General features: G+C 37.5%; 4 protein-coding genes across 9 annotated transcripts in view; 2 read left to right on the top strand and 2 right to left on the bottom strand.

The window, feature by feature from the left end:
* Positions 1-23,772: 23,772 nt before the first annotated feature.
* Positions 23,773-49,292, bottom strand: hibadha (3-hydroxyisobutyrate dehydrogenase a). 2 transcript variants are annotated; one of them, XM_084424180.1, is made up of 8 exons: positions 49,159-49,292; positions 48,307-48,470; positions 48,063-48,172; positions 46,809-46,930; positions 35,827-35,960; positions 32,699-32,775; positions 26,347-26,503; positions 23,773-24,795 (listed from the first exon to the last, which is right to left on the bottom strand). In XM_084424180.1, exons 1-8 carry the CDS (start codon positions 49,226-49,228, stop codon positions 24,637-24,639), a joined length of 993 nt encoding a protein of 330 aa, XP_084280306.1. In that variant the 5' UTR covers positions 49,229-49,292; the 3' UTR covers positions 23,773-24,636. The 2 variants fall into 2 exon arrangements, with proteins under 2 accessions (XP_084280306.1, XP_084280307.1); XM_084424181.1 differs by lacking the exon at positions 23,773-24,795 and adding an exon at positions 25,318-25,706 and having other exon boundaries at positions 26,292-26,503.
* Positions 49,293-50,220: 928 nt separating this feature from the next.
* tax1bp1a (Tax1 (human T-cell leukemia virus type I) binding protein 1a) lies at positions 50,221-83,051 on the top strand. 3 transcript variants are annotated; one of them, XM_084424173.1, is made up of 18 exons: positions 50,231-50,363; positions 50,754-50,886; positions 52,009-52,235; positions 54,558-54,660; positions 55,815-56,005; positions 57,332-57,439; positions 64,518-64,639; positions 65,249-65,339; positions 65,429-65,584; positions 67,170-67,409; positions 67,544-67,720; positions 67,852-67,927; positions 68,575-68,834; positions 73,281-73,367; positions 74,131-74,311; positions 76,692-76,843; positions 78,759-78,844; positions 82,556-83,051. In XM_084424173.1, the coding sequence occupies exons 3-18, from the start codon at positions 52,041-52,043 to the stop codon at positions 82,764-82,766; spliced, it is 2,436 nt and encodes an 811-aa protein (XP_084280299.1). In that variant the 5' UTR covers positions 50,231-50,363; positions 50,754-50,886; positions 52,009-52,040; the 3' UTR covers positions 82,767-83,051. The 3 variants fall into 3 exon arrangements, with proteins under 3 accessions (XP_084280298.1, XP_084280299.1, XP_084280300.1); XM_084424172.1 differs by lacking the exon at positions 50,754-50,886 and having other exon boundaries at positions 50,221-50,363; XM_084424174.1 differs by lacking the exon at positions 50,754-50,886 and having other exon boundaries at positions 50,250-50,363; positions 64,521-64,639.
* Positions 83,052-86,411: 3,360 nt separating this feature from the next.
* On the bottom strand, positions 86,412-108,262 carry jazf1a (JAZF zinc finger 1a). Its single transcript, XM_084424179.1, is given in 6 exon segments — positions 86,412-86,684; positions 89,758-89,927; positions 91,249-91,445; positions 92,265-92,337; positions 107,799-107,993; positions 107,996-108,262. Coding segments are annotated over 6 exon segments (918 nt in total). The 5' UTR covers positions 108,132-108,262; the 3' UTR covers positions 86,412-86,537.
* A 4,180-nt stretch (positions 108,263-112,442) lies between these two features.
* The window catches only part of creb5a (cAMP responsive element binding protein 5a), a 12,295-nt gene continuing 6,384 nt past the window's right edge, over positions 112,443-118,353 (top strand). For 2 of the 3 annotated variants that reach the window (XM_084422716.1, XM_084422718.1), the window contains exons 1-5: positions 112,443-112,529; positions 113,721-113,793; positions 114,057-114,150; positions 115,281-115,384; positions 115,775-115,974. In XM_084422716.1, coding sequence (XP_084278842.1) covers positions 113,740-113,793; positions 114,057-114,150; positions 115,281-115,384; positions 115,775-115,974 — 452 coding nt within the window. In that variant the 5' untranslated portion in view covers positions 112,443-112,529; positions 113,721-113,739. The remainder of the gene's footprint in view (positions 112,530-113,720; positions 113,794-114,056; positions 114,151-115,280; positions 115,385-115,774; positions 115,975-118,353) is intronic. The other variant, XM_084422717.1, reaches the window with a different exon arrangement.

Raw genomic sequence — 118,353 nt, 5'->3', positions numbered from 1 at the left:
TCATTAATCATTAATATACCAAGCACTTCTTTGTTCTTTGCTTTTGCTCTCAAGCATTAGATAAAATCATGTTGCTGAGGTGTTTTCCTGCCTTCAGAATGTAAATCCAAATCTCACTGAGCACCCAAATGACCATTTAAAACATTGGTTTTCAATATGGGTACTCCAGCATTGCACATTTTAGATGCATACCTTAATTGACACACTTGATAGTTGAGGCTCCAAGACCTGAACTGGATGTGCCAGATGGGTGGAGATATCCAAAATGTGCAGTGCCAAGGTACTCCAGAACGAGAAGCCAAACCCTATATCTTACAACATCCTTAAATGTAAACAAGAATCAAGCAGGTTAACATTGTAAAAAAAACAAAAAACTATTGTTGTATGTAAAATATGTTGTAGATACTCAGTGAAAGAGATCCAAATGAGACTCCAAATAATAAATAATAATAAAAGACTCCAGATAATATTTATCAAAATCTACTGTTTGTTAGCCACTTAGCATAATTGTTTTTTACTTTGAGAAGGAGACTGTAAATCCCAATGATGATTACATAATGTTAGACTGCTGTATGTGTTTTGGTGATCTTTAAAGCTTGGAGCAAAATCATATTGGTAAAATATACACAGTCAATTAAATTATTCAGTGCTGTATTAGAACACTATTGTTCAGTGCTTTGTCCATGGCTATCAATGCACACTTAAGGATGTATGGTCAATTTCACCACAGAGAGTCATAAATAATATTTAGCTATAAACCCCCGGTAGAGTTATTTTCTCTCTCTCTCTCTCTCTCTCTCTCTCTCTCTCTCTCTCTCTCTCTCTCTCTCTCTCTCTCTCTTTTGTTCTATATAGATCTACTGTGTCCATCTCCAGTAGATGCAGTAGTAATAGTGGCTCTGTCCAGCTCTTCATTGCCTATACTGATGGATTCCCATATCAAAAGAGCGGCCGGTCGATGCCCCCACATTCTTCATTTACCAGTGAGTGAGAGAGAGACAGAGGCCAAGCAATGTGTTTAACCCAGTCAATGCTCAGAGCTGAGATGAAGCCAGAATCTCTCCTGCTGGTTAGGGTGCAAGATGGACCACTGGATCATTGGCTCTTGCTTATTATTAAACTTGATCAAAGTGGACATATTCCATGTGTATCTACTAACAAACAACAGTGTAGTAGGGCTGGGCGATATGTCAATTTTTTTTCCATATCATTCGATATAGATATTTATCACAATATTAATTTACCATTAATGGGGAAGGAATTGCTTTACACATATTTGTCAGACCTTGAGAATGAATGTAAACATGTAAACTTTACAGCACAGTCCACAGTATACATTTAAATTTAAGGCCCCATGAAATCCATTTTATTTTTCCCTATATTTTGTGTTTTCCATTATATTTTTGGGGGGGGATTCCATTTTATATGATTTAATAAAAATGTATATAAACTTTAATAATTAATTAAGCTTTTAAAATGTCATCAAATGAAAATATAACAATTCTTTTTTTTTTTTTTTTTTTTTTTTTTTAAACTTATTTTTTATTGAACTTTTTTGCAAAGCAGTAGGTAGGTAAAGCATTAGGGCCAGTGCCCAAAATACAAATAGTCTATGCAGTCAAGGAGATATAAGTAGGAAGTACTCAGACTCCAAGCAGAATCACAGAGTACATAATATAAACCGATTTGACAGCAGATTATGGCCCTACATCTTTAGACCAGGCCAGACCTATGAGGCCAGATCTCAACCTGCGGGATGCAGAGATTCCCAGATAGTCCAAGAATGGGTCCCATGTCCGGTAAAATAAAAAGGGTTTGTCCTTCATTGCTGTGGAAACGGCTTCAAATGGGATAATGCTCAATACAGTTTGCTGCCATTGAGTGAGAGTAGGAGCTTTATCAGAAATCCACAAGACCAGGATACATTTCCGGGCGCAATGTAACAGAATGTCCAAAAGGTCTCTATTACGAAAGCCTGCAGGCAGCTCCTCATTTAGTCCCAATAGGCAGGTCCTTGCTCCCAGGTGTAGATGGCACTTGAAAATAATACTGAACTGTTGAATTAACAATTCATTTACAACAAAACAAAACTTTTTTTTTGTCAAATAAGATACTGCGCAACATCACTGCATACATTTAAAATGTATGAAAAAATATCCGGGTTGTATAATATTCCTAAGGAATAATAATAGTATTATTATTACTTTGAGAAGTATACACTGTTAAACATTTTAGTGTGAAATATAGGTTAATAATTGCATTACTTTCACAGTAATTTCACAGTAGGACTTTTCTTGTATCTTACTGCACTAAAAAAGTTGATTTTACTGTGATGAAACATGATTTTACTGTGTTTACTAAGAGTTTGGAAAACACACAACTCTAAACACACAACTCTATTTATTCTAAACAAACAGCATCATACTGTATTTCTACAGTGTATATGTACTATGAAGGTACCCAGCATGCTTTGTGGCATGCAGTGGAGTTTCTTGATTCTTGTTGGTTTTGTGCTGCTTATTTTTGCTTCTCTTTTAGCAGTTTGTGTTGTTGGTAGATTTGATAATGTTGGTTTATGTTGTATAAGTGTTTTCATTATTTGTTCAGTGTCACCATTGTTGTGTTTTGTATGTTAAGGTTTGATGTCTGTGCATCATTACGTGATGTTTATAAGATGATGTCCTCTTTCAAAGATGAATCTCAGCAGTTTCTTCACTATTGTGAAAGATCATTTAACAGCTTAAATAATACTTCATATTCTTGCTAAGAATAGTTTGACCAAACTGTTTCATATTCTAGCCTGTCATCCTTTTAACAAATGTTTTTTTTATTTATTTGTCACATTTCTGACTTGGCTAGAACAGAAATTTGAACATGAATACAGATGGTCCAAGATCCCAAGCCAATGGAACACTAATCACCTCTATGGTGACTTCAAAACAATTACAGTGGTAAAGAATAAAATCTATTACAGTGGCGTGGTTAAAAACAACATTATAATTTGAAATCACAGTAAAACAAGAGCAGTGAGTTACAGCATCATTCTGCAGTTTATTCACAGCAATTTGTAAGAAAATGATCCATCATGCATTGATTTCACAGTACATTTCTGACTACAGTAATTTCAGCAAATTCCTTGTCATTTTTTTACAGTGTACATTTTGGTATACAGTAGTAATATATTTCTGTCATAATTAGTTGAAGTTAAACTTTGACAGTTTGTCGTCCAGTTTTAGTTTCAGTTTCAGTGAGTATTTGACGCTTGTTTTTCTCGGTGAAAAGCTTCTAAAGTGACTATCTCTGGAGATGAAGATGTGTTGACATGAGATGGCAGACGCTGAAAACACAGTGGGCGTCACAAGTGTGAGTTTGTGTCTCAGACGAATCCGCACTGTTCATTCATGCAAAAGCACATATTAGCGAATTGCACTCACCGGCTTTTTTCGTGCTAATTTCTGATGTGTGATAGTCTGTTTATGTGTCAAATATCCAGAGCTTATGATAGTTATTGACGAAAATTGTATCGCAATCTCGATATGAGCACTTATGTCTTACTTACAAATAGGCATTATGAGCATATGGTACATTAACATTTTTGGCTCAGGATGTAGAAGATACAAATTTGGTCCGTCCACTGTGAGAGTATGATGGTTAATTTCACCTTCCAAGCAGTTTATGGATGTAATGTAATTCTGGATCCAGAGGCATACCTGAGTTATGAGAAAACATTTTGTTTATCAAATGTCAAACCAATCTTATTAGATAAAAGATGGAATCAAATATATTTAAGCCATAGCTATATTTAATTTCAATCTTTATTTTTAAAAGAAAGCATAAAGAGCACAGGGTTCATATTATTTATTCACCTTGGTGACTTGGTGAATACAGAGTTGAGGAAATCTTATAGTCCAAATACACTGCACAAATAAAATGGGATTAAGATGCTTTAAAAACTGTTATTTGGATAAGCTGGACTTGTAAGTGCACACTGGTTAAGTCATTATTAATTATGAAGACAGAAATAGTAAAACATTTTCATTTGAAAATAAACCCATTTTATTTGTGGCTCTAAGGACATTTAAAACAAAAATCATTTAGTGCCATCAACAATATAAAATCAATAGCCAAGGTCATGGTTGTCTGTTTTTTCATCTAGTAACTCCACCCCTTTCTTATGTCTCCGCACTAGTCGGCTAACACAAATAAATTGAACGGTGTGAACCCAAATATCTATTGTAACAATAGTACATTGCAAACATCCATCTGACCGGTTTTGTGTTAAGTTATAATTAGGTTTTTATCAAGGATGGTACTATTCAAGTCCATCAGTTCAGTTTATAATATTCTTATGTTTTATTTATAAAATTACTTTTCTGAAATTCCTGTTTAAAAAAAAAAAAATCACAGTTCAAAAAGATTACACCTACAACAACTGAATTGTGATCACGATTAAGAATATGTGTAAATATCCTATTGCTTTCACGTTCATGTACATTGGTAAGTGCCAATGCTGCTGAAGTTACTCTTCAGTTTATTTTCTCACGCAGCTGCAAGAGTGAAGCACAGCTGAAGTGCGCCCAAATCATGCGATATTGTCTAAAATAATTTAATAAGCACTTTGTTTTATGGGAGTGAGTTATTGTTTTATGATGACAAAGGCAGCCAATGGCTTTGCAGTGCTCTCCAGCTCTCTCCACACCTCGTTTTATTTTACAACACTATGCTTTATTACTCGGCAACCATGCCGCCGAGCTGCACGGCAACCATGCCAAACCCTGAGTTTTCCCATCCGTTCTGAGAAATGAGAAATCTATAGCATTGTGAAATATCAAAATAACTTGATGCATGCTGAGGAATATCAATGAATACTGTATATTGTAAAAATGTACAGTTCAGTGAATGTTCTCAAAAACAAAGCTTGTGAGTATTTATACTGGCAATTGCTAATAAAGATGAATATTTTACCTAAACTTTTAGAAAGTATGATAAGAAGTGGTGAATAGAGATGTGTGTATGCGAGTACTGTATGCGTGTGATGCTGTAACCCTGGGAACAAGTGATGTGTTTTCATTACAGCTCTCTGGCCCTTTTACTTGTGTCCGATATGCTCCAACCCCCAACCCCCAGAAGGCAACAGGACAAGGCGCGCACACTGACAGGAGAATCATTGGCGCATGACAGGGGTGTCCTGGTTTTCCCCCTCTACACGCTAGCTGCTGTTAAAGATTCAAGACATGAGCTATGTGCACTGGCTAAGCTGCTTGCTCAAGCTTTCATTAGATTAAGCTATACTTATTATAGTATATACACTTTTGTCTTCATATTCAGATGGAATCAAGCAAGAATAACAGATTTCAGATGGACAGCCCTGTGTCACATTGAAAACATAAGAACTATATTGAATTGAATTCAACTGGCCTCACTCCACATAAAGTTCGAATTTCAGTTGGAACGAAAGGAAGAGGAATTTGACTAAATTGCAATTCAAATTCTACACATGTATTCTGCTAACATATTCTAATGCACCCCACGGTAAAAAAAAATAAATATGATAAAATATATTAACTAAATGTAAATTTCTAGGATTTTACAATCCTTGACAATCTTCACTTTAAAAAATACAGTTTTGAATTTCTTTCTAATTGAATTCATTTTAATTCTATTCATCAAAGTCGAATTGGATTTCCACAGGCTGTTTGTAAAATTCAAATTCAGGAATTTAAATTGAATTTAACTGGCTTTCTTATCTCTACTAAATGGTCCACAACCCTTAATGATACAATAGTTTTAGCAGCATTTATTCTTATAGCAGAATGACGATAACTTTCTGAAAGTAAATCTTTGCCAGTTATGGCGGTGACAAGACTTATATGCCATACATATATGCTATTTCAGTGACACTATGAAAGAATGTTCTATGATGGACATCAAGTGCACATGAAGTGTACCATTTGGGACAGGGCCTGACTTCAGTGTGCGTTACAAAACCCAAGTTCGAACGGAATAAGGAAAGAAAAGGAAGAAGAATAGGAAAGAAGGGATGAAAGAAAAAGGGATGGAAGCACAGAAGGTGGATCTGAGTTTCCATCTTTAATGGACAACTTTAAAGATAACTCATTGTTTGTGTTTGAGCCACTCACTTTGAGAGTAGGAGTCAAGCACATTAAATCACGCACAAACTTCAACACACACACTGGCGTCTCTATGTTGTGACTCATTCAGAGGAAATGCACGGCTTTAAGCTCCACCAGATCAAGTATGTTGAAGATAACAGGACTCCAGTGTAACCTGTATGCGTGTTTGGTTTTTATGGTGATGTTCTGTTTGTGCTAGTTGTCTGTAGCCAAGCTGAACAAGCTCTTAACTCTGAACAGGTTAATGGAACTTTTATGGGTCTCACTTACAATCAGTTGACCTCTTGAATTTCCCTCTGTCTATTTTACTCTCTCTCTCTCTATTCTGTCTCTTTCACCTAATGGAAAATGTTGTTACAAAAACTGCAAGATCATCCCCTTTCAAATAATACATCCAGGGTCAGTTTTACAGACAGGTACACACACCACATACTGCAAGCAGATTTACAGTTCCCTTACATGCACAAAATTCATAAATGACAGAAAGTAATACTTCGAACAATAAGGTATATGGGTATTAATGGCTGACCTCCACGTTGATGGATTTTGCAGATTTTGAAAGTGTCAACGGCATTAGATTTATCAGCGACAGCTGAAAAAAACCCTACTGAATATGAGCTCCCAACTCTCTTTCTCTCACCATTTCACTCTATTCTCATTCCCTGTTCTCTGAATGCCCTGTCCAGTACTCAGACACACACTCACTCACTCACACACACACACACACACACATACACACAGGTGATAAAGGTGGGTGAGAGATAGCCTTGTAAAAGTCTTATCTCATCACAGTCACTTTTATTCATGTCCATCATCAGAGTGTCAATAGTAATCATGGACCAATCAGAAACAGTGTGATGGAGCTCCAACCATGAAAGGACACACACACACACACACACACACACACACACACACACACACACATTCAAGTTAGCACACACAAGTTCAAAGTACACGTTCTCTGGAATTCATTTAATATATATTAAGATTATGCTTGTCATGGCTTTGAAAATGTTAATTGAATGCAATAAGGCTGAAATGGTAACTTAGCATATAAAGTTAATGTGTGATTCCAACACATACACTTTCCTCTCCTCCATTCATAAAAGAAATCAATATGGGCTGCCTTAGGTTGTATGTCTTTCTTTCTCTCCTCCTCCTCATTCTCATTTCCCTCGCATCCTTCTTTTCTCTTCTCTTGGAATTTATGCGCACTGATAAGTAGTAACTCCTGCACAGTAGATATGATGATGATGATGTGAAATAAAATACAGCCATGCTGCCTCGCTTCTCTCTATGCTGCAGACTAGACATGACTCTTAAAAAATAATAATCAATATTGATTTTTAGTGAGTGAGAGGGAATGAAAGGGGGGAATAATAGAGGAAAGCAAAGGAGAAGGATGCATGGAGAGGTAGAAAAGGAAAAATAAGTGTGCATGTTGGGGTGGTAAAGGCAGGAGGGCGAGAGAAAGAGAGAGAGAGGGTTGAATGGACTCCTCTCCATTTGAAGCTCGACAGAATCAATGAGCTTTAGAGGATAGATAGAGCCTCAATGTGCTCTGTTAAAGAGGGGTGTGTGTGTGTGTCAGTCCGCTCAGTTTGCACCATAAGTGGACCGTCATATACATGAAACTCATGCTGTAGGCTGAAGCAGAAGTAAAAAAAAAAAAGCCTTATTTGTAATCCTTATCCCTTATTTATGTAAGTTTATGTATGTTTTTACGTGAAATTAAGTTGCTTGTTTGCAGGGTAATCTGTTCACACTAACAGCAATTCGCTCCCTAAATTGTGGTTATATCTGGTCACATGGATCACCGTCATCTCTGGAGAGAATTCTGTAAACTGTATGTAAATGAGCAATAACACAATGCAAAGACTACCAATGGGAGTGCAGACAGTGATTCAACGCAATTCAATACAGCAACAGAGTATGAACGCCTAAACCAACAGCAGAGTGAATTTGGAATGTACAGATTTCGGAATATAAAGATTTTTGCCTTAAGTTGTGTTTTTTCAATTACAGTGTTAGACATGTTTTTTTATATACCTGATCCTAGCTTGCAAAACATGGGATTTCCAAATCCAGATCACTCATCCAGATTAAACCTTTTTGAGAAACGATAGAAACGAAATTTGATCGCAAAAAAACGATTTCGGAATAATAAACATTGTGCTTTGCAAAGTTTGCTGCTTTGGTTTTTGCAGATTCTTTTTTCATGGTTTTATGGTATACTGGAAAATTCGAAGTATTTCATAACTTTTATTGGCTAAAATATTCAATATATGCAAAGAGTCAATATTTACAGTGTTTTTGACCCTTCTTCATAATCTCTGCAATTCGCTCTGGCATGCTGGATATCAGCTTCTGGGCCAAATCCTGACCAATGCCGATCCATTCTTGGAGTTGATCACAATTTGCGGGCTTTGGCTTGTCCACTCGCCTTTTGAGGATTGACCACAGGTTCTCTATGGAATTAAGATCCGGGGAATTGCCTGGCCACCGATCCAAAATTTCAATGTAATGATCTCTGAGCTACTTTATTATTACTCTTGCTTTATTTTTACTCTTTTATTTTATTATTACTCTTGCTACTTTATTATTACTCTTGCTTACTCTTGTCAAGGTGCTCCATCATGCTGGAAAATGCACAGATCATTTTGGATAGTTCGGAGAAGTTGCTCTTGCAGGACGTTTTGATACCATTCTCAAGTCATTGTGGTGGTTCTGGGAAGAACTGTGAGAGAGCCCACTCCCACACATGAATGGTCGCAGGATGCTTCACTGTTGGCCTGACATGACTCATGCTAGTGTTCACCTTTCCTTCAATTGATTTTCCAGATGTCCCAAACAGTCTGAGAAAATCAGAGAAAATAAGTCTTCTGCTGTCCAATCCTTATACTTCGTGCAGAATTTCAGTCTGTCTTTAAAGTTTTTCTTGGAGAGAAGTGGCTTTTTTGCTGCCCTGCTTGACACTAGGCCGTTGTCCAAAAGTCTTCGCCTCACTATGTGTGCAGATGCACTCGAAACCCTGAGCAAGCTCTGCACTGGTGGTGACATGATGCCATAGCGGACTCTTCAGGAGGATATGGTCCTGCTTTCTGGACTCTCTGGGACGTCCTGAAGCTTTTCTCACTGCAGTTGAACCTCTCTCCTTGAAGTTCTTGATGATCCGGTAAATGGGTCTTTCGGGTGCAATAATTTGCAGCAATTTCCTAGGATGTGAGGCCATTTTGATGTAAAGCAATGATGGCTGCATGTCTTTCTTTGGTATGAATCATCGCTAACACAAGAACACAAGGATTGGAAGGACTTCTTCCCTCCTTTTATAACAACCAGTCTGCTCTTATAATCCAATAAGAATGATGGTCATTTGGTGCAAGGGCCAGAAAACAGTGAAATTTGGGTTTTTGTGATAAAGTTAATATGTTTGGCAAATGAAGCTCTTTGCAATTATTTAACCTGATTAATATAGATATTGAAGAAATATCTTTAATATCTGGTCTTCAATGTGGATATTGAAGAAATTCTATTGTCTGATCACAAGCCTATTATTTTCAACATAGTTCTTTCTAGTCCTTAATTAGACAGAGTCTGTAGGTCGACACATTCGCTCTTTTAACTCACTTTTGCTGCTAGAAAATTCTCATTACTTCCTCCCATCACTTATGTTATAAAGTCATCCTATCTTAATGTACATTTTGATGAGCTAGTGAGCATGTTCAATATGGTGTGTCCTAATATTCTGGATGTTGTTGGCCCTTTTAAATTGAAGAGATCAAAAAGTTGAGTACAACCTCGGCTCAATAATAAAATTCATGTTACCAGACAGAAATTCAGGAAGATGGAAAATAAATAAAGAGTGACAGTCTCTTATGAATAACATCCCATTAAGACTGCAAAAGCAAAATATTTTTCGGATCATATCACAAAATATCCATAGTCCCAAAATACTACTTAATCTATTTCCTGATCCTACTCCCACAGTTTGTGAAAATTGTCTCAAGTTTTTACGGATAAAATTGAAGGAATAAGATTGTGAATTTTTCTCATGTATCTTACAGTAATTTGGTGTAAATTCTCCAACATTGGAAGCACATTTTGTTCACATTGTTGTTGTTTCTCCCCACGTTTTACTGGATACACTTGACATTATTTGCCCCAGTTTATTATCAGTAATTAAACAGGTGTTTGATCAATGGAACAGTTCCATCTTATTTTAAACATGCTACACTCTTAAAAATAAAATGTTCTGGTTCCATGAACAACCTTGAAGAACCTTTAACATCAATGGAACTTTTATGTTACACAAAAGGTTCTTTATAGTGGAAAAATATTCTTTAGATTATGCAAATGTTCTTCACACTCAGAAAAATATATATAGTTATTTTAAGAACTGTTCACTGAAAGGTTCTTTGTGGAACCCAAAATTGTTCTTCTTTGGCATCACTGTGAAAAAAACCAAAACCTTTTGGAACCTTTCTTTTTTACAGCCACTTTTTTTTATTCACTTTGGCATTATTTTCATAAGTAATGTGCACATTTTCAAAACTCTACAAAAACTAAACTGATCAAACTTGTAACACAGCTAGTCATTCTTTGAAAACCTAATCTCATTTTTCACAGTTATACATATTTTCAGTCCACATAACCATTGTTTCAAAATGATCTTCAAATGATCTTCTTTCAAATTAGTACTTTTAAAGGGGTGGTTGATTATGATTTCACTTTTCTAACTTTAGTTAGTGTGTAATGTTGCTGTTTGAGCATAAACAACATCTGCAAAGTTACAACGCTCAAAGTTAAAAGCAAAGGGAGATATTTTATTTTAAATAATTAGCTTTTTAAGGACTACAACAAACGGCTGGTAGGAACTTCACGAGCTTCCTCCCGGGTTAGTGACATCACAAACCCTAAAATTTTCATAAACCCCGCCCCCGGGAACACATTAAAAGATTATCAAGGCTGCGTTTCTGTTAACGTTGTCTCTTAGTGCGCTAGGAAGACTCTTAAGGTATAACTTAACTAAAGGTATACCATTCCTAGGTGTGTTCCCCGAACCATACCTTAGGAAGCTGCTTAAGATATACCTTCTTATGTGCGACGTTACCCGGTGCTGTCCGTGGCCATGGTGCTGAATGGGTTGATATCGATGGCTCCAGAATCAATTATTCTCTCGTGCAGGGGCTGCTTCACTGCATTATGTGAGAAAGAAAGCGGTGTTCTTTATAAAAGAAGCACTTCAGAAATAGTTGAAATTGTATTTATTAGGACTCATGGGATATTATAAAAAATAATCCAAACAATAATAGCCTAGCCTACACATTTTTAAATTGTATCATATATTGCTGCCATAATAACCATTTCAAATTTTTTTTACGTGCTTTCTTCTCTTTACCATTTTTGTTCGCTGAGGTGGAGCTGCGATAAAATATTGTTTTTGTAAATACTTTCCAGCATTTCAATAATAAAAGTGTACATCTTATGTATGGTGCTCGGCAGTGATCAAAAAGGATTTAAACAGTGGATTTTGAATCTCTTCTTGTAAACTCAGAGATGTGGATTCAGACGGCAATTAAATTACCACACAATGTTTGTCAAAAAACCAGTAGGTAGCCTACTAATTTGGCCAGGGATTTTTACGCGGGTTGGGTGAGAAAAAAACACTGATATTATGGATTCGGACGGCACTAAAATCACCGACTTACCCCTTTAAATGTTTAAAATACCGTAGGAGCCCATGAGAAACAATTAGTGTCCGAATAGCCCTAGGACTTAACTGACAGTAGCCTTTCACTGGCCTTTAAAAGCGCTCTTTAATTAAATTAATAATATAATATAGCCTATATAATAATATAATAAAAAATCTGACAACTATCAGTGTAATGACAATTTTATTCTTTGCTTGAAAACACTTGAATTAGCCTAATTGAACACTGTCTGGGTGTATTAAACCTTCAGAATTATATTCGTATAGACCTGCATCAGTGATAAGGTAAAGCTAAGAGTGGTTCAGGCTAACCTTCCGAATGTATGACTTACAGGTATACTTAACTAAGAACGTGTCGGGAAACACGTATTAACAATAAGGTACAGCTTAAGGTGTAACATAAGAACGACGTAGCGTTAAGGTTTCGGGAAACACAGCCCAAGACACAATATGCTAATCAATGACTTGAAGATAACTACACATAAGCTACATAAATTCATCAACAAACCATTCAGAAATGTTGTCACCTCTTCTTGAGTCTCTCCATCTTTGTCTGACTCCGGTTTGAACACAAAAGGCTAAAAGTTTTTGAAATTTTCAGTGCACGCCTGTGTAAGGTAAAAAGACACAAGCTATTGAAGCCCCGCCCTTGGTGCCGCAGCTCATTTGCATTTAAAGGGATAGACACAAACACGGTGCGTTTTTGCCCACCCTCAAAAAGTCACAACTTTTTGGGGTATTTTGAGCTAAAACTTCACATACAGACTCTGGGGACATCAGATATTTATTTTACATCTTGTGAAAAGGGCATTATACCACCCCTTTACCAATTAGTTCATACAATAGCAAACTAGGATAAATGTTTCAAATCGCCCATATAGCTTAAATAATTACAGTAATACAGGCACACATGCCACATTATAAAATGCACTTACATTAGCTAACTTGTGTAATTGACAAAATCCATAATGTTTGTAATAGTATATCCAGTGTTATCAAAAGTTCTGATGAAGGTACACTGTCAAAAAAAGAGTTTTTAACTGTTTTTAAATGTTAACTGTAAAATAGTGTAAAATAAAACGCTATGGAAAAAACCTGTTAATAGGTGACCAGTATAAGTTCCTGTACTATGCAGAGGAAAAACTGTAAAAGATCTACAGCTTTCTATTTTACAGCTTTCTTAAATGTTAAAGTACTGGTATTTTGGATAAATATCAATCTGGCTTTAGTCTGCTTTGCTCAAAATCTTGAACAACTTATTTCTGTCAGTTCTGCAATTTTGCATAGACTGCTAAGATAATACAAGCTATAGTCATCAATTTTGTTTTAAGACTGTTCAACTTTTCAGTTAAGTCAGTTACATAAAAACGTATTGGTCTAATTTGATACCAAAAAGTAAAACCGATTAACCCATACTAGTTCTTAAGACACAGTCTTGAAATAATGGCTATGTTTATGCAACTGGTCCCAGGTGCTGGTCTAATTTTTCCTGACCTCAGTGCAGCATTGAACACTTGATTTTCATAAACACACTAGGTGTTATTTTTGACTCAGCATTGACTTTTGACAAACAAATCAATGTTTTGGTCAGAAGCTGTTTCTATCAACTCAACAATATAGCTAAAATGAAGTCATTTTTGTCATTCAGAGATTTGGAGTCTGTAGCACAAGCTTTTATTTCATCCAGACTTGATTATTGTAATGTATGCCCGGGTGTTTCAAAGCCTTCGCTGTCACATCTCCAGCTTATTCAAAATGCTGCTACTAGGCTTTGACCTTAAACAAAAGGGAACATATTTCGCCAGTGCTGGCCTCTCTTCACTGGCTTCCAGTCAAATAGTGTAACCACTTTAAAATGTTGTAGTTTCTTTAAGGACCTGCACGGTGTGGCTTCTCGATACATTTTTTATCTTATTCCATACCATCATACATCTACACACCTCCAATCATCCAATAGCTTACAGTTGAGCGCTGCAGGACACCTCTCAAACTGAAAGGTGATCGTACCTTTTCGTGCCTGATGGTTTTACATTGCTTCTTAAAACTCATTTATTTGTCATCGGATTTGTTCATAAACAGGTGTATATCTTGGTTTTTCTTTTGGACTGTTTTGTATTTTGTGTTTTAGTTGTAATGTTATTTGTTTAAACTTTGTACAGCACTTTGGCCAACAACTGTTGTTTTTAAATGTGCTTTATTAATAAATATGACTGACTGACTGATTACTCTGTGAATCAACACCACAAAAACTGAAGCAGCAAGCTTTGCGAAACACAAAACTTATGTCACGGCCAATACGTTTGGCCATGGCGCAGAAGTACAGCACACTTTTTTTAATTTCAAAAGATTACATGGAAAATTACATGTTTTTCATGATGTGACACCAGCAATCTCTTGACCCCAGTCTTTTTCTATTTCGATACTTCGATACTCAACTTCAGGCATGGTTCTGTTATGACATCTTGCGCCACATGTAGTGTGACACCTTTTCTGGATATTTTGCCATGTTTTGTGTTCTGTTCTCATGTACTTTGCTTTCACAGTCTGCATGGTCCATCTCACCAATCTCAACCTTTCATCCAGTCAAGAGTTTGGCTCGTATTGTATTATACACTTCATGCACCATACATTGCAGAAATAGAAATTCTGCATCAGATATTACAAATGCAATATAGAAGCACAGAATTTCCAGTGTGTGAATGTTTGTTTAAAAATGACCTGTTAGATGTTTTTATGTGCAAGGAAAACGTTTCGTGTGTAATTGTATATGTTTGTCCGTCTCTTTGTATGTGTGTGTGTGTGTGTTAGAAAGGCAGTGAGAGGGCAACCCCATGTCCATTTATTATCTTTACCCTCTGACAGCCACACAGGAACTCACTGGCCTTTTCTATTCCAATCAAACCAATTCTATCTATATTTACTCCATCTGCCCAGCCCAATGCTTCATTGAGCTGTATGTGTGCGTGTGTAAGTGTGTGCAGCAGCTTTAATGGCACAGGGTCTCGCTGATAGATGAAGATTTAGCTCAGTGGATGAGAGCGCCAGATTAGTGATGACATTGCGACTGCGCTATCCCATCATTCCCTGTCCAGCACCGTATCCCAGAAGCCCCTGGCCAGTTCCACCCCATCGAGAGGGCATGATGGGGTGATGAATGTTTGGAGCTGTGGGAAAAGGGAGGGAAAACGATACACTGTGACCACCTTTGTCCTCCGTATCTTTTCTCTCTGTTATTCAAAACACACACACTCGCTTTTGCTTTTGTATAGACGCAAACACACACACACACACACGCACAGTTAAAAGCTTTTCATTGGCTATCCCTGCTGAAGAACAATGGCTAATTCCCGGGTCCATTATCCACAGGCTCCTCCCATCTCTAAATGAGCCAATTATGGGTGTTTATGTGTTTGTGTTGCTGTGATGAGGCTGAGTTGGCCGAGAAACACTGCAAAGCTGAACAGCAAATCAATGGTGCTTTAGTGCTAAATCACTTTCTCTCTCTTGCACACATTTTTCTACCATCTTTTCAACACCAACTCCCCCTCTCAGTCTCTCCATCTCTTGTCTTCTTACCTCGTTCAATTAACAGAGGCATGGTTGAACTGCCAAGTCAATTGACCATGAAGCAAACATCAAGTGCAGCAGCAGTGGTATTGGAAACAGTTGTTCTTTCATTACGACATGATGGCTTTAAGAGCTTTATCTCCATAATGCGAAATCCGCTGTTAAAGTGGCATGCTTAGGTGTATTGATTACGTTGTTATATTGCCTAATTTATACAACTTGATTGCCCTGGTTCATCCAACCCAATTAGTGTCGCCAAACAATCCCTGAAGAAGTGTTTAGAAGCTGTCAAAGTCAATTTTGAAACATAAAGAGGAGAAAAATAAACCAAATATTGTCAGAAAGAAAGCCCACTAGGGTACTACAATTGACATGGAAATATAAAATGTGATCTGAAGAATGCATATCACTGGTTTATAGAGCATTTTAGTGTCAGATATATGTACTTCTGAAGGCCCAGGTATCACAATAAGGTACACACAGCTGCACACAATTTCCACACAAAAGCACTGGGAAATTTTAATAAACATGTCAGAGTAATAAGTTGCACTATAAAATTTGGCAGAGAAGTATCGGCTAGCAGCGGACTGCTGTTAGCCTAGCCTGTGCTAACATAAATAAATGTACAATACCCACCCCGTGGGGTACAGTGTGCCATCAGCTCTTACACTACTGTCATCATTTACCAGGCCAATCGTCATGGGAACCGGCTGGCGATGGATTCTGATCACCACGGGAACCAGCATGTGATGGATTCTGATTGGGTCGATGATCACTCTTCCAATAAGAGTAATTAATATAATGAAGACCCTCCGAACACGTGCAAGAGCGGGTGATGAATTTCGGTGCACGTCGCTCGTTACTCATATATGACATTATACAGAGAGAGAGCAATGGGAAAAGATTCACATAATACACAAAACAAGCACATGCTCCAAAAAAAAAAAGCTCAGGAAAGGCACGATATATTTATAATACAGCAAAAAAAAGCTCACTAGCCCAAAAAAGTGCCATTATATTATATTATATTAAATTATTATTGATTAACAGCATGCACGCTTCTTTGGAGATGCCACCGCTGTGTACCAAAACATAAGACGCATTAGGAAGCACCAAGTGATGTAGTGTCTGAAATTACAGATTGCCCTTTCAAGACACTGGAAATGAATCAAGGGCCCTTGATATACTAGCCTGAACAGCCCTCCCCACCTCCTACCCCTAGGGCACTTACGCATGCATCTCTCTATCTGTAAAAGCCGCAGTTCTAGTTATTAGAGTATGATAATGAACACAGTGGAATGAACTGAGGGCTCACCACAGAGGAATCTAAATGAGTCTACATACATACACTCACTGGGGAAAGGGCAATTAGTGTAGGCCTTTTTTTACCTGACCCCATAACACACACACACACACACACAAGAAGACAGAGAGGGACCTCCCACTGCACAACATGAGTACATATGCAGATATGTCGTGGGATGTGACTAATTGGCTAATCTAGTGCCTCTCACACACTTAATCATCTTAAGCACTTTTAAAGGGCTGGGCAACAGGAATGTAATGAGAGAAAACCGCAGACTACTAGTGGAGCAGAATGTCTCATCCTCTTTCGTTCTGCTCTCTCTCTATTTTTCATCCCTTTTTTCCACCATTAATCAGCGATTCTTAAACGCAATTGTTAATCCACAATTGTTTCCCATCTGTCCATTTTTGACAGGCTTCCTGTTGTACACTGCTTAAGTAGCCTTCTCCCCTTGTACATTCTTTAAAGGTATCCATCCTCAGACGATGATAGGCCTATCTGTGGTATATTGTTGCTGTCTTTGTTGTAAAGGGAAACTCTATATTTCAGTTATTTATTAAGATGGAGAGATACAGGAATACATATTGTACAATCAGCCACAATCAAAACTTCCCAGTATTAAATAGTCTGGAATTTAAAGGCAGAAACTCACAAATAAAATATTCTGAAATATATGAATGCACATTGAAACAGTCCATTACTTGATTCTTGAAGTTATTTTTGAAAATATTTGGAATGAAAAACTAAAACTAAAGTGTTATGTATAATATAAGATACAAACTATAAAACCTTAAAATGATTCATTATCAGCCTCATTTACCTTTTTTTGTGCTCTGTACAATGTACGTACAGTGGGGAGAACAAGTATTTGATACACTGCCGATTTTGCAGGTTTTCCCACTTACAAAGCATGTAGAAGTCTGTAATTTTTATCATTGGTACTCTTCAACTGTGAGTGATGGAATCTAAAACAAAAATCCAGAAAATCACATTATATGATTTTTAAGTAATTCATTTGCATTTTATTGCATGACATAAGTATTTGATACATCAGAAAAGCAGAACTTAATATTTGGTACAGAACCTTTGTTTGCAATTACAGAGATCATACGTTTCCTGTAGTTCTTGACCAGGTTTGCACACACTGCAGAAGGGATTTTGGCCCACTCCTCCATACAGAGCTTCTCCAGATCCTTCAGGTTTCAGGGCTGTCGCTGGGCAATACGGACTTTCAGCTCCCTCCAAAGATTTTCTATTGGGTTTAGGTCTGGAGACTGGCTAGGCCACTCCAGGACCTTGAGATGCTTCTTACGGAGCCACTCCTTAGTTGCCCTGGCTGTGTGTTTCGGGTCGTTGTCATGCTGGAAGACCCAGCCACGACCCATCTTCAATGCTCTTACTGAGGGAAGGAGGTTGTTGGCCAAGATCTCGCGATACATGGCCCCATCCATCCTCCCCTCAATACGGTGCAGTCGTCCTGTCCCCTTTACATAAAAGTGTCCCCAAAGAATGATGTTTCCACCTCCATGCTTCACGGTTGGGATGGTGTTCTTGGGGTTGTACTCATCCTTCTTCTTCCTCCAAACACAGCGAGTGGAGTTTAGACCAAAAAGCTCTATTTTTGTCTCATCAGACCACATGACCTTCTCCCATTGCTCCTCTGGATCATCCAGATGGTCATTGGCAAACTTCAGACGGGCCTGGACATCCGCTGGCTTGAGCAGGGGGACCTTGCGTGCGCTGCAGGATTTTAATCCATGACGGCATAGTGTGTTACTAATGGTTTTCTTTGAGACTGTGGTCCCAGCTCTCTTCAGGTCATTGACCAGGTTCTGCCGTGTAGTTCTGGGCTGATCCCTCACCTTCCTCATGATCTTTGATGCCCCACGAGGTGAGATCTTGCATGGTGCCCCAGACCGAGGGAGATTGACCATCATCTTGAACTTCTTCCATTTTCTAATAATTGCACCAACAGTTGTTGCCTACCAAGCTGCTTGCCTATTGTCCTGTAGCCCATCCCAGCCTTGTGCAGGTCTACAATTTTATCCCTGATGTCCTTACACAGCTCTCTGGTCTTGGCCATTGTGGAGAGGTTGGAGTCTGTTTGATTGAGTGTGTGGACAGGTGTCTTTTATACAGATAACGAGTTCAAACAGGTGCAGTTAATACAGGTAATGAGTGGAGAACAGGAGGGCTTCTTAGAGAAAAAACTAACAGGTCTGTGAGAGCCGGAATTCTTACTGGTTGGTAGGTGATCAAATACTTATGTCATGCAATAAAATGCAAAATCATACAATGTGATTTTCTGGATATTAGATTCCGTCACTCACAGTTGAAGAGTACCTATGATAAAAATTACAGACTTCTACATGCTTTGTAAGTGGGAAAACCTGCAAAATCGGCAGTGTATCAAATACTTGTTACATCAGTAATGTTACATCAAAACATTACTGATTGTTTATCATTTCAAACCATTCTTACGGATGCTTCCAAGTCTATTACAAGTGATCATTAGCCAACTGGATAATGTTTAGGTGTGCAAGTTTTAAAAAGTAACATTTAGTGACATTGCAGTATTAGCCCAAAAGCACAAGTGACAGTTTCTCTCAACTGGCCAGCCTGAAACTCACTTTAACAATCCTTGTGTAAGTCAGTGTATCTTTGAAGAGGCAGCAACTGTACATGACATGTATAAACGTTCAGTTCAAACGGTAAAAATTACTGTTTTCTTTTTAAATACAAATGTTATTTGTTTCTGTGATGGCAAAGCTTTTCATCAGACATTACTTCAGTCTTCAGTGTCACATGACCCTTCAGAAATCATTCTGATTTGCTGCTCAAGAAACATTTCTTGCTATTATAAATATTGAAAACAGTTGTGCTGCTCAATATGGTAACACTTCATTTCAATTGTCCACTTTAGACATTCAAAGAACTATAAGTAACTTTGCAACTAGTCAACTAACTCAGAGTATTACTAGACTTGTCTACTTAATATCTGCTAGCTCTTTATTTTGATGGTTCCCCAACAGACATTCTACAGAATATGAGTAACTTTGCAACTAAATGTCAACTTATTCTACGAACCCTAACCCTCACCTAACAGTGTATACTAATACTCTGTCTGAACGTCAGTTTAGTCAGTTGATGTGTAGTTGGAAAGTTACTAGAATGTCTAAAGTGGACCATCGAAATAAATGTGTAACCCTTAATATTTTTATAGAAACATTACCGTGATACATTTTTTATCTTTGATGGATACAAAGCATTTTTTGAAAGAGAAATCTTTACTGTCACTTTTGATCAATTAATTGCATCTTTGTGGAATAAAAGTAATATTTTCTAAATATACAGAAAATATATTATATATATAAAGTATATATCTTACTGACATTAAACTTTTGAACAGTAGCTCATATCAAAAGATCCTTTAAATTATCATGTCTATAACTGGACGACATCTTGATTGCAGGGTGGGTTGAGATGCTTAAGATAGTTATGACCTCTGCAGTGGATGTGAGACCAGGCCTGTCTAAAGAGTCTGCATGTCCGTGTGTGTGTGTGAATGCACAGACGTCAGTGTGGGCCGGTTTCACCGCTGCACTCTTTACAGCTCCTTTCATGTCCTGTTAATGAGAAAACCACAGCACCCAGCATTCCCCTTGTAAACGACGACAAATTAAACCCCAAATATGAATCACACTCAACATGGCTGACGCTCAAAAGTTGTAGATGTTCTCCGAGGTCAGACTGGACAGCACATCGTCTGGGCAGCTAATGACACACAGTCATGGCATGTCTGAATTATTGCTGTAACTTAGCAAATGTCTCTTTCTCAGTATGGTTATGTCTTTAATATAAGTATAACCTAAAAAAAAAAAAAAACTTTGTCTTTAAGATAAATACAAGTTATATGGTTCCATTTGAAACTATTCCTGATGAATTTAGCTAGTGTTTTAAAAGTAGATGACAAAATTAAATGCACTAAATTTGGGATCAATGCAGTTTTTTAAAAATAAATTATTCAAAAAAGAACTTACTAATCATCAAAAAATGTATCCACAAAAATATTAAGCAGCACAAGAGTTTTTAACATTGATGATAATAATAAATGTTTCTTTAGCACCAAATCATCATATTAGAATGATTTCTGAAGGATCATGTGACACCAAAGACTGGAGTAATGATGCTGAAAATTCAGCTTTGCCATCACAGGAATAAATTACATTTTAAAATATATTGAAACAGAAAAGTTATTTTAAATTCTAATAGTATTTCATATTAATAATATTATTTTAACTGTATTTTTGGTCAAATAAATGCAGTCTTGATGAGCATAAGAAAATTCCACGGATGCCCTTTGAAAAAGAGTAGGGGTGTAACCTGGCCAAATGTAAATCCTGGCCAAATTTGCCCATTGGCCTCCATCCATCATGGACTCCTAATCATCCCCATATATTGGCTTTATCACGTCTCCTCTCCACCAATAAGCTGGTATGTGGTGGGCGTTCTGGCGCAATATGGCTGCCGTCGCATCATCCAGGTGGATGCTGCACATTATTGCTGGTTAAGGATATTCCCCCCTTCTATGTAAAGCGCTTTGAGTGCCAAGAAAATTGCTATATAAATGTAACGAATTATTATTATTATGAATTCTTTCAAAAGCATTTACATTTCTTCAGTCACTAAACATTTCAACGGTGCTGTAATTACATTTAAAAGGGCTATTATGTAGATTTCAGACCCTTGTTGTTAGCGACACCGGTGGCCATTGAGTGAACTGCAGCCAGACACTTATTCCTCGTGCTCACACTAGTGCCCCACGTAACATACAAGAGGCTGAATGTGATTCAGTACCCAATATACTCACAGTGAAGTTGTTTTTCATTCTTTGCTTAGCAGTAAAAAGAAGTTGGAAATACCTTTGCAGCGATATACCGTTAACGAACATTCGATGCTATCCACGCTGAGAGCGACGTTTAGATAATGAATATGCAAGTATGTGCTGCGCGCTTTCCTCTCAATAACAAAATAAACGCATAACAAAAATGACAGTGGTGAGAAATTCAATTGGAGAGTTTCTGCGATTCACCGACAAATGAGGTAATTAAGGGTGTGTTCACACTTGTAGTTTGGTTCGCCTGGCCCGGATAAAAAATTGGTCGGCTATTATGACGTATTGCCCATTTTGAGAAGGAACTTACTGAACATCCATACATGTTGTGTGCTGGGATAAAAGCTCTTGTTGTATGTGCGTATGTATCCTGAATATGATGGTATTTTGAACAGCTAAGAATGAAGTGCTTAAGTTATTATGTGTCTAAGGGGTCAAAACAGCAGCAGGAATCACTCTGTCACACACACAAACACAACATCTGCTGCGAGCAGATGCAGTTCTGATGCCTTTACCGAACTGAATTGGCAACATCACGACTATGATGAGAAAAAAAAACGATACGCATGAGCATTCTGCCTTTTTTAGGGTCTCATCTTCCTGTTTTTGGTTTGTTTACATGTCTTTGGTCTGTCTTGCGTTCACATATAATTCGAACTGAACCAGAGTTCGTTTGGAAGCGGGCGAAGACCCATTTTTTGGGTCTCTGTCCACTTGTTTGGTCCATACCAGAGTTCGGATGGCAGCGTTCACACGTTCAAATAAATCGCACTAACAGACCAATCGCACCAGGGTTCGTTTAAATAGAACCAAACATGCCAAGTGTGAACACACCCTAAAATTACACTGTTATGATACTTTGAATATAAAGTATATTTGAGGCTATAGACTTATAGTTTATAGCCCCTTTGAATTTGTAGAGAATTTCTCAACAGCATGGCCTAGATGTTTACACATTACTGCTAAGTTAAAAAAGGGTGTGGACTATGAACTTTGCGATCTATAATTAGATCATGCAAACCAGAGGTCTATTGCTCCTATTAAAAACGAAATTAATACATTTTCTTTTTAAAACATTCAGTAAAGCATCACTATTCACTAAAACTCACCATTTTGTAAAGCTATAATGTCTGCATTTCAGTTTAAAACACGCTTATCCAGCTACAGTCTTTAAGCTCCCAGTTAACAACCGACAGTCTCAGTTAAACAATTAGTGCACTTATAGTGTGTAGGACTGTCTGAGACTACAGCCACATAACTGCACATCACGAGCATTGGTCATAAAATTAAGTCCTACAATTAAAAGTTGAGGATAAGAGCGGTTTTAACGACCTCTACACTAGTTCAGACTGGGTTGGCCTGTCTGAGGCTGTCTACAGACACAAACAGCACTGCCGAAATAATAAAAACACAAGAACGAAAGACCAAAAACACTATTAAAGAAAGAGCCCACGGGTGATGCCTTGTTTTGTTGGCTTTCTGATTGTGATGATGGAAATAAGGGAATCATTTGTGGAGCATGAGTGCATGCGAGCACGTGGAAAGAACAATGGAAAAGCCGCAGACATCGGAGGACCAGCATCAGGACAGGAAGTCAGAGGGCATTTGTACTGTTACTTTAACCTTACTTCTCCTTTTGTAAACATCATAAGCTATAAACAGTGATCAGTTTTACATGTAGAACTGTAAATCTTTGATTTTCTTGTTATAGCTAACTTATGCTAACATCTAAACCTGAAAGTGATGTCAAGTCCCTTGTCCTTACCTAACCGATACACGCCAGCCCTTTAGTTAAACAGACATCAAACACAAACGCAGCCTTGTTAAACACTCATATATAGGCGAAAGTTATAAATAGCAATATATCAGCGAGACAGCATAAAGGTCATGTTTAAATGTTAAAATACTCTCAGATTAAATTGCAGGGACAACTATAAAGAAGCCATTTTTAAGCTGATTTCATTGAACCAACCCATAAACACTGCAGGGCTATCAAAACTTTGTTCTTTTCGTTTGACCGTTCCGACCAGCCTAACAGTCACATTCATGCAACCGAACAGTGTGAGTTCGAGGCGGGACGATGTGTTTTCCAGATCAACGGCAGAAAAAGTTGCATTCATTATTGTTGAAAATCTGTTTGATAATGCAGATCCAGTAGTATAACCTTCGTCACGTTAATAACTTAATTAACTTTTTTATTGAGGACAAAATATGAACAAGAACATTTTTGTATAGAGGACACAGGCGAGTGTATGTGCCTAGCACAGATGGCATCTGTCTCTTCTTAGTGCGAGTCTCAACAGGACCTCTATAAAGCAGAGACAATTAACACTGCTCATTCTCAATACAGCACCTTTACAAAAAGGCTATACATTTGTACATACACACCAGGGTGGCTTAAAGCCTTTTGTTTAGTGGAAAAGAAATGGAGAACGAGATAAATTATGGTCGGCATCAGGTAAAAATAATATAGAGATGTAAATATATAAACAAGGCTATTCAATGTAAAATAGGTCAGTTTTAATGTGAAGTGCGAAAAAAAGAAAGAAAAAAGAGGGACCTACAACTTTTCTGTAACACTTTTCACAGTTTAGATTCAGTTTAAGCAAAACTGGCACGGATGAGGTATGTCTTATGGATCCTTAAGCATTTTTAGCAGCGTCTGATCAGGACCTAAAATCAATTTTGGCTCAGAACTGGGTTGAAGTAAAATGAAATGAAAGCGCATTATTGTAAACGATTGCACGTAAATGTGTGGTGTAAGCAAGCTTAGGTATTTGAGTAACAGTTTGAACCGGTCATACAGAACTAGTTAAAAATGGTTCTGAAAAGTTTTGAATGTCAACATCAGGCTACAACCAAACAGAGTTATCAGACTCTCAATGTCACACTCATTAGCTTCAACATACAACATCCCTTTCAAAACAGACACACATGCATATCAATACTAAACCGGCTTATCATAGTGTCTGTTTTAACCCACACAGAGTCTGGGTCACATCCACTTGAACCGGATTACACAGACCTATTGTACCCCCTCCTCTCGTAAGAACTGGAAGACGGAGGAAAAGTCTTTGTTAGAGTAGCCACCAGCACACATGGCGCGGTAGATCTGGTGTGCCAAAGAACCAAGAGGAATGGGGGTCCGAGTGCTGGTCGCGGTGTTCTGAGCAAAACCAAGATCCTGTGAACACAACATTGTTATATTCTTTTGTTAAAAACAAAAAAATACATATACAGTATATAGCGGTTTATAATAAATGTTGTTTATAATGAATGGCACTATAATTTATGTATGTTTTATACATATGTATATTTACTGTGCGTGTATATATATATATATATATATATATATATATATATATATATATATATATATATATATATATATATATATATACATACACACACATACACACACAGTAAATTTACAGTATATAGCTATTTATAATGTTGTTTATAATGAATGGCACTATAATTTATGTATGTTTTATACTTGTATTTTTCATTGGTTTTCTGTTCTCAATATTGTTAAATGTAAAGTATTTGCTGTTTAGTGAGGGAAAAAATAAAATGCATGTTTATAGTGGTTTTAATATTTGTAAATGTTTCATTTTATTTAATGGTATTTTTCATTATTTCTGAATGTAATAATAAAATGGGATATATTCAATGATGCAACTTATCCACGTTTTTTTTTTTTTTTGCAACAATGCTTTTTTTTTTCTCAGGAAATACAATGTATAGGCTTGCTGCGATAGTCGGTGTTACCGTTGTTCAGAAGCACACGGATTATATCACTTGCCCACCGCAGCAATTAAAAACCGAACGCGTCTTCTCAATTCAGCATAAGCCGAACGAGGGTCGCAGCACAGATCAGCAGGAGATTTCATTTATCACATGACAAGAGTGAGGAGCTGACTGACAAGACAATGGCGGAAGATGTGGTTTCAAAGCAAAATGTAAAAGCACCTATTTGGCAATATTGTGGATTTAAACCCAATGCTAATAGGAAACCTGCAAACATTAATGAGGCAATCTGTAAACTTTGCCTGATGAAGTTGGCAGCATCCAGAGGTAACACTTCTAATTGACCTATCGGTAAGCCCCTCCCAGAACGCAGATGAGCCAATGGCAGTTGAGTATCAGTTGCACGGGGACCGGAACTCGGACACCTTTAGGTTTCAGCGCCAAAGAGAAACATTGGAAGATCCGATGCTCTCATCGTTTTGATGGTGTTTATGCTACAAAAATGGTAAAACTATGTGCCTGGGGTACTTGTAACACTGATTCCAGGTATCCTGAGAGGATTTTGAATCACCGCACTGTGCGCATATTCACCAGCGTGTTTCAAAAGTGTGATTAAGATTTGCGCAAAAGGACCAATTATCTGCGCAATAAGACTGAAGCCATATAACTGGTTGTCATAATCTTATTAAGTTACAATTAAAGTTAGTAAGTTCATGCTAACGTACAAACCTGTTCCTATACCTAACTGTTCTTACGTCATGTACAGTGTAGGTCAAAACCACTGATCTATAATAGAATGACATAAACGAAGGTCTACATTTCAGTTTTTCACACTGACAGCTATCATTGTAAGACAGTTAGGAACTCTGTTTGTTTGTCTGAGTTAGCAACAGTAACTAAGGGGGGGCGGGGCTTACCGATAGGTCAAACCTATATATATGTGTGTTTAAAAGAAAGAAGAAAAAAAAAAAAAAACTTCACTTACTTTAGCCATTAACAATGTGCCGAAGCCTCCCTGGTAGTTGTTTGCGGACGGCACTCCTTCCATGACACCTGGGACGGGGTTATATGTGTCGCTGGACCAACATCGCCCTGAGCTCATGTTCAGAATCTTCGCCAGCATTTTCGGATCCAAACCCAGTCTGATCGAAAGGGAGACAGAGAAAAAGGTCAAAGGACAGAGGTCAGACAGACTGCTGACCTTTAGGCTCAGGACTAGATCATCCCTAAGTGGAAAGTGGGCCTGGATAATACAGTATTGATATTTAACAGGAGCTGCAGTTCATCATTTTCCACTCTCTCGCTTGTTGTCCCCCACACAAATGCAGGGGTAATAAAACTCTGACACAAGCAGCTGTCTTATTAACTCACCCCCACCAATCTGTCCCCCTATAAGAGTAACCGGGGTGATTTCAGTCCTGCATTTAAAGTAGATCTGAGTGAAATGGGCCTCGCTGCTTTACAGATGATTGTGCACCTAAATAACATTGAATAATAAAGAAAGAAACTGACAGACAGCAAACACAACTATTGGTGACATTTCCTAAAGAAAGCGGTCGTCGTGATGATAAGTGTGTGGTTGCCAGGGCTTAGTATGTGGTTGCTAGGGCATTGTTAGGTGCTTGTTTACTGGCTAAGTCAAAAGTGTTTGATTCAAGAAAATGACATGTGCCAAGTTCTTAGAAATATACTCTTTGTATCCATGTTGGTTTTTGATCTAATCACTCTAAATATATTATGTGTTCAAGCCATCAATTGAAAAATAATAGAATATTTACCTTACACTTTGAATATTATGAATATATTATGAAACACTTTTTTTAATTTATATTTGATTTTTATACAAAATAAATCATAAATACACCCACACACACTCGGCTCAGTTGCTCACGGCCCATGCGAACGCTCCACTCATTAACCACTAAACCATAAAAAGCAAATTCCGCTTAAATAACGTGCCGACGTGAAACTTCTATGTATTAGACTTATTTCTGTTTGCAATAGCCCTTCTGTGCTGTAACATGGTGTTGTATAGCCGAGCTGGCTCTCGTTCACTGATCCACTCCCTGCTATCTGCTCACATGCTCCGATAATAATAGCTTTGTAGGACTATACATTATTTGGATAATTGGTCAAAAAATAAATCTGTTAAATCTGATTCTGTGGCATATAACTTAATAAAGAAAAATATATTAATATTAATATATTTTCTGCACAATTTTAGTGTATTACTTTCAATAAAAGTATTTTTTTTATTGGCTTGTATTTAAAAAATTCAGTATCATTAAAAGGATTGAATTTCATACATTTTTTTATTAATATAGAATTTCATTAAAGTCTAATATTAATACCAGTATACCAAAAAAAAAAACGAATTTAATATATTAAATAAATAATTTTTCAAAAGTATTTTTGGTTTCAGTTTTTGGCCAAGTGCCTATATTTCGGCCCATAACTTTCATTTCTGTGCATCCCTAATACATACACACAAACAAATAAATAAATAAATAAATACACACACACTCACTCACTCATACTCAACACGAAATCTCCTTGGCTTGTGACAGAGGTCAAATTATCTGATAACATAGACGTTTTAATAGATTTGAAAGTATTGAAAATATATTTTTTTCTAAGAAATAACCAAATATTTTGACAAAATATTCTTCATTATGATAGGGACAATGAGGATAGATTAGGACAGTTGTCTCACCGTGACATTTTCAACTTTATCCCAGAAACTAACTATGTATTTTCGATTAAATTAACAGTTAGAAAAAAAAGAGGATCACAATACTGACCAAAACACCACCAATAAACTAACAACCAAAAAAACCCTGTCAACTAGCAGACTGTTTACTGAGACAAAAAAAAGGTGGCAGTTGACAAAAAGCCATTTTGAAAGAAAAGGATGAAGAGAAGAGGGATAAAAGAGGGAAATCTGTGGATGATGTGTAACTGGGCAAAGAGCTGCCGCCTCTTGCTTTAACAAGAACATAAATATGACCACATCAAGAGCAACTCGACACACACGCGTGTGCGTGCACACTCACGCCGGAGCGGCAGCGGTGGTGAGACAGTAAAGTGCGCTTTTTAGCTTTCTTATGTCTATTAAACTATGATGAGTGTTTAAGGGCAGTTATACAGTAACTCCACCTGTCTCTCATTCAGGGGGCCGCGCCTTCATACACACACTCACATGCACCAAGACTTTTATAAGTCTATGCAATAATTAAGATACAAGGGCACACATCTGTGCATAAAAAGACTATTTCTTTCCCTTTTCTATTATTCCATCCATCCGTCCGTCTCACTTTGTCTGTTTTTACAGACTGTTTTGGAAAATTTAATCTCAATAATGTGTGTGTGTGTGTGTTTGTGAGCTATGTTGTCATTTGACAGTTGTTTTTGGGGGGTTTTAATGTCTGTAAACAGCCCACTGACTGACCTCGTATCAATCTCCTGTTCTCTCTCACTCTCCCTTTATGTCTGTGTCTCTCGGTCTCTTGGGGACAACCGGTGACATATGTTCAACATCGTCCCCCTCCTTCCCCCAGCTCACACTCGTACACACACGCTCACACACACACACACACACACACACACACACACACACACACACACACACGTTCTGGGTCAGTGACTGAAAAGGTTACCGCCTCAACTGCAACCTGGCTTCTCTGCTACAACACAAATCACTCTCTCTGCACGAGAAACGAGTGCGTGTGTGTGAAGAGGAAACACCTTCACAGTTAAAATGCTAAACGTCACTTTGTATAGCACTCATTCTGCTCCTATGGATATTATCCAAACCATTTAAACATCAAATTTACATGAAAGAGACACTTTCTAAAAGACACTCGGGCAGATTTGCCAGAAAATTTGGCCGATGAAACTGAGTGTAAAGTGTGGGCAGGTTAATACCATGGCAGCAAGGGAAAGGAAAACAGATGTGAGAGTCTGGTTAAACAGGATGAGTAAATTACAGTTTAAGAATAAGGAAAGGAGGAAATAAACTAGAGGCGTTTGATGTTTGATCACTGCATTAGAAGGGGGCCCCATTTTGTTAAAGACTTATGTTTATACACTATGCCTCTTGTTCTCATTTCATCTTCATCAAACCCTGATGCTCTCAAGATTATAAACACATAGTCTTATAAGCAAACACACACAGGCCACAATTTTATTAATGTCTTTAAGAGGCAACAAACGAGTTTATTACCAAATGTCAATTATCTTTTTAAACATCTGTACACAGGCTGTGTGTGTGTGTGAGGGCGTTTGTGTAGTGGATGAACTTTCAAAACCTCTCAATTCAGTGTGTATGTGGCATCGTTAAAAAATAGGGCTCATTCTCAGTTTTTGCTACTGTTTTGTAAAGTGTAGACAGCAGCATATGCATGTGTAAGTGAAGATAAATGGAGAGAGAGCGAGCGAGCGAGAGGGGAGATAACGGTCATTTGGGGACACTTCTTTTCCAAACGAAACATCATGCATGACTAGAGACACCCAGCACTCGTTGGGAAAAATTTTGGTAAAATGACTTTTTCTACAAAGAGGGAGCAGTGTCCCATTACTCTTTTAAAGTGTTAGAGGCAAATCAAATGTTTTTTTGGGGGGGTGGGGGGGTTTGATTCAAATCATATAGGCCAAAATGTTGACATAATACGAATTCAATATTGAATGAATCACAGTAAACACTTTTCAATTATTGACCCAGTTGGGTAACACTTTACAATAAGGTTCCATGAGTTAACATTAATTAGTTGTTAACTAAATTAGTTAACATTAACTAACAATGAAAAATGCTTTTTCTTGAATTTTTGTGGAAGTTTGCAACCCTGTTACATTGCATTTCTATTTGATGTATTTTTAAATTGTATTACTTTAATTTTATTTAAAATGAATACTTAAAATTTAGACGTCCTCCATTTTGGCAAGAGGGCATCAAAACTGGAAAAATGAATAAATAATAATAATGCCAAAAATGAAGGTAAAACCCAGAAAGAACAAAAGAAAAGACCATGAAAGGTGGATTTAAAAAATATATATAATTCTCCATAGTGAGAGATTGATTATTCCTCCCGTGCATCCCCTTTGCTTTCCGGTGGAAAAAGAAAAAAAATCATAATATCTCAGTCAAACATTAATCCTCTTTACATTCTCTATGTGCAGTTTGCTGCATGAGAAGACAGGCTGCAGTGCAGCATGGGAGATTTATGACAGCCAGGAACCCAAGGCATCTAAATGAGCCTGCTTAAGTGTATATGAGTGTGCATATGCCTACACCCTCCTGATATCCCTGAAAAGAGGGATAACATCACTTGGTGTGTGCTAGATTTTAAGACTGCACTCAAATGAATGTGAAAACATATCTCATATGCAAGTGAATCTGTTGAGTCTAACCTTGTTAAGCAACCAAGCAAAACTGCCTACCAATATCTTCTAATATCATTTTACCCTCTTCTCACTCTAAAAATATTTATTTTTTAAAAATCATGTTCTGCATTCATCAGTACTAAGAATTAAAGATATTGCCTACACATTGTCACGGGATGTCTTTTAAATGCAATAAACTAAGAACAAACTCTTTTAAGCTTAAAAACACATGGCGATCTGTTACAACAAACAATGGTGTCTGTCATCACTGTTGTCAAACGTGGCGAACCGAATTTATATGAACGCAAATTAGATTTGAGAGAGGATGGCAAGATTTACAATGAAAGCCTCTAAGGAGCCACAGCACTAAAATGGAGCGATTCCGACAAAGGGTCAATATAAAAAAAAAGAAAATAATAATTTTTTTGCGAATATGTATTTTTTTGGGGGCAAAAAACTTCACTAGCATTATAAGTGAACATCATGGTAAAATGTTCCTAATTTAAATAAAGTCATGGCATGACCCCTTAAAGTAACACTATGTAACTTTTCAACCTTCATAATATATTTCCAAAACGCTTGTGATGGTACATCGACTTAAAATAGGTTGAATGACGCGTCTGCCATAGCCTGATGGGGTTTGTATAGTTTTTAATCGTACTTTTAAACTTCGGGGTTCGGGTAGTAACACCCGCGCACAAAAAGAACTACAAAATTCGACTGCTTTACGGCATAGGCTACCTCACTTCCCCCAACACGTCCTCGCATGATGTTGGACTTGTAAGTATATTGCTTATACTGTATATCACTCGGACAAGCTTTTTACTCGTTGGTGTGAGCTAAAAAGCACCTGGCGTTCTTGTTGATGGATTAGTAGACATCTTTGGAGGCTAGCTGTGCTTGTTCGATGTCCGACGATTTGTAACGCGTTGTGTTTATTCCCCAATCGAACTCGTGTAACTGTCTGTCACACGTTCTACCGTCCACAGCATTACTTGATAGACAAAAATAGGACAAGAATGAGCGTCAAACAGAAACAATCCGCTTACGGTGTGTTCGAGGCGCACATAGGCTACAATACAGACTGTGCCGAGTCAGTTAAACAGGGCGCGCGCAGCTCTTAAAGGGGACACACCTTATTGCCACTCGTTACAGCTTCTATCCGACTGAACAGGGACCGGTATACAGGGGCATCAGGCTCAGGATCAGTGAGTGAAGAGAGTAGAGACTGCTGCGTGAGTGGTATTTACGACAGTAACGTTAAATACAAGTAGTCCACAGCGACTCTAGGGGTCGTTGTTTGACCAAAACGGAAATCCTACATAATGGGGCTTTAAATTTCAGTCTGTTTCTTACACAAAGTTATCGTGTGGCATTTTAAAGGAACACGCCGACTTTTTGGGACTTTAGCTTATTCACCGTACCCCCCAGAGTTAGATAAGTCCATACATACCCTTTTCATCTCCGTGCGTGCTGTAACTCTGTCTGACACACCCACCGCTAGCCTAGCTTAGCACAAAGACTGGATGTAAATGGCTCCAGCTAGCATACTGCTCCCAATAAGTGACAAAATAACACCAACATTTACGTGTTGTGATTTGTATAGTCAGGCTAGAGGGTGCGTCAGACAGAGTTACGGCACGCACGGAGATGAAAAAGGTATGTATGGACTTATCTAACTCTGGGGGATATCGGTGAATAAGCTAAAGTCCCAAAAAGTCGGCGTGTTCCTTTAAAGCAGCTTGAATCTAGAGCAGAGAACATTTGGTCTACTTTTACAACTTTTTTCCTCATTTAAGACAGCACCCTCATTCTCTCTCTATTTCTCTCTTTCTCTCTCTCTCTCTCTCTCTCTCTCTCGCTCTCTCTCTTTATCTATATCTCACACACACACACACACACACACACACACACACACACACACACACACACACACACACACACACACACACACTCACCTAATTCCGAGGTTCATGGTCTCTGCTGTACCAATCATGCCAATTGCTAACAGCATGTTGTTGCAGATTTTTGCTGCCTGAAAGAGAAAATTGCAAAACATCAGTTCAGCCATAGAAGTCATTTAATTTAAAGGCTTTGTAGTAACATTTGGTCTTTTATTGTCATTTCATTAGAAATTTGTTATGCATCAATTAACACACGAGGAGTCTAATGCCATCTAATAATATGCATCTCCACATAGTTTTTTTTTTTTTGTATTAAATTAGTATATAATATCATATCAAGATACTATGAATACATACTGTAACTTTCAGAACTTAAAGAAAAAAAAAAGCTGCAACAACTTTGACATAAAACAGATCAACACAAAACATTCACATTAAACATTCCAAATGGGCAGTGTCGGGGAAAGTTACTTTTAAAAGTAATGCATTACTCCATAAAAATGTAACTAATTGCATTACTACTTATAATGAAAAGTAATGTATTACGTTACTTTTGCGTAAAAAACGAAACAAAAATTATATTTTTGGCAAATGTAAAGGCCCTTTACCACCAAAAGTGAAATGGATAATGAATGAAATGCAAATTACAGTAGTACAGGAGAGGGTGCAGCTCAAAACAAACCTTTCTGGATTGCAGAAAAATACGAAGAAAGTTCAACACTCTTCAGCAATAAAAACTACAAATTTAAACAAAAATGTGATGTTTATCTAAAATAATTTTTGCTTATAAATATGATTGAATTGGATCATCGGAGGTAAGCAGCAAAGACATTGGTTAATAAAGTGAGATTAAATACATAAAAGGAGATTTGTATTTAACATTTAATTATTGCATTTCACTGTTTTTATTCATTTTAAGGAATAGCGAATCTGTTTTTGTGCAAGTGAGAGGAGTAAATGCATGCTGACATTTAGTCTAGAACCACAATAAGAATCATGTTTACACAGTGCACACAACGCCTCTGCACCTCACTCTCAATTTCTCTCAACATGGGGACAGGAGAAGTGTAAGTCAATAAATGGGAAAAACAAAACTGCGTTACTCATTTGATTGTTGTAAATTGAAAAGTAATTTGTTACTTAACTAGTTACTTGAAAAAGTAATCTGATTACATAACTCCTGTTACTTGTAATGCGTTACCCCCACCACTGCTAATGGGTGTTCATAAACTTGACACAGGATATAGTAGAAGCTTTTATTTCTAAACGGCAGAAAAACTAACAATATAAAAATGGAAAATTTGAGAAAATTTGGAAATGAGCAGCAGAAGTTTACTTTTAACAAGATTCCGGACCATTTTAGAGTGATCTTAACTGATTGTTTCATTATCTAGTTGCAAAGGGTAATAAAATGTACAAAAACAATGACAGAATATGTTTTAAATGCATAAAAAAGTAAATCTTTTGGGGGGAAAATGACCCCATTAATAGAAAACAATGTCTCTTAAAGGTAGGGTAGGCAATGTTTTTCATAAACACTTTGTTATACTGGTTAAAACTCTCTTCACATCCTGATAGCAATCAATAATAGAAGTGATCTAAATATATAGATATTTTTTAAAGGGACTGTGTGTAGGAATTTCTCCCATCTAGTGGTGAAATTGTATTTTGCATTCAAACGAATAATGCTCTCCAGCGCCTCACTTTTTTAAATGCGCGTTGCATCTACGGTAGCCGTTATGTACTAAAAAGCTATGACAGGATGTCTTATAATAGCACTTCGAGTTTTTCTTCGGGTGAACAGGTTTGTTATTTAAAACAAACTGAAACTTGAAACAATGAATAAAAGAATGTTACAGTATGAATTACTGACTGTGAAAAACATTAACTATGGTAATTAGTAGTAATGCCTTCTTTACTCGTTATATTTTTTGAAGTACGTGCATTGTTAGATATCATCATCATCAGCGCCTTCTCTAACGTTACTTTACTCAATAGCTGCTATTCATCAAAGAGCCTGTTTAACTTTTAACTATAAATGTTCTACTGTCTATATAATAAAGTACACAACCAAGCAATGAAAAAAAAGCTTGTAATTAAGACCGTAACATTGACTTACCTCGAGAAGAAAGCAGGCAACTTCAGGGTCTCTTTTGAAAGCTTTCTCCTGCATTAGCTATCCCGACATTAACCCTTGTTTTTGTAATCTCCGGTCACGTTTCCTTTTACGGTCTATTTTGGACTTTTCCGACGACGAGGACTTATCCTGTGACTCAGCGTATGTATAAATGAACGGTGTATAAATAACCGTGCAGTGCAGCCTTTTAAACTTGCCGGGGCAGTGACAAGCGCCTCTCACTGCTCTGCTCCTCCGCTTCTGCTGGCTTCAGTCACGTGACGCTGGTTCTGAACGAAAACGCGTTGTGGAAACGCGTTGGCCTAGTACCTTTTGTCCCTCTCTGCTATTATAGTTTTTCAAGATGGCGGAACTACATGGAAGCCTCCGTGGACCTACCCGTCCCATGTATATAAAGATAATAAATTCTTCGTTTACGAGGATTAGTCTGATCATTGGCATAGGTATTTGTACACCATTGAGGGCATATTTATTAATAAAAATATTGATTTTAGATAATAAATTACCTAAAAAGCTACACATAGTCCCTTTAATTATATATATCTTCTTTGGAAGTCTCAGGACCAAAAAACGTCCAATCATGGCAATCCTTTCATTTCGACACCATCAATGGCTAAATGAATCTGCAGCAGTCAGGTGGTACAAGTCAGAGTTGTTTATGTTCATTATTATTGTAATGTTATGTTTAACACCGACTCTTGTAATGCTTTGCATGCTCTGCTATGGCTGTGTACATTCATGTGTTTTGGAGGTGGCATGTATTTGGAGACTTTGACTCTGAAGGGAGGGTGGGATCTTATGCTTTCACAGCTAACTTGCTTTTGCTAGCCTCTCCAAAGTTGCCTACCCTACCTTTAATGTCTTTGCATTAACTATAACAGCATTTAAAGTCATCCTTCTGCCATTTTCACGAGTTTCATGGAGAACTGCCATTTTAGAAGATAGCATCTAGGTATTCTTTAAAGTAATGTTGATGTCACCATCACTGTACTACATTATCTAATCAATTACAGTCTAAAGGACATTAATGTTTGCGTGTATTTACCTGTCCACTTCCCACTTGGCCACAGTACACTACTTTTGCTCCCATACAGGTGAGCAGCTCCTGGGCAGCATTATATTCCTCCTCGACGCCGCCCACCATGAAAGTGAGTTTAGCCAGACTAGCTGCACCAACACCTGGACAGAACACAGTCACGCTTTTGAAAATCATTACAAAATGTGCTCAAAATCAATGATTGCCATTTAATTCAGTGCTGTTGTGGAATCATTATAATGATGGCATCAAGACGGTTATGTCAAGATACTAAATTAAAATAAAACTAAAATAAATACAATAAAAGAATTAACAAATAAATAAATAAATAAATTAATATACCATGGTATGTACTCTAAAGTACTTCTAAGAAAATCATGGTACACATCAACAGGCATGTAGTACAGACATGTGACATGTTCAAAGATCCAAAGATTTTTTTCATGATGTAATCATCATTTAATTTGTACAGTTATTTTATAACTTAGAAGCTCAACCTGCTAATTTAACTAAAGCAGATCAGGATTCAGTCAACATTGTATGTGTGTGTGTGTTTTGGGGCAGAGGAGGGTATTAATAAGCTGTCTGGCACCAGCGGGACAGCATTTGAGTGTTTGCCTTTAAAAGCCGATTGTCCAAATCATCCTTCACAACTCTCTAAGGACAAGGACCCATTGTCCTCCTCCCCACAAACACATACACTTGCGTACGACAGCTGTGCCTAAAGCGACACTCCTCCCCCTAAGTGAACACGCCCCCTGGGGTATGAGTGACAGCTCTAAGGGGTAATTAACTTTACACTTTATCATGTTCAATTAAGCGCCACGCCTTAAGAAGACCAAGCGTGGCCAATCACGTTAAAGCGTGCCATGTTCTACATGGGAGGGGTGCTTTTAATGCTACTGACATAGATATGTGTGTCCAGGGATTTGCCCGATTAGAATGCAATTAAAGCAATAAAATTGGCCAATTTTTTTTTTTTTTTACATTACAACCTCATCTGCTGCACTAAAACCCTAAATACCCACATAAAACAATCCAATTCATCCTAATTTATATCAAACACTGGAAACAATGTGATCTGGGAAAAAAAGCATGCAGTGCTTTGAGATGAGTGGTCTGTTTGTGTGTCAACACTAATGAATAGGCTGTTTATACTGAGAAGCTAATAATGTTGAAGTTAATTATTAAAGACCAAGAGAAAAGAGCTGATGCAAGATAGATCGAGAGAAATGGGGATAAAGCAAGAGAGTGAGAGAGAAAGGAAAAGAGAGAGTTTATGACTTCCCCTGTATTGATTTTTGCCGTACTTAGTCATCAATAATTCTCTCATTAACGCAGCGTGTCCGTCATTTCCCTTATGTTGAGTAAATGTGTGCGTATTTGTGTGCTTTGTTTATCTATAAACAAGCATTAATATGCAGTTTTACCTTTTTAAAAATGTGCAATTTTTTTTAAATTAAACTGGTTTATCACGTAAAATGAAGACATCACATTAGCATATTTACAATGCTAATAAGAATCCATGTAAAGTCAATTCAGAAACAAAACGCAAACGCAGACAGAGGCATACAAAAATACAAATATCAACCCAAAGGAGGAACGTTATTGGTCAATTATGACCAAAACGTCAATTATGTATAATGTCTTCTAAACTATGTTACTGAAACTATGCATTTGTCTCAGACAATGCAAGTTTCATATTGAGACTTAAAGCCACATAATACAATAATGTCAATTGAAGTCTATATTTAATTTGATGACATTTCTTTGCATTTGTGTATTCATCCAGTCATTTAATAAGAGAGATAAAAGTATAATTAACTTTGCATTGCAAAATGAATATTTAAAATGGTAAAATGTGTTAAACTTGACTGACAACATAATCTAGTTAGCCAAAGTACTCAAACAAGTAGAAAGTCAAATCAAAGTCTATAACAGCAAATACATAATGAAGAAACCCACATGAACGCTGACAGAGACGTACACAGTTGTTTGTGGTGTTAGTTACCCAAAACTCTCTTTCCAGCATCTTAAACATCCAAAAAAGCCACTTAAAGCGTTCAGTACTTTTTAAAACACCAAAAACATTTAATTAGTGCCACAGTTACATTAAACTACATTTGTGGATATGAGCCTCTTTTCCCAGGCAGTACGAGACGTTGAACCACCTCAACGAGCGTGTAGATCTCTGATCTTTTATTGTGTGTAAATAAAACCTCAATGCAACCTCTTGTCATCTTTCAACAAACCTCTAGAACTGCGGAGAGGAATAAAGACTCTAAATTACTAAATCATTTATTTTTCCAGCCCACCCCACCAGACGCAATGACGCATACACACACAAACACACTTGCGATCTATCAGCTAGCCTCCTGAGCTGATCAATAACTTTTTCTTTTTGACTGTAAAAAGACCAGCATTGATTGCAAACAGACAAAAGGGATTCGAAAGTGATTGTCTCTCTAAACGACTGCGCTGGCAGGGCATTAAAGAGATCTCGAGAGAACATTCTAGGAACTGCTCTTATTGTGTTTCCAATACCAGAAACACTGCTGTAAAAACATTAGGCAAACCTCGATAAAATAGACGCTAAATCAGAGGATGTCAATGATTCATTCAGTTTTACGATCAAAGCTATATTTGTCCATATTGGATAATCAGGCCTATAAATGCATACAGTCCTCATGCCACTTAAACTCCTTTCAGAAAAGTTTTCAAAAGGCAGTTTAGTTTTTCCTCATACGGCACTTTTTACAATGAAAAATCTGTAATTTCTTCTTTCTTGCGTGGAACAACAAAAGAGGATATTTTGAAGAATGTTTCAGTTGTTTTTGTCCATATAATGAAGGCCATTGGGGTCCAAAACAATACTGTATGAAGAAAAAGAAAGAAAAAAAGGAGGAGGAAAAAACAACACCACCACCACTGACAAATGGGGCTTCAGGATTTGGGAAAAATATCTAATAAAAACTGGGATTCCGATTTAAAACCCAAATTTTGTGATTATATATAATTATTGTAAATATAATATAATAATAAATGAATATAAATATATATTTGAAAGAATATATCAATATAAGTATGAAATCGTTTTTTTTGTTGACGACCGTTTATAAGTGCTTCTCATTACAAGTTTGGGAAGATGGTTGTCACGTTGCATTCTTAAATGCATGTTATAAGTGACTTAAAGGGTAAGTTCACCCAAAAAAGAAAATCATTTACTCATGTCGTTCCAAATCCGTAAGGCTTTCGTTCATCTTCAGAACACAAATCAAGATATTTTTAATGAAATCTGAGAGATTTCTGTCCCTCCATTGACAATCTAGACTCTAGTTAAACTAGCACTTTGACGCTTCAAAAAGTGAATTAAGAGATTGTAAAAGTGATCCATATGAATTGAGCGGTTCAGTCCAAATTTTCTGAAGAGACACGATTTATATGATGAACAGATTCAATTTAAGCTTTTCATTTTAGATTTTTAACTGTATTATTATCCAGAGATATATTAAAATGATACAGTATGTTCTGTTTTGGCTTAATTTTGTGCCCCCTGTTCCTGTGTCCATTTCCTCCGCGTCTCAATCAGCGTCCTATAGCTCCCGACCTCATGAATCACTATATAGTGTTCACGAATTCAGGCACTGGTAAGGACAGTGAAGAAGGCTCACTACACACTGGGACACTGATGACAATTTCCGACAACGTCCTCATTGAACAACATCACTGTATTTATGGACAACAGCAGAGGTAATATCTTTCTGACATTACTTGTAATGTTATTTAAAGTACATTATGATAAATATTTTGTTTGTTACATATAAGTGCTACATTAAGCACCGTAAATAAATTATAAATGTTAGCTAGATAATGTTCATTACCTGTCAAGTGATATATGAAATATGATGAAATAATGGTTTGTATTTTTAAAAACTTCTATCACGTATCGTTATGTGTAGTAAGTTGGCTCACGTGATTTAAGTTTCCCGCTTTTGAACTTCTGTTAAGGAAACAGTGACCATAGATGCTCCCTGGTTTTCACGGTGCATTGTGGGACTTTTTAGGGAGCGAACGTTTCACTGCCCTGAAAGGATTCTGCAATTGATCAGTGCCCTGACTACTAGGGAGCTGATTGAGATGCACTCCTAGTTTCCTAGTGTGCGCCTATCTGTTAGCATAGTAACCTATTGTGTCCACCTGCCCATTGTTAACTTGTTTAGTCCTGTGTATGTATACCCCTTGTTTAGTTGAGCCACTTGTCCGTTCTTGTTGACAATACCTGTGGTTTTCTGTTCTTCTGCATATTTGTATGATCTCCTGAGTATTTTAGGTTATTATTAAAAGATTCATTCTTGCCGTTTGAAAATCTAATTGAACCACATCTTTATACATACATATAGCATATTATAGTGTGTGTGGATAGATAGATGATAGATAGATGATAGATAGATAGATAGATAGATAGATAGATAGATAGATAGATAGATAGATAGATAGATAGATAGATAGACAGATAGACAGATAGATAGACAGATAGATAGATAGATAGAATACAACTTTATATGGATACATATTGTACACTAACAAAGCGATATACTATCTAGCAAATTTCAACTTCCTGATGTATGATGTCACAAAATGTAACTATATTATTGCCTAGCTCTATATATAAATTATATATCTATGTATAATTTTTCAGCATGCATACAGTTACTTGCATAGGGCGATACATACTATATAGAATATCTCAATGGCTTGCTCACTTTTTAATATTATTGTCCAGCTTTAATATGCTGATTGTGACTAAAAGGCATGAAGTTATTAGGATATAATAAACATTAACTTCCTGAAATAGAATTTCTGTAGAAATAAACTTTACTTGACCTTGATCTTCTGTTGTATTTCACAGAAGAAAGTAAGTCATACACGTTATGAGGGTGAGTAAATTATGGCATAAGATTGTTTTGGCATAGTTCCTGAGTGAATTATCCCTTTAAGAAACGTATCCCTTTTTGTATTTTTTGGCTTTTGATGCAGTGGGAACACTCTTACTAGCGTAACAGGAACAAACATATTTACTAGCTTCATGTGGCTAAACCTTATAATTACAACCAAGAGGAGATATTTTCTCAGACGAATTAAAACAAGCAAATTACAACCAAGAGGAGATATTTTCTCAGACAAATTAAAACTCCAAGAAAACTTAATACACTTCTTTTTGTATATAAAAACACGCTCATGAGAACTTCACATGGATTAATAGTTTCTACGCCAGCAGCCCTTGTGGCGCACTGACAGAATCACAGAGGCAAAAGAGTTTACAAGCCACCGCACAAAAATGTAAACCTTCACACGGTCACAAGAGAGTCTTGCACATACAGAGGCAGCTATTGGATTATCTTCATCATTCAGATAAGCAGGACTTTAATCACCACTAACGTAACCCACATCATCTGCACGCGACCGCACGGTCCCTTTGAGTGTGGACAACAAGTGAAGAATGATCTGGAATCAATGCTCTCCCAAGCCAGGAGCCATCAGTGTATCGGCTCCTAAGGATGCTGATTAGCGGCCCTTCACACATGCACACATGTTCCTCTAATAGTACCATCATCAGCATTTTAAAAATATCCATAATTGAGGACTTAAAAGCTGCTTAATAACACTCATCTTTTACACACTCTCACACAAAAACACACACTTCTGTGATCCACAGTGACTGTTTAAGTGTGTTTGGAGGGGGTGAATGACAGTTCCTCGACAGGGGGCATGAGTGCATACCAGATGACGCCAGAATATGACGGACAGCTATTAATTCACTTCTTAGTAGCAATCATGAACAGATAATGCATCAGAATATACAGGCATTGAGAGACTTAGGCTTAAAAACGCTTGATATCGTAATATCTGATTCTTCTTTCCTGCTCAATCAGACTCAACAATATAACACAAACACACACACACAGTGCTATAAAAGTCCTGGTTAGACAGCTGCTATGGGTCTGTTTCCATCTGGAGTTCAGGACAGACACCGACCACCCCCTTCACACACGTCTCCCAACACGTCTCCCAGTCCCTGGCCTTCCCAGCGAGGATCTTGTTATGCTAATTCCTCTGTCACTCACCTATCCATCAGCCAGCCTCTTCCTCCCCCTCCTGCTCCGGCCGACAGAGGGCAGAGATATTAATGAGTGCACTCACGGAGCCCAAAACCGGCACGGGGAAAGCTGATCTACATTAGGACGTATCTGGGGTCCCACCTCTCCATGAGTGATCTTGTTTCTGGTCAATCTGAAAACCAGATTTTTTTTATTGTGAAGGGGCATCTGCTGTCCCATCAGGATAGCGAATCTACCGTTATGAGCGAGTTATGTTAATACTATCAGCTAACAGCTTAACAGACCCCATTAACACTGAATGCCATGAAACGTGAAAACTCTTGTCAGATTCACACATATTTAAAAACTGAAATAAAAGGATGTGTTACATATGCTGGAACACATGCATTAATAATATATTTGTGTAATATTGGTTCTAAGGTTCCATTATAATTTTTGTTAAAAAATAAAGCACTGAAAATACAGGAAATTATTTTTTAAATGATTTTAAAAATGTTTTTTAATGGTTTGCTAATTCATTCAAGAATAATTACCAATTATATTTTTGCCAGATATTTAGGGAGTATGGACTGCCAAAAATGTCTTTGTTTAAATAAATAAATATCATCTTTAGTCTGTCTGATTAACATATTTAATATTACTTTTAATTTGTATTTGTTTACTCATTTTGCTACGTATGAAAATGAGAAAATTGATGAAAAAACCCCCCACACATTTAATAGTCAAAACTGGTCTGACTAAAGAACTGGTTTAATCAAACAAATATGTAAATATTCTCCTCATGTCTGTTTGGTCACATGAGGGACTTAGTTGACACGTTAACACATAAACTTGTAATGCATTTTGAAAGGACCATCTGAAAACCTGAGACTGTTATTTTCTCCTTTATTAGCGCTGATCTACATATTGGCCTGATGGGTGAAGGCTGTTCCACTGAGACAGCTCATGCATGCAGGCTGTTAGATCAGTGATAATAAATGAGAGGAGAGAAGAAAAGACAATTTCACACATTCAGTAAGGGCCTAAATTTGAGACAAGGAAAACAAAGGGTAGTTTAACTGTTAAACGTGAATACGGCACCGTTAGTGACCACGTTAGATAAATATACATTATGAGTTACGCACGTTAGTAAACACCGCACTGACTTGAGGTTAAGACACCATGAGAGCAAAGCACAAACACTGCCCTACAAAATGCAAAATAAACAGATTTAACCCGGTCCCACCACACACAAAACTGTGACACAAACGCTCTCTCGCACAGAGGGTCGAAGTTTTCCCACGTGAGCTTCATAGTGAGAGTGAGCAACAGTGTGGCCGCAATCTCAGCAAAAACCGAGGAATGTGGGTAATTACTGTTAACTAGCCGAGCACTTGTTAGACGCGGCAATGGCCACACACCCCACGTTTCAGAGAGTGTGACGTTAGCCGGGGGTTTGTTGTGGGTCCAATTCTGCAACAGCAGACAGTGAGGTTTGTGCCTTTGAGTTTATTACAAATCTACGCAAAAGAGGACAAAGAGAGAGAAAAAGAAAGAGAGACAGAGTTCCTTCGTCATTTTACGAGTGTATTATTTGAGAAACATAGTCTGACGTGCCAAACCTTAGTGACGCACAGAGAGAGGAACACAAAACCAAGAGTATAAAATTATATCAAAAGAAAATCAGCTTTTAAAAAAAATACAACATGATCACATGAAAATTCTCCTTTCCACAACAGAGACCTGAGAGGACAGGCGATGGGAGATTGCTGTGAACGGGCACAATGGCGTCATGATGGCTGGAGTGCCACCTTCTGGACACTCTGTTTAGAAGTGCTAGTGCAAAAGCTGTGTTTTGTGGTCTGATAAGTGTGGAGGCCGTAAAAAACTATTTGTTGTCCCGCACTACTGACGCGTATTCATTCTCTCTTAAAGTTCAGCTCATAATCTATTGTTTATCTGTACTATGTTTGGATTAATTGAATGCTGATTGCTTCATACTATTTGTAGCGTTGTGTTTTCGATCTGATAGCACTTTTAATGTGCTCTATAAAATGCATTTGACATGACATCAAATGAATGGGCAAAAAAGGGACAGAATTTCTGTGGAACACAAAAAGAGAATTTTTTAATTATGTATCATAAGGACTGATAAAAATGGGTTACACTATTTTAAGGTGACGTAGTTACATTGTACTTACTCAAATTAGTACTGAGTAATATTCTACTTACTGTAGAGTTATGGTTAAGGTTTGGTTTAGGGTTAGTTACTTGTAATTATCCATAATTTACTGTAATTACTATAGTAATTACATATAATTAATGTAGCAATAAGTAATGTGTAATACATACAAGTAATGTGTAACTGTCGCCTTAAAATAAAGTGTTACCAAAGAATGAATTACTTACATTTTGGTCTTTTCTCCACAAAAAGCTATTTTATGGCTTCCAAGAATTTGGAATTTGTACGGACTACTTTTATAGCTAACTCTTTTTGTCATCTTTGAGCATGATTGTCCTCGATGCGTATTGCATCATGATAATTGCTTTATTTTGCAAAAAAGTTTTGTTACAAGTCTCTGACCCCTCCATTTGGCTTCCAACCAAAAGAAAAGAAGGATTTAATCTGGGGAAAATGGCAAATCGTAACTGCTAAGATGTTAAGGAGTGATTAGATCACAGTCTAGTCCAAGGGCATGGACACATACACCCATTCACTTTTTTATAGCCTAGTCCAAACACAGGCTCTTTAAAATCTTGTCTGCACTACAGACGCCAATCAGTAAACATACATCCAGCGAACCTTTAATGCCTGAGGAGTTTCCCCACTCACACAAGTTGTGCATCTTAAACATGTGCTTGTCCAGGGCAGTTTCTCAGCTCTTTATGGCCTTTTATCTACATGAAAGGCCCAGGCACTGGGAGAGCCAACATTACGGCTCCATCAAAGTGAAATCTACTGACAGCGCTGTCCTCCATAACGGCTCAGGCCATTAAAGGCCCTGTCACAGAGCCTTCCCAGAGAATCTGCATAATATAACTGGAGTGTGCTTGCGTTTCTGGAAAATTGTAGGTTTCTTTATATTAACTCTACAGAAATTGATTTCGCTGCACTGACACTAGAGGCTGGTTCACACTAAAAGACTTTTAAAATCTCTTCAGATTTTCAAAATGTGAGAGACCACGAACATGACGATAAAAAAAACTAAAACAAAAACAGCTCCTATAGTATGTGGAGTGCCGCAATGTGACCAGTACATCACACACGTAACAGATTCATTCACAAACAACTGTGAACACGGGAAATCTTGCAAAATCTCTTGTGGTCAAACGTGACTTTAGAGTAAACAAACATGGTGAAGAAATTTAGCTGATCGGGTATCGTTTTGTTCCACGTGACAATCTACAGAGTTTGTACGCATTTGTCATTGGGGTTCCCCCCACACAACAGAATTTCTGATCGTAAATATTCTACATGTTGGATATTCACAATTTGACATCAGTGCGGTGCCGACATTCTTCCAAGCAGATTCAATCACTCTTAACACAGATCACACCACAGGAAAGTGCCACTGTTCTGCAGAGTTTAGCTCCTAATCAAACTCAATATCTTCAGGATTACTAAGGCTACAGGCAGGTGAGTTAATTAATTCATTTATTTGAATGTATTACTCTGAAGGACCGCGGCATTCCAGGACCGACATTGTCCATTCCTGTTCTAGTGTGTGGGTGCCTAAAAGGTAGGGTAGGCTATTTTTTTTATAAACACTTTTTGTTATACTGGTTGAAACGCTCTTCACATCCTGATAGCAATCAATAATAGAAGACTTATGTGGAAGTCTCAGGACCAAAAAAAAATGCCCGTCCAATCATTGCATTTGGTCCGAATGCAATGATACAATGTCCTACTTGCCTGTCAACATCTGTATATCCATACCTCCACGCACCCTGCTCGCAGAGACATCAAACGCATCCCATAAGGCTATGCAGAGTTATAGACACATATTCACTGAGAGCCGCAAACAAACAGCAGCCACCTTCTACAGTTCCTCCTGAACTAAAAAAACAAGCTTACTATAGTTCATGCCATGTCATAACCGTAATTACGAGATGGCAGCCGTGACGGTCTACCCAGAGATGTTCACGTCCTCAGACTTAAATTTTTTGTGTTTCTATGTCAACACTACCAATGGCGAAATGATCTGCAGCAGTCAGGTGGTATAAGTAAGAGCACTGTAAATTGTTTACGTTCATTATTATTGTAATGTTATGTGCTTTGAGACATGAGGTAATTTAACATGGTCTCCTGTGATGCTTTGCAGACCCTGCTGTGTGCATTCGTGTGTTTCGAAGGAGGCAAGGCTTTGGAGACGCTCTGAAGGGATCTCATGCTTTCAAAGCTAGCTTGCTATTGCTAGCCTCTCCGAAATTGCCTACCCTACCTTTAAGGTAAACAATTACAAACATAAATTCAAACATAAATGCACATAAAAAGGGATTAAAATTACTTAATAATAAAATTAAAAATAATAATAAGTTTTTACTTTCTGAGCTTACAGGTTAACTTCAGTGTTTCTATATCTAACTGATCTGTAAATAGAGCATTAGCCATAGGAACAAGCATCTAACATGTAATCAAAATGAGTAACACAAATATCCAAAATGACATCACTGAACAGACGAACCCAGACACATGCAGCACATCTGTGAACCTACTGACCACAATAAATCCTAAATGACAACACAGGTCAATCATTAAACAACACTTCACACTGTAACTGCATCTCCACAGTGAGCACTTCCAAGAAATCGAAACAACGTGATCTTGTCAATCAAGCTCAAAGAGAATATTACGTTGATGGTAATAAGAGGTTGTTTCCAGGTTGGTCATACCTCCTGACACTGGAGCATCCATGAACACTGCACCCATCTTCTCAGCAGCAACAGCCATCTCCTTGGACACCGATGGGTCGATGGTGCTGGAGTCAATGAGAAGGGTGCCCTTTTTTATCTTCCTGAAGAAGAGGACAAAAATCAAGAAACAGAAGGCTAAATATCATTGGAAAAACAAGACGCTTAGGAATATTCAAACAGGTCTATTGTGTTGTGCAATCCAAATTTAGACGTTACGGTGGCCTATATTTTATGGATGGATGTTGTTTAGGATTTTTTTTTCATCTGAACCGCTCTTACCAAAAATATTAACTTGAAATACTAAAGTTGGGCATTCCAAGTAATGTCAGAGCTAAACATTTACTTATCAATATATATAATAAACAAATATTTTAAATAAATATTGTGTAAAATAAGCTCATCTTATTTGCTACCGGGCAAAAGCTTGGGGTCAGTAAGTTTTTGTTTTTGAAATCATTTTTTTATGCTAATCAAGGCTGCATTTATTTGTTAAAAAATATATATAGTAAAATCACTAATATTGTGAAATGTTATTACAATTCAAAATAACTTTAATATATTTTAAAATGTCAATTATTCCTGTGATGGCAACTCTACATTTTCAGCACCATTACTTCAGTTTTCAGTCACATGATCCTTCAGAAATCATTCTAATATGCTAATTTGTTGCTCAATGAACATTATTTATTATTATCAATGTTAAAAACAATTTAATATTTTTGGGGAATGATACATGCAATACATTTTTTAGATTCTTTGATGAAAATAATTAAGGTTCTTGCTAAATAAAAGTATAAAATCCTTTAAAAAAACAACTGTATTGACCGCAAACTTTTGAATGGTAGCGTATAAACCAGCATTATATTAGCCATCAGCCATTAAAAAGCAAATATTGGCCAACTACTAGTGTAAAGTGCTGTAAACTATTACTCCAATACTATTACATATAATGTTACTTTAGTATTACATTTTACATGCCTCCCCTCCAAGCTCATATTCTCCTGTAAAACACTACAGACCAGATTTTTCCAGATTTAAGCCTAGGAAACTCTTTATTCTTGGACTAATGTTAATCATTATAAATGATCAAGACAAGCACTGTGCAGATTCATATATGCAATTGAAACTAATTTTACTAATGTAGGAATTCAGCACTTTCTCCAATCTGTTAAAAATCAGTAAGTATGGATTTAAGAGTAAACACTGCAGACAGTTTCTTCTGAGAGGACATACTTAAGAATGCCATTGGAACCTGTGTAAACCTCAATGACATTGGGGCTGGATGGTAGCATGGTGATGATGCGGTCAGCTTTATCGGCCACTTCAGCGGGGGTGTCCAAGATCTGAGAGGAAAAGCAGGGCAATTATTTCCATAGACTCATACACAGATCCGTACAGTCCAGACATAAAGCAAACAAGGGATTGATGGTGATTTATTTTGTTTTGAGAGCATTTTGTGAGAAACATACACTTATACCTGTGCTCCTGAATCCTGAAGCTCTTTGCAAGACTCTGGGAAGACATCAGTAGCAATGACAGGATATCCATGCTTCAGTAAGTTTCTAGCCATAGGTGTACCCATGTTACCCAGTCCAATAAAACCCACTGGGGTCTTGGAGGCCATTGATCTTCTACAGGATACTGAAAAGCCACACACAGAATTTTTTTTTATAATGCAATCTACTCTATTTAAACCGAAAGCCATAATAGTCAAAGAGTGCACCAAAACTGACAACAGAAGATGTTTTTAACAACATAGGTTTATAAATCAGTAACATGTGAGAGCAATCCTGTAAAAATCAATGTAATGTCAGTATAACAGGGATCTAATCAATCAAATCCATATAATACAACATTGAGCACCATTAAGAAGTCTTCACAAGATAATATCAATAGGTTTTAAAGACTTTCAAAACCATACAGATCCAGATGTTTGGAGGGAAACTCAAAATAATCACATTTATTATGTTTAAACTGACTAAATGAGGTGACAAAAAAGCTTTAGTCCATTATCTGAAGTTGGTGAGAAGGGTGACAAGTGTCTTAATTTCATAACACTTAATTGTTTAGTTTACAGTTAAGCTCTCTAACCCCAAGCTGCATTTCACAACTTACATGTCTGATGCATAAAAAGCAAATAGTGACATGGTTATTGTGCACAATGTCTGTTCATACATTTTGACATAAAAGTTCAAGTATATTTATACATGTTCACATATTTTGCAGACTGACAAACAAATCAGATTTTCCAAAGTGCTCTGTGCAATACATTAGCGGTGCTTTAATCTCGTTGGACAGTCATTTAAGAATTAATGCAGAAATAACATACCCAACGTGAGCTCCACATGTTTATGGCTTCTTTTATAAAAATTCCGACACCCTCTTAACAAAGCGGCCATGCTTATTTCTCTTGACCTCAGCGCCTCATTGACAGTGAACGAGTCAGGAACTCAGGGGGCGGGCTCTATGATTGACAGCACCATTCCTCCAATCACTGATAAGGATTTGTCGGGCGAGATATCAGGCAGTTTCTCTCCGAGTTCCTCCTGCTGTGATTTCTTTGAATAAAGTTAAAGTAACACTTCTTTAAGATTAAGAATGTCTAGACGTTTTAAGTGAACTTATGATCGTGTTTGTCCTTGCACATTTCCAAATCCTAGAGTGACAGTTTGTGCTAATCTCTTCGGTGTTAGGTGCATGAATATTTGAAAAAATGTGCAATAAATAAATAAAACAAAACAAAATACATTTTCCTAAATCACTGACTGCACCAATAGTTTAGGGTTCCCTTTATAAACGTGGCAATTTTTTAATAGTTATGTCTAAAATATATCTTCACTACAAACTGTTGTTTGTGAGGTTAATATTCAAAAATGATTTAAAAATATTTTATCCAGTATCAAGAAAGTCATACTTTATACGTACTAAAAAACTATCTATATTACACTATGCACTTTTAATACACACAGGCACAGCCGTACATATATAGGAAGTTTTAACTTCCTAATATCATTTCACACTAAATATATTAAATGATCAAAGGTTGCATAATGACCATTTTATATTCCAAAACTTCTTGGGTAATGATTGGCATTTTTCCATAATTCCCACGTATGTTTTGGTGAAGCAATGCCCGAATCGTTAACGAATCGTCCTTTTGAGTCGGATTGAAAGGATTTGTTTACGAATCGAACGAAACCAGTAAGCTAATAGACAGAAAATTTTAAGTGAACCGAGTTTTTTTAACCGGTTCCAGTCTGAAAGAACCGAATTTGCTGAAAAGAGTCGGACCTCCCAGTCCCATCCCTATTTTGTTGGGGTTATTCACTAACCAATAGTAAACAGCGAATTTCTGTGACAAGAGTAAATAAACCAATCACAGGGCGCAACCGACCGGAAGTAGCAATGACGTTTCTAGATTCCCAAAACATGTTGACACCCGGTTCAGCTACATGCCAGAGACTCGCTTAATCTGCGTTGTCTTGCAATCTAACCAACAAGAGTTACAGATCTTCAAGTAAACATGGATTACAGGTATAACGGACTTATTGAGCGACGGCTATAATATTTACATATAGCGATAATCTTGGAAATATATGATGGAATTGCATGCGGCCCATCTCGATGTATTTTAGGGGTGGGATTGCAGTGCAGTGATTAAAACTCATTTTATCAGCTCATCCTTTAAGGACACAGGCAGTGATTATGTCGAATGATATATAGAAGAAATGCTGTATCATCTAGTATACTTCTAACTATCATTAAAACCCGCAGTGACTTGGTAGTTAGCAACATGATGCAAGTGAAATTGTATCTAGAAAGTGGCTTTTGGTTTAAGAATATCATGTTTTAGTAAGATCTAGAATGAATGTTACGTGTAATGAGTATCATTTTCTATATTGATTCGTTCTCGCTGTCATTGAGGTGAAAGGCCTGAACAGTGATGACAGCAGCATCAGCAGCACTGGCATCTATACAGGCCTTCTCGGCATCGCCCCATCCGGCCTGAAACAGGCCAGGTCTTCTTCATGCAGCTGCTCTTAGGCGTAAACCAAATGTATGTCAGCTAGGAAATACTTAAGCATCTAATAACTGAATTTTTATTCAGTAGAGAATGATATATAGTTTATTGCAATTTGTGTATTGCTTAAACACACCATCATGCAATTTTCAATTAAAACTCCTCTAGCCTATAATATCACTAAACTTTCACGGTAACATCATGAACTAAATATAAACTTATGTGAACATCTCGGGAATTAAAATGAACATCTATGTAAGCTTTATGTAATACTTGATTCTGATTGGTTAATCACAACAAATGTTTCCAAAAAATTCCAGGGCAACACTGTTACTTTTCGTTTCTTTAAAACCAATGTTTTTACATAGCTGTGCCTGTGTTATGGGTGAAACCATGGTCTCTACAAGTAAGATAAGATCATTTCATGTGCTGTCAAATCGATTAATCTCGGTTAAGCGCATCTAACATAAAAGTTTGTATATATATATACAGTTACAAACACACACACACACACACACACACACACATATATATATATATATATATATATATATAGGTCGGTTTCTTCAAGAGTCTTGGAGACGTTGCCACAGTTTTCTTCATGTAATCCCAGACTCGATGATGGTGAGATCAGATCTCCATGTGGAGCATAATGGATGTTGTCAGACTCCTTGTGCATACAAAACTATCACTGGATTATTACAATTAATGGCAAAAGGAATGTTCGGAAATGTAAACTGATATTTCCTACTGACATAGGAAATATATAAATTATTTATATAATAAATATATAAATAACTGTCTTAAAACCATTTTTTTTAATGAAAATACTAACGTGCCAAATGACTTTTGCACAATACTGTGCCTACACAAACTTTTATGTTATATGCAATTAATCAATTAATCGATTTGACAGCACTAATAATTAATTTCAAATCAAATCAATATTTCAAGTCCATTTTGTTATTTATTTGGTAAATAGATAAGTAATAATGTAAAATATTAATTAAAAAAAAAAACTCCTTCAAGGTGATACAGTTCCCAGTTGGGGTTTATTTCGCAATAATGACCATTTGACTGAAAATGATCCCTTTTATTATGAGAGAAAATCTCAATCTTCATTATTTCTTTGTGAGTTTTTATTCCTTCTTGTTTCAGATAGACCAATCACAGGCTTTCCTTGAGCACTTATGATGTCGTCAGCCTGTAATACGGGAGTATCTGCAGGTGGAGGAGGAAGTGTTGTCATGGAGACATCTAACTTCGCCCATGTCATTTTCCAGAATGTTGGGAAAAGCTTCCTCCCGCAGGCAGCGCTTGAATGTCATTACACACTCACCTCTTTCATCACCCCACATCCCAAAGACTGGGTTGGCATCTTTAAGGTTAGTATATATATTATTTAATCCAAGTTCACAAATATCTGGTCTGTGCATGGCCTACAACATTCAGGTTTTCATAACACAGGAATGCTTTTTGTTAGAAAACGATATCCTTCCATCCGATTTATTCTCTCGCTCTTCCTTTTATGTTGAAATTTAATCTCGCACTTAATCAAGAGGAAATGAGTGCACGGAAACTTTACATCTTGTTAAGATACAATGACAGTTTATGACTCGTATTAAAAGCACTTCAAATCAACCAGATCTTTCCAGACAGCATTTAGAGTGGTGGGCTGCAGGGGAAAATGTGGATTGGAAAAAAGATGTTTAATCCACTCAATATCACTCGTTTTTGATGGTTAGTTTATGAGGGAAAAGGGTTGCGGTGTGAATATGTGTGTGTGTGTTTGTTTGCGTGCATGTGCTGTTGTGCTGGATGCTGTTGCCGTTTGACAATTGAATCCTTCCTTATGCTTTTTCTTTAGTATTTTCTTTTGTCATATTTGTATCTAGTGAAATAACAGGTATTACCTGCCATGCATAAATCATATTTAGTTAATAGTAGTTAGACTTATTATAGACTGAATAATGAATGGATGGATACATTTTGACAATATCTATGGACTCATATTCAAATAATCAATGAGGGAATATAGGAATTATTCTCAGGCACACACACACACATTTAATACACACCTTAACCTGTGCTTTGTACTTAGTGAACAACAGGCTCCCTCTGGTGGTATGGAGAAGGCACTGCTCTGAACAGACAGCGGTGAATAGCATAAACAGTTTAAAAATTACTTACATTTTCTGTGTGCAGATTTTTTTTTAATTAGCTAAAATATAATTGAAATAATTGAAACTCGTTGAAAATTTCAGTTTTATATCATTTAATAGAGCTTTTTTTAATATAATATATGTTATTATTATATCTAAATAATTGTATTTGATCTTTTTATTTGTATAGTTATAGAAAGCTGCAGCTCATTTGTGCTTGTAATTTCCCTGTGCATGTTTTATAAAGTGTTCAGTGGTTTTAAAAAAATGGAAATCTCTGTTCTTTAATATTTCAGGCTGAACGTACATAGTATTCTTTATTAAGGATGATGTTGAGGCACGTTAAAAAATAGGCTACCTTTAAGCAATTCTCAAAAATGCTGTGTAATCATGCATATACACATACATATAGGTTTGTGCGCAGACACACACACACACACTCAGACAGGTACTATATAATTAAGTTGTCGCGCACATGCCGAACATGTTCTTATGCACTTGATTTATAGTTACGTCAGCCCTCTTATTATTTAATTTATCATTTATCGGTCCTGTATGTACAAGCATGGCTTGTTTGAAACACACTCGGGTGCCTTCTCTCTCTCTTTCCTCTTTTCTTCTCTGTAATTAATAGGTGATTTCTTCACAGATGACTGTGTGCCAGATGAAAGCAGAATACTTTCCGTAAAAAAGAGATTACAGATGTGATAAATTGTAATCAAAGTAAATGTCAGGTAGAGTTGTGAAAAATTATGAAGACAAATTGCTGACTTTGTGTGTGTGTGTGTGTGTGTGTGTGTGTGTGTGTGTGTATCTTGTTTGTAACTGTAAGATGTAACTGTATGTGGCATGTTTATGATGGTGGATTACAATCTGTACTTCATTTCCATCATATTTAATTTAAAAAAGCATATAATCACTCATTTGCGCACCCACAATGGGTGGTTTTGGAGGTGAAGATTTTACACTTGCTTCAAAGGCAGAAATGATGAAATCCACATGCACACACACTTTTTAGAGTAACCACACAATTGTAGGCGCCTTTGAAGCAAGTGTAAAATTTTCACCTTTTTCCCGGTCTTTTTTTCCATTACGCCTCCTTTTCCAACCTTACACACACACACACACACACACACACACACTGTGCCCCCCTTTCGCTGCTGGCTAAGAAGTGCAGAAGGGAGGCTAAGTGTTTCCATTCCTCCCTGATCTTTATTGATATATATAACCTATGAAATTGATATGACACAAAGTATTAGGACTTTAGATCTCTCGCTGAGACTGCCTGTGTTTAATGTTTTGATAGTAAGTAATGTTTCTGTCTTTTTTCTCCCTCTCTTTCCATCTCTGTTTTGACTGGGTGTTCCTTAAACTTTTATATAGTCTCTGTGTTTATGTAGTTTCACTTGTATTGTTATGGCCAAACTCTTTGATTTATATGTTTTACTGTAACTGTTTTCAAAGGCCTTCATTGGTCTGGTCACGGAAGCTTTAGTTCTGACTCACTTCATGTTTTCTGTGTGTGTGTGTGTGTGTGTGTGTTAGGTGGGCTGGAGCAGTGCACGAGACTACTATACGTTCCTCTGGTCTCCCATGCCTGAAAACTACACTGAGGGATCCACTGTTCACCGTACCATCATCTTTCAGGGTATGCACTCACGCCTAAAGTCAATATGTAATGCCTTATACAATATTTTTCTTGAGAATTGATTGGATGGTCAAACTTGCTTTTATCTATCATGATTTGAATGGCCTGTGAAAATGGGTGTTATTATTAATGTTATTACATTATGACTACACGTTTTTTTTTTTTTTGCTTTTTGCACAAACCAGGTTGATTATTTTATTATTTTTGTTGTTATTTTAAGTAAAAAGATTTCATCTTTTCATAAAGACACAGATCATCTGTTTTTGTTTTGTTGTTTTGCAAGTAGCTTTCCGGTTATATGTTAGTAGGCCAGTAGATGCCAAAAATTCTGTCATTAATTACTCACCCTCATGTCGTTCCAAACCCGTAAGACTTTCGTTCATCTTCGGAACACAAATGAAGATTTTTTTTGTAAAATTTGAGAGCTTTCTGTCCCTCCATAGACAGCTACACAACTGACACTTTGACACTTCAAAAAGTTCATAAAGAGATTGTAAAATGAATCCATATGTATTGAGTGGTTTAGTCCAAATTTCCTGAAGAGACACGATCGCTTTATATGATAAACAGATTGAATTTAGGCTTTAATTCACAAATAAACATTCATCAACTCGCACATCAGTTGTGGTAAACGGAAGCTCAAACATGTTCGCTTGACATGCGAGAACCAATGAGGTCACTTCAGAAAATTTTGACTAAACCGCTCCGTTCAGATGGATTAGTTTTATGATCCCTTTATGAACGTTTTGAAGCTTCAAAGTGTCAGTTGCGTAGCTGTCTATGGAGGGACAGAAAGCTCTCAGATTTCATCAAAAAGATCTTAATTTGTGTTCCGAAGATGAACAGAACGGGTTTGGAACGACGTGAGAGTGAGTAATAAATGACAGAATTTTCATTTTTGGGTGAATAAAATATCTCTCCAATATTTTGAATTTAGACTGCAGTACCCATTTCAACCACTAGCAGTCAATACCACATACTGCACCTTTGTTAGACAGCTGTTGCTAATTAAATCTTTGATGTTTTGTTTTGTTGGGGCATTTAGTGTTTTATGTTTTGCTTAGTTTTCAAATGGCTTTTTTGTTGTTAGTTAGAGAATACATTCGATAAAGACAAAACTGGGTAAATCAGATACTCTGCATGCTGTTTCCTAGGTTATTATGTTCCCCGTAGTGATGGTGAGTTTTATCAGTTCTGCTACGTCACACATACGGGTGAGATCAGAGGTGCGAGCACGCCGTTCCAGTTCCGCCCAGCTACGCCCACAGGGGAGGAGCTACTGACAGTGGAGGATGAGGGGAACTCGGACATACTAGTTGTGACAACAAAGAGCGGACTACTTGAGGTATGCAAATCACACACACAAGAGTGCAAACCTTTGCCCTGTTCCAATACATAGTTAGGTACTTATTAGAGTGAATAAAAATAAATGACATTCATGATGACAATGAATACATTCATAAATATAAAAAAAATTGTTTAGTTCAGTAGTAAAAAGCATTGATTAACGTTGTGTTCACACTTGGAGTTCAGTTCGCTTGGTTCGTTTAATCCGGGCAAAAAAAAAAAAAAAAGATACCGAACCTAATGGCATAGGGATGTGTTCACAACCTGATTGGTCGGCTTTTATTATGTATATTTCGCGATGGAACTTACCAAACATCCACAACAAACTATGCTGTGTGCTGGGATAAATGAGCTTGTTGTATGTGTAGCCTACATATGATGGTATTTTGACCAGTAAAGGAGTCAAAACAGCAGCAGGAATCCCTGCAGTCACACACACAAACATCTGCTGCGAGGAGACACGGTTCTGATGCCTGTATCCAACTGTGATGGCAACATCACGACTATGACAAGAAAAAGCAGGTATGCTTGAGCATTCTGTCCTTTTTAGGGTCTCATCTTCCTGTTTTTGGTTCGTTTACATGTCTTTGGTCCGTGTTGAGTTCATATTTCATTCAGACCGCACCAGAGTTCGTTTGGAAGTGGACCGAGGCCCATCTGTTCAGCCCATCTCGGCCCGCTTGAATTGCAATGAACTGCACTGACAGGGCAATCGAACCAGGGTTCGTTTTAAAGGGTTAGTTCACCCAAAAATTCATTTCCTTCTCTCTGGGCCTCGAGTGAGTTCACGTAGTGTAATAGCGTAGCACGTCTGTGTTGTACGTCACACACATCACACACATGACCACCGTCGGCCAATAGTGAGCCTACGTGTGACGTACAACACAGAAGCTCTCGGACTAAATCTAAAATATCTTAAACTGTGTTCCGAAGATGAACGGAGGTCTTACGGGCTTGGAACGACACGAGGGTGAGTCATTAATGACATAATTTTCATTTTTGGGTGAACTAACCCTTTAATCGAACCAAACATGCCAAGTGTGAACACACCCTAAAAAGTAGTTCCGATTAATTAACATGGATGATTTTAGCCAATATTCATGTGTTCTGAGTTTTAATGTTTATTACAGTATCAAACTTTTATCTTAGCAAAAAGGAAGTTTTAAACATTGAGTGTCAAATCAGTCATCTATCAACTTCCATTACAGTCAGATGCTGTCTTAGAAGGCAGCTGCCTATGTAGATTGCAAATCAGCTCATTCGTTTTTGGAACAGATCTTATGTCTGTTCTTTTTTGGCTTATTATCTGTGTGTTTGTGAGCAGCAGCGTGTGGAGGAAGTTCAACAGGAGTGCAAAGAGCTTCAGAAAGCACTACGCCTCCTCACGCAGGAGAGAGATCAGCTACAGGAGCGGCAGAGACAACAGAACCAGGTACTAAACACACACTCGCATATAATGTTGGCCAGCCAATGAAGCAGCAAAGATGGCTTACACACACACAGTGTTTGAGCAGCATATAACACACCAGAGATCACAAGTTCAAGTTATCTGCACATCAAAGCGCTCTCCTGTGTGTGTATGTTCACATTTGTGCTTTAAGACTTTCTGTCTCCAAGTGTAAAACGCCTTTCTGTTTGACTGACGGTGAACTTACTCCCACAGAGCACTTTATCTTATCAGATAATGGCTGTGCGTGTCTCTGTGTGCATTACTGACCTTCCCCGTAAAGTCATGTGATTTATCCATATGCAATTCTGACGGTGCTGTGGATGATTTACTGAGAGTAAGAGAACTTGGAGTTTGAGAAACAGAGAGAGACAGAGAAAAGCTGACTTGGGCAACTGTTATCATGGCGGTGCCATGTCAACCACAGAGGGTAGACATGACGTCAATCGTGAACACACAGCCAGGAGTAAATGTCCACCAAAACCACTCAACTGAAAGGAGGAGACCTACCCATTCACTGGGAGTCTGGGACAACAGCAGCCAGTCACGCGATTTTCTCTCTCTTCCTCTCTCTCTCTCTCTCTCTCTCATCTTCACTGTTTCATACTTGTTTTGATGATATTTAAAGGTGCTGTAAGTGGTTTATTTTTTGAAATGCCACACATAAAATGTCAATAGTATTACCTGATACACATTGCTGAAAGGTGTCCTGAGAAATCACAACTGTCTTTTGGACAGCCTAGTGCTTTGTGAAAAGTAAAACAATTGTCTTAGGGGCCTTTCACACAGAACACATTTTTGCTATTAAAAAAGAGAAACGTCGGGTAGTGGAAGAGAAAAAGTCTAGCTCCACGTTCTTAGAATGCTGTGTCATGTGTGAGACGCTCCAGAAGACACGAACACATCTTTTTTATTAGTGTCAATGTCAAGTTAAATGCATTAACGTCTTTTAAAAAACCTTTTCATTTTGTTGGTTAATGTTGATTTCGCTATATTTATTCATTCCCATTAATAACTAAACATTAATTTTCAACCTTGTTTTCTTTGTTGTACCTGTAAATTAGTCTTTACTGCCCTTTACAAAAGACAGGAATGTGACAGTCATGTGACTTTTAATGTAGGCTATATACACTACCGCCCAAACGTTTGGGGTCTGTAAGATTTATGTTTTTGAAAATATTGTGAAATATTCGTAACATTTTCTTTTCCAATATATTTTAAAGGGGTCATGACATGAGAAATCAAATTTGACTTGATCTTTTGACATATTAGAGGTCTACATCCTGCAAGTTTTATAGCTTAAAATTTTTTTTAATCAAGCTCCGAAAATGGCTTGTTTTGATAATTCGGGATCTGTGATGTCACACGTTAAAATACATTTGCATACGACATCAGGGAATAGTACATCATCACACCATAGGCCCCGCCCATTGGCATTCTGTTGCTTAACGGCTGACATTTGCCTACACTGGATGTGAGTGTCTCATCACGTCATATAGAACTCATTATAATCACTGACACTGTCAACACTGGATACAGTATAAAGATGTGCGTCCAGTTTTTGACACATTCCACGCCCTTGAGTCTGTCGACAACGGGACAAATGAAAGAGTGAAAGAATGTTCGCTTTGACGCGTCCAGTTTAAACAGCTCGTTTACAGACTTCAGAAAGATCCCAGCAAGTTGATGGTTTATTTTATGGGGCCACAGATTTCAGTTTTCAGAACCATTACTCGCGTGCAATAGTGAGTGGGCGGTGATACTGTTTCCTATGCAGTGACGTTAGCCAATCATAACAGTGGCCGTTGGCTGCCCCTTAAAAATAAATAATTTCAGAGAGAGGATCAGAATGATGGTTAAAAATGATTGGTTTTCTGCATATATATTTGTTTATTGGTTTGTTTTTTGTGCAAACAACTTTATTAACATTAAATGTGAACCTGAACCTATTAAAATAACAGAAAAATCCCCTTTCAAATTGAATTAATTCCTGTGATGGTCAAGGTGAATTTCAAATATTCAGTTTCATGTGATCCTTTACACTTAATTCTAATATGCTGATTTGGTGTAACGCAAGTAAAAACAAAATTATTAACATCATTATGTTGAAAACAGTTGTGCTGCTTAAAACATGGATTTATTTATCTGAGTTTTTCTCGATTACACACATTTTCTGAAAGCATGCCTCATACTATCAGAACTCTACACACAAATAAAAAAACACACACAATGGGCAAAACCCCTCAATTCTCCTGCAAAATGAAACTTTACATTCAAAACAATGTTATTTCTTCTCAAAATGGTATTTTGTTTTCAAATGACACACACAAACCATCATATGAATAGACATTTATAAGAACCAGTTGAACACTGATGTGCTCAATGTAAAACACTTATTCTCCATTCATCATAATGACTTAGGCCTTTTTTTTGTTCAGTGTTACACTTACTACAGACAGTACATACATAAGTGAGTTGTAAAATATTTGAGAATATTGTTTTTATACTCAGAACACACAAATACACGGTAACAAATTTATTTTATTTTTCCTACAAAAACAGTGTACACAGTGTATATCCCAACCAACACAAAGTTGTACATACAATGATCTACATACAAAACAATAGAAGAATTTACTGTATACAGTTACAGTAAAAAAATTAATAATAAAACTATGCTGCATCCTCTCAATGTTTTCCCTGGCCAAGCAGCGGGGGAAATATCGCCTAGCATTGGTGATTCCAGCCATGAAAAGCATCAACTGCTATATCTCCACATGCGTCTTCCATAGCTTGGAGAAGGGTTGTACGCGTTTGTGGATTTCGGTCATACACTTTCCATCTCCAGGCAGAAAAAATTCCTCAATAGGATTGAGGAATGGAGAATATGGAGGAAGATAAACAACTAAAAAGCGTGGGTGGGCAGTGAACCAGTTACAAACCAGAGCAGCCCGGGTACCGGGCTTGGGTGTCCAGGAATGTGATCAGATGGGCAGTGTTTTAGGGGCCAAGGGTAGCATGGTGATGGATGACACCGTGGTGGGTAATCGCTGCACACATTGTGATGTTCCCTCCGCGCTGGCCGGGGACTTCAACAATGGCACGCTGGCCGATGATATTCCTTCCCCTCTTTCGTCTTTTTGTGAGGTTGAATCCAACCTCATCAGTGAAGATGAGCTGGTGCTCCACTGCAGCCACCTCTAGCTCAAGGACTCTCTGAAACACACATGACAATATCAGGAATAGACATGGAGTGGTCACTATTGTGAAGCACAATGTAAAAATATGTATAATTTATACAGTGTTGAGAGTATGCATCAATTGTGGGATTGTATAGGACTCACTTGCACATAGTTATATCGCAATTCTTTGACTCTTTCTGAATTGCGTTCAAATGGCACCCTGTAGACCTGCTTCATCCTCAGATTATTTCTGGGCAAAACACAGTCCAGTGTTGATAAGCTGTCAGTATTTTGAAATATCTCATTGTTTTCTATTATTTTTCTTTGTATTTGCCGTAATGTTATGGCATTATTTTCTAGGACCATGTTCATGATTTCAGTTTCCTGTTCAGGAGACAGAACACGTTCCCGACCACCTTGTGTTGGTAATATTTCAGTTCTGCCAAGCAAATAGTAATATACTGTAAATACTGTGTAGGAATACATTTCCCAAATACTTGAAACATACTTTATTTTTACAGTCCTACAGAACAGTCCACAGGCAATACTGTACTACTGTACTCATTGAGTACTGCAATTTTCTAGTGAGAGTAGATTTCTTACCTATTCTCATTTCGGAAAGTCCGGATGATGGATGCTACTAGCCTGGCTAACGTCAGACCAAGTCTCATTTGAGACTTGGTCTGGGAACCACGTGTTCATTTTCTCGTATTTGAGGCGTGGATTACGAATGCCCAGAGCCGTTTATTGGGCGCTATGAATGTCTATCAAATGCGCCTGTACGTAGCTCATAACCAATCGCTTCAATTATACCAGATGACGTATGTAGAGTGACAGAAATTCAACGAGGAAAAAGACGATGGGTCAAAGATTTATTTGTGCACGATGGCGTTTAGCGAATATTACCGTTTGTGCAAGATAAACATGAGGGTAGAAGGTAACGTCGAGTCTGATGCCATGTTGGATTCATAGATATAAACGTACTGCTTCGGTGTTGTCATCGTCTTGCTGCTCCCTCCCCGTTCTGTGATTGGTTCCCTTTATCAGGGGAAAATCTGGTCCATGGTGTCCAGACTGCCTAGCAGCGTGAATAAAATCGCGCTGCGAGCAAGGCAGTATGGGGAAACCCAGGCTAGGATGCTACAGTGTTCCTGCTCAAATTTGGCTGTACTCTTTACCAAGCCTCCCTCATTGTTAGACCATGGTTGACCACATGGTCAACCAAAGTGGCTCGGATCTCATCAGAGATTACGGTCCTTGGCCTTCCTCGCCCTCGCCCTTGTCCTCCTCCTCCCCGTCCTCCTCCTCTTTCCAATGTTGGCATCCATTGCTCCAAAACAGTAGAGCTCACCTGTTGCCCTTTTATGCTAAAGCTCTGATTGCTACTTGTAAAACTGTGTGACGGGTGTTTGCCCATGTGATGAGTCAGTGTGCATATTTGAATGGAAGTGTGTTCCTTGTGAAAACAAGAGATTTTCTGCATGAAAATTGTGCCAAAAGCAGAGAATTGTGTGTAGTGTTTTGAAAAAAAGTGTGTTTTAGAACTGCAATTTGAGTGTAAAGCAGGAATTGTGCTTGTAGTTTAGCAGAATTGGTTCAGGGGGTTGGTGAATGAGTTACATATTGTGGTCATTGTGTCTCAAGTACCAGTATTTGTGTGTAAACAATTGAGAAAAACTGTAATGAAACCTTGCTTAATAAAAGTATTATTTTCTTTTAAAAAAAGTACTTACTCCAGCATTTGAACAGTAGTGTATCGTTGTACTAAATGATTACCATATTCATGTACCTTTTAAATGCACAAATTTTAAAATATTTATATGGTATCTTATTGTATAAAATAATTTATCTAGTTTATTTATCTCTTATCCCTTTTTAATTGTTTATTTATTTACCTATTTTTAACAGATTTTTCCCCTTTTCTTGCCATGAAAATAGCTCTATTGATGGCAGAAAACAAGTAAATAAATAAAACCATGGAAGTACCATTAATACCAAAAAATATTGTGGTGCTACCTTGCATTTTTTATTAAAGGGACAGTTCACCCAAAAATGAAAATTCTGTAATTAATTACTCATCCTCATGTCATCCACTCGTAAGACATTCGTTTATCTTCCGAACACAAATGAAGACCTTTTCAAAGAAATCTGAGAGATTTCTGTCCCTCCATTGACAGTCTACACAACTAGCACTTTTTCACCCTTCATAAAGTTCACAAAGAGATTATAAAACTAGTCAAGCGATTTAGTAAAAAAAATTTGAAGAGACACGATTGCTTTTTATGATGAACAGATTGAATTTAGGCTTTTATTCACATATAAACATTGATCAGCGAACATGAAAAGAAGCTCAACCGAACCTACTTGTCGCACGAAACCAAACCTCTTGCGGAAGCTCAAACGTGCTGTGTAACAGGAGAATGGACCTCATTGGTTTTTGCTGAAGCTCAAACGTGCTGCGTAACACGAGAATGAACCTCAATGGTTCTCGCTTGTCAAGCGAACATGTTTGAGCTTACGTTTACCAGAACTGATGTGCGAGTTGATGAATGTTTATTTGTGAATTAAAGCCTAAATTCAATCTGTTTATCATATAAAGCGATCGTGTCTCTTCAGAAAATTTTAACTAAACCGCTCAATACATATGGATTAATTTTACGATCTTTTTATGAACTTTTTGAAGCGTCAAAGTGTCAGTTGTGTAGGTGTCTATGGAGACTACAGAAAGCTCTCAAATTTCATCAAAAAGATCCGAAGTTCAACGAAAGTCTTACGGGTTTGGAACGACATTAGGTTAAGTAATTAATGACAGAATTTTCATTTTTGGGTGAACTATCCCTTTAAATATGTTTGGCTAATTTAATCCATTTACTACTTTATACCGTGTTTAAGTCCTGTCCACAAAATTGGATTTTCCCTCAACATCAGCGAAGAATATACAAAAAAAAGAGAAATTCCATTTGGTTCTGATGTGGTGCCGATGTTTGAGTGCCCAACAAAGCACATTAAACTAAAAAAAGGCTTAGAAACAGCAGGATATGATTTGATTGTTTTTTTGGTCTTTCAGCGCCCCCTAGTGTTTCTTCTGGAGACCCTTTTGAAGTGTGTAAGTGTGAATTATGAGTGTCACAAAGGACAAAGAACACCACAAATAAAACATTAACACTTTTATAATTCTCTCTCACACCCCAGTCACACAAACCCTTTCATATGCCATAAGTGTGCGCGTGTGTCTGTTAAACTGTCAGAACTTACATATGAAAATAGACTTCCTCTTTATCGTGAGAACATAAGTATATATTTTGTGGCTGCTAATTTTACGACCGCACATTTTATTTGCCTGTGCTGCAATTCCGAAACATCATCGGCCGTAAAACACCACTAGTCACCAGATTAGCCGGAGGACAAGGCGTGTATGCGTGCTTTCAGAACCAGATGTTACTGTGATTTACTGATGACGACTGTTAAATATGAGCCACCGCAACAAAAGTGAAATCGAAGCCCCCTTCTTTTCGTTCTGACATCATACTATTGTAAAAATGTAGTTTGGAGAGTGACTGATTCAGGCTAATACCTGTAATTTTTTGATCATTGTTTACCACATTATTAAGTGTCTATGAATTCTGTCATTCCCTACAGATGACCCTTTGTTACTAGACTTATAACCTATAAGCGGTTTGTTAGAAGAAAATGCTTGGGAGAGGAAAATCTTCTAAAATAACATTTTTAAAAAGTGTGTGTATATTTATATATAATTTTAAATAATTGATTAAAATCATTTGTTGGAACACTTTTGAATCAGTATTGGCCGTTGCAGCTTTTTGCTGTTGAGTATTTTGATTGGCTGGAAGGTATGATTGATAGCATTTGCTGTCCAATAGCAGGAGCTGCAGAAAGGCCTGTGTGAGGAGAAGGAGGAGGCTCAAGCCAGAGTGAGACAGCTTGAGCAAGACCTGCTAGAAATCACACAAAAAGCTGTTCTTAAAGAGACCGAACTGGACTGGTAAGGCCCATACACACATTACCTGACATTAATATAATCAGTGTTATTTACATATTTACAGTGGGTTCCAAATGTCTGAGACAACTAGTTAAAATGCTTTTTTTTTTTTTTTTTTTTTTCTCTGACTGCATTGTCAGATTATTATTTGCTTTTTTTTTTATCTCTGACTGAATACTTCCTAAATTGTAACATTTGAAACAATCATTTTCTGTAAAGCTGCTTTGAAACAATATGTATTGTGAAAGGTGCTATAAAAATAGATTTTTTTCTATTATCAGCATGACAATTTGAGGGAAAATTGATTTGAAGAAGTATGGTTTAATGCTTTAATGACAGCAGCACTTATAAAGCCTGATGATCATGTTCTCCAGAATGATTTGAGATGATCATCCAAAGATGAGCGGAGGCAAAAACATCTGATCATTTGTACAAAAGAGTTCATGTGATCAATGTCACTCACAAATTTGATTTACTTGATTTGTGACGCACAAAAAAAATCGGGTTTTTTTCAGGTTTGAATTTGATTTTGAATCCCAGACTTTTATTCTCTATGTACTATATGGAAAGGGGAGGATTTATATGCTGTATTTAGTTTTCTGTGTCGTCCAGTTTAAAAAACAGGCTGCAGAAGGTGATTTCTGAGAGGGACGGTCTTCAAGCTCAACTGAAGAATGAGAGAGACGAGAGGGATCTTTACAAAGTGAGTGTGTGTAGTATCTACAGGTTATAAAGTGTGATTAATCAGTCGTATGTCATGCATTGATCCACGTTGTGTGTGCACACTTGCAGTCTCACGTGCGCAGCGCCGAGCTGGAAAACACTAAACTCAGTGCAGAGCTGCAGATGCTGAAGGCAGTGGAGCTGAACAGAGAGGTCACCATCGCACAGTACCAGGAGGAACTGCACAGACTACGCACGGATAGAGACACACACCCCACTGATGCCGTAAGAGACGTCTGTTTAAAGAATATATGAGGACTTCAGGTGCAAAAACCATCTGACATTTTTCTTTTAAATGAGCATTTTATCAGACTCCTATGTTTAGGGTCAGGAATTTCACTTTAATGGCAATGAAAAGGTTGTTAGTCAGTTATTGAAATGCCTTATTTAAAAAAAAAATGTCACTGATAAGAGTATAATTAAAAACATTAGAATTCTCATTTAAAAGAAAAATATCAGACAGACTTAGAGGTTTTTGCAATTGAGGTCTTCATATGCAAATACAATAAATGTACTGTATATTCATATACACAACCGGTCAAAGGTTTGGAATAATTAAGTGTTTGTTTTTTTAAATGTTGTTTACATTTACATTTTACATTTACATTTAGCAGACGCTTTTATCCAAAGCGACTTACAAATTAGGACTAAATTAAGCGAGTCATCATGAAGAGGCAAAAACAACAACAACGCAAGAAGTGCTCAAAATACGAAGTTCAGGCATTATTCAGAGTAGCATAAGCACGATAAGTGAGGTTTTAAAGGGAAAGGTTTTTTTATTTATTTTTTTTTATGAAGTTAAGTGCTCACGGAAGAGATGGGTTTTCAGCTGTTTTTTGAATGTTGTCATGGATTCTGCATTCCGGATGAGGGTGGGGAGAGTGTTCCACCAGCATGGAACTGTGAATGAGAATGTTCTGGAAAGTGATTTTGTGGCTTTCTGTGATGGAACCACGAGACGTCGCTCGTTGATCGATCGTAGGCGTCTGGTAGGGATGTAGGCTCGTAGGAGTGAGTGAAAGTAGGAGGGAGCTGAGCCTGTGATAGATCTGTAAGCAAGCGTCAATGCCTTGAACTTGACTTGAAAATTGACTTGTTTAAAGAAGTCAATTTTGCTCACAGAGGCTGCATTTATTTAAAAACACAGAAAAAACTGTAATATTGTTGAAATATTATGACAATTTAAAAGAACTGTTTTCTGTTGTAATATGTTTTATAATGTAATTTATTCCTGCGATGGAAAAGCTGAATTTTCAACAGTTATTACTTCAGTCTTCAGTGTCACATGATCCTTCAGAAATCATTCTAATATGCTGGAAAACGTTACCATGATACATTTCCATTCAAAAGTTTGAGGTAAGAAAAAAAAAAAAGAAGCAATTTGTACTTTTATTCAGCAAGGATGCATTAAATTGATAAAAAGTGACATTTATAATGTTATAAAATATTTATTTTGAAAATAAATGTGATTATTTTGAACTTTACATTCATCAAAGAATCCTGAAAAAAATATTTCCACAAAAATATGAAGTAGAGGAAATAATAATAATAATAATTGAGCACCATCAGCATAGAATGATTTGTGAAGGATCATGTGACACTGAAGAGTAATGATGCTGAAAATACAGCTTTGCTATCACAGGAATTTTTCATATTATTACTATTTTACTGTATTTTGAATAAATTAAATGCAGCTTTGGTGAGCATAAGAGACTTTAAAAAAAATTATTCCAATTAATTATCATCATAATTAATCCATTTTAGTGTGAATCATGCGTCCTCTTTCCAATGCATTTGTGTGCATCTCCAGGGTCTCAAAGAGCGGTTGCGTCAAGCTGAGGAGCAGCTCCAGGCCACGCGGCAACAGGCGGCCATGTTGGGTTCTGAGTTACGCGACGCCTCTGGCGGGAGAGATCGCACCATGGCTGAGCTGTACCGTGCCCGTCAGGAGGCTGAAGACCTACGAGCCCGTTTAGGTGAAGCCCAGGAAGAATGCAGGCATGCTCAGAATCAGCTGGACAGGATGAGAAGTCAGGCATCACAGGAAGTGGTAACCACAACTGACCTTCCCTTATGTTTATTTGACTGAAGATCTATTAATAACAATATAAAGAACTCATGGACTGTTTAGACCCAACTCAGTGAACTCAGAGATAACTCTCTTATGGTTTATTTTAATATCAGGACAGGGCTGGAGTGGGTGTGGTGTCAGAGCTGGAGGCGGAGTTACAAAAGGAGGTTGAGGAACTAAAGCTGCGTCTGAATATGGCTGCAGAGCATTACAAAGAGAAATACAGAGAGTGCCAGCGGTTACGAAGACAAGTCACCAAACTAACTCAGCAACAGGAGACGCAGCAGGGGGTGAGTTACTGCAGTTATGGCTCCACCCAGTTGTAAAGTTCACGAAAACGCATCTTATGCTCTTAGAATGATGAATGACCTCGTAGAGCTTGACATCAAGTTCTGAGAGAAATCTAAAAATAATGTTTTAGGACTCTAGCAGGAATGATGCCTCTACAGAGACCACACTGGAGTTACACACCCCAGATGCAGAGACACCTCCCACAGGTATTGACATGCTCAGAAATGAATCTCCATCACACATCATCAAACTAGTTCCGTTATATAACCGAACGTTCGTAGAAGTTCTTTTACAAAGAATACAAAGTCAGTAAGATTTTGTCTTATAAAGAAATAAATCATTTTATTCATCAAAGGGCGCATTAAACTGATCAAAAGTGACAGTAGAGACAAATTATAATGTTACAAAAGATTTCTATTCCAAATAAATGCCGTTCTTTTGAACTTTATATTCATCAAGGAACCCTGAAAATCCGGTGAAAATCAGTTTCAGCAAAAATATTAAGCAGCACCACTATTTTCAACGTTGATAATAATAAGAAATGTTTCTTGAGCATCAAATCCGCATATTAGAATGATTTATGAAGGATCATGTGACACTGAAGACTAGAGTAATGATGCTGAAAATTCAGCTCAGCCAACACAAGAATAAATTTCATTTTAAAATATTCAAACAGAAAATAGTTCATAGCAGTGTCATCTCAAGCATATTGATATTTTTGTTGTAACTGGTCTCAAAAAATGTAAAGTACATTTCAAATATAGGCCAATATATCTGTTATTGGCTTCAAAATGTACATAATTGTTTGTTATTGGCTGTTATTGTTATTGCATTATCATCTTATATTTGAAAGATCAACATCCTGCTGGGATCAAACCTGCAGTGCAAAGAGATGCCGAGAGACAGAGGGATGATGAAGGTAGACCTGGACAGGAGGAGAAGGAAGATGAAGAGGAGGAGGAGGAAGATGATGATGATGATGAAGAGGAGGAGGAGGAGTGCAGTGTGTCAGTAGAAGCTGAGCTTGCCTGCATGGAGGAGAAATGGAGAGAGCAGTGCACCGTCAATGAAAACCTGAAGCTCCTGCTAGCCAATGAGGAGAAGCGGTTTCAAGTATGTAAACACACACACACACACACACACACAGAGGCACATACATGATTCACGGTCCTTTAATCCCACAGAGAAGAGCCAGCCACAGATACATACATTCATTTGCGTAAGAAGAAAAACTTCCATGGGGTGATTTTTTTTTTTTTTTGGGGTCCGTTTCACTGAGGTATCACATTTCCGTCAGTCGTGTGTGTGCGCAACGGAACTCATAAAGGACAGAGCTGGCCAAGTGGAAAGGAGGTCATAAAGGTCTCTTCTTGTCTGAGTATTTAGACAAAGCTGGAGACACCATCAAAAGGAAAGTCTTTTATTTACAGCGTGTTTAAACGCGTACACACTTTCTCACCGGATGCTTTATGACTGTTTACTTCAGAGCAGGGTAAGATCTTAGTAAAGCCATTTCAACTAAACTTCAAACCCAAACAGGCATTTACAAGATGATAACTCAGAAAGAGAGAAAGAGAATGAGATCAGCAGAAAATAAGCTAGTAGTGTTTGCTTTCTTTCTCTGTTAGATGATAGTTCTCTAGTTACAAAGACATAGTAAGGAGGTTGCAGGCAGCCCATTTATCAATTTGTCTCAGTTATACATACTATCAGCTCAAACCTGACGTCTCAGTTCACCAAAAATGTTTTAAATACGAACCCTAATTCGCAAGCCATGAATTTTTGTGTAAAATGAGATTGCAAAAAGATTGTCCGGGCTCTTTTTGATACAACAGTGAATGTCAAAATCCAAAAATGTCTATAGTCTATTATACACTACCGTTCAAAAGTTTGGGGTCAGTATGTTTTAAAGAAATTAATACTTTTATTCTGCGAGGACACATTCAATTGATCAAAAAGTGACATTTATAATGTTACAAAAAAAATTAGGTAACGCTTTATTTTACAGTGTCATTGTTACATATGTTACATGTAGTTACTATAGTAATAACTATTAATTATGCATAATTACATGCAACTAACCCTAAACCAAACCAAACCAAACCCTAATCCTAACCCTTTATTAAGTACATGTAGTTACTTAATATTACTGAGTATTTAAATGTATAATTACAGTGTAACAAAGACACCTTAAAATAAAGTCGTAACAAAAAATTATATTTTAAATGCTGTTCGTTTGAACTTTCTGTTCATCCAATAATCCTAAAAAAAAGGATTCCACAAATATGTTAAGCAGCACATTGTTTTCATCATTAATAATAGTTAAGAGGCATATTAGAATGACTTCTGAAGGATCATATGCCACTAAAGACTGGGATAAATTACATTTTAAAATATATAAAAAATTTGTTTCCACTGTATTTTTTATCAAATAAATGCTGCCTTGGTGAGCATAAGAGACTTCTTTCAAAAACATAAAAATGTCTTTACCATCCAACCCTCTACAATGCGAGTAAATAACTCACATATGTGACCAAATTTCACGAGAGGCTACTTAAAAATTTCTTTAAGTAACCAATGGCTAGTAAATTGTACAATCACAGTTGCCTGTAATTGAGTTAGAGGCAAAAACGCCCTCTGTCGTTTTCTCACACACACGCACTCACCGTGAGAGATAGAGAGAGCACATGCAGGGCTTGTTGACTGAACTGTCTCTGTCCCGATCGGAACAGTGCTGTGTCGTCATGAAAGTTGATCAAATGCATGCGTTTTTAATCCTTGACAATTTAAACATTCAAGCGCAAGAAGACACAAAAGATAACTTGTGCACGCTGTGTGAGAAGTTTTGTGTGCGCAAACTGCACATCTGGAGCACGTGCCCATAAAGCTGCGTGTGACATCACGCAAATGCTGAATTGAGCTCTCTTTCACGTCTTCTTGCGCTTGAACGGACAATTTCACACAGAATTATGTCAAAATGACAGCCTTGGTGAGTATCATAGTAAACATAGTAGGTTGCGTGTTAAGTGAACGTAAACAGTCGAGAAATAAAACACATGTGTACAGTATCAGTATATTGGATCCCTGCATTATATCTTAAAGTGACAGCAGCCTAATATTCCTGCTGCTGTCTGTGTTTGTAATGTTAATCAAACAACAGACTCACTGCAAAAAAAAATCACTCAATGCTCTTAATAGAATAACTTTAACAAGGATTCATCTATATTTAATTTATACAGTGAAGACTATGCAGTGACAGTGGGGTTTTTTGGTTGTTTTTTTACATTTGATTACTTCATTAAATTTCTCTACATAATCTACCTAATCTGTATCTAACTACTGTTAAATCTACCTGAAAAACCTTTATTTTTTTGCATCTTTGTTTTGTTGTGTTTATTTGTGCTATTGCTTGTAGTTTGATTTTATGTTCTTATTTTATTATACTGTTTACTTTAAGGTTTTAAATGTATATTTTATATTTATATTTAATATTACTTTTATGTAGATTTTTTTTATTAAGTTGGCTTGGAAAAGCCAACATACTGATATTGTATTTAAGCTTATTATTATTCTTCTTAGGCAACATTTCTCCACGCTACTCCTCCTAAACTGTTCAAGCTACAACCACTAAACTCAGACTAAACCTTCAAACTGTTCTGACTCGAGTTGCTTGCTCTTTTCAGACTGATCAGACTAACGGTTTTCCTAAAATTGCTGATCAAAACTTGGAAAAATTCCATAGACTTTCATTGCGGAATGTTCAAATTGAGCCAAGACTATTCAAACTTCAACTGTATAAATTCAAATTTTGACAGTTGGAGAGGCTCATTAGACTCCATCCGCTGCCATTCTATGTACTATTTCTAATTTATTGAGACTCATTTAAGCTTTCTTTCTTTCTTGCTTGCTTTCTTGCTTTCTTTCTTTCTTCATAACTAATCTATCTATCTATCTTATATTTCTTTCTTTTTTTCTTCCTAACTAATCTATCTATCTATCTATCTATCTATCTATCTATCTATCTATCTATCTATCTATCTATCTATCTATCTATCTATCTATCTATCTATCTATCTATCTATCTTATATTTCTTTCTTTCTTTCTAAAGGCCCTTGCACACTGAGTCCGAAATTATCGCATGCGTTTTTTCGCTTTCGTGATTCGGTGGTTCTGAATTGTCAAAACACCATTCAAAATGCTTGCTACCGATACGAAAAACGCAGAAAATCGAACCTGATTCGATTTTTTTTTTGACGGACGAAAGTTTCGGAGGCAGTGTACAAGCGTGATTGACATAACGTGAGGTCGTATTTATTTTTTAACGTGCGAAAATTTCGGACGCGAATTTCGGACTCAGTGTGCAAGGGCCTTAACTCCAAACTAAATTCAAATTTTGACAGTTGGAGAGGCTCATTAGACTCCATCCGCTGCCATTCTTTGTACTATTTCTAATTCATTGAGACTCATTTAAGCTTTCTTTCTTTCTTTCTTTCTTTCTTTCTTTCTTTCTTTCTTTCTTTCTTTCTTTCTTTCTTTCTTTCTTTCTTTCTTTCTTTCTAACCTATCTATCTATCTATCTATCTTATATTTCTTTCTTTCTCTCTTTCTTTCTAACTCTAAACTAAATTCAAATTTTGACAGTTGGAGAGGCTCATCAGACTCCATTAGCTGCCATTCTGTGTACTATTTCTAATCCATCAAGACTCATTTTCCATTCTATCTAATATTTCTAATCTATCTATCTCATAACAACCACCCAGAACACAATGGCAACCACCTAGCAACCACCCAGAACAATTATTTGATAATTTGATAGTTTTTCATGTGACGGCAACAAAATATGTTTAATTGTTATAAAAGGATCGAGAAAGACAAAATCAAGTAATAATGTAATACTTCAAACTACTTTAAACTTCTCGTCCAAACTTTTCCAAGCCAACTTAAAGTTTTCTCGACGAACTTTCGCTTCTAGTTTGCATTGGTCTTGCATTTCATGTAAAAGTCTGCCGAGTAAGATACAAAAAAAAATGTACTAGCCAAAGGCGACTCGAGCTTCAGTGTGTCTGCAGAGGGTTGCCATCCCCCAGCTTTTGAACTTTTTGAGTGTGACCTCTATAAAATTGTTTTAAAAAACCTTGAACCTGTCATTTCAAAAGACATGGAAAATTTATCTAAATTTGTTGGTCAGAAAATGTCAGAGGCATTTAGTGACATTTAGAGCCCTGACATCCAAATTCTGAGATGCATAAAATATCAAGGTTAAACTTCTATAACGACTTCTCGTCGATGTTTACACAAATTCTGGAATTTAAAGGTGTGTTGGTTAAGTTCTGTAACACTCGCGGCAGCAAAGCAATTGCAGTCTGTATGTTTGAGCTGGCCAACCGGGTCAACCATAACAACATTGGCTCAAACAATGATGAGTTATTGATGTATGACTTTTTGCAACTCTAATTGGTGCCTCTAGTGATTTAGAACTACACACTTCACTTTCAGGTGCAGCTATAAAATATATGTCCAGATGTCACACAAATTAAATCATATAAATTCCTTCATAGACTCAGGTGTCAGAGAAGGACAGAGAGGTGTCCGCTCTGAGGGAAAGTCTTGTGGTGGTGACCAGGGAGAAGGAGAGACTGGAAAAGGTAAGCATTTATAGTACAAACCTGTTCTTGTCATTTTTGTTCTCATGAACAATTTGTTGCTATATACTTGTGTCTTTATTTGCTATTCAAAAATCCAGAAAGCTCTAATATTTTCCAAAGCTGGTATTATTAGCTCTATCGGCTAAATGTTAACGAGTATATTTAAATATGAAATCCTTTAATTTGATTCTCAGCAGGTAAGACACTGAAATCAGATTGAGTGTGAATGTTTGAGCCCCAAGAGTCATAGCTAAATGCCACATTCGGTTCCCTGATTACCCATCAGCACTTGTGTTAAATGTTAAATGTGTGAATAATTCTTCTAATCATGGCTTACGGATATGGGGTCAAAGGAGAGGGGAAGAAAGAAAATGAGAAAGAGTAAAAAAGGGAAATGAGTTATATTCTGTGTAAGTAGTATTTAAAGACTGGTAATATTGAATATGTATTACATTAGTACTCAACATTTCAGTTTCTTTGGTTGGAATTTATTGGCCAAAAGGAGTTTTATTCAGTTTCTTGTAGTGTTTAAAGAGCCTGTGTCTCATTTGTAACATTCATAATGAGATTATTACAGTTTTGTTTTTTAATCATCAAGCCAATTTTCAGCAAACCTTTTGCAATTTCAGTCATTTCTTATTGGTTACAAATTTGTATTAGCTAGTTTTACTGATGTTATAAGTGTTTTCTGTCGGGTATGTTGAGAACATCAAATGAGATGCATTCTACAAATCATTTTGTTGGCTCTTTGTTTCTCTTACAGGAGTTGCGGCAGTGTATGAACAGAGGAGAGACAGCAGGGAGTCGGAATTCAAAGGTCAGAGAGCCAGTGGTGCTGCGTTACCCACTGCCGTATCCACAAGACCCGCCTCCTCTTCCACTGGTGCCCCAACAGCCTGCTGAACTGCAGTACGGGAACCCCTATTCAGAGCAAGAGACCCGGGGTGGGTGCACCCTTCAGTCTGCTATTATTATTTTTTTTTTTTATAAACCCATTTCCAGAAAAGTTCGGACATTAAACTATTTTTGATTTTGATGGCTGAAACACACTACAAAAAAGTTGGGACAGAGGCAAAATAAAAGTGAAAGATTATAGAATATCCAAGTTAAACTCTTTTTAAAACAGTCCACAATGAGCAGGTAATAGGTGAGGGTATCGTGGTTGACTGTAAAAGAGCAAAGATGGGTCTTGGCTCATCACTTTGTGCCAAATATCATGAGAGAATAGTCAAACAATTCAAAAATGCAAGATTGCAAAGAATTTATGTCTTTCACCATTGACTTTCATCAGCGACAGGTGCAAAAGCAAACATCTGTCATGGTATGAGGTGCATCAGTGAAACAGCATGAGTGACTTTCATGTGTGTGAAGGTACTGTATGTACATTGATGTGGTGGAGGCGTATATTTGGATTGTACAGAGACCTCTGGCCATCAAGATGACATCTTTCCTGGGAAGCAAGACAATGCCAGGCCTCATTCAGCATGTTCTACAACAGTGGTTTCTTAGACACTTTACACCATAGAGTGGATGTGCTTGACTGCAGTCCAGATCTGTCTTTTATTGAAAATGTATGGCCTATCATCCAAAGCAGAATCAGACAACGACGACCACGGACTGTTGAGCAGATTTCTGATATCAGGTGAGATTAGGCAAAGACAATGGTAATCATGCCTCTGTCCCATCAAAATCAAAGTTTGTTTATATGTACAAAATAAAATTAAGTTGGTCAGTGAAAACATTAGAAATATTTACTATGTACTTTTTTCAATTAAACAAATGTTCAAGAGAATGAACAAATCACAGATTCTTGATTTTATTGCATTTTACAAAATGTCCCAACTATTCTGGAAATGGGGTTGTAAATAAACAATAAAATGTTTTTCATTTATTAACCCATTAGTTAACTAGTAGTGAACTACATTAGTTAACATGAACTAACAATGAACAATTCTTCTACAGCATTTATTAATCTTAGCTAATGTTAATCTCAACTTTTACTAATACTAATACATTTTTTAAATCAAAAGTTGCGTCTGTTAATATTAGTTACTGCAACTGACATGAACAAGAACATTTTTATTATCTAACCTTCAGTGCCAGTACTAGACTTCTGGGGGCCCTAATATTAGGAAATATATTTCTAAAGTATATAATATTTACTTAAGGGAAAAAAGCCCTTAGAGTAACTGTAACTGTAAAAGAGTAACTGTACATTACATGAGACATGATACATTTCAGTAAGGTGTACTGTAACTTTCAACACACCTTTTGATATCCATGCATGTTTTTTCGTGCTATAACTTGTATTAAAGTGGTAGAAAAGACTCGTGCTCCGTGCTGCCGCTTGAACTGAGGTGTTACAGCAATCTGTCGCGTCACTTTTAAGGGCGTCAAGACACCATTTATTGCTTAAATCTCGTGATAAAATGGACAGAGTTTGAAATCTGAGACTTGGTTCTTATCAGAAGCTCTTGGAGATTATTAGATGGGAGACTCACAAATAATTGTGTTATGTAAGGGAAAACTGGGTGCCTGGAAACTCTGGCTTGAACTACGGGTGATTCATAGGTTCAAATGGAGCCTGCTTTTTTGTCGCTATTTTTTAACTGCTAATGCGTTGTTGTTGCGCTAACTTCGACAGCCCTGAATTCAACATGAGACATTTTCTTCACACACAGTATAAGTTGCAGTCTGACACGTTTTTTTTTTTTTTCGCCCCCTTTTGATTTACAGAATATAGTCGGCCCTGATCATTGGCTGTCTTAAAAAAAAAAAATCAACAATAGCGAAAATAATTACTTTTATCGGACGATATCGATTATTAGCCAATAAATTGGTGCATCCCTAATTATTCATACACTAGCGGTCACAAGCTTGGGGTCAGTATGATTTTTTTTTTTTTTTGAATACACCAAGACTATTTATTTGAAAGCTGAATTTTCAGCAGCCATTATTCCAGTGTTCAGTGTCACATGATCCTTCAGAAATCATTCTAATATGCTTATTTGCTGCTCAATAAACATTTGATAAGAAGCTTATCACTGATGATGTGTCTAAATTGCACCAGTGGGTGTTTTAGAAACTAGTATACAGGATTATTTGAATAAGAAAGTATAAAAACACTATATATTTGAAATAGAAATATTTTGTAACATGATAAATGTCTTTACTGTCACTTTTGATCAATTTAATTTGACCCCAGTAGTTTGAACGGTGGTCTATATAAAAGTGTAGTATAATTATTTTTGACCAGAAAGTTTTAGTAATGTAATGTAATGCGACACAACCCTGTTCAAAACTTGCTGAATTCTTGTTCCTCAGATGGAGCAGATGGGGCATTATCCCCAGAAGAAACCTGTCGCCCCCCTCCCTTGGCTCCACCACCTTGGGGCGGTCCTGTGGTCTGCAGTCAGCCATCACGCAGTCTCAGCCCCCCTGATGGCCTGGAGAATCCCCTTGAAGAGCGGCCCAATGTAAGGACAGTGGAAATATTTAGAAAGCACCACAACAGCTTGTATTGTGTACATTATTTTGGCAGCTGCATAGATGTACAATAGACATGATCTGATTTGAATGTATCTTCAGACTGCTGTAAGTAGAGCTTGATGGGTAGAGCGTGTTTTAATCTGGACAGCATTATTTTTTAAAGCGGTTGCTTATCTGCAGTACGTTGTTAAAACACATCTTGTCAGATGTTAAAATGACATTTAGCAGATGTTTTTGCAATGTTAAAACTTTAGATCAGTGATTTCTTTTTCTTTTTTTTACAGCCCCATTGATAACACTCAAGTTTTTTTTACTAATATTGTACTGCAAGAATTCTCAAACTTATTTGTCTGTTGTTTTTACCATTTGACATAAATTGCTTTAAATTAATATTCAATAATTTAATAATACATTTGCATGTTCGTGGTTTTCTGACGTTGGTCAATGGCCATATAACATTTAGTGATTCATCAGTGTTTTATTTTGATTTGTTTTTAAATTAATTTCAATTTTAGAATTTAGTAAAAACGTATTTTAAAATTAATTTTAAACTATAATTTTTTAACTATTTCGATTTTTTTAATTTAATTAATAAGGGTTTAAATCAGATGTTTTTTCACAGTAGGATCCAACATTAATTCTCCTAGACAGCGATACGATATAGAGTGGTGTAGTATGACGGTCGAAGTATGGTTCCTTCGAGATTTTTCCTATGGGGTTTTATAATGGGGGTTTTCAATTTATGAGTAAAATAAAGCCTGTGGTAAACATAACTTTGACATTTTGCACATACTCTGCACACACTCACACCCCAAGCTGACTTATCTAGTTACTTATTAGAAACTGCTTCAAAACGTTGTAACAAAACGTCAAAGTACAGTCAAGTTATGTTTACCACAGGCTTTATTTTACATATAAATTGAAAAACCCCATAGGAAAATCTAAAAGGAACCAGCGGCGAATTAGATCTCTCTCTCTCTCTCTCTCTCTCTATATATATGTGTGTGTGTGTATGTATGTATGTATATTATGTGCCTATTTTACATAGCCAATTAGATTTTACAACCTGTTGGAACACACACTTTGAGAGAAATGTGTTGTAACAGTTGACAGAGATTGTTTGTAGATGTAAAGAAATAAAGGTGCATTTCGATTTTCATACAGTAGCATCGATACATTGTATCACTAGTCATTTAATCACCGTATCTATCCACATCGATTTTGAAGCTTTATGTAAACTTCAGAGATAATAACTGGGTGTTATTGTGTCACTCTTTAAATTGATATATGGCAATTATTTTTTGTCACTCTTCAGGAACCTTCTCTACTTCTTCCTTTCTTTCTGTTTTCAACCCTTCCTCTTGACTTGCACCTTGTCGTCCTTTGATTCAAACTCTTTCCCTTTCTTTTTCTTTTTCCGTCTTCTCTTCCTCGCTGCCCTCTGCGTTCCCCGCACCCTCAGACCTCAGTTCATAGGTGAAAACAGAGGTGGTTAATTTGCATGAAACGGCAATTAAGGCTTTTCTCTTTTGAGCTCGTTAGTGGATTAGAGTGACGAGGGTAGAGGCTCGTTAGAGAGAGATGTTGACGAGGGCTATGCTAATTGGCTGGGGGTGCCGGCCTGTGATATTTGAGGGTGCAGATCGGCACTGACCCCTTTCTCCTCCTTTCTCGTTTGCTGCGTTAAAAGCCCATTAACCTTTGCAGGAAGCCGGCTGTGTGCAGACAGGCGTGGCTTTTCGTCGAAAATGTGGGTGTGTGTGTGTGTGTGTCTGAGAGATCATAGCTGTTATGTCTTAATAGAGAGGTGACAGCTAGCTAAATGTGTCCGCTGAAGAACATAGTATTGTTATGTCTCAGTCAAGAAGAAATTATTTCATTTTGGTTTTATGTCTTTCTTAGGGAGGTGATGGTGAGGCCCCTGCAGTCTGTGATCACCAGAGCCTGGAATCTAATGAGAGCCACACAAGCTTCTGCTTTGACACCAGGTAAATGTTTAGAATCGCATGTTACCATACTACTCATACTGTGTTTGCAGTATGTATACTGCATGGCGTTCGTATGCATAGAATACCTAGAAGTTAGACTGGGTAAACCCAGCCCGATGTGCCGGCGATTTGATTTCCTATACATTTTTCTATCCTGCTTCCGTTACAAATCTGCGGGGACCAATCACAAACTGGCTTATCCACCTGGCGCCCTATTGGCGTGTTTAACACAATGACGATTGAGAAGCAATGTACATCACCTGGATCGTTGGTCTGATTGGTTGAAGGACTATCCAATTGCGTACAGAGTCATTTGAACTATGCCTGTTGATCACGCCTCTTGTGGAGTAGAAAATACAGAGCAGACTCCCCAGACTAATGTTCAGTCTTAAAAGATTGAGCTTGGTCTGGTGATAGCCAGACTACCTAGAAGTATACAACAAAGCACACTGCGTGAACTACTGTATCCAACATTGCAATGCTATGGACTTGACTTTCCATTTCCAAAGTGACAAATGATTAGTAATTACAGTTTGGGTTTTATTTTATTTTGAAACGTAATATTTTTTTATTTTGTGTACTGAAATTAAACTAAAATTGTGCTTTAAAATGAGAGCAGAAAGCTTTAGGTCAGGGCTAGGCAACTCAGTCCCTGAGATCTGCTTTCCTTCAGAGTTTAGCTCCAATCCTGATCAAAAACACCTGCCTGTAGCTTTCTAGTAATCCTGGAGACCGGGATACCTTGTTCACCCAAAAACCATTTACTCACCCTCATGTCGATCCAAACCCATACGACTTTCGTTCATCTTCGGGACACAAATGAAGATATTTTTAATGAAATCTGAGAGATTTTTGTCCCTTTATTGACAGTCTACGCAATTAGCACTTTGACGCTTCAAAATTGAAATATGAATTGAGCGGTTTAGTCCAAATTTTCTTAAGAGACACGATCGCTTTATATGATGAACAGATTGAATTTACGCTTTTATTCACATGTAAACATTCATCAACGCAAACATCAGTTATGGTCACCGGAAGCTCAAGAGCCAATGAAATTCATTCTCATGTTACGCAGCACAATTGAGCTTTCGCAAGAACAAATTCGTTTTTTTCTCGCACGTCAAGCAGGTTTGGTTGAGCTTCTTTTTGTGTTCACTGATCAATGTTTATGTGTGAATAAAAGCCTCAATTCAATCTGTTCATCATATAAAACGATTGTGTCTCTTCAGAAAAATTTGGACTAAACCGCTCAATTCATATGGTTTAGTTTTACGATCTCTTTATGAACTTTTTGAAGCGTCAAAGTGGTAGTTGTGTAGACGGTCAATGAAGGGACACAAATGTCTTAAGATTTCCTTTAAAATATCCTCATTTGTGTTTCGAAGATGAATGAAAGTCTTACAGGTTTGGAAAGACATGGGTCTTTTGGGTGAACTAACCCTTTAATTAGCTGGTTCAGGTGTGTTTGATTAGTATTGGAGCTAAACTCTGCAGTTTGAAAGTAAAACCCCTGCTTTAGGTAATGAAAATTGTTTTAAAACAGACTTCATTTTTTATAAGGACTATGATGTGTTGATGTTATTCTAATTATTTTATACAAATTTCTTGGTATTTTTGACTCATTATTGGATCGGACAAACGTTTTGGAAAACATGCAAAAAAATATTTTTTACCCAAAATCTAAAAATGTTAGATGCCTATTTCTAAGATGAAAACTGTCAGAACGGTCATTCGCTGAATAAACATGCAGGTTGAGGTCATGTGACAATTAAGCATACAATTTTTTACAGATGAATAGTTTGTTCTAACACCTTTATTGTATCGTAGATACCACTAGCGGCACCAGGATTTTGATTGTAGGTGGGCCCCCAGAAAACTGGATGGGCCAGTTAAAATAAGCCCCCCCAAAAAATAAAAAATCTCTGTTTCAGCGCTTTTCTGCGGCACTGAGGACAGTGAGGATTCAGTAGCCTACCTGAATTTAATGCGTAATTAGCATAGGTTTTAAAAAAAATTAAACAGGAATTTTTTTTAGCTTTTTTTAATACAATTACAGTTTCATTTAATTTATTGTTTAATAAAATTATAGGCCTATTATTTTTAATTTATTAACAGCAACAACAGCTGTAAAGATGAAGTTGACGATCGCCATCTCCGTAGTGAATGCGCCTATAGAGAGAAATGCACATCATGGATTACATAACCAGAGAGTAGCCTATTTCTTTTCGTTTTAAATTGTTAAAAAGACATTTCAAGCTTTCTTAAGATATATTTCGTGTCTGTGAGGCATATGCTGAGTTTCGTTAAGTTAGGATGAGCGCTCCTGTTCGCGAGCAATGCAAGTGACCGCGCAGGCGCCTCCATGATTATGTTGTCTGCTATATTTGCTTCTTATTTATTAAATCCAGGCAATTAGTTGATAAAAAATTTATTAAAATTAAGATACAATTTATACAAAACGAAATTCACTTAAAAAAGGCTTTCTACAAAACAAACCTTAATTAAGTGGTCAAAATCATGTCTGACCCGCTCCATGTCTCTCGATATTGCGCATCCTATCTTACTCGTAACTTTTCATAATCAACATAAATGAAAAAAATAACATTATAATATTTTAACAAATATTAAACTAAATGAGCTTATTTAATGGCTACAACACATATAGTAGGCCTACAGACTCTCTATTTGTACAAATTGCTGCACATTCATTTTATTCTGAATTTTGCACACTAAGTTGAAAGGTATTTGTTTGTGCATGCATGTAAAACATATCTGCAAAATTTATCAAGTTCACTGATAATTATGCGTGCATTTAATAATTACTATCTTAATGAATAATGTAACAAGGACGAAGCATGTAAACTGCGTTGTTTGTTTAGAATGGAATGGATCGCAAATAGATCCGAATGAAGAAACGTACAAAACCATAGTAGAAAATGGGTGGGCACGGACCTAAAATGGGTGGGCCCAATGGTAGCGCCGCGGCTGGTAGATACTACAGTATATTCTTTGTAGTGTGCAGCAGTTTTTGTGGAAATCAATGAAAATGAGAAATGTTGCCTTGGCAACTACACTGTAGCTGAATAAAATAAGTGTTTTTACATTTTTGTTTAATTTATTTCAAGTAATGAAAATGTTTTTTATTTTAGTTTTAGTTAATAATAATTACCCATGTAATGCATTAACCAATTAGCTTAGTTTCTGACTCGAAACAGCCCTGGAATTGGTGAGTATTGATAAAGAAAATGTTAGTTTTTTATCTGACTGCTAAAAGTTAAGACATTTTATACACAAAATTGGGATAAAATGCTTTTTCCCCCCATCTGAGATAATAACTGAGTACCACTTGCTGAATAAACAGTCAACATAGTGAGATGTGACAGTTTAGCATACAACAGTTTAAACCAGTGCTGTCAAATCGATTAATTGTGATTAATCGCATCGAACATAAAAGTTTGTAAATATATGTGTGTGTGTGTCTGTATATATATATATATATATATATGTGTGTGTGTGTTTAATAAGATAAGATTAATCGCGATTAATCAATTTGACAGCACTAGATGAAAATGTCATAGTTTCTACTGTAAACTTGCAGTACGCAGTAAACAGTACTGTGTAGTATGCAGTAAACGATAAGCAATCATTCCAAACACTTCTCACCTTAGTAGGTATTGATTAAAACGCCCTCTCTCTGTCATCCTCACTCAGACCCGACGTTCATAAGCGGTGTCCCCTTTGTGAGGTGATCTTCCCACCACACTTTGAGCAAAGCAGTTTCGAGCGACACGTCGAGTCTCACTGGAGGGTGTGTCCCGTCTGCAGCGAGCAGTTTCCTCTAGACTGCCAACAGCATCTCTACGAAAAGCATGTGCACACACACTTTGATGCCAATGTTCTCAACTTTGACAACTTGGATTAGAGATGAAAAAATTGATATTTGCTTTTAGTTCAATATAAAACGCCTCAGGTGATTCAGGGGCTTCAGTGTTTTGTTCGAAACACGCTGATGTTGTCACTTTGTTGTAACTGCTGAACAACTCATGTCAGGAGGACTCGCCATCAGAATATTTGATTTGCACATAAACAAGCATTAATTTAGATATTTAAACTTCTAAGGGACAGAATACTACATTAATGGTCTTCAGGTGTAATAGATGTGAAAAAAAAAATGAAAAGCACTTTTTTTTGTAAATTTTGTGTACTACTTTAAAATGAGAGCAGAAAGCTTTAGGATATTGTTTATGAAAATGAAGTATTTATTTTAAAGGACCAATGATGTAATGATGTAAGTTTATTCGGCCAAAAAAAAAGAGATGGCAATAATTAATAAACCTAATCACTAAAAATGACTCTAAAACTGTTACCTCGGAGGCATTGAAGCCTTTCTGTGTGAAACACCATTTACTAATACACTAATTTAAAGGCACCTACAAATGAAAATTGTCATTTAATCATCCTCATGTCGTTCTAAAACCATGTGAAATTTTTCTGCGAAACAAAATGTTGTGCTTTTTACCACGCACACATGAACTGGAGCTTTTAAACTTCAAAAAGGACACAAAAACACCATAAAAATATAAAAAAAGTGGTCTAAACATATTTAGGTTGAGCCAAAGAACTGAATCAGTCAGATTTGTGAATGAATCATTCAGACCGGTTTTGAAGGAATTCATTTCATTTATGAAGCTTGAAAGCGCCAGTCTCCATTTATTCTACTGGTACCTTTTTTCAATAATTCAGAGACTCTGTTTTTTTTTTTACATGATAATTATGACGAAATATTAGTTTTTAGGTGAACTCTTCCTTGAAGCTCAGCTAAAACAAAACCCCTCAATCCAGAGAACCACTGTGCTAAAACTATAGCTATGAATTCAGCAGCAACTTTTCAGTGCATCATTGGTTCAAACATCTTGCATTAAACATTTAGATGGAGTTATCAGTTTCAGCATTCTATCCATCGCACATTTTCTGCTTAAAATCCATTTATCAACACCGCTGATGCTTCACACTGTAAGTATGCCAGGATGTTTAACCTAGGGTTGCTCTGTGTCTGTGTGTATCAAGTGTATGTTTATTAATAAAGAATGCTACAAGCAGCAGTTCATTGAACTGAACGTTTCTCCTTGCAACTGTAAGACATCACACACCAATCATCACGTCAACACTGTATGGACAATAAAACGCAGAAACAGGCACCATACTTGTTTGCTTTTCTTTATTTTTGTAACATTGTCCTAAAGTTTACATTGCAGCTTAAGGATAAAGACATCTCAAAAGAGTCTCTCACTCGCTCGCACAAACACGCACACATTATACATCATCTCGCATACAAATTGCCTCGGTTCCACAAAACATTTTCCACAAAAACATACAGTACGAAAATATAATTTCAAAAGCACTTTACAAAAGACTTGCAATACAATACATTCACTATATAGTATATCAAACTCCCTCCAAAATAAATGCATCTCAGTCACATTACTACATTGTAGGTGTGAGGAATCACACGGATCCTATCCAGTAAAATCATGTTTTAACAGGTTTAACATGTTTGTGTGTCAAAGCTGAGACCAAATGACTCCGTAGCCAAAAAGAGGTACAAATGTGGTTACTGGTACAGCGTCCAAAAATACACACATACAAACAAACATGACACCGGATGAAGTGGAAAATAAGAGGACAGTGAGTCATCAACAATGAGTCACTCACGGATAGGCATCCAATACTGTCTTCATTACCTAGCTCCAGTTTTTGGCATCTGAATTATAGAAACTATCCATTCATTCAGTTTTTCTTCTGTGTCCCATCTTAGCACCTCTGACAAAAAAGTACCATGTATCACCATGTTTTTTGGACATGTACCCTGATAATACCTTAAAGTACCATATAAATACCAAGGTATACATATCAAAGATCCATGGTAACACAATCTGATACCATCACTGTACCATGAACAGCACCTTGTTTTTCCAAGCTTCATATCTGGAGATTTGGCAGTGCCATTTTTGGTCCGTGTCGTTTAATTTGACCGACCCTTACCGAGAAAAACAGACTAGTGGATAGGAAAGCTTACTTGGTCCTTCTCTTCACCAAAAGTTGAAGCTCTTAAAAGTTGTTAAAGACATTTTACTATTGTAAACTGTGGTTTGCTTTTTTTGGCCGACAACAGGACCGATGCAAAAGCGTTCAAGAATTAAAGTTGAGAAAATATATTCAGGCGTAGCTATGCATCTGGCACTATCGAACTGTAATACTAGCAGTAACAATATAAAGTAAAGATTTAATACTTTCGACAACAAAGATTGTAACAGTAAGACTACAAGCCAAGAGACAGCAGAGCAGCTAAGCCAGAAGTCGTGTCATGCTAGCAAGCCTAGAATACAAGGCAAGCAGAGGGCTAACAAATACATTTACACAAAAACAACCACAAAGACAGTCCAAAATGTGTCACAAATAAAAGCGAATCAACAGCAACGACAAGCTAAAAACGGACAAAAATACTGCAAGGCTGAGTACACAAACAGAAGTTTAGGTCCTCTTTAAGGCTCCTCCACTAACAGGCACCAATCGGATAGCCAGATGTGACCCGTTGTGTTTGGCAGATCATCCATGTTTCTTTTTCAGTTGGAGAAGAATAACTTGGCACTTCTGCAATGCTGGTATATCAGCAGGGTAACAGGGCAGAATAAATCTGCCCTTTGTCTCTCTTTAGGCTGACATTTTGCACTGCATTTCCAATGCGATTATTGTTGGCTTCAACAAAAGTGTGATTTCATTCGGGGATCGTGGTACAAAATATTGCTCAGAACTCAAATACAACTAGACGCATGAGCCAGAAACCATGCCTACGTCACATAACCGCTTGCAGTCGTCTGGAAAAGGCCTCATGCAGAGAATTGAATTTTACGCTGAAGGTGCTGTCTTCATGCTAGCCGCATGCAAAACAAACTCTGGAAAGGTAACTTTACACTGCGTAATGTCAGCCGTTTTGAGATTGTGCGTGGAATGTTCTGGAACGAAGTGAGTGGAAGTGAGTTTCTCCGGTTTCCTGGTTTGTTTGTCAGAAAGTTGGCAGCTGTATTGTGACCTGAGATCAATGTCCTTCCAATTCAGACAATAAAAGACGGTTCTCTACAAAGCAAATAAAAATATGAAATGGTCCATAAAAAGGAGATAACGTTCTTGTATAAAACATAATATAAATGTTCTGCAAAATATATAATGGAAAATAAAATATTTGGATAATACAACTTAGCTACTAATATATATAAATGTCTTTATATAATTTTATATGTACACGTTTCAACGTACCTACTGTAGTTTTCACTTGAAGTAGGTGTGATGAACAAAAAGAAATGACCTAGAATCTCTCAACTCTTCTTTTCTGATTTAAAACCATTTCCTCTGAATTGACTTTAAAATCAGAAACAAATGTTTGTTGTCCTAATCTTCAGAGTAATTTTCATTTGTCAGTGGCTGTGCCACTTAAAAATTAAATAAAAATAAAGGATACTTTAAAAAAGAAATGATATACATGGAATGTGCAAATGTACAAGTATATCTACATACATAAAATCACACACATAAAGAGGAAAGAAAGAAAAACGAAATCAGCATTTGATCCCAGTTAACATGATCCAGAAATGTAAATGAAATGATGAACAGGTAAACGTGAAAATGACTGTGTGTATCACAGGGGTGGGTGGAAGTTGATGGTGTGATGTCTAAGGCCTTGAGAGGTTTTATAGCTTTTCCCACAGCGACACTTGAAGGGCTTTCTCACACGGATCTGTGTCCTGTGTCCGTTTTTAGCATGGTACTTAATACCATTCACATTCTGGAAGAAAGAGAAGTTAGAGGGAAAAGCGAGAATGAGACCAAGCCTAAGGAACTTTCCAGAAATAAAGAACATTTAGAGTATATATATATATATATACAGTAGTCAATATTTGAAGTGGATCAAAACCTTTCATCAAGGTTATACATGAATTTTGAACAATACCTGTTCTTGTCTTAGGACAACTTTGATTAACTTTTTTGATCCACTTCAAATGTTGACTACTGTGTATATATATATATATATATATATATACACAGTACACACTCTATATGGACTAAAGTATTGGGACACCTGATCATAACACTTGGGCCATTGAGTTTTTCTGTGGGAAGGTTTGCCCATTCATCCAGTATACAGAGCATTTGTGAGATGTTGGATGAGAAGGCCTGGCTCGCAATCTCCGTTCCAGTTCATCCCAAAGGTGTTCGATGGGGTTGAGGTCAGGGCTCTGTGCGGGCCAGTCATGTTCTTCCACACCAAGCTCATCCAACCAAGTCTTTATGCACCTTGCTTTGTGCACTGGGGGCACAGTCATGCTGGAATAGATAAGGGCCTTCCCCAAACTGTTCCCACAAAGTTGGAAGCATAGCTTTGTCCAAAACGACTAGCTATGCTGAAGCATTAAAGTCCCCCTGTAGTCAATAATTGTATCCCTTAAAACTCATCTTTGATCACCAAAAGGACATATTTTAAAGTTTTTTTCTGTGAAAAAAATTCTTCATGCCTTAAAATAGCTTGAATGCAACTCGTCACCCTTGCTTCATGAATATGCTAATTGGCCACGCCTCCACTCACGCCAGCTAACAGATTCACACGGCCAACTTACTGAGGTAAACGCTGCACAATGGTGTCGCTCTTTACAATGTCGGACACATAACGGTAATTTATATGATTAGCCTTTTGCTTGACTGTTATCAAATAGCTTATAATGTGTTGCTAATGTTACACAAACTATGTTCCCGGTCGCCATCTTAGTCTGCCTTCAAACAATCATCAGAAACGCTTTGAACAACTCAGAACGTCAGTGAAGAAAGGCATATAGTTCATCATAACATCGTATTTTACATCATACACCCGGCTACATTCCTAAATATAGCCGATTTTTCATATCAACAAAAATAATATATCGGGATAGCCTGACATCTCGAGACTCCCCTGCTACTTCGCTGTTAATGATATGCTAAAGCCCGTCGGCACATTGACGTGATTGGTTACCAGGTAGATTGTGACGTCAGAAACACTAGCGATTTCAAACCACGTTTTTGAGAAATTAAGAAAACACTCAGCAATGGTGTTGACTTATGAATTTGCACACGGTTTGTGTTAAAGCACATTAAAAACACCGCATAGACATATAGACAACATTAAAGGGACACTTCACCCATTTGCATTAAGCTTTGCATTGTTAGAAACCCAGTCATACTATTGAATGGTCGTGCAACACTCTCTCATTTTCCCCTGAGACGGGAGAAATCCGTTATTTACCTCTTACACTTCCTCCTACAATGACGCAAAAATCGTCATTTTGCGTCATTGTAGGAGGAAGTGTAAGAGGGGGGGATTTCTGTTGAGACTACAAGCACTCGTTCCTCATCTTTCCCAGGGGGCGGGACCCGCTCACGCTACAGACCTATTACAGATCAGTGGGTGGGACTTTACTCTCTGAAACTGAAAGCAATATCCTCCATCTTGTTTGAAGCTAAGCTAACAGGCGCTGTGGAGACAGATGTAAAGTTATGACAATAGCGGAGGAGAGTACTCAATATGATATAGACTAGAGGAAGAGGATTTCGGAAGTCTGATGCTTGAATCAGGTGTTTGTGGCTACCTTTACAAGCCGCATTATAGCGAAGAGCAGCCGAGGCAGAAGACCTGCCTGCCGCGGACGAGGAGCCCGGACTGGCTCGGGTTAGGGCGGACTGGTGGCGCCGGTGATCTCACTATGCAACTACGAACCGCTACGAACACAGAGATAGAGTCCGTCTGTGGCAAAGATTTTCAACGATGACAATTTCTCCTGGACGAAATCTCTGAATCAGACGAGGACACGGACGTTTGTGTTGTGAACGAGTTTCCTAGTTTCGCACCGCATATGTTCTGACTGAACATCCAGGTACCATGCAATAATTCACCTTTTCGAAAGAAATACAAACGAGGAGTAATGCACTAATGAGTTCGCCAACTAACTAGACATTTTGTGTGAATGTGAAATGAATTTCAAGCTCTGGTGGTAGCTAGCCTTGTAGACGGAAGAGTGATTTCTCTTATAGGCACTTAGGCAGATATGCGCTTTCTGGATTAGTGGGAGTGGCTTGCGGAGCTGTGCAATGTGGTGCATTGTGGGAGTTGTTGTCTTTCATACAAATGCGTCCTGAAGTTATTTTTTGTCTTTTCTCGGTCACAAAGGCACCAAATTCAAAATTTCTTTTACATTTCGACTACATATATGACCCACTTTAGATAAAAAACAATGTTCAAATGGGTGGAATGCCCCCTTAAAAACTTGATTTTCACCACAGGGGGACTTTCAGATTTCTCTTCACTGGAAGTAAGAAGCCTTGCCCAACCCCTGAAACACATTCCACGAAGCTCCCGCTGCGTAGTTTTTGTGCTGATATTAATGCCATGGATGTTTAGAACTCTTCAGACATGGAATCAGCGGAGCATTGGCAACTTTTACGCACCATGTGCGCACAGCACGCCGTGACCCCTCTCTGTAACTTTACGTGGTCTTCTGATTTGTGGATAAGTTGATGCTGTTCCTAAACGCTTCTACTTTACAATAATATCACTTGCAGTTGACCATCGAATATCTAGCAGGGATGAAATTTCATGGACTGACTAGAGTGGCATCCTGTCATAGTACCACGCTTGAATTCACTGAGCTCTTCAGAACAACCCATTTTTTCACTAATGTTTGTAAATACAGATTGCATGGCTAGGTGATTGATTTTATAAACCTGTGGCAATGGGTCTGATTGAAAAGCCAAAATTCAAGTGTGTCCCAATTCTTTTGTCCATATAGTATATATATATATATACATTATGTATATAGTTGTGAGTGGAGTACCTTGTATCTCTTCTTGCATCCTGGAACAGGGCATGCGAAGGGTTTCTCATCGCCTCCGTTCATACACATGGAGCTGAGGATGGACTCTGAGCTGATGGCACTTTCTGTAGTCCAGGACTCGTCGCTGTCAGAGTCTTCATACTCCACTTCCTCCTCATCACACTCACTGCCTGAGGCGCACCAAAAAGTTAAACTCTTTAATTAGTCATTTATTTGCTTCATATATTAGCTGATGAAAGAACTAATGAGAACTGAGAGTGTAAATGTGCCCTTTGCTCCAATTATCCAATGTTTCTTCATTAGGGTTCTAATGTGTTTTTATTGCCACAGTTCAGTTCAGTTCAGACTTAAATGGGTCATGAATTAAGAAATCAAATACTCCTTGACCTTTTGACATATAATAGATCATAGTAAAAATGACCTCTTAAAAATATCCTGTAAGTTTCAGAACTCAAAACTTCCTCATTAGTCCAAAAACAGCTTTTATATAAACCAAGCTGTCAAAATGACTCGTTTCAGATTTGTCTCAGTATGGCAACCTAGTGCAACGAAAGACTGCCTCTGCAGACAGTTCGTTTGTTCATTTCACTTTACTGTGGATTCGTTTTTAAACAAGACACAGTTTGACGCAGGCTTTTCAGAGAGACTACCCTATTTGGATTCGACAGTTATGTCGCAACTCACAAGTGTGTGTGACTAACAATGTTTTTACCATGTGTCACTATTGATTTGTCTGATACAGATCGTTTGAGATTTACTCACTTTATTTTCACTTTACTGAAAAAACGATGAAAGAATAACAGTGAGACAAACGATGATACATTCATTCATAATTCGTTTACATGAAACACCGCAAGTTATCCTTTGTGAACTATAACTGTAACTCAAAGTACAATGTAAGGCTGAATTTCACCAGTTGCCATTTTTCAACATCAGAAACGTGTAATGGCGCTGAAAATTATTTTAAAATGCAAAACTGTTACCCAATCATAGCAGTGGGTGTTTACTTCCAAGACTTGAATGCGGTCCGCCTAGAGTGTTTTAAAGAAAGGGTCAAAAACTGGATTGAACATAGCATATTGCTTCTAAATTATGATTTTTTTAAATATAAAATGTTGCTTGCATTACAAGTGGACCTCAAAGAACATAAGATTTTTAAATAATGCAGTTCATGACCCCTTTAATATTTCTAAAATAACCACTTTTTATGCATCAAAGATTCAGCGCAATTGAAACTAAATGACAGGACATGTTTCTGACACTAGGCATCAACTGATATAATGACTGGCTTATTTAAACAGCATAAAACAAACAGGAAATGGAGCAGCTGATGTGCAGGAAGCGTGGATGTCACCAAAAGCTTGGATTTAAACCAATGGGAACTTTTGAGGGCATGCACACTGACATTCAGTTAGTGCATATTCATATTAGTGTATATTCATATATAAATCTAACTTTACAATCATGTAAAATCCCACAAACTCCAATAACCTGTAGGTGTGCTGCTGCGGAAGGAGGATGAGGGTGTGATGGGAGGGGTGACGGGTGGAGTTAGGCTGCCGTTGCTATGCCGCGGAGGCGTCGCTGTACTGTTACGCGATACACCTCCTGTGACTGATATGGCAATTTTGGGTTGGACCTTCTTCTTCTGAGTTTCTTGCTCTCTGCGGGCTGCTTCAGTCATGAATCTAAAAAACAAACAAACAATAAGCAACATTAAGAGATTGAATGTGCAGGTACTGGTGTACCTGAGGACTATGTTCATGGAATTACAGTGATTTAAATCTTTAATGCAAAACAGAAAAACTACAATTGTAGGTGTCAAATACTATGGCCTCCTTCTGTACTGACCTCCCAAGTGCTTTTTTATGTTATTTTGAATTTATATATGCAAGCAATACACTATCATTCAAAAGTTTAGGGTCGGCAAGATTTTTTTTATATGTTTAAAAGTCACTTATACTCACAAAGGCTTAATTTATTTGAACAAAAATTTCAGTAATTATTATTACAATTAAATATACATATTACAATTTTATACATATATATTTATATATATATATTTTTGACAAAATTTTTAATTCCTGTGATGGCAAAGCTGACTTTTCAGCATCATTACTTCAGTGTCACTTGATTCAGAAATCATTCTAATATGCTGATTTAGTGCTAAAGAAACATTTCTTATTATTACAAAAGATGAAAACAGTTGTGCTGCTTAGTTTTTTTGTGGAAACTGTGAAACATTTTTGAAGATTCTTTGATAAATATAAAGCACGAACAGCATTTATCTGAAACTGAAATATTTTGTAACTATGAATGTCTCTACTGTCACAATTTAATGCACCCTTGCTGAATAAAATGATTGATTTCTGCAAAATAAAAATCTTACTGACCCCAAACTTCTGAATGTTATATTAATATAATATAGTTTTAATTTTATAATATAATTGTATCAATATTTTATTAAGCAAATTAGTATATACAACATAATATTCAATATAACACACCTATTAATATAGCTCAGAGCAACGTATGTGGGCTGCTGCAGCTCCTGCCTCTCCAGAACTCTGGGATCTGTATCTGAGAGAAGAAGAAGAGAGAAAACACAAACATATATCACCGTAAAACACACAGGATAAAGCTGAAGTTAAAGATCTACACATATAGGTCAAGGCAAACACTGTGTATGCAGTATTACATTGCACTGTAAAAAATGTCTAACCTCCCCAACTCAGAATTTTCTAGTGACTGGTCACATCTAAATTTTTCAATTGGCCCAAGTGAAATTCTGTAAATTATAAAAATTAAATTTGCAGAATTTCACTTTCACTTTCACGGCCAATTGAAAAATTTAGATGTGAGCAGTCACTAGAAAATTCTGAGTTGGGGAGGTTAGACATTTTTTACAGTGTGGTGATCACATCTTGCAACATCCTGAAACATTATTTTGCGTTGTGCTTACTGTAAGTTTAGTCAGACAAGTACCCCTAATGCCCTGCAGGCCCAACACAACTGCCACCACACTTTTTCCACTCTGCTTGTGACAGCAGGCAGCTTCCAGTGCCTGAGGCACACCAGGCAATACTTCAAACGTTCCTCTGCCAAGTGTGTGTGTGTGTGTGTCTGGTTATAGTATGTTTCATGGCCTGAGACTGCCCTCATGTGGCAGTCCCCCTTATGATGACTGATCAGTATGTGTCTTATTTCTACATGTGTGCACATACTTACACAAAATGTTAATTAACGAGGCTATTGTTTGCCATACACTGTATGTGTTTGTGTGAGTGTGAGTGTGTGTGCGTGTGTGAGAGAGAGAGAGAGAATGTAGGATGTTAATTGCTGCTTAGAGCTCATTAAAACATAAATGGTGCACAGAAGACCTCACAAAGAGAAAAAAAGAGACACTGCTGAGTGTGTGTAAGTGAAGCTGGCACATTCTGCACAATTATTTTACAGAGGTTTCAATGACCATATGGAGAAAGAAGAAAAAGAAAAGCAGGGTTTTTCACGTTCAAATGGGTTGCATTGCATGTGTGTGCACAGTTATATTTGTGTATAACAGGCAGTGTATATAATAGGTCCCATATGTCTAAATGAGGTATTCCTCAAAGTCATTAAAAGCATTCCAACATGTTCACTTAACCATTATTCTCCTTTAACATGGAGCAACTTCTACGCACACTTAATGCTTTGTAGAATGTGCCAGATTTTGCATGTGAATAAATATATTTTCCACTCTGTGACATTTCACACAATCTGTAATAAGCATGACTTGAATCCCAAAAGACAAATGAATGCTAAAAATAGAAGAGTAGCTAAGTTTCCTTTACGTCTTTAAAGGAAACCAGTCAACCTGTGTCTGCTTCTGCCTTAATCTCATCAGAGTGCTTTCTGGTGTCGGCAGTGCATGGATTAGGCCTTCCTCACCTCATAAAGAGGACACACACACACACACACACACACACACACACACATCTGTGTATCTCAGGTGGTCCACTGAGGTGGTCTTCATCAGTGGTTTATTAGCGTTTCCAAATCATTTTACCTGCTGGTGTGGTGTGCCCTTTCAATCTTAAACATACTTCACATTTAGCAATTAAGAAATGAAAAATGGTTCAAATGAAATACAACAAATAGTAAATACTTATCTGTGGGCTATCTACCAAAAATGACTCTACTGGTATGAAAGGCATGAATCTTTCGTTTAACTAACACATCAGCATTTTTTCCCCTATTCTATATGTATTTTCCCTTAACATTTTCATACAAGAGTCACAAATCCACCTTTAATGAGTTATCTAGAGTGACGTCCTTGCAAAACATCTCAATTGTATATTGGGGTTTGTTGAAAAGTTGAACTAAGAGTTTAGAGAGCTACAATAAAAAGAAATTACTGACCCTCATGTCATTCCAAACTAGTATGACTTCCTTTCTTTCATGGAACATAAAAAGAGACATTTTGAAGAATGTTTATGCTGCTCGTTTTCATTACAAAAACAGTGGATGGAACCCCAGAGTTGTCAAGATCTGATTATTAAAAGCATTGTTAAAAGTATCCTAAAAGTTGACCGTTTCACTTTTATTACAAGATAAAACACTATATTACAAGTCTTTTAAGTGGTGTGATAGATTTGTTTAAGGAACATACTTAAATGGTACTTGGCAGCCTTGGTTCACTTTCACTGTCATTATATGAAAAAGAGCTGTTTTTTTTTGCTGGACATTCTGCTATTAATATTTCCTTTGTGTTTCATGGAAGAAGTCAGTCATACAGGTTTCAAAAACATGAGGGTGAGAAAATGATGACAGTTTTTTTGTGGGTTGAACTGCTCCTTTAAATCTTCATAACTTTATTCTGGTATTATGCGTGGGGGAAGTGTAATTATGTGCGCCAGGTGCAGAATAGTGACGGGAGGGCAGAGTTAATGTTTTCCAATTTTATGATTTCCCTTCACCTAGAAAATGGAGGCACACAAGGTCTTTCCACAGGAAAAGTAGCGAGGAAATACAGAAAGAAACACACACACACACTTAACATTCAGTGCCTCTTAAACTGAACGCCCCGAGTTAATTTTCACATTTAGCAATAGCGGCCGTCATAATTCAGTACAAACAACAACCATCCTTAAGGCAGCAGGAACTTGAGTTGAAAGCACCACTCGTCACAACCAGTAGCAGTAATATTGCATTTTAATGGGCCATGACCAGTATTAAATCCCTATGAAATCTTTATGTAGGGCTAATAATACTGGGCCCTCTGTGAGGACATTAAAGAACTTTCTCCCATAAACATGCCTTTTATTCCCAGTCATATCATTAAATCCTCTCCTATCAAACCTCACAGGGCTATTTACTGCTGTCCTGAATACTGATATGGGATCAGGTGGATCTAAATTAGACGGAAATGCATCCTTGTAAGAACATTTTGGATTAGCTGGAATCTTTTTAAGAGGGCTGAAACCACCAGAAGAGCAAATGTGCCACCCTGTGGTGGAGAACAGCACAAAACCCAACAGAAAGCAATATGTGTGTCCCTGTTAGTGTGAGTCTGTGCATAAGTCAGAGGAGCCTGGCGCGGAGCGGCGTTGCAGGAATGCCGGGTTTGTTTTCCAGACGGCTAATTAAAAAGCAGGGGAGTGTTTTAATGCGCTGGAGAGCAGCAGGTCTCCGGATGGAGGGAAGGGGGGAGGAGGGGAAGACAGGCGGGAAGGAGGGGATGGAGAGAACTCTAAACGAGGCTGTAATTACACTTCTCGGAGCTCAGCAGGATACAACGCTCCAAACACTTCCGTATGTACACGCAAACACAAGCAAGCTCAAGGACGAGCACACATATGAGAAAGGAAACAAAAACATAAGCATTCACACACAAATCATGCACACCAGCACATACTTACAAACACACACTGGGTTTTGGGTGGGACTAGGAAAGCTGGTATAATGGATTTTCCACTGGATCTCACTAATTGCCTCATAAAGAGGCCTGAGGACACACACACAATTAAATCATAATGATCTAAACAGAGAAGAACAGAATTTACTTCTAAAATTATAGTTGTAATTTCTTGATATTCGTTTCATAAACTATTAGCCTATAGCAATTATTGCGACTATTATTTCAGACAGACGCCCCAAAATCCATTGTATATCTTCAGAAAATTATTAAGAACAACATATGGACCAAATATTCAGCATAATATCACTCAGTAAACAGAAACAATACTGAGTAATAAAGATGCAACACTTCCCTTATATGGATATGCCATGATTACCAAACCTCAAAGCTATATGAGAACCGTGCTATTAGTTATACTACTTTTTGGGCCTCAAAAGAATAAAACTTGGACATTTACAAGCCTTTCCATACTTTTTGGAGCTACTAGGGCAAACAAAGATTGTGTAACAAGCCTGACATCTTCTGGTCACTGAAAGAAACACGCCCAAGTTTCAAAATTCACTCTGTCTACTCCAAATTCCTTATGGTTTTATATTTAGGGTTATATTAAGAAAATAACATTAGCATTTAAAGTAGTATGCTAGGGTAACAAGAGCACAATTTCTTTCCAAACAGTGCTGATTTATTGTTTAGCTTTAAATGGTAGTGACTCGTGAAAGAGTTGTGTTTATGTTAGCGGTGACTATTAAAAACTGCTCGGCCTGATGTTTTGTTACTTATCTCTTCCAGTGTTTTACTAAAACCCTTCATCTTTCACCAAAGTTTAATTTAGTTACATTGTTGCCATGGCTGCGCTGTCAGCAGAAAATGCTTAGTAACCTGCATTGACTCAATGCTCAGATAATATTAAAGGGGACCTATTATGGAAAATTCACTTTTACATGGACATGAACATAAATGTGTGTCGGCAGTGTGTGTACACAACCACCTTATAATCATAAAAATCCACCCACTTTTTTTTTATTCCCATAAATCATAAGCAGTCTCAGAACAAGCCGTTTGCAGATTCTTGCTTTTGTGACGCCTAGACCCTGCCCTGAATGAGCTGTACACAGTCCGCCATGTTTATCTCCTCTCCAGAGCATTTAACAGCAGCATTCAAGTAAGAAATGTAGTCTTATTAAAGCTACTAAAGTTCATTCAATCAAGAGCAGTGAGTGATTTTCGTTTTTTCTTTTGTTGTTTGATTCATATTAACAGCATATATAGCAGCAGGTATTGTATATTACGCTGCTTTCACTTTAATACACAGATTTAGTATACACATGCGATTTCTTTACTTTCCATTTACGTTCACGGACATAACCGACTGTGTTTACCTGAACTTCGTGTGTTTTTGACATAACCTTGTGTGTATTTGACAAGTGTTTAAGCGTTTAAAACTCACAGGATGCGCAGTCTGACATCTAGCTTTCTGTGTGTGTGCTTCGGATGTGTGTGCTCAGAAAACCATATATCAGAAGTTTAGACTGATATGGCTTTAAAACGCATGCAGATAATAATCTTTCGTGATGATAAAGAACTGCAATGTCACGAGAGAGTGACCGGGATACAGATGATAACCAAAACTAGGGGTGCAGAATTTTTTTTAAATTAATATATGAATCGCAATTCTATCGATTTGCATCGATTCACAAATTTCACAAATCAATTTTCTAAAGTGTTACACTTCTTTAACTTCGCAGTACTACACAGCTGAAGTATGCACACAGATTCCTTTCACATGCATGCGATCTTGAATTCAGTTCTCTTTCACAGCTACACACACAATTATGTCAAAATGAACATCTTGTGGAATGTGGAGTATTCAGTGTAAACAGAGTATGTTATGTCCTATGCGAACGAAAACAAATGGGAGAAAATCGGATGTGTAAATATATATATAAGAGACAGCAGCCTCATAAACTGTTGCCATCCATTTCATTAATGTTAATAAAAAAACCACTGCTTTTGACTGAATCACTTTTTTATCTTTAATATTAATCAATTTATATTTAATTCATACAGTGAAGACTATACAGTGTTTTATTTTTACATTTGATTATTCAATTTCGGTATTATTTTTTACTACATGTTAAATAACTTAATAAAGTTAAGTGTAAGTGTATAAGTGTATTTAATTTGTATATTTTTTCTATTGTATTATTTGTCATATTGTTTGTAATTTACTTCTTTGTTCCTATTAATATAAAAAATGTAAAAAAAATGTTTTGCTTTATTATAGAAGACTGTGTATAATGATTGTAGTCAGCTTAAAGGGCATTTGTTTTATAATATTGGGTTGACTAAAATGGGAAGAAAAACTAAATAAATGTCAAGGTTTTTCCCACCCCTAACCAAAAACAAACAGATGTTTCAGTTTTTGACAGAGTATTGGAGGCATGGCTGTAGAAGCTCCGCCCTCTTCTGGAAAGCAGGGTGGGGGGCAGCAGCTCATTTGCATTTAAAGATACATGCAGGAAGACAGCATGTTTTTCCTTCCACTTAAAGGGTTAGTTCACCCAAAAATAAAAATTCTGTCAGTAATTACTCACCCTCATGTTGTTCCAATCCCGTAAGACCTTCGTTCATCTTCGGAACACAAATTAAGATATTTTTGATTAAATCTGAGAGCTGGCTCACTCCTCCATAGACTTCTAGGTGACCGAAACTTGCTGGCCCAGAAAAGTTATTAAAGAGATCGTTAATATAGTCCAAGCGACTACAGTGGCTCAATCTTAAGTATATCAAGCGACGAGAATACTTTTTGTGCGCAAAAAACAACAAAAATAACGACTTTATTCCACTATTCATTTCCTTCTCTCTGGGCCTCGAGTCTTTTCACGTAGTGTTTTTGCGCAGCGCGTCTGTGTTACACGTCACCACGTAGGCTCACTATTGGCCGACGCTTGTCATGTGTGTGATGCGTGTGAGGTACAACACAGACGCGCTGCGCTAAAACACTACGTAAACTAACTCGAGGCCCATAGACAAGGAAATTTTTGTTGTTTTTTTGCGCACAAAAAGTATTCTCGTCGCTTGATAAACTTAAGATTGAGCCACTGTAGTCACTTGGACTATATTAACGATCTCTTTAATAACTTTTTTGCGCCAGCAAGTTTCATTCCCTTAGAAGCCTATGGAGGAGTGATCCAGCTCTCAGATTTAATCAAAAATATCTTAATTTGTGTTCCGAAGATGAACAAAGGTCTTACGGGGTTGGAACAACATGAGGGTGAGTAATTACTGACAGAATTTTCATTTTTGGGTGAACTAACCCTTTAAAGGTGCTCTAAGCGATGTCACGCGTTTTTTAGGCCGAAACATTTTTTGTCACATACAGCAAACATCTCCTCACTATCCGCTAGCTGCCTGTCCCCTGAACACACTGTAAAAAAAACGCGGTCTCTGTAGACAGCTCAGGCTCCACAAACGGTAACAATAACAAACTGGCCCAGCCTGGACCACGAAACATAACAAACAGTGTTCCAGCCAATAACCGACAAGAATGATTTGGGGGTGGGGGTTGGGGGGTTAGTGCGCGTGCACATGAAGGGGGGTGTGGGCAGTGGAGGAGAGAGAAGCATGAAGAGGGAAGTTAGCTAGAGGAGAGATGTCCTAGACAACGACAACGTTAGAATTATATTCTCTTGAATTTTGATATGGCCGACACACGACCAAAGAGACGACGTTCCGATGAACAAATAGCAAAGGGGAGGGAGGGTCGAGCTAGCCTCCGTTTTGTTTGACAATACTTTGAACGTCAACAAGAAGTGACGTCACCCAACATCACTTAGAGCACCTTTAAAAATGGCCATTTACAACATGGTATAATAAATTATCTGTGGGGTAATTTGTGCTGAAACTTCACAGACACATTCTGGGGACAACTGAGACTTATATTACATCTTGGAAAAAGGGGCATAATAGGTTCCCGTCCCCTTTAAGAGACAACAACAAACACAGGCCGTACGGCTCTCAGTTGTTTAGGATTATGTCACCTGTTACCTACGACATGTAAATACAGAGCGCAAATGAGACAGGCATGTCTGAACAATTTTCCACAGTCACAACACTAAACAACAACTTACCAAAATACACGTCTGAGTACCCGGAGGACCATCTCGCTGACACGGGGAGGGTATGACATAATGCAAAATTCCTTTCGGCCTAGGCAACCAACACAGATATACCCAATGAACTTTCTCTTTATGTGTTTGTATGCATGCATCTCTTTCTCAAACTCCAGTATCAAGACACACAGCTGTTTTGAGGAAGCTTTGATCCTCATGTCAAATTAGCCATATATTTTACTCAAACCATATGTCAATAAAGCAAATATATAATTTAGTTTTCTATTTGGGGCAACATGACAGCTCTTTCTTGGTACCATTTGATTAGGCTACCTAATGTAAGTGCACAGATCTGACAGTCTACAAACGTCTCTCAGGCGTGTCGTGGTAAAAACACCACAATTTTACCACAAGGAGGCAACATTACATAAGTTGATGTAACTTTGTACTCCCTCAAAGCGTAAAGAAAGAATGACTGCATGAAACTGTAGCCCACAGATAACTGGTCAATCTGAAAAACATCTAGGACAAGGCAGTTTATCTAATTATTTTACAATGTCTACAGTCTACTTTATAACAAAAGGAATGAAAATGCACAAAAACACCATTCACATTCAGATCAAGTGCATTCACTTTGATAGAAACAACATTGCAAAATCAAACTGCAGTACTAGTGTAACAAGAAAAGTTGGTCAAACGCCAACATGACGTCTTAACATCTGAGATGATATTGCTTGTAACACTGGAATAACACTTTATTCTGGAAGTAATTGTACAACTACAATTATGTAAATCTGTCTGTTTGCCTAACATCACTTAAATGACCTTGAGGACAAAAAAATAAATAATCTCATCTACATATCAAACAGCTTCCATGAAGAATATTACTGTAAAATTATTCAAAATGTAAATGTTTACGAGCAGACACAAACTTTGACTATTTTTAACTATCCATATGAATTCACATTAACAACTATGGCACATAGTCAAGACAATACTGGTGTGCAGATGTGAACACATGATACACACAACAAATACTATTGCAACAAAAAGAGTGTTCCAACTAAGTCCTTGTTTTTTTTGTGTTTTTTTTTTATTAATAAATGATTTAAATAAAGTTATATTGGATATAGCATGAAGACTTTTTGAAAAGAAATACATTTAATATTAGAAATGCACTGGTTTTAAAAAACCAAACTGTTAAGACCGATAACTGATGCACAGTATTAAACACAGTAAATGCAGTTTTAAAAATCACAAAAATGTTGTTAAAAAATAACCTTTTTTTTTATTATTATTGTTAGAAGCTATTTTATCAATTCACATTTTGTATGCATTTATATCAGTAAAATTATGAGCTGCCAAATAACCTGCCATCACTAACACTTCATTTGTAATATGTGTGTGTGATTTCCTAAATCGATGAGAGAAAGGATTTGGAGACAATCATGGAACGTAATTCAGGAGATGTAGACGGAGTCTGTATCCTGCTTTTTATGTCAGCTGTCTAAAATATAGGTTGTCGCAGTCAGGCTTTCACATTAATCTCCCAACACTAATAGTGAAGAACAAACTAACACTAAATCATTAAGCAGCACCTTTATGCTTGAGTTAAAGTTATAATTGTATCATGACAATATACAATTTTGAATTTTAATTTTAACAGTCTTCTTCATGACTGGCAAACTGCCAAACCAAGCCACAGCATGGGGTTTCCACTCAATAGGATTATTATTGATTAGCAGTATTAATGATCTTTGTGGAAGGCTAGGGGTCTCTCATTGTTGTGCTCATTAAAACAAGAGCTCTGAGATCAAATCCCTAACCCCAAATGTCAGATCTGTGACCCCTGAGGGAAATCAGGCCAGCTGATCTTTTATGAGGCTACAGTGACAGACACAGACTGGGGTGCAGGTGTGTTTCATTCTGACAGAGGCCTTCCATTGTGACGTCTACAGCCAGTCACTATGGAGACAAGTGTGGCACAGCCATCAAAATAAGAGAACCACAGCAACAACAAAAACAAAAAGAACTACATATCTGTTAAATATAAACATGCATTTTTCCATCACAGATTAGCAATGCACAAATATTATTTTAAGAAAGGTCTTAGGAGTATTAGTAAGGTCACTGAATACTAAAACAATAATTACCATAGACAATATATATTTAACATTACTCCTTGCACTGATGCGGAGACGATACTTTTTCATCATCTTGTTATAACAACTATATGTGCTTTCAGAGTTTCAATTTTAATTTCTACATCAATAATTTGATTCAAAGTGGTAACTTTGGCATCACTTTGGCATCACAGTGCACTTGAATTTTCTTTTTAGTGTACCAAGTTTTGCAGTGCACACCGCTTAAACCTAAAGTTAATTCTGTTTCATATAGCGATCACTAACTTGGGATTAATATAAAAATAAAATATGTTGTATGTAAATCTTTACGCAGCTGTTAAGCACCTAAACAGAGAATCATTCCTGTGGAAGTTGACAGACAGCTTGAATACACAACATTAGCATAAACAATGGCTCTCCACAGCAAGCACTAATTACGATAGACGTGGCAAGCCATTTTTACATTTATTCCATTAACAGGAATGTATTTTTACTAGTTACTAGCATACATTTATAGACCTGTCACAGGGTTCTCAAGTTTTATCAAAAGCTTGGAGTGAGATCACATGCGGTTAGGGGAGGAGCCCTAATGGAGCCCCGCCCCCCAATTTTACCCATTGTTCATAATTAACCAGCACAAATTGAAATTATAACAATTGGTAAATCTGATACATGACAGAGCAATTCATCACATCAAATATACTCTTTAATGTTATATTTCAAAATTACAAATATACAAAAAATACAAAAATATAACAAATTGCTCCAAACAGTTTGGAAAAACTAATTTTCTTGCATTTTGAATGTGTCTAGTCGAAATGGTATAATGATTTATTGTGTGGTGGTGGGACATTGTGAACAAATGACATAGGCTATTAGAGTATTAAAGGGATAGTTCACTTTGAAATTAAATTTTGGTATGTTTTAGCTTAGCTCAAGGGCATCCAAGATGTAGGTGTCTTTTTTGCCGCAGTAGATTCAATTTTGATATTTTTAGGTCAAACCGTTCTTGTCTGTCAGTCATATAATGCACCACCTCAAAGAGCATGCACAGAGTCCAAATTAAAACAATTCCCCATCGTCCAAATTAAACAATTCCCCATCGTAAGTACACATTGATGGCCTGAGACACGAAACGAGCGGTTTGTGTGAGAAAACGAACAGTATTTATATCGTTTTTACCTTTTGTACACAGCGACGTCCAAGTGATCTGATCTGACATGTACGCAGAGTGGTGCATAGATACACTAGATGTCGCCTTGGCTACGGCATTCGTTCAATAAACTGCCGTCGCCAAGGCGACATCTAGTGTATATATCTATGCACCAGTCTGCGTACACGTCACACACTAGGAAGCGCCCGCGCCCTCAGATCACTTGGACGTCGCTGTGTACAAAAGGTAAAAACGATATAAATACTGTTCGTTTTCTCACACAAACCGATCGTTTCGTGTCTCAGGCCATCAATATGAACTTACGATGGGGAATTGTTTAATTTGGACGATGGGAAATTGTTTTAATTAGGACTCTGTGCATGCTCTTTGAGGTGGTGACCACAGACCTGCATTATATGACTGACAGACAAGAACGGTTTGATCTAAAAATATCAAAATTGAATCTACTGCGGAAAAAAAGACATCTACATCTTGGATGCCCTTGAGGTAAGCTAAAACATACCAAAATTTTATTTCAAAGTGAACTATCCCTTTAAGGTGTGTGTGTGTGTGTGTGTGTGTGTGTGTGTGTGTGTGTGTGTTTGTACACAAGAGTACACACTCCACACTCGAAATGTACAAAGTAGTTGTAGAGTTTTTGACTGCATCAATAATAATGTATACGATGGGCTATATATTACATGTTCTAGCCTAAAAATGTTAGACGAGCTTTCTTCCAACTTACCTTCTCCATCACGACGTGTGTTCGCGCGATGTTGTTGGTTACCTAGTAACGAACGTACGGTGGCCAAGAATGTTCCGTCAACTTCGCGCATCTATGTGTTCGCGCATCTATGTTGCCTAGTAACGAACGCAATCTGGCCGAGATACGTGCTGGCAGCAGGAAGCCTGCGCCTCGTATACAACGTTATATATAAAGCTTGCAGGACAACTTGGTTGGCATTGCCTTTTCAGCGTGAGAAATACACGGTGTGGCGTGTGAGCGTGTGAACTGGTTGAATTGCGTGTGTCTCACGGCCAATGTGTGAGACTTGAGAACCCTGTGTCATGATAACTACTTTTAGTTGGGCGATATATTGTCCCAGAAATAACTGCGATAAACAATATTATTGTAATTTTAAGACCATTGTATGCCACTGATTATATAATCATATCATAATATAACTGCATAATAATGCAAGTAAGCCAACACACTTTCAAATGACAAGGAAAGTTTACTTCTTAAGAATATTTAGATACTTTAATTGAAGTGCCAAAAAATTAAATACCCTAAATAAAAAAACTTGAATAAACCTTGTGTAAAGTAACAAGTAGAAAAAAACAAACACAAAATGCACAAATGGCACTTATATTAAGATTTTCCATCTTCAGATGTTTCCCTGACCTTCTTTTCTCAGTAAAGTAGCCTAAGGCTATGTTCACACTTAGCGTCTTTTTTGACAAGAAAAAGTTGACAACGGCGTTTTTTTAGCAAAAAAAAAACTCTGGCAGCGTTCGGTTACAAATAGCAGCCGAGCGCATCTTTTGTTGCTATAACAACAGCTGCAACAGTAGCCTAGTGCTGTGTGATGCAAAAAATGTCGAGAAAGAGAAAGTTGGCTCTTGCGTTGGCTTTTGAAGTTACCGGGGAGGAGAATGTCGGTTCACAAAGACGTTTGTGGGTGCACGACATTATACGGGGAAGGAAACTGTATGGTGTTCCATTTTTTCTTGTTGTTTTTGTTGTTATGGAAACGACAGGTCTCGCTACTCGCTTGTCATTGGTCAGCTCAGGGCCGGCGATTGCTATAGGCGAACTAGGCGGTTGCCTAGGGCGACAAATGTGTTGGGGGCGCGCACGCACTCTAGTGTCGCCCTATCTACTTCCCATATTAATCATAAAATTAGAACGAAACGCGAAATAAAACATGTTTATTAAACATGATCAAAGGGCGCCCCTCAACCACACGTTTAATTACTTATTAGATTGAATTTATGATTTTTGTCGACCATTTCTGGATTGGCGGGGGGCGGGAGGGTTGCGTTACGTTACGTTAGGGAAGTGCTCAGCTGCTGGCGCGTTGATCGAAAATGAAGCGGTCTAAACCTCTGGTGCACAGGGACGAAAACGGAGAAAGGAAGAAGATAAAAAATAAAGCTCAGCATAGAGTAAGTCTTCTCATCTTAGCTATTAAGGTGTCCAATGAGATAAATTTACTTAGTATTGTAGCCTACATCACATATTGGACGTTTCATTGCTGTCACTAAGCTATAGTTTGCTAGCTAGTTACTTTGAAGGTGAATAGAAATGGCAGAAACAACTGTTAATATTTTATTATTTGAGATAGAACTAAAAGAACTTAAATATTTTAATTTTGTAGTGGTACATACATTATCCATAATAGCACATTTGGTTGTAGAAGGTATAGTTAAACCAGTTTAAAACTCAATCTTGCCTAGGGCAACCAAAGGGCTAGAGCCGGCCCTGGGTCAGCTGTCAAAAAGGCGCTTGACGTAGGGCGTTCTTTTCAGAAAAGTTGAACTTTTTTCAACTTAAAAAGACGCTCTGAGCTGCAGAAAAAGACGCCGGCGGTGGCGTCTAAAAAAGCGCTCAGGACTTTTTTGAAAAAACGGTTTACTCCATAGGGTTATAATCAGTGGTGTAGTCTAGTTTTTTGTAGTGAGTATACTCTAATATAACCCCCCCCCCCCCCCCCCCCCCTACTTTTAGAAATGGTGTTTTTGAAAAATTTTTTATTTTAAAATACATTTTACTGTGCAATTTCTTTCTAATTAATTTGAGTTCGACCGAACTTTATTTTGGTGGGTTGTAGACATTTCATTTGAGTTTCTGTGTGTTTTAATAAACTATTATTATTATTATTATTATTATTATTATTATTATTATTAGGCCTGAAGTATACTCCGTGCAATAGTAATATATTTCTGTTATAATTTCTTCAAGTTATACAGAACTTTTATTTTGACAGGTTGTTGTAAAGACATAACAGTTTCTGTGTGTATATGAAACGAATGAATGACGATAGTTTTATCAAATGAAATGGTGAAATTCTCATCAAGTGACTCTCATAGCAGCTCTGCGATGAAATGCACATGTGTAGCTTACATCATGTCTCAATACAGTGAAACGCTGAAAACCCCACGAGCGTGAGTCACGCGTGCTTCTGTGTGTGTGTGTGTGTGTGTGTGTGTGTGTGTGTAGTGGAGGAGCACACACTGAGCGCTCATTCCCAGAGACGCGTAGAACAATTGCAGTCTCTTTTAGCTTTAATATTCATAGACACTAGTCCATATCGAGATTTGATTCATTGTACAGCAGCTACTTTTGATTTATTCATTCAAAAATAGCAAATTCCGTGACGTTCTGCTTTATATAGCAAGTTCCATTTGTGACTGGATTCCGCGATTCGATCCGTCGCTTCGCAAACACAGACGGGGTGAATTTATGAATGAAAGTGTGAAAGTTCTGACACAAACCGAAGTTGATACGTATCCTCACGCTTTTTTTAAGTGGGTATACGCAAATCCTTGGCCTTTTCTAGTGGGTATACGGCGTATACCTGCGTATCACGTAGACTACACCACTGGTTATAATGTAGAACAGACGCTGGCAGTTTGAAAAAAGACGTTAAGTGTGAACATAGCCTAAGGGTGTACATTATTGCTGAAAAACACAAACCCTACTTAGTAGTCATATGTCCATATGAACAAAGGCACAGATGCCTCAACGGGCCATTTTGCTGCTAAATCTATTCTTCTAGAGACGTGTTTTTCAAAAGTTGAACTTATTTTAACTTGAGTTTTTTAACCACATGCTTATAACCCTGCGTCTTGCACGAGATGCTGCCAAAGACGCGAGCCAAACGGTCAAACATGTCTGTCTAGCGCATCTTAACATAGAAAAACATTGCAGTGGAATGAAAAAACGCATTCTGTGAAAATGAACAAGACACTTGAGACTGCCGCGTCCTGTGTGAAATGGCCTTAATGATAGCTGTGAACGTGCACCATATTAAGCACTGTCAAGTTTAATTTAACCCCGGAACAGTGCAGCTTTGAAACCGAGTGCTTTTGAACTGGTAATAAATAGCAAAACTTCTATTTGCATCGGTGGTTAAATATTCATTCTATTTATTTATATATTTAGTATTCATATGTAGGCCTATACCATTTCTAGAAATACATACCAGCAACTATTTAGCTGGAATACAGTTCAATAAAGTTTGATCGATAGATACTAGTGTCCATTTAATTAGTACTAGAAAACTGGAACAGATAGTAACTGTTCTATTATGTGATGAATACATATTCACTTCTTGAAAAAAGTGCTAGTAGTCAATCTATAAATTAGTAACACCAAAAATTATAATCATGATTATTCATAATATAAATGAATAATTATGATTATTCATAATTATGACTATTGAAAACCCTAAAATTACTAACACTGCTAGTTATTTCAAGCAACACATGTTAAAACAGCTTGCCACACACAAACAGGCCTAGATCTAAACAGAGCAGCGTCTAGTAACAGTGCACCCGTCGCTGAAACCTGCTTATGACTATCTATCGACACTTAATTAAACTGAGTCGATGCTAATGTTTTTAAATTTGCAGCGAGTTCATGCAAGTGAATTAGCGCGTCACTGCATACAACCCAGCCAAATGCTCAGCGCACCGACGCGCCTTCTCGCCGCTTGAGAGCGACAGCAGGCCGAAAGCGGAGCGCTACTCACCGATATGGTTATCTTCGATATGAACGATGAGCTCGGCCAGGGACTCGAAGTGCAGCCCGCATCCGCCAAACCGGCAAACGTTGGAGAAGAAGGAGGCAGCCGCGACGCCCGTCATAATGGATGTGTTGGCAATGGTCCGTGAGCTTGCAGACCGGCGGAGGCAGAGGCAGAGGCTGTGCGGGATGAGGTGATCTAATAGCCGGCAGCTCGTTGCAGCAGCAGCGGCAGCGGGGATTGCAGCTGGAGCTGTTTAGACGGCTGGCAGCCAATGGGAGGGGGATGGGGGGCAAAGCAGCATGACGGAGGAGGAGGAGGAACCGGCCAAACAAACATGCTGCTGTTCAATTCACCTGAGCGGAGAAAAACGAGGAATGCTTGACTGAGAAGGGACACATAAGCAACTATATTATTGATTATTTCAGTGCATCTTTTGCTACCCTGCCTTTAAATGTGTAAGGTTGAATAGTCCCGCTGCCTGGGAATGCAGAAACAATCCCGATTAACTTTTTACTTAATAAACTTAAAATGATCATTACACAGGTATTACACGGGCTGTGTGACTCTTCCTCCAAGTGTTCATACATTAAGCACTTTACTTCTGCATATCTTTTCATATGGAATTGTAATGCAGTGGTCATTAATTTCACAGCTTTTGGTGGCAGCCTATCTTTAAAAAGTGATGTCCCTTAAACCCTATTCTCAGACTAAATAAGCTATGTTTGAGCTGTCTTAACTCAAAGCAACTTGCACTGACATATCTGTCAATGTCCTAATTTTACTAACCCTTGTGTGTCCTTATGGTCATTTTTGTTATTTTCTGTATCATTTGTATCTGTATCGTGTTTATGCCAACTGTTACGGCACAAGTGTGTATTTTTATTGGAATTTTACTATTTCACCCCTATTTCCTTTAATAAATCTATTGTACACTGTAGGTACACAAAATAGTCCCCATTGAAACCCATTAAAACCGCTTTCATTCTGTTGACAAGGCTTCAAAATAAAAAAAAATTACTATTTTTTACCAGATCGTGCCAATTTTCTCAGGTTTAGGCTATAAAGCAAATACTCGCTTTATTCCTGTTTTCTGTTATAGAGCCAACTGGATAAATTATGCAGCTATTAATTGTGTGCCTGTGTTTGTATGATGTCAGAGTGTGGTTTGTATGTGTGCAATAAAAAACAATTGTGTGCATGTAATATTTGAGAGAGAAAAACTGTACTGTACTGTACTGTACTGTACTGTACTGCAAATCACAAATCCAACCACTGTGTGTACCAGCATAGCTTTGCTGGCATCCAAACAAAATCTTATTGAAAGCTCGATATCAACCTCAAATTTGGAACACAACTTGATTAGATTTATGGATTTGATTTTCTAGCGGTTTTTGAGTTCAACATGTTTTATCAAATATAGATTTATTTTCATATAAAATAATGTATCATTTAACCTCTATAACTTTTTTGTTTAACTTTTTTACCTTTTATTTTTTTTTACTTCAACAAAAATCAGTCAAGGGTCTTCTTTAAAATAAGACCAAACTTAAGTCTGTGCTCCCAAAGCTTCACATTTTTATGACAGTTTTATGACATGTCCTCTAAGGATACTTCCCTACTTAATTTTTTTTAATTGATGCACAAGGCCTATTCCAATGGCTTTAAGCCCTCTCTGTGAAACCAGGCCTTAGTGTAATATAATTTAATAATTGCATTCATTTGATTTTTCTATATTCATAATTCCATATACATTCATTTTATATTTTTGTTAACTAAATCATATACATTTATGTCTTCTCTCTGCAGCATTAAACTGTAAATTCACTTTTCAAATGCAGCTCTCTGTGCCACTAATTATTTGGGGATTCATGCTGTCTGCTACGTGTAAATGTATGACCAGCATTTTTATCTTTCCAGTAACTTTGGTACATTTTTTCAGCTCTATACAAAAACACAATTACAGAAAATACTTTGTAAACGCATATTTGAATCAAACACAATAGCATCATGTGACTCCTCTATATTGTGACGTACGTATTAGAACATTTTTGACTTCCTCAAACCCTGAAAAGACTGAGAATGTGTCAGGTGTGACACATACACCCATGTAAGGTGCTGTGTTCACAAAGAGCAGGAGGAATGTCCTTTTGATCAGCCTGTGACAGTGACCGTGTGCTGACCAACACTTGTTAATCATCCGTTAAATCTCCCTGTTATAAACGTTCTCTGCCGTTCGGCTATGTAAATACCTGAGAGACTAAATGACCAAATATTTTCCACGGCACTGTTTTCAAACAAACAGACTTGCATAAACACGTGCTCGTGAAATACAATATTTTCTCTTCAGTTGAATAATTTGATTAAATCCCAAATCCAGACTCAAATTGTACTGAACAGCTCATTAACGTACAGACATCTGTTTGGGACGTACCTTATAATGTCATAATGCAAAGCCAGTCAGATGTTAGTAAATTCAACCATCTGTTTCACACAAGATACAATGATGATGCCAGATGCTAGAAACTGAGGAGGACATTCCAGGTCGAACAATATGATTGAACAACATCAAAGAGTTGAGGATTTATATAGTTCCAAATTCTTGATTGATTCAGTGCAATATCACTCATATGCAGTAAATCCTTAAGACCTTTGAAGATCTACCTTGAGACCTTACAAAGGATCATGTGGAAAAATTACAAACAGACATATGACCTGCTACACACACACACACACACACACACACACATTCACATGTCCAACCATTGAAGAAGACATTAAAAGAATAAACATCTGATATCAGAGTCAAATGTTTGTTTTTGTTTATTATTGTTGTGTTCCTCTTTTGTAAGTTACATTGGAAGGCATCTGCTAAAAAAAAAATTATGTTATTACTTTAATAATAGTTTTGTTAATTAACCAAAAAAAAAAAAAAAAAATCCCCAACTTGTTTTCTTTAAATGGTGAAACAAAAGGTGAACTTGACACAGTTCCTTTTTACAGTGTATTATATCATGGGAGAAACAGGGATGATGTCATATGAGACTTGTGGGTGCATGCCCTCTGCTGCATTGTCTCTGTGTGTGAATGATTCATACTCAAAGACGTAGGAGTCAGCTAAGGCTGAGGCTTGATGTGACATCATTACCACTTCCTGTTTTGTGGCGTTGCTGAGGAAACAGCTACTAGCATTCTGAGTTACAGCAGGCTAAATGAATCACGCTCTCTCTTTCTCGCCCTCCCACTTGTTCTGCCTTTTCCTTGCACTCTTTCCCTAACGGTAACCACGAAAGGACCACGCTGTTCTGAAACATCAGACACACCCCTCTAATCTGAATGAATCCACATTCTTTCGAATGAAAACATGACATCTGTAGTTTAACACAACATGGTTAGTCACTGTTAAACTGAAAACCTATACTTTATTAAATGTAAAAACTGTTTTCATTATCAGGCTAATGTCATCATATAAAGCATCTCTGACAGATGGGGTCACACTTTGTGGCTTTACATTTTTTGTTTGTGAAGCCTTAAGTTCTGCCATTTGGACTAGCATAAGTCAGAACCATTCTGTCTTAAATTATTCCCTTTAAAAAACACAATGGGCCTTGATTCTGCAAAGTGAACTCGAAATCCGCAGAAATCCACAGATAACGTCTCACTGACCAAATTTACTTTTCATTTGAACAGTCCAAAAAATTGTGTGCATTTTACTTAAAGCTGTCAGCGATCAAAATAAGTTTAGACTGTCTTAAATGACAAATGACAATAAACTGTCACATGATCAGAGCTGTTTAATTTTTGTTTTCCCCTCTAAAAGTTGATATCAGTGTCAAAGTTCTAAAGCATGTCTTCCCAGACAGCATGATCCGGCCCACATCCGGTACGAGTAGAATCAAACATGTACTGGATGTGGGCCGGATCTGGGCCGACACTATGTTACTGTCTGGGTTGACACAGATACAACCATATTTTGTATAGGCTAAAGCTGTTATTAATTTATTAATAAAAAGAGCCCAATTTTGAATTAATAACGATTAATTCACAACAATATCTCAAATCTAATTGCTACATTAACAGGCAACAAAATAAAATGAAAAAGAAATTTAAAGAAATATTAGGCTAACCAATGTTACTGATATAGGCTATAACAAAAAAATATGTTATTTTATGATTTGTAACTTTATGTTGGGTCTTTTTTTTTATTTGTTCTTTTTTTTTTTTTTTTTTTTGTATGACTATGACTAGAGTTTTCCACCGATTAAAAAAAAGGCAAGCAGTTTATTTCATTGACCATCCAAAAACCAAACAACAACTGTCTGGAAATAAATTGGAATTAAAAGAGTTAAGCCAAGAGCTAACACGCTCATACATGCCCTTTCTCTCTCTCCTCTCTATCATTCGCTCATCGGGACCGTCCCGCGCACAGCTCCAGACAGCTGTTGGCGCAGCACGCACCGAGCGAAGCGCCTCCCATTTCCCTTTTTTCTCTCAACGCGCCAATGTCCGCATCGGACGCCCGCTACATCCTACGGTGGGCGGGTGCGCGCGGTCTGAAAACCCCTCCTCTTTTTAAAAAGCGGACCGCAATGATTTAGAAGTTCAGGAATCCCACGTGACGTCACCGTGAGGTGATGTAATGCTTCTGTAAATAGATCATATTGTAATCGCGTTTCACTTCAGCGTGCTTCGTCTGAGCGCGAGGAGCGTTGCTAGTCTCAGTCTGCGTGCGTTTAGGTAAGTTAGTATTACTGTTTTACACTCGCTTGTGAATATGATTCCACAGTTCCGAACACAATTGGAGCGCGTTTCTTGTACAGTGCTGTTGGTATTTTTTGTTTGTTACTGTTGTTGTTGTTTTACTATCAAGTTAGTGTCTGTCAAAGTGCCGGTTTCATTGAGTTGTTCGTAAACTGTGTGAATGTCTATTTGAGGGGGTGTGACACCACCAAAAACGGATTAAAAACGAGTATTAGAATAAAAAGGGTTTGACTATCCGAGAAAGGGTGTCTTTGTAAATCTTTAGTAGTCTAAAGATTGTCAACAAACTTGTCAACAAATACGTTTTAGGGTTATGGCTGTTTGACAGTTAACTGTTCAAAGTCTGTTTGAATTTTAAATATATTTAAATGTTTGATCGGACACGTGCGCATGGTTTGAGGGAGTAGTAGGCTAAGCCTTAGCATTTACTTTGGGTTAATCAAATTATTATTAGGCTATTATAATTATTAGCTATAATTTTTTTTTTTTTTTTTTTAATATGACACCTGCCGACACGTAGCCTATAGCCTACTCCAAAGTGATTCAGACAACTTCACGATGTTTTCACCGCTAAAATGTTACATTATTGCCCCTGGTTAGAATGTCTGATCTCAGTTGTTTGGGTTTGTAAAATTCTTGACACCGCGTGAGTCCTCCGGTTTCGACATTACGTCATTCTGCAGGCCGGTTAGACGCTTTAGCACCGTACCCGTCTTGCCAATTCAAACTCTGGCCCGGTTGAACTAAATGATGATGTCATGACTAGAGGAATGCTCACGTTATGAGGGATTGGGCAAGCGGGTGTTTTTTTATATATATTTATATATGGCGCGATTATGATGTAAGACGTATTACATACGCAGAACCCATAAAGAAAAGAACTCAAACTCAAACAAGGAAATGTGAGCAAAATATAGAGAACTGAGAGAAATGTAAATAGCTCGTGCGTTTTAAAAACTACATTCCACTAATTAGGTGTCATCTTTCTGTATATATGATCTGTCTGTCGTTTATTAGCATGAAAGTATGCTGATAGATAGATAGATAGTGTCGTTTTTATTTGCCTGTCTGTCTGTTTATTTGTCATGAGCATTTTATAATGTCATCTCCCATGTGTGCATGTGTTTGTATGTCTGTGTACATGTGTGTGTGTATATGTACATTTAGGTTTTTTTAGATCACAGTGATGAATATTGATCAGGACAGGCCATATGTGTGCACTGCTCCTGGATGCTCGCAGGTAAGTGACAAATGTCCAGTTTGCTGGTGGTTGTCTTGTCGTCTAGACTCTAGACGATATGACATCTAGACAAGAGCCACAACAACAATGTGTTTTATGTATGCTGTTGTAAATTTGAGCCATCACTTGGAGTGCAGTAAATTGAAGAATTGCAATTCATATCAGAAAACACATGTGCATCTTTTATGTAATATATTTCATGTAAAACAGCGGCTGTGCTTTTTCAGTATTGTCACGGCCTACCATGTTTCTTGTTCTCATAGCGCTTTCAAAGAGAAGATCACCTAATAATTCACAGACACAAACATGAGATGACCCTTAAATTCCCTTCTATTAAGTGTGACAATATGCTTTCAGGTAAGGGTGGGTACGCAATTATTCACACAAAAACACACGTTTTATCATCAACAAGTATTGATATTTTCTATGCAACCAGTATCAATCTACAGATCGAGGTCAGTAATATAATAGCATGTGAAAAGTGAATGTGTGTGTGAGTGTAATGATAGGTCATGCTCTCCATCTCCTTTAATTTAGGATTTAGACAGTGTCTGTTACCCTGGAAACCCAATGTCTGATATATAAACATCAGCCCGACCCTTGACCTCCGGGGTCTGTGAGCCATCATTGCAGCGACAGAAACATTTACATAAAAAACAAAAGAAGAACTTTACCTTCTGACCCCTTTCATAGTAGTCTAGAAAAAGCAGTTTCGTTTAGACTACCTCTAAATTACCAAAACAACACGAGCAAAATCAGGCTCATGTTTATGACATAGGGTTAATTTTTAACATTTTCCCAGCATGCCAGAAGATTACTTTAGACAAGTTCTGCTCTTGACATTGAGTAGAGGGCTAGATTCTTTACATTTGTTTAGAAAGCCTGAAGGTTACTTGATATTGATCTACTGATCTAAAGTTTTCACTCTATGACCTTGAGAAATCTTCAATGCCTCCTCAGTTTACATGTATTTAGTACACACGCACACGCACACACACACACACACACAGATTTTCCCAGCACTTTAATTTTCATTAACACAATTTCCAAATATGCATAGACATTAATTCATATATTATTTATAATTATATATAGTATATGATAAAATATATAAAACAAAACAATGAATTGAATTAATGCTACACTGATTGCACTGTATCATCTTATTTATCATGTATTATTCTCTTTTCTTATTACTTCTTATTTCCTTTTTAAAACAAGTTTGAATCCATTTTTATTTTTATAGTTATTTTTATTGTTTGTGCATCTATCTGTTATGATTATTTTTTGATTTGTTTTATTATTATTAAGCAATTCTTATGTAAAGCATTTCGAATTACCATTGTGAATGTGCTGTACCATAGTAACTTGCCTTGCCTTAATTAATAAAAATCTCATTGTTCAATTGGGTTGTTACTTCCTTTATATATTGCCAGTAGCATTTTATAAGAATACATGATAAACATGTATTCTTTGTTCATCTATAGATCAGACTCCAACTCCGACCCGTTTCTTACGGGACTGTGAGGAAGTGGGCCTCTTTACTGACCTGGAGCTTAACCAGTCACAGGCGGAGGAGGAGACAAAACCGGTGAGAGGAAAAAGCTTACACAAATGTGCGAGTAAATAAATGTTTGCATAAAAGTCCATGCTGTATGAAGTAGTATTAAATAGTAAAACAAAAAGTAAGCAAACATTTAACAAAAATGTAAATTCCGCACTTGCTTGTGTGTATGTGTGCATGTGGACGGTAGCGTGAAAAACAAAACCAAGCAATCAGATCAGATTATCAGATGATCATATTAAGAGTATTAAATATCAAACAGTTCTCATACACACACAGATGGAGAGGTCAATAGAGGGGCAGAGGAAAGAGAAATTAGATCAATTATCATTTATAAATATATTTTTAAAGTATTATATGTATAGAATATTTAGCATATAAATGTTTTCTAAATTCTACAAATATTCTTGCTTATAGAACTTTTCTGCTCAGGTGTCAGGTCAGAACCAGCCTCACACTGAGACACAACCTCAGCAGGGTCAACATCATCAGTTTCGGCCTCAGCAACAGCAGCAGTGTGCTCTGGCCCATCTGAACCAGAACCAGAACCAGCTCCACACACACAGCTCACAGACTCAGTCTCAATGCACTGCCACATTCTCCACTTCAAATAAACAGTGAGTATAGCATGCATTTATTAAAGGCAGGACCGGTTCTTGACTATAGAACGGTGAGCTGGCAGATATCCTGGATGGGCAATTGGTTTTTATTTATTTGAATTAAGATATATAGATATTTTAAAACATTGGTGCTTTGTCTGCAGCTCTGCATGTAGATATCTTATTTTCACTGTAAATAAAACAGTATTTACTTTTAAACCATCCAATGACACTGAAAATAAATGTGACAGTAGCCTACTGTTGCTATAGTAAACCAATAGTTAATAGATAAATATTATCTATTGACAGATTGTCACGTGTGACTGTGGTGAATAAAACGCATGACGATAGAAATAATACAACAACCTTTAATAAAACACTCAGGAATTACAGGAGAACTCAGGAGAATAAAGCGAACACAACCACTTAATATTGACGAGAACAGACAAAGGAAACAGAATGACTAATCAATGAGTAACCAAGGAGATTAACGAGAACTCAGACAGGCAGATTGAAAACAGGACACAAAAGTGACATTACACCCCCCTTCTGGAAAGGCACGTCCTCGTGCCTTACAAGGTCCAACTAAGGAAGGAGGGCAGGGTTCTGGAGGAGGACGTGGAAGAGGACGGGAACAAACACAGTCAGGGACAAACAACACAGTCCATGGGGAAGTGGAGGGAGGGAGTAGCCAGAGGGGAACCAGGAGCATGAGTGGTAATGTAAAGCCCAGAGTCCAGCCAGGAAGGAGGACCACTGCAGTGTCAACGGAGGGAGGAAATATGGTCGAGAAGCCCTCACCGACATCATAGGGACAAGCGATGGAGATGGAGCCGATGGTGGTGGAGCCCTGAACGCAGATGGGACCCTGTGACACCGCTGGACCTGGCGGCTGCGACGGAGCCACAGCGACGACCGTTCGAGGAGGAACCTTGGTACCAGAGGAGCAACTGAGGACCTGAGGTGGAGCCAGAGGGAGGACAGAGGACAGCTTGCAAGTCCGTGGTGCAGGCGAGGTGATGTCTGACCGAGGTGGAGCCGGAGGATCGAGGGAGCCAGCTGTAGCTGTAAGGCCGATGCTCCAAGATGGAGCTGAGGGAAGGAGGAGCCAAGGTGGTGGAGTCTGGACGTCTGACCGAGGTGGAGCTGGAGGATCTAGGGAGCCCGGTGAAACCGTAAGAGAGATGGTCCCAGGTGGAGCTGAGGGAGGGAAGAGCCAAGACGGCCAAGGTGGAGTATTGGGATCAGTGGCTGGAGGCGGAGCCAGGGGACACCTTCTTTTAGGAGGAGCTGGATGCCGGCAGGCCTGAGGTGGATCCACGCCACAGAGGGGAAGCAGAGGAGGAGGAGCCGAGGAACGACGGGAGACAGCAGAGACTGGGCAGAGGAACTGGCTGAAGCTTGAAGAGGAAGTGTGAGAAGGAGGCTCGGTGGGAACTCTGGAGATGCAGGAGAATTTGTGCTGGGCAGAACAAACGGGGGTGCAGGACAGGAGACTCTGAACTAGGTGGAACCAGCTTTAACACAGGAGGTTTCTTACTAAATATGACTATCGGGGTTGGTAGATCAAGGTAAAATTCCATTTCTAGTTTATCATAAAAATTAACTGCAGAAGTCAGCAGCATCTCCCCCTCAGCGGTGGTAGTATGGGCGGGGTCTTCTTCCATTCCCTCGAACTCCAGCAATGCAATGTTGCCGGCTCACACCCCTGTTCAGACACCTCTGGAGGCTCACGCTCTGCGGCAATGTTTGGCTCATACCATTTTCTTAGCGCTGGCTCATGCATCGTGGTGGCCTCAGTCTCTCCATCTGCGGGAGGCTCGGGTGTCGTATCCATGTGGCAGTATTATTGCTGGCTGGGTTCTGGATCTGTGGGAGTGGGGCTGAGATCCTCTGCTGGGCAGTGTTGTGGGCCGCTCTACTGTTTTATAGTACCCACTCCACAAACTCAGAGAAATTCCCCCAAGCGCCTACACCGGGCAGGCATGCCTTCGTTTCCGTGTTCAGGCTGGTCAGGTAGAAAGTGCAAAGCGATTGGTCTGGGAAGTTTGTGAGGCATGCCAGTATTTGAAATTTCCAGGTGTGGGCCTCAAGGGTCTGCTGCTCCTGGTCCAGGCACTGCAGTTGGACTGCCAATAAGTCTTTTAATCGGTCCGTTCTTCTGTGATGTGTGAACGATGGACGACGATAGAAATACTACATCAACAGTCTTTAATATAACACTCAAGAATTATAGGAGAACTCAGGAGAATAAAGCAAACACAACCACTCAAAATTGACAAGAACAGACAAAGGAAGAAGATAAAAACTTATGGTACGTTTACACAACAACGATATGCTTAAAACTGAGAAGTTTTTCCTTTGAGTTTTCCACGTACAGACGACACCATTGTCAAA

This window comes from Rutilus rutilus (genome assembly GCF_951802725.1).
Source record: "Rutilus rutilus genome assembly, chromosome: 11".
Lineage (NCBI taxonomy): Eukaryota > Metazoa > Chordata > Actinopteri > Cypriniformes > Leuciscidae > Rutilus > Rutilus rutilus.
This window is presented reverse-complemented; position numbering and strand designations above follow the sequence as displayed.

Coding starts and splice junctions, on each gene's coding strand:
- hibadha (XM_084424180.1), bottom strand. CDS start 49,228: ATGGCCGCTTTGTTAAGAGGGTGTCGGAATTTTTATAAAAGAAGCCAT. Junction 48,471..49,158: donor ACATGTGGAGCTCACGTTGG/GTATGTTATTTC, acceptor GTGGCTTTTCAG/TATCCTGTAGAAGATCAATG. Junction 26,504..32,698: donor ACCATGAACCTCGGAATTAG/GTGAGTGTGTGT, acceptor CCTTTCGATCAG/ACTGGGTTTGGATCCGAAAA.
- tax1bp1a (XM_084424172.1), top strand. CDS start 52,041: ATGATGTCGTCAGCCTGTAATACGGGAGTATCTGCAGGTGGAGGAGGA. Junction 67,721..67,851: donor AACAGGAGACGCAGCAGGGG/GTGAGTTACTGC, acceptor ATAATGTTTTAG/GACTCTAGCAGGAATGATGC. Junction 68,835..73,280: donor ATGAGGAGAAGCGGTTTCAA/GTATGTAAACAC, acceptor ATTCCTTCATAG/ACTCAGGTGTCAGAGAAGGA.